The following is a 144,179-nucleotide window of genomic DNA, read 5'->3' on the forward strand; positions in this document are numbered from 1 at the left end:
GGCTGGTCTTTGTTGGCAGCAGCCCCGTACAACTCCAAAGCCTGAGGGGTAGTAATTCTGGCTAGAAAATCTCTTCATATAGATGTATCTTCTGTTGACGCTGATCCAGAGGGCAGATATGTTATAGCAATGTGTCTTATCATAATGTCTCCTATGTTTTATGCATTGTCTATGCTCCTAACACATATTCTAAATTGTTCTTTCAAACGTTAATCTCTCAACTAACATCACATATTGACCTTCCACTCATTGTTTGTGGAGATTTTAATTTGATGTTTTCTAATGTACTAGACAAATCTCATAGCATGTCTAAAAATAATACACTTCCTAAACTGGGTCTCCCTTTTCTTTCCTCCAAGTTGCAATTAGTAGATGTGTGGAGAGCCCTACACCCCATAGATAAAGAGTTCACATGCCATTCTGTTGCTCATAATACCTTCTCTCAGATAGATTATATATTCTTATCCACATCCCTGTTTCCCAGAGTTTCAGAAATAGAAATAGAGCCCATAGCATTATCAGACCATGCCTTGATATGGTCCACGATACATATAGCACAAGAGAAAGGCCCTTGTTCTTCATGGAAATTTCCCACCTTCTTGGCTCGCACCACAAAATTTAAATTCAGACTAGAAACAGAATGGGAGGAATTCAAGACAAATAATTTATCCCATGCCTCCTCTGATCCCCCCTTTTTTGGCAGGCATTTAAATCGGTCATTAGGGAAGCCATAATTTCATTTGTCTCTGCCACACATAAAAAATATGCCACTCCCTATATTGAAAAGCAATTTGCTCTTTCTACGGCTTTCCAGAAATACAAATCCTGTCTGCCCCTAGCAAATAAATACAAATACCACAATGAGAAGACGAATTTTGATGCGTTTCTACAAACTTTAGGAGATCGCTATTCATTTTCGGTTAATTTTAAATTTCACAAGTTTGGCAACACAACAGGCCATCTTATGACTAACTTGCTAAAAGGTACCCAATCACCCATGGTAATTAACCCATTCAAAAAATCAGATCGTTCCCTCACCACTTCTAACTCTTAAATCACAGATATTATGCAAAACTTTTCTGAATCCATTTATTCACAGGCTCCTCCTCCCGTTGACCAGTTAGTACCGCTACCGCTCTCTCTTTCTGACCCTAATATCTGGAAAAATATTACTTAACCTCAAATCTCCTCTGATGCTGCTTATTCTTTAATGTTACCAATTACACTACTAGAAGCCACTACAGTCATTAAAGGCCTAAAATCTGCTAAGGCTCCCGGTCCCGACGGTCTAAGCGGATAATTTTACAATTTCTATTACCCAAGATAGGGGAAACTTTCACTGATGTTTTCAATCATATTATTTCACATTAAACTCTACCACTTTATTTTATTACAGCTACCATCAAAGTCTTACCCAAATGAGGTCGAGATTTAATGTTACCAGGTTCATATAGACCTATTTCCTTTTTAAATTTAGACTACAAGATCTTAACGAAAATACTATCAGAAAGACTTAAGTCTATATTGCCCAGTATAATAAACAAAGATCAATAAGGATTTATCAGTGGGCATCACTCGGTAGTGAATGTAAGACGGGTTTTAGGAACCATGCAACACCTAAATAAGTCTCAGAGTCCAGACCCAAGTCTCATTATTTCACTTGATGCCAAAAAGGCATTCGACCTTGTTCTCTGGCCTCATCTTTTTAAATCCCTTCACAAATTTGGACTCCCACAACATTTTATTGAAACTATCCAAACTCTATACATAGGTGCTCAATCCCAAGTAGTTTGTAATAGCTATATATCCACACCATTCCCTATACAGAAAGGAACTAGATAAGGCTACCCTTTGTCACCTCTCCTATTCACCATAGCCATAGGACCTCTAGCCATTGCCATTCGTTTCCACCCCCCTATTAAAGGTCTAGTAGTAGGAGATATTGTACTTAAAGTAGAATTATTTGCGGACGATATGCTCCTTTTTGTCTCTCTGAACAAGTCACCACAGTCCCCGCAATTATGGAATTATTATACTCCTTTGGTTCTTTCTCTGGATACAGGATAAACATAGACAAGTCAGAAGTTCTACCACTAATTGGTTCACCATCTCAATTCACACAAATGAAGCAAAATCCTATTATAAATCAATTTAGGTTTAACTCCTCTAAAATCAAATACTTAGGAGTCCATATCCCTTCTGAAATCTCTCAACTGTACACACAAAATTTCATGCCTGTAATCTCCAAGATTTCATTGCTATTAGAGGGTTGGAAACTCCTTCCCTTGTCACTTCTAGGCAAATTGGCTGTGGTGAAAAGTATAATCTTTCCCAAGATGTTCTCTCTTATGCAGATGATTCCCATTACTCTTAATAAGTCTGATCTGGACCGCCTACAAGACTTGATATCTCACTTCCTTTGGCAGGGTAAACGCCCAAGGATTGCAATATCTAAATAAAAAATGACCAGGTCCAAAGGGGGTCTGGGAGTTCCAGATTTTGTTGCATATTCACTATCAATTTCATTTAGATACATCAGCAACTGGTTGTTAAAACAAGATTCCTTACCGATCTATCTTTAGATTATGCTTTTCTCTCCCCATTTTCTCGAGGGGCTCTTCTCCACACTAAACCTGGTGACGTTCCATCTCACATCCTAAATCATATAATATTCATATAATATTATTATGCATAGCTATCTATAAATAAAAGATTGGACAGAAATGATCTTAATTCACCCGTAATACCTATCTGGGGAAATCCGGCTTTCACCCCATCTCTATTAAACACCAAATTCTGAAATTGGTACTCAAAAAGTCTTAAAAACATCTCCAAAGTCTTTGACCCAGGTGGGAATGTGATGTCTCCAATTTAAAATCTTTATATCAGATACCCAAACAAGACTTTTCATGTATTTGCAGTTGAGACATTATGTTCAGACACTTCCTAGTGCAATGCTCTCCCCTACACATTTAATTCTGATCCTGTGGCCTTGCTATTGAAAATTATCATGTCAATCCCCTACAAGACAAAACTACTATACCATACGTTAGTCAATCAATCTCTCCCACACTGCTTCTTGGGACAAAACGGCCAAATCATGGAACCAAGAAACAACTTTTGCCCTGCCATCAGTGGACTTGTTTATACACTATGATAATACTTTACACATACTCCAATCATCGTACTTACAAAAAAAGTACATATACGGGTTATATTTAAGGCATATATAGTTCCAGTTCAGTGAAAACACATGGTCCCTTCAGGATCTGGCCAATGTACTAAATGTCACATGAGTAATGCGCAGTTTCTACATTGTTTTTGGGACTGCTACCATATCCAAAAATTCTGGTTCAAAATGTTAACGTATCTCAATTCTTGCTTTTCATTACATCTACACCCTGATCAGTTAGCTTGTCTCTGCTCTAATTTTAAAAACTGAGAGTTGGGATCAAAAATGAAAGAATTGATTCCTCTCTTAACAATTTTTCTAACCATAGCTAAGAAGGTAATACTTAAACATTGGACCTCTCCTTCCTCCCCTTCATTCATGGAAGTTAAACAAAAAGTCATGCAGCTATTATATTTTGACAGGAAATCGGCTATCCCCGATATTGAAATGGAAAAGTTAAATTTTACAAAAAATGGGGCCTTTTTATAGACACCTAAAGTTCTCAAATGCAAGATCATATCTTTAAAATATTCCATTCCACTGATTGGTTTTTCCATAGAAGAATATTATCGGAATCATAATACTGCAATGCCAAAAAAAACAACAAAGTGATAATTCTATGATACCTTTATTAAATGTATACTGATCTGAGCTCTTGGTATATACCACCTGTGTTCCTCATAGTACCTCTGTCTGAAATATTTGTTTCTGCTTCACCCGAATTTTGGATTTATATATTCACCCATGTCCCGCCCCCCTCATGTGTCTCATCGGTATTGTTGTGTTTTGTCTTATTTCTTGTCCCGATATGCTTCATCCTGTATACATTTGCCATTCCATCCAAGTATATTAGAGTACTATATGATTCTAGTATTCTTTTATACACCAGCAATGTTTGGAATTCACTGGTTTGTTAAATGCTGAATAGATTGATATTACCTGTAATCCTTTGGAGGACTCATATTCTGCTTTTCTTCTTGGTGCAAATTATATTTTGCTAAATCCAATACCTTCATAGGATATTACTTAACTATTTCTGGACATGTCCCTTTGGACGATGTGCGGTCAAATGATTGTCACAATTTTATTGTATGCAACGGGATATTATGTTATGTTATATAGTCTTATTTTACTGTATTTGTATTGAAAAATGTCAATAAAAAGACTTAAAAAAAAAAAAAAGATTACATGACTGTGACAGCGCACTGGGTGGGCATATTGCCTTCAGCAGCAGCAACATCTATCACACATTGCCTGCTCATCACAGACAGACTACTCTCTGTATCACTGGCTTCAATAAGAAGCATACTGGTGTCAATCTGTTGGAAAAACTCAAGGATGTGATATCAAAATGGCTTACTCAACAAAGGTTCGCCTCAGCGTTTGTCATTTCTGATAATGCAAGTAACATTGTATGAGCTTTACCTCTGGGTACAAAATCATTTTTGCACACACAGACTTGGTGGTTCAGGACTTTAAAATGGCAGGTCTATGCAGGAGATGCTGGTAATAGCCCATACACATCTGTTCATTTTTGGCATTCAGCAACCGCATGTAGAAATTTGCAGAAGCTGCAAGAACAGTTCAATTATAAATGTCACCAAGTGAAGCAAAAGGTATTAACCAGGTGGAATTTCACCATTTACATGCTTCAGTGACTGGAGGGGAATGGGATTGTAAATCCTGACAATGTGAGGCCAAAAGGAGGAAATCCCGACAGCGGAGGTAAGTAATGCTAACCCCCCTAACACTAACCCTCCTTTAGGGGTGCCTAACCCTAGCCTCACCCGCTAGTGCCTAACCCTAAATTTCCCCCAGGGGTGCCTAAACTTAACCCCCCTCCCCATTCTCTAAACCTAACCCTCCTGGGGGAGGAGCCTAAACCTAACCTCCCCATGGGAGTGCCTAACCCTAACCCCCCCTTCCCTAGCCTAACCCTAACCCTCCCAGGGGGGTGCCTAACCCTAAGTCCCCCCGGGAACCCTCTAACCTAACTCTCCATCCCCCCTGTGGATGGGCGCCCGGACTTACCTAATTTGGTCCTGTGTTGTCTTTGTGGCCACCAGTCACTTAATTACATCCCACTGGAGGAACAGCACAGCGACAAGCCTTCCAAATATACTCATAAACCCATGATATAAGGAGATGGGGGTCATGTTACTTTACAGCAGCACCCTGGAGAATACTGTCAGGTTTATGCAAACTACTGAAACCATTTCAAATTGTGACAATGGAGTGAGTTCAGACACTGCCAGCCTGATTCAGGTCATACACTTAATTAAACTACTGTATAATCAGCTAGAGAAGTTGATTGAGAATATAAAGGAGAAGATGAAATGAAGTGATTATGTAGGACTGATGATCTAATATTGTGTGATGTTAATATTAATAACGGCGATGAGGGTGGTGATTAGGATGATGAGTAGCAATGTTAGCCTTAAGCTCATTGGTAGCTTGGTTTTATTAAGCCACCAGAATGTTTTCTTTTGTGGGAGCCCAAACAAACCAAACACTTCTGCCACAAAAGTGGCAGTGCCTGTAACTGATTGGTTTGTTAAACTGTCCATGCTTTTTTTAATATACAACTTAAAGGTGGGTCCATTGTGGACACGTAAACTGGATTTTTTGGCCCAGAATCAAAATTATATTAATACATAGCATTATTCTGAAGGCAAGGTTACAAGTTTCCACTATGCTTCCATACAATGAATGTGAATAGTGATGATGAGAGTTTAAATACATGTAAACTATTATGGAAAATATAGAAGCAAGTAAATTACGTATCTCAGCCAATCTGAAATTATGGCACTACTAAAAGGTGCCCTCTGGTAATAAAATGCTCTTCTATATTCATTTTAATTGATTAATTCCCTCCGCCTCCAATCACCTGTGTTAGCCTGAGGCCTGTGATTTGCTGGTTGGAGAAGTTAGTTTTAAATTAACATTTCTACTAGGCTGTTACTCTGGTTTAATTCGCTTATATTGGCCTGAGGCATGTGATTTGCTGTTTACAGAAGTGTGCTGGTAATATATTATATTTTCTTTTAGGCTTTAATTTTTAGGCTATTCTTGATTAATAAAAACATTCTATAGGGTTGTTTAGTTTATTAAACTGCTATCCTATCTGGCACTGCTGTGCCACTATGTTTCATAGATGTGCGATATTCTTTTAAACAGTCATGTGTTTGTGTTGTGTCTCTGTCCCTTAGTTTAGGCAGCCAGTTCACTGCAGTCTTTGTCCAATATTGGTGAAAGCAATATTGCGAGCTGTGAGGTGGTCAAAATTCACTGGTAATGTCTGAAAATTAAAGTTGTTGATTGTAATAATGCTAACAAAAACCAGGTCCAAATTACATATTTTTAGCAGTTTTTGTCCATTTTTAAAGAAATCCGAAACCAATACAATTGAGGATGATTTTGCCAAAACCAAAACACGATGATTCAGAATCAAAACCAAAAAACTGGGGTCTGTGCACATCTTTTTATTATAATATAAAGACTAAACTGCTTCTGTTTTAATTTAAACAAATTGTGCACAAAACCAATGAAAGTGCACAAAATATGAATTGCATTACACAATGTGCCTAAAGATGTGTCCTCATACACATAGCTGGCACAAGATACCTGGTGCGACTGAGATCCTTCAAGAGGTGTAGCCAGAGCCAGCCCTAGCCATTTTGGTGCCCTAGGCAGGATTTTGGCTGGTGCCCCTAACATTTAATCTCACCACCAATCTTAGTGTTTATACGTGGATGCCACAAGATATTTTATATCTATATATATGGGCCATTCTCGGCATAAGATTCTATATTGCCATAGTTGTTAAATTCTCTTCCAGTGCCTTCTTTCCTTGGAAGCAGCCTCTGCTGCCTACGTATCCTCTCTCTGCACCAGCAGCCTCTGACCCCAGTCTCCTCTCCCTGCGTCCGCAGCATCTACCCCCGGTGTCTCCTCTCCCTGCGTCTGCAGCCTCTGCCCCTGGTGTCTCCTCTCCCTGCATCCCCAGGCTGTGTACCTGGTGTCTCCTCTCTGTGACCACAGCCTTGTCCCCGGTGACTGCTCTCCGTGCCCGCAACCTCTGTCCTGTGTCTCCTCTCCCTGTGCCCACAGCCTCTGTTCCGTGTCTCCTCTCCCTGCGCCCACAGCCTCTGTTCTGTGTTTCCTCTTCTTTTCCACAGCCTCTATCCTGTGTCTCCTCTCCCTGCGCCCACAGCCTCTGTCCCGTGTCTCCTCTCTCTGCGCCCACAGCCTCTGTCCCATGTCTCCTCTCCCTGCGCACACAGCCTTTGTCCCATGTCTCCTATCCCCACGCCTGCAGCCTCTATCCTCAATGTCTCCTGTCCATCTGCTACATTCCTGCAGCCTGTCCCCGATGCCCTCTCTCTCTCTCTCTACATACACAAACATGTGTGTATATATATATATATATATATACACATATATATATATATAATGTATACACATATACTGTATGTGATATGTACACACGTATATATATATATATATGTATATATATATATATATATGTGTATAACCTTGACAAAAGGGCTGGTGCCCTGAAACGTTGGTGTGTTGAATTAAAGCAGAATAAGACCTTCAGTGCCACCTCAAATTTCTGTTATGGTATCCTACTAAGGAAGGCACGGAGGCAAGCTGTGACATTAAGTGGTGAGTGCTGGACCGATGCAAGTACATATATATATATATAGCCTGCATCCCCTCTCTATCCAGTGAATGCTCCGGCCCACTCCCAGCCTGAGCTAACTCTGAGACTTTACTCTTACCTGGTGGTCTCAGGTCGGCAGGCTGGAGTGGGAGTCGCTGGGAAGTGTTTTGACTCCTGGGCCAGTGGACTGGTGCAGAGGCGTCACTAGTGTTGGTGTCACCCGGTGCTATAACTCATGGTGACACCCCCCCCCCACCAAAAAAAATAAATAAAATTGATGTGCAGCTCCGCAAACTCTCCCCAAATACCAGTCCAGCAGACACATTTACACAATGCCCCCAGTAGTGGTGTCCCGTATGTAGTGCCCCTTATGCAGTGCCCCTATGCATTGTCCCCAGGGGTAATGCCCCCTAATAGTGCCCCCAGCGGTAGTGGTAATGCCCCTTATAGTAGTGCCCCCTATAGTAGTGACCCCAGTATTAATGCCCTTAGTAGAAATGCCCCTAGTAGTAATGCCCCCATTAGTAGTGCCCTTAGTAGTAATGCCTTCAGTAGTAATGCCCCCTGTAGTAGTGCCATCAAAAGTAATGCTCCCTGTAGTAGTGCCCCCATTAGTAATGCCCCCTAATAGTGCCCACAATGGCAGTGGTAATGCCCCCTATAATATTACCCCCAGAAGTAATGACCCCTATTGTATTGCATAGAGTGTAACAGTGACTGCCAGATAATGCAGAGAGCATCATGGTAACCGCCGGATAATGCAGAGAGCATCGTAGTAACCGCCAAATAATACAGAGAGCATCATAGTAACCGCCAGATAATATAGAGAGCATCGTAGTAACCGCCAGATAATGCAGAGAGCGTCATGGTAACCGCCAGATAATACAGAGAGCATTGTAGTAACCGCCAGATAATACAGAGAGCATTGTAGTAACCGCCAAATGATTCAGAGAGCATTGTAGTAACCGCCAGATAATACAGAGAGCATTGTAGTAACCGCCAAATAATTCAGAGAGCATCGAAGTAACCGCCAGATAATACAGAGAGCATTGTAGTAACCGCCAAATAATTCAGAGAGCATCGTAGTAACCGCCAGATAATATGGAGAGCATCGTAGTAACCGCCAGAAAATACAGAGAGCATCATAGTAACCGCCAGATAATACAGAGAGCATTGTAGTAACCGCCAGATAATACAGAGAGCATCGTAGTAACCGCCAGATAATACAGAGAGCATCGTAGTAACAGCCAGATAATACAGAGAGCATCGCAGTAACCGCCAGATAATACAGAGAGCATCGCAGTAACCGCCAGATAATACAGAGAGCATCGCAGTAACCGCCAGATAATACAGAGAGCATCGCAGTAACCGCCAGATAATACAGAGAGCATCGCAGTAACCGCCAGATAATACAGAGAGCATCGTAGTAACCGCCAGATAATACAGAGAGCATCGTAGTAACCGCCAGATAATACAGAGAGCATCGTAGTAACCGCCAGATAATACAGAGAGCATCGTAGTAACCGCCAGATAATACAGAGAGCATCGCAGTAACCGCCAGATAATGCAGAAACCATCATTGACCCACATATAACCCATAACATGAATACACCCCTTATACACACAGAAACACAATGAGTATACCCACGCATATACATTAATACACCATCCCCAGCATAGACACTCTCTCCTCACTGAATTAATTACTTCCCACATTACACCTACTGTATACATTAGAGCATAGTCACTGTGCTGGCTGCTGCTGCTGCACTGTATGCTGTCTCCCAGTTCCTTCTCATCCTCTCTGAGTGGGAGGTCAGAGGGTCACGCTGGGAAGAAGCAGGGACCGTGTACAAACTACTTGTCAGTATTCAAGTGTAATCAACAGTATTTGAATACACTTGTAAACTGGCAAATGTTTTGTAGACTGTCCCTGCCTGCTCCCAGCGTGACGATCTGTAAGGCAGGGAGGGAGCTGATTCACTGAAGAGAGGAGGAGCAGGAGCTCAGCTACCATGATCCACCCCGGCGGCTTCAGTCAGGCTGATCGTCTTTACACTGACAGCAGGTAATCAGCCCCGTGCCTCTAGCACCCCCCCCCCACATGTAGCTGGCTGTATGAAGAGCACAGCCGCACTTGCCACTTACTGTATAGTAGGCTGCTGCTGGCTGTCTCAGTGTGACAGGCACAGCGGCAGAAGTAAAAGCTGTCTCAGCAGCTGCTGCAGGGAGAGCGCCTCTCCAGCCTGGCGTCTCCCTGCAGTGCAGGCTCTGCTGAGCGGGGGGCGGGGATGAGTTAGATTTTGGTGTCACCCCCTTGGAGGGTGACACTCGGTGCGGCCCGCACCCACCGCACCCCCCTTGTGACGCCACTGGACTGGTGTCTTTTAATGCATGGCCCTGCCCTGGAGTGGAGTGGACTGGTCCGATGCGAAGCGGGCGCTGGGCGGCAGCTACTAAGGAGGCGGAGCCGTGAGTGACAGTTGTCACTCACGGCTCTGCTCCGCAAAGAATCATGGGCGGAGTGGCCACGGCCGGGCATGCGCAGCATGCTCTCCCACGGCCGCAGCCATCTTCCCGTCTCCTGTGTAGTCAGAATGAGCTTCTGTGCAGAAGCTCATTCTGACATACACCTGACTGACTGACTGACTGACTGCAGCGCTAATTTTTTGTAAATTTACCTCAAAGTGTATTAGAGAAACTGGGCTGTGACTTTAACTGCACAGGAATTACTTTTATACATAAACAAAGTCCCAGATGAAGCACAACTGAACTTGGCATAAGGAAAGCCGCGGCTGATGCATCATTTCGTATACAGATTCTGATTCATTCACTCATGGATATACAAATGCTGCAGTATGGAGTCAAAAGGTCGACAATCACAATGTCAGTATTCATAATGTCGGCACCACAATGTCGACACAATGTTGACAGTTATGATGTCATAGAAATATAGAAACAGATTTTGACGGAAGATAAGAACCACTTGGCCCATCTACCCTTGTTAAAATGTCGACAGGCAACGTGTTGACATTATCAGAATGTCGACAGTTTAATGTCAACATTGACAGAATGTTGACATTAGGGTTAGAGCAAAAGATGCATATTGCAAACTGACGCTCAAGTGCACTTTAAAAAGAGGAAGTTCTGGTGAAAAGATACATTTTACAATCTAACACGTTTACATCTAAAGGTGCGCACCCACTAAACGACTATGGAAAGACAGTACGAGTACGACATCGTAATCATACAGTTGTTCCTGATCCCCTGTAGTGCCTACGCTGAATGATCTATCGTTCAGTGCAGGCACCTTCTCTCATCCCCGAACATGGTCAATCTGTTGTTATCGGCAGATTGACCAGCATGTTCGGGCGATGATTGATGTCGGAAACGACCAGCGGGAGCACACATCGCTGGTCGTTTCCGACATTTTAGTGCCTGACTCATGCACGATTAATGAGCGATTGAACGATAATGATATCATTATCGTTCAATCGCTCATTTTGATCGCCAAGTGGATATCCACCTTAACTCTGCATGAGGGCCAATATTGGTATCTTACAAATAAATATAGTCTGTATGCAAGATTGCATCATGTGCTTCAAGGAAAAATGCCTGATCTGTAAAAAAGAATAGTTATTGATGATACCAATATATTTTAGCTTTTGGCTGCAGAAAACAAAGTCAGTTCTGACATTTAAAATGTGTCTGATGTTTAGAGAGCATTTATGTACATTTAAGACCTAATTAGAGTTCCTTAATAATATTGCTTGCATATGTTATAGTTATATTATGTAAATTTTCTGGTTATTTGATGTTTTACAAGTACTGTTGTTTTAAGAAAAGAATTTCCTACAAATAAAACATTTCCTTCTTTTTTTTCCTCCATTTCTCTTGCTGTTCTAAGCATTTAATTTAGCTCTGACTGCAAGTATTTCCCAGAAAACTTTATAATTACTAGGAATTTATACGGGCTGTTCCAGTCTAGCGCTCAATTAGAGATGCAATATGAAATTTTCATTGCTCAATTTAGCTGAAATTGTAGGATGGATAGGGGACAACAATGAATATAGCCACGTACTATAAAATTACCGCCGGCAAGTTGAAAGAAGTGTGAAATTGAGAACAATCACAGTTGTAAGCTAAACCATTAAATAGTAGGGCAAGGTTTAGTGTCATTTCCATGCAGGTAAGGGATGGAGGTGCTCAATTAATGGCAGAAGTTGAATTGCTCAAGGGATTGGAACAGCATGAAAGAACATTTCAGCTCTCAGTTCAGGTTCACCTCCTGCCTGGGTAATAGTTAAGTACTGAAACAGAGATGTATTCTTTCTCCTTGGGATTCTGGTTCCAATACTGAAAGATAAAATGTGAAGCACAGATTGTGCTTGAGACATGTACCTGACAACTGCTGCTGCATTTATTTTCTCTTATTTACTTGTTTATGTATTACAGCCTACTAACATTATGTATTATAATGTGTTAAATACAGGGAAAATATATGTTTGCAGATTATGCTTTGCAATTATATGTTTTATGTTAAGAGACCCGTGTAGCTCTTCTTTCAGAAACAACAGTATAATATAGTGTTCTGCTCCATTCGTTTGGCTCACAGATCTATAACCAAGCAAGCCATATGTCTTCCACTGATTGGTTTTTGGAAGGATGTCATCGTGTAACTTTGGCAGATTGATCAGATCATCCAGTGTTACTATGGCTCTAATTAACACAGTTATGCATGCTCCTAAATATAAGACCAGCTGTATGTTACCATCTTGCAAATAGCTAAAAATATGAGCCAAATTAATTATTCTTTATATTTAGTGAAAAAAGTATGGAACACAGGGCCTGATTCAGATCCGCTCGCTAAGATGCATACTCTCACTGCTGCCGATGATATGCAGTGTATATGCATTCTGCGCATGTGTATACCTTAGCGAATGTTCACAATGCATTTGCTCGCTGTGCATAGACAGCCCAGCATAGTAAGTGACAGGGGAAGCCATTTTTAGGTGGTAACAGGGGCTGGCCATTAAAGACAGGGAAGTAGAGTTGCAAACGTAGGCATGCCTGAGCATCTCAACAGCGTTTTAGAGGCATGTATAATTATAAGACAGCATCATAGTACACGTCATCTTGCTTGTATTTACACTGAAGTGCTCGCAGTGCTTGCGGCAGGGTATGGTCAACCTCAAGCGCTGCGATAGCATCAGATGTACCGATGGTTGCATACATGTCTTGGACATGACGTGCACAAGTGGGTGTCTTAAGACAGGCTGGTGGGTGTCTGCATACCCTATGTGATCGCTCTCTAAAAAATACTGGGCATGGTAATGCATTGCTGTGCGGTAGCACTGCCTAGGCAATTTGCATACACATCGTGTGAGCGATCGCATCTAGCGAGTGGCTCTGAATCAGGACCATTATGTATAACTTACCAAGAATAGCTTAACCTTTGGAGAAACATGTAATGGCTCATGGCGTGATTCAGACCAGCTCGCGAGTGCATAGCGCTCGCAATCGGGTTGATGGTCGGCCAGTGTGCACACGCAGCATGCGCAAACCCCAGAGCGAGTGTGAACTTCACTCGCTCCGGGGCTCGCTACAAAATGGGGCGGCTGTCGATGTTGATCGACAGCTCGCCCCGTATTGTAGGCGGGGTGGAGGGGGTGGCTGGACAAACGCTCCTGAAGGAATGCCTGCCTTTTGTGGGCGGCCCTACTGACATCATTCGTAATGTCAGTAGTGAACTTCCTGCTCTATTAGAGCAGGAAGTTCACTCGGGTTTGCGGGAACCGAGACCCTACCACAAGGGTCTTGTCACAAGCCTGATGGTCACCCACAGCTCTACGAGTGGCCTGGAGGTGGACTTTGTTTTTTTTAAATCTGCCCTGATTCAGAGCGAGCACTTGCAAATAGCGAGCGCCTCTGAATCAAACCCTCAGTCCCTTAAAGGAGGATATAATTAAATGTTTAAGCTTTCTTTGATAACATCTTCAGGTGTAAATAATGTTTACATTGATTGTATATAGTCTTTACACAACCATCCTCCATCTTCCTGACTCCTGTTTATATGTTTCAATGATTATTTATCTTACATTTGGTTCTAACAAAGCTGCTACTGAACTGTATGCACTGTCTCTGTAGTTCTTTATAGCAGTATCTGCTCTTGTCACAATCTCTGGCCTTATAGCTCTTTCTGAAGTGAAATGATCAGTTGGAACTGGATCTCCATGATGGACACTTGAGTCCTAAAATGTCAAGATTTTACTTTATCCCACTTTAACACCTACCCGTTGAGACTGAGAGCATTGTCCTAGATGGGTTTTGGGACAAAGAGACCCTGGATTTTGTCATGTACTTTCAGCATTAGTGGGCAGCATATTAGCAGTAGGAACACATTTAAGGAAATTGTGAACCCTATTTAGAATAAAGGAGATGATTCTGCTGCCATTATTAACACATTTAAAAAGGCCCAAGAGATGTTGGAGGCAAACAGCTGCAAAACGAAAAGATGGTGAAAAGAGTTCAGTCATTATTATTATTATTATCCTTTATTTATATAACACACAAGGGTTTCGCGACACCTTACAAAGTACATAGACAGAAACAGTGCAAACAAAACAATAAAAAGTGCAATAGACTTTTAGTACAAAACATTGCAGAACATAGGATACAAGCTATATACAGTAAACATTGTTGCATATGCAGTCATAATACCCAATCAGAAGTAGTGCTGTTTGGTGTGGTATTGTTGTGGGCAGCAAATGATAGTATAAATGAGTAAGTGAAAAACACATAAGGAAAGAGAGCTCTGCTCATGAGAGCTTACAATCTAAAGGGGAGGCGCAGAAGACAGGAGTGACAGAGAGATGAAAGACAGTGTGCCTGGATGATAGAGCAATGATTTCTAATGACAGCTGAAAGGCTTTAATAAAGAAGTAAGGAAATTTGCTGGGCGATTTCCTCCACTGTTGCTCAGCAGTTTGAAATTACTTAAGAAGGTATGTGGTACATTTGCAATGCCTTGGTTGGTACATGGATTAGTGAAGGTGATTAATGACAGGATGAGCAACAGAGGGCCTGATTCAGACCCGCTCGCGAGGCGGCTCCGTCGTGCGCATGTGCGAGACCCGAATAACGATGGCCAAGCTGTCGTTATGGGTCTCGCACCAAAGGGGGCATACTGTCGATGGTGATTGACAGCACTCCCCCTTTGGTGGGTGTGCCGGGGGTGTGGCTTCCCAGACGGAGGTGTTCCCAGGCGTTCACTAGTGTTGTCAGTGGGAGTGCTTTTGGCTCTGATAGAGCCAAAAGCACTCCAGGGCTTGCGGCAGACAAGACCCTACCTTAGGGTCTTATCGCAAGCCCGATGGTCACGATGGTTTTGACCATCGCGACCATCATTTTGGCCGCTCGCTATAGCTGTGCGTGGTCACCCACAGTTATGCGAGCGGCCAGGAGGCCGCTCCAAAAAGTAAGAGGGACGGCCCTGATTCAGAGCGAGTGCTCTGTCAGAGCGTCCAGCTCTGAATCAGGGCCAGAGTCCAGAGTAGATTTAAGGGCATTAGTTAGGGAGATGGATTGGTCCAAGCAGGAGACAGGCTGATAGAAGTGAGTCAAGCAGGGAGTACAAGGAAACAGTTTTAATTGCATCAATGATACACTTGGTTATAGAAGCCTTATGCTGCCTACACACGGTTCAACTTTGCAGGATGATATGAACGATAATGATATCATTTATCGTTCATATTGTTGACTTTTTTGCACTGAACAACCAATGATGCGTGTGGCCGTATGGACGATACCGATATCTGAGGTCGACCGTACATACAGGCCAACTTGCTCGATATCTATGAATTCTTCATCATTTAAATACTGTCAGATATCGTTCATCGTTCATGACATCATTCATGATCATTTAAGAAATCGTTCAACCATATTGTTCATTGTTAAAATGGAAAAAATTGTTCAACGATATCGATGATCGAGCAAGTTGGACTGTGTGTATGCACCATTAGGAGGGAAAGGTGGAAAAGGGGTGAGGGATAGGTTAAAGGAAAGACAATGATCACCAGAGAGTGGAACTGAGGATGCACACATGTGGGACGGCGAGAGCCCAAAGTATCATGTTAAGGAATGGAGTTTAGAGATAGAGGAGTCAATGGTAACATTCATACGGATATTGAAGTCACCTAAGATGTGCGAAAGAAGCCCTGAAGAAAGGAAATAAAGTGGTGGTGGTGGGGAGGGGAGGCAGGAGGCAAATTGTCACGGCTGCCGACACTTGAAACTCCTGGAAGGAGTCAGGCCTACTGGGCACTATAAACTGGGGTGGTTTCAGGAATGACCTTTTCATGGAATCTCAGTAACATGGAATAAAAGTAAATAGAATTTATTCACAGGCAAAATATATAGCAACGTTTCACATAAAGGACCTCATTCAGAGTCGGTCGTTGCGGCCACACGGTCATACGCCACCGATGTTCGCTAAACTGCGCATGCGTAAAATTCGCAATGTGCGTGCGCAAACTAGCTATTACGATCAGAAATTGCTCTCTCCTTCAACTTGGCCAGGTCGTTAGTTTGAGTGACAGGATGAAGCGTTTGTGGGTGGTAACAGAGGAAGGTTCTTGTGAACGGGGGAGTGGAGATCCGAACGCAGGCATGCCTGACTATGCAAATGGCGTTTTATGGGAGTGCATAATTAACTAAGTAGTGTCATGGCACATGTGACATGGGAGGTTTTTACACTGACTTGATCGCAGTGCTTAAGAGAGGGTATGGTCAACCTTAAGGTCTACGAGCAGCTCTGATGGTTCTCGATGGTCTTGATTAATCCTTATATGCCTGGAGATGACGTGTAATGGGAACGAGAAGGGGGCATATTTTTAGTCTTACGGCCGCATCCTTCCCTTGCTCATCCAGCTAATGATCCCATCTTAACGACGCAACTTGCAAGTGCTTCATTTGCATATCCGGCCCCTTTTACCTTACGACCATGCGGCCGCAACAACCGACTCTGAATGAGGTCCAAAGTCTCAACAACACAGAAGTTAAGATATGCAGTAGTCAATATAGGAGTAAACCCCCATATGTAAATAAATTCTCTGACACTAATGTTGTAGGGAACCCCAAGTCCGATATGAGGCTAAGACCTCAGGATGATATAAAGGATGTTAATAGTGTTGAGCTCTGTGGTGTGATGAAAATCCGGAACAGGGTTGAGCCCTGCAAAGTAGTGAAGATCTGGAACAGGGTTGAGCCCTGAGACGTGGTGAAAATCCGAGACAGGGTTGAGCCCTGTGATGTGAAGCAGGGTTGAGCCCTGTGATGCAGTAAAGATCCATGACAGGGTTGAGCCCTGCAATGCAGTGAAGAATCGGAGCAGGGTTGAGCCCTGTGATGTAGTGAAGATCCAGGACAGGTTGAGCCCTGTGATGTAGTGGAGATCCAGGACAGGGTTGAGCCCCACGATGCGGTGAAGGTCTGGAGCAGGGTTGAGCCCTGCAGCATGACGAGGATCTGGAGTGGCATTGAGCCCTGTGATGTAGTGAGGGTCCAGAGCAGGTTTGAGCACTGCGGCATGACGGGGATCTGGAGTGGGTTGAGCCCCACGATGTATTAAGGGTCTGGCGATGATAACTGTAATGGTGCAGTTGACAACTGTAGTAAAGGTGAGTTCAATGTCCACAGAGGTAGAAAACAACAGGCAGAGTAAATAATCCAGCAGGGGATGCAACCACAGCAATGGAGCAGGATAACAATACTTAGGCAATGGCAATGCTGAGCTCTGTAGTGTGGCTGGTAACCAGTATCAGAAGTTTAACTAGAACATGGGCAGAGATATAGCAAAGTCCACAGCAAACCACAGGCACAGCAGGGATCTGGCAGGAGTCCAAGAAAGACCTGAAAGTAATGTTGCACAGACACTGAGACACAGTAAGTAACAGGCTTTATACTAGAGGTCTGTGATCCATAGGAAGTTCAGAACATGTGACCCAAATGGAATCAGGTTTGAAATAATAATCAATCAGAAATCCCACAACCTGACAGCACCTTTGAGACAGATGATCATTTTAACTCTATCCCCTGTATGTGGAGAATGCCAGCAACCAGGATAGCTCCTCCAACGACCTCAATGGAACTTTGACAAATGTTTTTATCTTTACGTACTGAAATAGTCACAGTCCTGACACAAATTCAATTAAAAAGTCAAGGAATTTGGAAACAGGACCAGGGGGGCACTATATGACCATTACTCACAATGGGGTGGAAGAGGCAAATAGCATAAACCTCAAAGGATGAGAATGATAGTGAGGGTTCAGACAGTATGAGTTGAAAGGACCAGCAGGAGAACAGAAAATCCCAAACACTGCCACCATGCTGACCCCTATGGTGGAAGGAACAAGATAAAGTGTTTTCCCATAGGGAGATCTAGGATTCAGTGATGGCTAGGAGATTCAGAGTGTTGGAAATGAAAAGGGCAAGGGTGAGAGTTACTTGGTTACAGACAGATCTGACATTCCAGAGGGTACAGGATAGAGGGACATAATGAAGAGGAGTGATGTTAATGAGATAATCAGGGATGCTAGAGCATGATGGTGATTTGGAGTTTGGAGGTGGGGATAGTATCAGGACAGGATGAGAGCCTGAGCAAGGAGTAGTTAGTGGCAGGTAGAGAGTTTAATTGGACATTAGAGGAGATGGAAAGAATTGACTGGAAGAGAGAGGAGGGAGCAGGGCTTAGTGGGGGAGAGCAGGACCGCTATGGGAGAGATGTGATTGAAAGTGAAGGTGTGTGAAGGGTTAGAGTACCAGATGGGAGACAGGGGAGAAGGAGGGAGAGGTGTGAGAGAAGTGGAACAGGTGTTAGAAAAATTAGTAGTATGCAAATAAGTGGGCCTGAGTTTAAAAAAGGAGGGATATGGAGTGATGAATAAAATGGGGGGAGGAGAAGTTTCAAAGGTAATGGTATCAGTGAGATGTAAAAACAGGGCAGGTAAAATGACAAAGTGCATAAAATTCTGCAGATAGAAAAGGACAGAGCTTGTAAATATGAAAAGCAGAACTACAATCCCATATTATTAAAAGTTAATTATCAGAAAATATGAAGGTAACAATAAGCAATGTTACTATAGCATAAGTGAGAAGCAATGAGATAATGAATGGCAGTACAAATTGCTATGATTTACAGATAAAATGGCAATGGCAGAGCGATAACATAGAGACTTAGGGCCTGATTAAGAGATGGACGCAATGCCAATGTTTGAGCGAATATTGGTAATCTGTGCATGCATCTAAATCACACCGCTCATGCATCTAAGTCACACCGCTCATGCATCTAAGTCACACTGCGCATGCATCTAAGTCACACTGCGCATGCATCTAAGTCACACCGCTCATGCATCTAAGTCACACTGCGCATGCATCTGAGTCACACTGCGCATGCATCTAAGTCACACCGCTCATGCATCTAAGTCACACTGCGCATGCATCTAAGTCACACCGTGCATGCATCTAAGTCACACCGCTCATGCAGCTAAGTCACACCGCTCATGCATCTAAGTCACACTGCGCATGCATCTAAGTCACACTGTGCATGCATCTAAGTCACACTGCCCATGCATCTAAGTCACACTGCACATGCATCTAAGTCACACTGTGCATGCATCTAAGTCACACTGCGCATGCATCTAAGTCACACTGTGCATGCATCTAAGTCACACCGCTCATGCATCTAAGTCACACCGCTCATGCATCTAAGTCACACTGTGCATGCATCTTAGTCACATGCATCTAAGTCACACTGCGCATGCATCTAAGTCACATTGCGCATGCATCTAAGTCACACTATGCATGCATCTGAGTCACACTGCTCATGTATCTATGTCACACTGTGCATGCATCTAAGTCACACTGCGCATGCATCTAAGTCACACTATGCATGCATCTAAGTCACACCGCTCATGTATCTAAGTCACACCGCTCATGCATCTAAGTCACACCGCTCATGCATCTAAGTCACACTGCGCATGCATCTAAGTCACACTGTGCATGCATCTAAGTCACACCGCTCATGCATCTAAGTCACACTGCGCATGCATCTAAGTCACACTGTGCATGCATCTAAGTCACACCGCGCATGCATCTAAGTCACACCGTGCATGCATCTAAGTCACACCGCTCATGCAGCTAAGTCACACCGCTCATGCATCTAAGTCACACTGCGCATGCATCTAAGTCACACTGTGCATGCATCTAAGTCACACCGCTCATGCATCTAAGTCACACTGCGCATGCATCTAAGTCACACTGTGCATGCATCTAAGTCACACCGCTCATGCATCTAAGTCACACTGCGCATGCATCTAAGTCACACTGCGCATGCATCTAAGTCACACTGCGCATGCATCTAAGTCACACTGCCCATGCATCTAAGTCACACTGCACATGCATCTAAGTCACACTGTGCATGCATCTAAGTCACACTGCGCATGCATCTAAGTCACACTGTGCATGCATCTAAGTCACACCGCTCATGCATCTAAGTCACACCGCTCATGCATCTAAGTCACACTGTGCATGCATCTAAGTCACATGCATCTAAGTCACACTGCGCATGCATCTAAGTCACATTGCGCATGCATCTAAGTCACACTATGCATGCATCTGAGTCACACTGCTCATGTATCTATGTCACACTGTGCATGCATCTAAGTCACACTGCGCATGCATCTAAGTCACACTATGCATGCATCTAAGTCACACTGCTCATGTATCTAAGTCACACCGCTCATGCATCTAAGTCACACTGCGCATGCATCTAAGTCACACTGTGCATGCATCTAAGTCACACCGCTCATGCATCTAAGTCACACTGTGCATGCATCTAAGTCACACTGTGCATGCATCTAAGTCACATGCATCTAAGTCACACTGCGCATGCATCTAAGTCACATTGCGCATGCATCTAAGTCACACTATGCATGCATCTGAGAAACACTGCTCATGCATCTATGTCACACTGCGCATGCATCTATGTCACACTGCGCATGCATCTAAGTCACACTATGCATGCATCTAAGTCACACTGCTCATGTATCTAAGTCACACTATGCATGCATCTGAGTCACACTGCGCATGCATCTAAGTCACACTGCTCATGCATCTAAGTCACACTGTGCATGCATCTAAGTCACCTGCATCTAAGTCACACTGTGCATGCATCTAAGTCACACTGCGCATGCATCTAAGTCACACTGCGCATGCATCTAAGTCACACTGCTCATGCATCAAAGTCACACTACTCATTCATCTACGTCACATGCATCTAAGTCACACTACGCATGCATCTAAGTCACACTGTGCATACATCTAAGTCACACTGCGCATGCATCTAAGTCACACTGTGCATGCATCTAAGTCACACTGCGCATGCATGAGGACTCTGTGCCTGATTCATCATGGATTGCAATTGCAACAGCATACGCAGATCGGCTGATAGTGCATACTGCCCATGCATATTCACCACAGTGTGTGTGCGCAGGTTAGGATTGCGTTTGCACTGTGATCACGTATGCAGATACAAAGCCATCGCAGAGTGAGTGATGGGACGTCAGTGTTTGGGGGCAGAGAATTGCAGGCATGTCTGTTCGTCTGAATGCCATTTCCTGGGCATGTATAAATTAGTCACTGTGATGGCATACACAGCCTGAGTACTCACCGCGTGCGACGAGATGTGCAATTTCTGATACAAGTCAGACTTGCTGTGATTCTGAGCGAGGGTCCGATGTTACCGATGTATATGCAGGACTGCGAATTCTTATAGATGTGAGAAAGCAGAGGGTCTCATTCAGACCTGCTCGCGAGCGCAGGACGCTCGCAAGTGGGTCGATGGTACCCAAATGCGCATGCGCGAGACTCGGATGGCGACAGCCAAGCTGTCGCTCTGGGTCTCGCACCAAAGGGGGCGTGCTGTCGATGGTGAGTGACAGCACGCCCCCTTTGGTGGGCGTGCTGGAGGCGTGGCTGCCAGATGGAGGCGTTCCCATGGGAACGCCTACCGTCTGGGTCCGGCCCCACTGACATCACTAGTGATGTCAGTAGGGCCGGACCCAGACGGTAGGCGTTCCCATGGGAACGCCTCCATCTGGCAGCCATGCCCCCAGCACGCCCACCAAAGGGGGCGTGCTGTCACTAGTGATGTCAGTAGACATCAGTGATGTCATGTGGACACTAGTGATGTCAGTGGGAGTAATTTTGGCTCTGATAGAGCCAAAATCACTCCAGGGTTTGCGGCAGCGAGACCCTACCACAGGGTCTCGTCGCAAGCCCGATGGTCGCGATGGTCTTGACCATCGCGACCATCATCATTGACGCTCGCATAAGCTGTGGGTGGTAACTCACAGCAATGCGAGCATCCAAAATGCCACTCCAAATTTACCTAGGACGGCCCTGATTCAGAGCGAGCGCTCTGGTCAGAGCGTCCGGCTCTGAATCAGGGCCAGAGTGAGCACCTCTATGCTGGCAGAGCAGTTGCAAACATTAGCATATTTTCACAGCAGAGCTGCGTGCGTAATCATAGCTGCAATTGCAATAATGAATCAGGCCCAATATCCAGTGTGCATTCCAGTTATGTGATTAGTTCTTGTACCAGTGGAATGCATTAACTTCAGATGCGATGGTTTGATTATGGTGAGCAGTATCTGAGGACAGCAAAGCAGCATTACAATATATCATTGGACTTTCAACTGATGCTTTTCTTTTTCAAAGAAGTACATTTTACGGTGTATCCACAAACCCAGGAAACTAAGCACATATTGATATTCCTGGGGGGTAGTTTTATTAAATGGGTTGCTAAAAATCAGAATAAACAGATAAAAGTCCTAAAGCCAAAGAGAAACCAGAAACAAACTATTTCAGATAAACACTTTAACCATTTGCCTGGTGTAGTCACATAAACAAATAAGTGAACAAGAAACTAGTGATTTACAGTACAATACAGGACAAGGACATAGGCCTGATTCAGAGCCGCTCGCTCTGACCAGAGCGCTCGCTCTGAATCAGGGCCCTCCTCCATTAAAATGGAGCGTCCTCCTAGACGCTCGTATAGCTGTGGGTGACCACCCACAGCATATACGAGGGTCCAAAAAGATGGTCGCGAAGTTCTTGACCATCGCGACCATCGTACTTGCGAGGGAAACCCTCCGGTAGGGTTTCCCAGCCACAAGCCGTGGAGTGATTTTGGCTCTATCAGAGCCAAATCACTCCCGCTGACATCACGAGTGATGTCAGTGGGGCCGGCTTCAGAAGGTAGGCATTCCCATGGGAATGCCTCCGTCTGGCAGGCACGCCCCCGGCACTCCCACCAAAGGGGCCTGCTGTCAGTCACCATCGTCAGCACGCCCCCTTTGGTGCGAGACCTGGAGCGACAGCTTGGCTGTCGCAGTCCGGGTCTCGTGCATGCGCACGAAGGAGCTCCCTCCGTCGTGCGCATGCGCAGTGGGGAACATCAACCCACTTGTGAGCGTACTGCCGCTTGCGAGTGGGTCTGAATGACCCCCATAGTTTGTACACATTGCTGCATTAGCTATCATAACACTCAAAGTAAGCAGCATGGAGCCAGCAATCAAGGGCCAAATGTAATACGGTGAGAGTTTAGAAAATGTGAGAGTTTAGCAGAAAAACTCTCACACTAATACATTGATCGACTTGTATTTTCAAAACAAGAAACATCTGGATGAGAGTTTAAATCATGAGTTTTATGAGTCTGAAACACATGAAAGTTTGCATGTTCTGTGACTCTATTACATTGGCTGAGTTTAAAAATGTGACCGTTTTCTCTCACATTTTCTAAACTCTCACCCTATTACATTTGGCCCTAAATGTTAGATGCCCTTGTAGGGAGTAAGGAGTAGAAGAAGTAGAAGAAGGCATAAGGAGAAGCGCATGAGGGAAGAGGGCCCTGCTTGTGAGAGTTTGCATTCTAAAGGGGAGTGTCAGACAAACAGAAATGACACAGATTGGGTAAACAGAGAGAAAATAGCATGCAGTAGTGGGTTAGGATGAGAGCTGATAGGTCTTCATGCAGTAGTGGGTCTTGAGAGCTTGTTTTAAGATTTGTTGAGAGGTGGAGAGTCTGATAGGAAGAAGGAGAGAGTTCCAAAGGTTGGGAGCAGCACCGGCAAAATCTTGGAGGTGGAAATGGGAGGAAGTAATCAGTTGGCAGGAGAGATGGCATGCATTTCTTCAGCAAAGTAGACGGGCGGGAGTGTGAAGGGAGATGAGGTCAGAGATGTAAATGGGAGAGGATTAGGTGAGGAATTTGTAGGTGAGTGCAAGAACCTTGAATTGGGTTCTGAAGGGGAAGGGTAGCCAGTGTAGACCTTGAAGGAGAGAGGAGCCAGATGTAGACAATTTGCAGAGGAAGATGAACCAAGCAGCAGCATTGAGGACAGACTGGAGTAGAGAGAGGTGGGAGTCTGGGAGGCCAGATATGAGGAGTTTACAGTAGTCCAATCTGGGGATGACCAGTGAGTGTATGAGAATTTTAGTAGCATACAATAGATGCTGAATGTGTGGTTTGAAGAAGAGGGAGGAGTCCAGGATAACTGCAAGACAGTGCACTTTGGGGAGATCCCAGACAATGCCATAGTTTAAGTGTTAGCAGTCTTTTCCATCGGAAATTGAGGCAACACCCATCAGTTGGGTGCCTCTTTGCCCTCCAGTGATAATAGCTACTTGAGATAACATGTTAGGGAATCTAATGGTGCCTAAAGAACCCACCTGGTGACAATAACAAATACATGTATTTTCTATATAACAGGTAGTGTATTGGTGAAATTGATCTAAATGGCTTAACATTTATTTTGAAGTGTTCAGCACACTGAACTCAACACAACATAAGTCTACTCTTCTAAAATTTAAGGAGAAATCACTGATTTAATTTAACTCTTACCATGTAATAACACTTACTGTACACTATTTTTCTTCACTTGTTTCACTGCTTTGAGAAAAAATGATGGACACATCTGTTTCTCTGAGTCTAAGCTGAAACATGATTCTCTTTATCTGTTAACCAAATTGGAATTTTGTTATATTAAATTATATTATTATTTTTATTATTATTATTAGCATCACTTATTAATATAATATCACAAACTTCTGCAGCACTGTACAAAGGGATAAAGAATATTATACAAAGATATACAGGTCCAGTAGGCAAAATTTAAAGCAAAGAAAAACAAAGTACAAGATGTGCAAAAGAAATTAAGTATAATATCTTAAGATACAGATTACCAGCCATGAATTACCTGTCTATGCAAAAAGAGTTATATGAAACACGGTATATTGTGCAATTAGTTTGAGGAGATGTGTTGTTTGTGGCATGGTGTATTGTGTGGCTGTAGCCAGTAGAAGATGGGTATTCTGAGGACACAAAGGGATGCACATGGCCAGCAACAACATTAACATGAAGCTCAGGTAGTACGTATGTTTGCAGAGGAAATTCCCCACACTGTTACACCACCATCACTAGCCTGAAACATTGACAGAAAGCAGGATGAACCCATGGATTAATGTTAGTTATACCAAATTCTGACCCTACCATATGTAGACTGTTTCCTGTTGTCAGCAGACAAGAGTGAAACCTGCTGCTGTAGCTCATCCACTTCAAGGTTTCAACTGCTGTGAAGTTGTATATGTTCTTCTGTATTCTGTATGCCACTGATGTGATGAATGTATGCTTCATTTTCTGTCTCCTTCTTGTCAGCTCAACGAAGTTGGGCCACTCAATTTCATTAATAATGAGTTGTCACCAACAGAATTACTGCTCATTGTATGTAGTTTGTTTTGCACATGAAATGGCCTGGAGATCAGCAGTTACTTAGGTGCTCAAACCAGTCCACCTGGCACTAACAATATGTGTTTTATTAAAGTTACATTTCTTCCTCATTCTGATGTTTAGCCTGAACAACAACTGAACTTCTTTATCATTTCTGCCTATTTTTTTTACATTGAGTTGCTGCCACATGAAAGTCTGATTAGATGTTTGCAATTAATGAGGTGTATCTATAAAAGTGCCAACTGAGAGTATGTTTACACTTAAATCTGCAATTGGTGTATAACAAATAAGTGTCATACACCACATGCAAGAGGCATGATATAAGGACACACAGGCGGACAAGTAGGATGAGACAAAATGGCAGGAGAAGAGAGGTCCATCCCTTGAGACCTTATAATCTAATGGCAAAGGTTGTTTGTTAAGACAAAAGGAAACATGGAGTGAGAATATGGACACAGACAGGCACGGCCAGCAAGATTAGGTATGATCGTAGTGTTTTTTATTTTCTTTCCAATCTTATCAGTGATAAATGCTCCCATGTGTTGTGCATCTTGCTTCTTTGGATGGGACAAGTACTAACCAAGACCTGGAAGTTTTAGTGATTACACTCTCATTGTATACTTTTCCTCTTATTATGAATATATTGAAAAGGGACGTTCTCTGGTTGAAATAAATCACAAGTTTCACTACATTAGCAATTGAGGAGGTGAAAACCTGCTCCAGTTCATTGTCTTGTGAAATTGCTCTTGACATGTTTATATGTTTTTGAATAAGGATTTTTAATAGTGGACTATGGATATTTAGAATTGCATCGAGTCCATGCCAAATGAACATGCGTCGGAACCTACATATGCAACTTTGAGCAATGACAGATGATTCAGAGTTGCATGTATCTGAGCTGCATATCTACTTGCAACTTAGTGAGTGTTACTGGGCACAGCAGGGCATTCACATGTAAAATAAGTGTCATGGGAGTATCGTGTGCATGCAGACGGAATCGAAAGCTACTGTATTCAGAGTTGCGAGCATGTACAATAGTGATCTGTCTGATTTTAGACTGATATCTTGCACTAAGGAGAGGTCTGGGGCAAATGGATGTTGTTAATGATGATGGTTACTTTCACCAAGAGATATATGGGACACAGTAAGGTTGCACAGGCGGATATTTGCATTTATGTCTGAGCATAGAATGTGCCCACTATGCTTGCAAATGAATCAGGCCCAATATCTTTTTATTATAAAATCACAGAATATTTGGGATGCATATTGGGCGTTATTGTCTGTATTCACATAAACCACATCTTCCCAGTATTGGTCTCAGATGTAGTATTACTGTGCCATCTGTTACTTTTTGTAGTATGGCAATTTCAAATTACCTGCATTAGTAATCCTGCACAATTAGGAAAGACTTATTCCATGTGAACAGGTCCAATCCTAAAACTTGCCATACCCATTCTCAAATTTCTTTAAGGAACAATGATACTTTAATCATTATTTGACATGTTGACATTTTGCTGTAAACGGCTTAGTTCACATGTGGCCAGAAACCTTCATCCCAAACACGTCTCTTTGGCAGTATTGTTCATAGTTAATCATTATCTATTTTAATATTATTTCACTGTATAGATCCTCAGGAATCATAATTTTGCTACCCACATGCATCAATGTGTCTCTGACAAGAAGTTCTACAGGTTTTAATATGCCCTGACTATGAAATGTGTTTTTTTTCATCGTTTTTTTTTTTTTTTTACGACATATGCTGTACATTATCTTGTCAACTTATTTAGCATTTGATCCTCTATTACTGCTTTATGTATGGCTTTCTAATCTGTCATTGGATGGTGTGCTATAATATCATACACTTGGCCCTCTGTATTTGGTTTCTGAAGTTCATCCTTTCTGCATGTCAATAAAGTGTATGTTCCATAGGTTTATTTGTTCTGTTTTATGAAGAACAAATTATGTTTTAAAAAGAATGCCTACACATGTGAAATGCTATCCATGTATGTCATATATGTCCCTGTTTAATAAAAGAAAGAAAAAAAAGAAAAAAACAGCGTTCACAGATAGTGACACGTTTAAAATTGTTTAATTGAAAACAGTAAACAATAATAATAACTGAATATAAAGGAAATTTTAGTAAGAAGGTATATATTTAGGTTGGCTAAAAGTAGTCAAAAAGTGTACTGATTTTGGCTAAATAGATAAAACATACAATGTACCTAATACCAGTATACTGACATTAAACAATAAACACATCACTAACAATAAAAAAATTAAGTAAGAAATATATATATATATATATAATATATATATATATATATATGTATATATATATATATATATATATATATATATATTGGTCCTTTAGTCAATTAAGAACAGTTCAAATTAGTCAAGGTGTAAAAAGGAAAGTTTAGGATATCTAGTTATTCCAATATTAAAACAGGTCAAGATATCATCACTGCTGATGTCAGTGCGGCCGCCCACAAAATGGCAGGCGTTCCATAAGGAATGCCTCTGTTTGTGAAACCACCCCCCCGCCACGCCTACAAAGCGGGCTGAGCTGTCGATCAACATCGACAGCTGCCCCTTTTGTAGTGAGCCCTGGAGCGAGAGAATTTCTCTCTCGCTCCGGGGCTTGCGCATGCGCAGGGCCTAAACAACGACCCACTTGCGAACGCTCAGTGCTTGCGAGCGGGTCTAATGAGGTCCTTAGACACAACACGAAAGACAAGGACTTTCAGGATACATAGTGTAAAAAATACAAATAAAAAATGCAACTTATTGCAAATCTAGTGTACACTTTTCAAGAGTGCTATATATATTTATATATATATATATATATATATATATAAAACAGCTACTTGTTTAAAATACAGGTAATGTGCAGTTAGATCTGATTATCAGTGAGTAAATGAGATTGCAATGAAAATTCAACTTATTGCAAGTAAAGCGTACACTTATCAGAGAACATTAATGTATTAAAACTTAACTTGCTTAAATTGCAAGTAATGTATCAGTGAGTGGATATTAGCAGGAATACTGTAGGTAGTATGTAACCCTTTGTTTTTAAATATAGGATTTGGTAAGATGTATAGAAGAAATATCCTTTTCCATGTCTTGGTCCGTTGCTCTACACCACAGTGCAAGGATGAAGCTATTACAAATAAGAGCCTACTGTATTGTAACCGTTCTTTGTGTGCTTTTATGGTGAGGTATTTCCTTGAAGCTTCCTCTAACTCCTTCTACAGGTCTATTTTATTGAAATGGCCCATCTGTGAGAAGGCCACAAAGATATCCTCGATTTTTGTCAGTAGATGTTGCAGCATGTGCAAAACTGGATATATCATCGTCTTTATATCTACACAGATTTGGATGCTTCCTAACTTGCCCTTTTTTATAACTGGTACATTTGATATGACCCACTCACCACATTCTACAGGAGAAAGCATTCTGAAGTTTACTAACTTACATAATTCTTCCCCCACCACTGGCTCAATGGAAACGAGCTTGAAATTTGGAACGTCATTAAATTCCAATTCGGCGTGGGTTTTGGTGTCTTTTATAGTACCTAAAAACTCTTCAAAGACAGGTTGGACCCACTCTAACAACTGTTGTATTCTTTTTGTAAATAGTGTCCATACAATTTTATTTTCCTGAGCCACTCTCGATCTAATGAAGCTTGGGCACCATTATGCAGTACATATAAATTCAGTCTGTGCAGTTGGTATTTATAGTTAATGTTCACATTTATCACATTTATCTTCCCCACTGGCAGTAAGACCTCACTTTATATGTGTAAAGCTCAACTGATATTTTTCTCAATGGGATAATTGAGTATATCGGGTTACGATTGGTTATATTAACAACAGACAATCCTGAACCAGTGTCCAACTCTATTTTTAGTTGTATTAGGCAGTCTTTTGCTTTAATGCTACTCAGTTGCAGACAGGACAGTACTTTTATTAGTGTCAGTACTCTCAGTGGAGTCTGTTTCATTGTTGACTACCTGCTGCACATCAGGTTTTTTAATTTATCCCAGATCAGTCTCTTTTTCTGTTGCTGATCTGATGCTTTTACAGAATGGCACACACATTCTATATGATTCTGCTTGTGGCATTTTAGAAAGACAATGCATGGTGTCATGGGTGCCACAATGAAAACATGGGCATCTCTGGCCAGAAATAATTGATGTGTGATGCACTCTGGGCCTCTCTGTTGTAGTCCAACTGTATCCTTTATCATTGTTTCTATGAAAATATCTAGCGATAAGCACCAGTCTAATGCAGTCATTTTGCTAATCATACCCATACTCATCAGCCTCTAAGTGTGTCTGCTAGTCCCAGTCCAAAGTAGAGATGAGTGGTTCAGTTTTGCTGAAAAGCAAACACACCCAAACTTTGGGGTTCTGAGTCAAAATATGTCCTGGCTTGGATCAGTTTGGGGTTTCGAGTTGAACTGAGACTCAGGTCTTCTATCCAAGTTCAGAACTCTGATCTAAAAATCGGATCTCACGTATTTTGGATTGCATTTATGTCTCTCCCTCATGATTTCTGGTGCTGTGAGGTTGTCAAAATTGACTGCAAATGAATGTTATTGATGTTAATAATACTATAGTAACAAAAACAGGTCCAGGTTACATGATTTTAGCTTTTTTTAAATAATTTTTTTAAAGAAACTCAAGACCGAAAATGATCCTCAATACACTTGAGGGTGGTTTTGCCAAAACCATAACTTGGCAATAATTTAGAACCAAAACTAAAACATGGGGATCTGCGCACATCTCTATTCCAAACTGGCAGTGCTCTGATCATGTTCTTAATTCAGCCACATATTTTACTATGGATTTGCCCTGGTGCTGATAGAGTCTATGAAACCAGAATCTCCCAGCAATCACTAATGGCTTTGGATTTAAGATAATCTGTAAAATGTACTCAATATCCTTAAAGGACTTACCAGTTGAAAAAATATATAGTACAATAAAAAATCATATTTAGAGCCCATGATGCTTGGTAAAACGAGCACTTTCTTATGTTACTGAATAATATTGGCCTGGCAGTATTATTCTACTTTTTCTATATATGTGGGCCAGTCCTTAATATTATTGTCAAACTGAATACAGATCCAATAAATTCTGCCATCTCTTTATTTTGACTGATTCTCTTGTACTGTAGATCAAAATTTGCAGTACTCCCACAGCTCTCAGTGTACTCCTTCTCCAGCTCAGCAAGAAGTAACATCAACTTGTTGAAAGCATTATACAACTCTTACTGATATTTGCATGCTTATGGAAGCTCCCCTAACTGTCATCCATAGCTTCTGGAAGTGATTTCAATAAAAAAATGTTAATACTTGTCACCAGTGTTCCATATGTAAAAGGATGTTTGTATATATGACACCATACTCACAGCGAAGCAAAAACACTTCTTTACTGGAGAACAGCATATAACAATAATATAACCCGATGACCAGAACAGAAACATAACACTAACTAGAAAGTAGCAGTAACAAGTTCCAGTGTATACTTCCACCAGACAGTCTAAAACAAATAGTGCTATAAACACCAAATAATTTTTTTTTTATCTAAACCACTATTTGGTTCAGCTTCATTTATAGATTTAAATTAATCATGATAGTGAGACATAATCATTGGAGGAAATGTGCTTTTCTGCCAAACTACAAAATGAAGAGCAAAATTAGCTTCTGATGCTTCAAAGGTTCTGGAAATGCTTAATGCCTTCTCCATGTTGAGATTTTCTTCTAGGAATCTTAAACCCACATGCTATGCTCCTTTTGTTTGGTCCCCAGTGAAATACAGCCTAAGTTTATTTGCTGTGCCTTTGAAAATTAAATCCTGTTGAGTTAGACTAACTAATTTTGACTCACCTGACTTTTGGAAGTACATTTATCAAGTAGTGATTGATGCATTTCTGTGTGTTCGGGGGAAGTTTACAAACCACCAAAATTATTAAAAACAAAACTGAAGGAAAACATTGCAGAGGTTGGGAATTGTCTGGAAGGCCTCCTTATGGAATCTGTGGTAAATAATGTAGAGTTAGGGTGCAGGAGAGAGGAGAAGTCCCAGCACCTAAACCAGAGTCTATGAAGGTAAAACACTGTCTGTGTTAAGTACAGTATGAAAGAGATTACCTCACTTGTGCTAAGGATGGTTCCAGCTGCAATGTCCTGAAAAGAATACCATTAATATTCTTATCAATGATGTCATAAATTGTCAAATGGTCCAGTGGTATAATTTATTACATACAAATAAACATAAAAACACAATAGTCCCTTTTAAAGTCCAAGTAGTCCCTCCTCCATAAAACCCGAGTGTGATGGACAATAAACATGGTGCAGACTCTTACATGTATGCTTACTCAGTATAAAATTCTGTAAAACATGGAGAGGTTTCTTTGAATCTTCGACAAGTTCAATCCGGGTTAGGAGTAGGACACATACTGTAGTGATGTAATTACTCTGGTAAATACATAAAATGGAATAAAAAATGAAAGCTATAATGCAATAGTAAAAAAAAAATGTTTTTATTATAAAAACATAAGGAGGTGTATCCATACCATATAAATCTAATAATGCAGCAAACCACTGAACTGAAGAAGATGGAACCAGGGTAGATTATGTACATGGTAATGTGTGTATGGGTAGGATCTTGAACCCCAAAATATTTGACACTCTTTCAATGCATTTTGGCACACTGCGGCACCTTTATCAAGATCAGTGTCTTCCACAAGGTAGGCTAAAATCAAATGTAAAACACATAATATAGGCTAAATGGCGTTCCATGAATAACACACAGTAACCAAAAAAAACATGTGTCTTTGGTAAAGATAACATGCATGTGACATGTGATGTCTGTATACCATCTGCCAACCAGGCCCTGGCACTATAAAAATAAACCAGTATCATCAAAACTTACCAAACCAAAGGTAAACAACTATTCAACTGGCCGCCATGTTGTCATACAGCAATGAAGGTAGTGTAAACTGGCATATTTCCCATAACGCAATGTGCCTTTTATCTGGTAGACCAGTTACCAAGCAACCTCTTGGCCAATCAGTGATTAGTGCTGCTGTACCTGGCTCCTGTGCCAGGTAAAGTCCGTAATGGTATACAATGAATATCAAAAGATCTGCAGCTATTCCATCATGTGGGGATATATAGTTCAAATAGAAACTCATATTTACCATTTACTTCCGCATATCGCTGTGAATAAGTCCAGAATGCATTTCACTGACACCACCAGGCATTGCACCGGTATACTACCATGCCTCTCACATGCATAGCGGTTGCTAAACCTAAACACTGAGGCCCTGATTCAGAGCCGGACGCTCTGACAGAGCGCTCGCTTTGAATCAGGGCCGTCCCTCCTAGTTTTTGGAGCGGCCTCCTGGCCGCTCGCATATCTGTGGGTGACCACCCACAGCTATAGCGAGCAGCCAAAATGATGGTCGCGATGGTCAAGACCATCAGGCTTGCGACAAGACCCTTGCGGTAGGGTCTCGCTGCCGCAAGCCCTGGAATTTTTTTTTTCTCTATCAGAGCCAAAAGCACTCCCACTGACATCACTAGTGATGTCAGTGGGGCCGGCCCCAGACGGTAGGCGTTCCCATGGGAATGCCTCCGTCTGGGCAGCCACGCCCCCGGCACGCCCACCAAAGGGGCGTGCTGTCAATCACTATCGACAGCATGCCCCCATTGGTGTGACACCCATAACGCCCCGATTGGTGTGAGACCCGCCGTTATTCGGGTCTCGCACATGCGCACAACGGAGCTGCCTCCGTCGTGCGCATGCGCACTTGGCCAACAACGACCCACTTGCGAGCGCTCAGTGCTCGCGAGCGAGTCTGAATCAGGCCCTGAGTTCAATAGATCCTTTGAGCGCAATGTAAATAGGTTTGATAGTAGTGCAGCTACCCATCATAAAAGGGACCATATATAAACCCAAAGTCAGCATAACATGTGGGTTTAAGGTAAGTATATATGCCTGTGATATTACTGCATATTACAAGAATGTGACCATAATGCATCAGACCAAATATCCCAGTCAGTAGCACACTACCATCAAGCCTATTTACATGTATGGGCATCTCAGGGCTTGCACTGCCCCGGCGCACACTAGTACACAAGGAGAAGGCTGGAACTAGTATTTACATATTACAGCTGCTTTGACTCCACAAACAATCGCAACCGCAGTGGCAAATCAGGCCCTATATTTACTAGTTGCTGCCATATATTCCTTTGATATTGTGTGGTTAAGTTCACTCCTTGTAACATATGAATACTCACAGATAGCAGCTTGTCTTTCAGTATGGAACAACTTTCATTATTTATCTGTATTACATCATTGCTGGTCTGTCAAACAACAAATGCCGGCATACAAAAATGACTCTAAATTAGTGGTGTGTGGGTCATTTCTCCAGAAATCGACACAAATGTTGTGAATCCGGACAGATCCGAGTTGTGGTTCTAATCTCCTGAGGAGATCCAGATAAATCTGAGTCGTGGTTCTGTTCTTCCTGCAGTAAGGAATCCGTATTTTAAACTCAAATTTCGGTTTTTGGATTGCAAATATTACATGATTTTAGCTGTTTTTAAAAACTTTTTATAATTAAAAAAAAACAAAACAAAACACTTGAGGGTGGTTTTACAAAACTAAAACACAAAGATGAATCCAGATCCAAAACCAAAATCAAGACCAAAACATGGGGGTTAGCGCATATCTCTACTCTAAATATTGAAGCTGAAATACCAACAAATCTTAAGCTGGGTAGACACTAAACGACGTGTGTACCCAGCGATGCGACCGGCAACCCTCCCACCGATGGGAAGACATATCAGGTGGCCGGTACACATTAGACGATCCGGTGCCTGATAGCCTGATATGTCAGTCTCTGCCTCATCCCGATGCTCGGGGTCATCAGCCGCATCATCAGGTTGAGCTGCATGTAGGGCCTATCTGACGATGTAAAGTCAGTGGCAGAACTACAACCACTCCAGGGGATGCAACTGATACAAGAGCCCAGAAGCGAGAGGAGCTAGAGCAGAGGTTCCCAAACTCAGTCCTCACGGTACCTTAACAGTCCAGGTTTGATGACAAGTGACTTAATTTGTACCTTAGTCAATTTGCTTTAACCATCTGTGCTCAACCACGGATATCACTATTACCTGAACTGTTGGGATGCTATGAGGACTGTGTGTAGGACCCTCTGAGCTAGTGTATTGCACAGAGTAACCCCATGTGGACCTTCAAAGCATGAGCCCCTCAATAAGCTTTAAAAGTAGAGCGTGGGCTTCAGGAGGATAATCCACCATTGTCGAGCATTCAAAGAAATTCTCCAGTAATCAAATTTTCTGCACTTACCTTTCATTTGTATACATTTTTATAGAGATCGATCAATGGCGTATCTATAATGGGTGCAGCACCCATTATATATAATGAGTACTGCACCCATATATAGTTATACTTACCTCTCCGCAGTTTCCAGAGTGCTGCTCTGAAGTGCTGGACCAGCGCTGGAGAGCAGCAAAACTTCCCAGTGACATGTGCATGCGCAGTAGAGATCTCCCCAGGAATAAGGCATGGGCACTATTTTTCCAAAGAACCATGCATAAGCAGTAGATTCTGGCACCAAGCTGAGTCTGCACACGGGACCACTCCTCTCTTAAAACACCCCTGAGATCCGTATATTGAACTTGTGTTTTTACAATATTATCTATCATTCCTTCTTTAAATCTGAATTTAGTCAGCTGTCTAATGTAAGCTTATTATTAAGCTACATTGTTGATTAACCAATTATGATTGCAGAAATAAAATATTTTGATTTAATTATTAGTTTATAGATGCCACAATATTTTTTTTTTCACTTTCACATAAGAATGTTGCTTAGCAACCACTTTTATAGTCAGGATACAACACTGTGTGGGAATTATTTCCAGTTTTGGAGATGCAAATCAATGTGTTAAAAGTTGAAGTGCTGTAGCATTATTCCTTTCAGTACTACTAGCACTCGTGGCTTATTCATTCATCTGCATTATACATTTCTTTTAATAAAGGATATTTCTAAGAAGCTTCATTACACATGTCTCTTCTCATTATATACTTACTGTTAAGTGGTTCTGTCTGCTGTATGGATTATTTCTGAATGGTGGGCTGTCACTTGTTCCCAATAATCTTTGTACAAATCTCATTTATATACAGTACAGTCCGTATCTTTATTTGGATACAAATTATGGGGAGTACTGTATATGTGATTATGTCTTTACTAGGAACATTTATACTGACATTTTACCTGTTTTAATGGATGAATAAACATTTTATAATCCTTTGCTCTGCGGATTATTCGGTTACAGTATAACTACCAACAATGTCACATGAGACTCTTAATCCAGCAATAATTTGAAAAATATGTATTTGATTGACTCTGTGTGTGTGTCTGTGTTTTATTAAAGGGTTAGTTCTGTGTTGTTGTGGTTACTGATTTGATTGTATCCATCAGTTTCACACTATTGTGTATCAGTCATCCTTTTGTGTCTCTCCTTGCGAACATTCCACCTGTATATGTTGACCAATACCTGCTTCATATATCTTTATAATTACAGTATGTTTACTGTACATGGCAAGAACTCTATTTAAAAATGGAAAACATTTTATATGCTGTCATTTACAATTGTTTTCCTAAAACTACACTTCACATAGAGCAACTACCTTGCCACTTAAAATGATTTTGCCCATTTAAAACATTATGGGCAAGATGTACTAAGCTCTGGAAAGCGATAAATTGGAGAGTGATAAACTACCAGCCACTCAGCTCCTAACTGTCATGTTACAGACTGTGGGGTCTATTTACTAAGCCTTGGATGGAGATTAAGTGGAAAGAGATAAAGTACCAACCAATCAGCTACTAACAGTCATGTTTCAAACACAGCCTAAAACCTTGCAGTTAGGAGCTGATTGGTTGGATCTTTATCTCTGTTCACTTTATCCTCATCCAAGGCTTAGTGAATAGACCCCTGTGTTTGAAAAACAACAGTTAGGAGCCGATTGTTAAATTGGAGAGTGATAAACTACCAACCACTTTCCGGAGTTTAGTACATCTGCTCCTATGTTGGTTATTACAACTCAGTAGAACAACAATGGCATCAATAATGCCTTTCTGAGTTTTAAGCAGGCAATTTCAGTTAAATGTTCTATTTTAACTACCAGTAAATGACTATAGTACTGAGCATTCTAATTAGAAAGCTATGTAATAATATATAATGTGAAACTGTTGATCTCACAGTGATTTATCAAAATTAAATGATACATTAATTTCCATGAAATTGCCAGCTATTTTTAAATTTGCCTATTTTCAATTTTTCTCTGACATATTTGAATAATCCAAAAACAATTTTACAAGATATTCTGCATTTGTTCCGCTCAACATCCAGGGTAGATAGTCAATTGATTTATATTAAAATTTAATAATTTTTTTTTTTTTTAGAATTTGTTTCAAATTAGCTATTGTTTTTATAATGTAATGTATTAAAACTATATATATATATATATATATATATATATATATATATATATATATAAACTTTTCAACAATGGAAGCAATACAATATTGATCTCTCTTGGCTTGTAAAAAAGTACAACCTGCCTGTGGGGAAGAAAAGTCTAAACAATGAAACCACAGCAGGTATACAAAATATTCATCCGATTTCAGAAATAATAAACTCTATTGAACCATTCCATCACAAAATACCTGCAGGCATCAAGGATATTATCGCTTTTAAACAATATACAACCAGATAAATGAGAGCCTTGGTGTTGTGATATGCTGGTATTGACAACGAATATATTTTTTAATTACTTTTTTCTCACCGCAATTACACATACAGTTCTGGAGACACAGCCAAAAATCTATGTTAATTACACAATGCTACAATATAAAAAAGAACTTATTTTTCATTGTGTTATTATGATAAATACAGTGTGTACCATGATAAAGTACCATCATGTGCTCAGACATGGAACATTGTGTTTCTTTGTTTTCCAATAAATCAACCATTTTGGAATAAAAGATGCAACCACAAATTAACAAATTAACTTGTAATTTCAAGACGCTCTGCAGTTAAATGTGGAGACACTCCTTTACAGTTTAAGCGGTTTGGATGTGTACTAACTTAACATGAATCAACAAACAGCTTGCCTGAAGGGTGTTCTGTTTTGATTGCTTGGTTAAACATGATTGTTGGAAAAAGTAAAAAGCTATTACACTACCTTGTGATAAACAGGTTCTTTAACCCACTATTTCAGGCTAAGAAGCCAAATCATACCTTTTTAATGCAATATTTTTAGGCATTGGATACATCTGGAAAAATATTCAAGCGGATAATTAGATTGCATTAGCAATGTGTCTGTTGTGGTTTCTCTGATCCCAAAGAAGGCAACCCTTTATAAAGTACTTGGCCGCAGTCTCCACAAAATCTGCTGTGTAAATTGGCCCATACTAAAGCATGTGGAAAGCATTTTTTGGCTGAAATTTGAAACCATTCATGTGGCTTTGAGACAGGGAAGTGTTGCCTGCCAACATCAATAGAACTTTGTACTACAAACCAAAATGGTCGTTTAGACATGTGTACTTTCATGCTCGCAAATGCACTGAGGTCAAATATTTTTTAATCCTGGGAATTTTTCCTCTTTACACAGCCTCATATTTCACGCAGGAAATGAGACTGAGTACAACAAGCACAAATCATTGAGACTGACAGACCATATTGGGTTCAAAACCCAATCTCTGCCTCTAATTGCTCTCCAAAGGCTTTTGGCTCAAGGTAACTGTTGATTTAGTTCAGCTGTTTCAAATCAGCACGGTAAGGTCTCACTAAGACAAACTGGTTAGGCCGCATTACATTTGTACCATTAGATTCCTCAGATGTAGTTATAACACAGTTAGCATTTAAAAAAATGTATTTGTCTGCACGCTGCGGGCAGTAATTACAAGCTGGAAATCTTTTTTGAAAGATGGTGTGGGACTTTCTTTATTGTGAGTGATGAATACCCATCCTAAAGTTAAAATAATGTTCCCTTTCATTCTAAAGAAGTGCACCATCAGTCCTGCAGTTTATTAACACATAACTGTTATGCTTTTGGCATGCTTAAGTCAGTTTTCTGATACACTGTCCTTTTTATACCATTACACTATTATTAATATTACTATTATTGTTGTTGTTATCACTTTTATTATCAGTAGCTTTTTTAACAATATGTTCAGAATTATCAAATCCTCATATGGCAGTGCTATGTTGTGAAGACATTATCAAATCAAAAGTCTCTGACAGTAATATAGATTTATTGACTTATTTAGTAAAGCAGTGGTATGGCCATGCCACTTCTAAAAGGCCACTATTTGGCATATGGATGTTTTTGTGCATTTTTTTCTCTCTAAATGCTGTCTTCTGAACTCCTTAGTTGGAAGGCTAGCTAGTGACCAGGTTTACTTTCAACAAATCAGTTAGGCCCCTTATACCTATTTCCACCAAAAACCCGACCTAGGTTTCAGACATGGTTCCGACCCAGGTCAGACACCGTTTACACAGCAACATCGATCTGGGTTATTCTCATGTCAGCCCCGTTCACACTGAACCTGGGTCTGCCCTGCTAAACTTGAGAAGTCATAAAAAGTGGGAGGTGACTACTCCACAGCCACTAATCAGCTCATTTTAGGCATGATCCAGGTCGGATAACCCGGGTTGCACCGTTTACACTGCACCATTACCCAGGTTCATCCTGGGTCTGACCCTGGTAGCTACCTGGGATGGATTGCTGGGTCACTTGACCCGGGTTATTTTTCAGGGACCCTTTTACACTGAGCTGCGATCTGGGTAGACCCAGCAAAAACCCAGGTTTTTGCTGTGGTGTAAAATGGTTATTAGTCTGCATGCAAGAACCTATGTATCAAAGCTGGCAGAGAGATAAAATTGTGAGAGAGAAAGTACTAAAAAATCAGTTTCCAATTTACATTTTGCAGGCTGTGTTTAAAAAAATGATAGTTAGGAGCTGATTGGTTGGCTATTTGTTACAATTTAATCTCTCTTCCAGGTTTCATTCATAGGTCCCTAAATGTAAAGGCAATTAATATCTGGAATATAAATTTGTAAATTCTCAGTTTAAAATGGGAAGATGTGAACATGACATCTGACATAATTCTCATTACTGGTCTCTCAACCAGGAAGTTAGGATCAGGGATAATCTAGTCTAAAGCAGGGGTAGCCAACCCTGGTCCTCGAGAGCTACCAACAGTGCATGTTTTCCAGGTCTCCTCACAGATTCACCAGTGAAATAATTAGCTCCACCTGTGGATCCTTTCAAATGTGTTTAGTGAGTAATGGATACACCTGTGCACCAGCTAGGTGGTCTGGAAAATGTGAACTATTAGTAGCTCTTGAGGACCGAGGTTGTCTACCCCTGGTCTGTAGGGTATATTTACTAAATAAGTGGATATGTTGCCCATAACAACCAATCAGATTCTACTTACCATTGATCTAGAACCGTCTAGATGATAATAGCTAGAATCTGGTTGCTATGGGCAACATCTCCACTTCTAAAAAACCTGCACTTTAGTAAATATACCCCTAGGTGTTGACACAAAATGGGGAATTTTCAAAAAATGTTTTTTTTTACTGTGCCAATAGCTAGAGACTTTTATTTACAAGTACTATGACCCTTTATTTTATATTTTGGATCCTAAATGTACTTTACAGGTTCTGAATGAATTTCATTACCATACTTGTCTTCTTTTCTACACCTTCTTAGATACACATATTTAAATACTGTAAAAACCATGATGACCTGTGCAATGAATCGGTAACATCATAATGGCAAAATATGTTATAATAAAAATAGAAATAAGAAGAGAATAAGTAAAAATAAAGAAATATGTCCATGACTTGCAGTAAGCTAGATACAAAGTCATTAAAGCCAATTGCATATAGTTTAAAAAAAAACACAAAACGGTAAATGCAGATATTTTTGTGAGCTAAGTTTTTCATAACTGTATAATGTGCTCTCTATGGACTTTTAATGGAAGGAGAATCTAGCTAGAAGCTTAAAGGAGTGTAAAACACTCCTTTTGACAGTCACAACATTTTCTTTATAGTTCCCATTGTATACTTTATAGATATTCGAGAAGCACAGTTGTGATTATTATGATCTTTATAGTCATCACTTTTCCTTATGTGGGTTTTATGTTACAGTGTATGAAATGCTTCACATTCACTGAGAGATCAAAGTACTTAGCATAATGAGAACAATGTACTGTACAGTTGTACAACAAGGGTAAGTATTGCCTGAAGCAGAACAAATCTTTAAGGAATGTCTTATAGTAGAAAGTCTAAAACATAGCAATGTAATCAAAGCAAAATTACTTATCAACTTCATTGTGTTTCAGGTGAATTTGATTTGATGGCTTTGTTTTACTTACAAAAGATGACAGTTCTAGAAAGGTTGTATTGTTTAAAAATGTTTAAGCGTTCAACCAATTAATCATTATTTTTTTTTCATGTATAATATCACTGGAAAGGTTAGTTTTATTGACATTTTTATTAACAGTTTAGATTTGTGGTTCCCAAACTTTTTTGAACCACGGCACCCTAGAGTATCAGCGTTGTTTACATGGCACCCCTGGGCCAAAAGTTTGTTATACCTCTTTTCCACCAAAAACCCGGGTCCGAACTGGGTTTTCAGACATAGTTCCAACCCAGGCCAGACCCAGGTGAGACACTGTTTACACAGCACCATCGATCTGGGTTATTCTCAGGTCAGTCCCGTTCACACTGAACATGGGTCTGCCCTTCTAAACTTGTGAGGTCATAAAAAGTGGGAGGTGACTGCTCCACAACCACCAATTAGCTCATTTTAGGCATGACTCAGATTGGATAACCCAGGTTGTGCAGCTTCCACTGCACCATTACCATGGTCCATCCTGGGTCCGAGCCTGGTAGCTACCTGGTTGGATTGTCGGGTCACTTGACCAGGTTATTTTTCAGGGACCCTTTTACACTGAGCTGCGACCTGGGTAGACCCAGCAAAAACCCAGGTTTTTGCTCTGGTATAAAAGGGGTATTATTGAGAAATGTTGTAAAATAGTAAAATGCAGCAAATTCTGCTTACCTGTCATCCTTAGGTTCAGTTATGAGGTGGTGGACAGGTTTTATGCTTTTGTTTGTCCACATATTTACATTACATAGACCATAAACAATTTGATTTGGTGCTGGACCATCAACCTGAGGCACCCCTGCAAGTGTCCCAAGGCACCCCAGGGTGCCACGGCGCACAGTTTGGGAACCACTGTTTTAGAGATGTCCAGACTCTTTATTGGTATATCTTATTTGTGTCGTTATATATTAAATGATTAACCATTTACTAATGACTTCAGCATTTAATAGTATTGATTTTAGTTGACTAATCCATGCATTTCCTAATATGGTTTTAAGTAGAGATGAGCGGGTCCGGTTCTCTGAGAACTGGACCCACCCGAACATATGGGATCAGAGTCTGGCTCGGTTTCCCCCACGTAACTCGGAATCCAAAATGAGGCAAAGCGCCATTATCCCGCTGTTGTATTCTTGCGGGTTTTGGATTCTATAAAGGTCCTGGCGATTGGCGCTATTTTCACTTCGGCTGTGGAGAGTGTACAGAACAGACGTGCTCTGTTCTTCTCTGTTGTTCAAGGGTGCAGTGTTGTAGTTGTTCAAGGGTGCAGTGTTGTTGGGCTGGGGCTGCAATACATAAAGTGGGGGATGCTGCTGTGTCACTGTTGTCCTGTCAATCAAGGGGCTAGTGTTGCAGTTCATAAAGTTGTGCTCTTCCCCAGTGTAAATAAATGAAAAGTTAAAATTAATAATTATCATTCCACAAAAAAAGATCTTTTTTAATTTTTTTTGTGTGTGCTAGATACGCTATTGTTGTTCAGTGACACTGCTGGCCAGACCACTGTTTATCATCCACGGATTTTTGACTCTGCAGGTGGTCTGTCCGCACTCCACAAGGGTGCTTTGTTGTCCATAAAGGGGTGCTGTGTTATTCATCAAGGGGCTGCTGCCTCATCTAGGAGTGCTCTTCCACAGTGTAAAAAAAAAAAGTGAAATAAAACTAGCATTCCACAAAAAATAAAAAATATATTTTTTTCATTTTTTTTTGTGTGTGCTAGCTATGCTATTATTGTTCGGTGGCACTGCCGGCCAGACCGCAGTTTATCATTCACATATTGTGACAATATAAATGATAGCACAGTGTGTTATTCTTATTCATAAAAAATATTATGAAACTGTAAGTGGCAGTGAAGTGTTATTCTTTTCTTATTTATAAAAGATCTTGTGACACTGTAAGTGGTAGCGCAGTGTGTTATTCTCTTCTTATACATAAAAGATCTTGTGACACTAAGTGGTAGTGCAGTGTGTTATTCTTTTCTTATTCATATAAAATATTGTGACACTGTAGGTCATTGATACCACAGTGTAATATTTAAAAGTGATACAAATTGATGTGTGTGCTGTATCCACTTCATTCGTGTTTGTTGATATGGAGAATGATCACCTGAGAGGAGAGCAAGAACCACGTACTAGTGATGGGGCTGCTGCCAGTGCCACCAGTCATGACGATACTAGTCCATCTACATCATCTACCAAAGCCAATGCCCAAGGGCATACAGGGCTTAATTCATGGCATCTAAAATCAAATAACCAATTGTTTACAGTGATAAAGAAAAAACACTGTAAAAGCTGCAGAAAGACATAAAATTGAAAATATGCCTTTCACACACACGAAGTGGCAAGGAAGGCTATTTATGACTGGTGGTTCTGTTTCTTATGATGATTTAAGCCCTTCTCCCTGTACACATTTAAAAAATATCATTTAGGCAAAGGAACCAACTGTGCACTCAGAAATGTCACAAATCCCTGAGAAGAATCTAAGTGTGTTGGTGGGTGCCATGTGTAAGCCTGACTATTCCAATACTGTACTCAAAGAGGAGCCTCCTTCCACCACTTGTGCATCCTCTGCAAATGTGGGGATGAGCAACACAAGTCAATTTGCTGACATAGAAATTGAGGATGTTTCTGTGGAAGTACACCAGGATGAGGAGTATATTTGTTTAGCTGATGCTAATAAGGATGTTGATGATGAGGATGTATTTGATGAGGATGTTGTTTGTGTAAATCAGGCCCCAGTGGAAACAGTTGTTGCCCATGATAAGGAAAAGCCCACTGTCATGCCTTGACATAATACAAATAAATCCACTTCTTATGTATGGAATAATTTCTACCCAAATCTGGACAACAATTGTCAAGCCATCTATACCCATTGAGATGTAGGGACCCTAACCATCTAGGAACCTCCTCCCTGTTATGTCATCTACAGTGCATCCATCAAAAGTATTTGCAAAATTCAGAAACTTTGGCTAGAAAAGTAACAACAAGCAGTCCAGCGTCAGCTAGCTCTCTTGTCTCTGCTAGATCCAAGCACCTTGCACCACCAACACCTTCATCAACAATATCCTCAATCATGATCTTTTATTATTATTATCCTTTATTTATATGGTGCCACAAGTGTTCCACAGAACCTTACATAGTACATAGAGCTAATAAGTGAACAAGAAACAAGTAACTTACAGTATATTACAGTGCAGGACAAGGATACAATTTATATACATTGCTGCAATAGCGATTAAAGCACTCACAATAATCAGCCGGGAGTTGGCAGTCACATGTTAGGTGCCCTTATGGGGAGTAAAGAGTAGAAGAAAATGTAAAGAGAAGCACATGAGGGAAGAGGTCCCTGCTCGTGAGAGATTACATTCTAAAGGGGAGGACAGACAGGTGTGACACAGAAGGGGAAGATAGGGAAGAAAGAGCATGAGGTGGGTTAGGATGAGTGCAGGAAGGCCTCGATGAAGTAGTGGGTCTTGAGAGCCCATTTAAAGATTTGTAGAGAGGTGGAGAGTCTGATAGTAGAGGTAAAGATCTGAAGTAGTTCTGTATCCAATTTGATAAGTCTAACTCAGTCCTCCCTTATCTTGGATTCTTCAGAAAAATCCTTGAGCGCTATGCCTTCTGCTGCTGCTGGGAGTGGATCTTCATCCTAGAAGGGGACCAGGAAGACTACTAGTAGTAGTTCTAAAAAACTATTGATTGTTAAATAATCATTTTCAAAGGGGAGCAAGAATGAGTCACCAAGTTGCACAGTGAATCACTAACGCCATAACATCTATAACGGTATTAGATGTGCATTCGATATGCGCCATTAGGGCAGTAGGTGCTATACATTTAAATGACATCCTCTGTCCCCGCTGCCAAATCCCATCTAAGTTCCACTGCACCAGAAAGCAATTACCAGCCTGTACAGGGACGTTAAAAAAACGTAATTCATGTCCTCCAAAATGCCATTGTACCCACTGTACACTTAACCACAGATATGTGGACAAGTGGAACAGGGCAAACGCAAGATTAAATTACTGTAACAGCCCACTGGGTGGGTGTATGGCCTTCAGTGACACCAACAGCAGCAGAAGCATTTAAGAAAAGCAGCTTATTCAGAGGCAGGCTACTCTGTGTATAACCGGCAGGCTACTCTGTGTATAATACTGCTGACAACCTCTTAGAAAAACTCAGGGAAGTCATTGCAAAATGGCTTACCCCAGTTGGACTCTCCTCAGGATTTGTAATTTCTTACATTGCCACCAATATTGTGAGAGCATTACAGCTGGGTGAATTCCATCAAATCCCATTTTTTGCCACACTATTAACTTGGTGGTGCAATTTTTTTTACAAAAATGACAGGGCCATGCATGAGATGTTCTCTGTGGCCTGGAAACATTTATGGGCTTATTTGCCATTCAGCAGGTGCATGTAGAAGATTGCAGCACCTGCAAGAAATGTTGAATTTGCCCTGTCACCAGCTGAAGCAAGAGGTAGTTACAAGGTAGAATTCCACCTTTTATATGCTTGAGCGGATGGAGGAACAGCAAAAAGCCATCCAAAGCTACACAATGAAGTATGACATAGGAAGAGGAAGGGGACTGTACCTTACTCAAGCTCAGTGGAAAATACGTTCCATGTTTTGCAGAATGCTGAAACCCTTCGAAGTAGTCACCTGTGAAGTGAGTTCAGACACTGTCAGCTTGAGTCAGTAATTCCCCCATTAGACTGTTTAAAAGCAGCTTGATAAACTGAAGGAGGAGCTGAAACGAAGTGATTCTGCTAAGCATTTTGGACTTGTAGATCAAGTCCTTTATTTGCTTTCTCCAGGATCCAAGGGTTGTTAGGATCTTCCAATCGGAGCAATACAATTTGTCATTGTGTCTTTCTTCCCAATGGACACAGATTCTTCCCAATGGACACAGATCTGAACAGATGCAAAGAGCTGTTGGTAAGGAAATTGTCAGCTCAAGCTGCACATGATGCAGCGATGGCTCCTCCTTCAGTTTCTCCAGCAAGTGCAGCTGCCAGGAAAACCAATAAACTTTCCCAAAAAAGACCCACTGGTAATGCAGATGAGTCAACACAACCAAGTTTTGACATCTGGTCAGGTCTAAAAGAATTTCCTACAATTAATGAGACCTCTACCATGATTCCATCTGATATGGTCACCATTCAAAGAATGGTAGAGGACTATTTTAATGATAGCGTCCAAAAAGGCATGTCAAACAGTCCATTTCACTACTGGCAGGAAAAAAAAGGCAATTTGGAGGCACTTGCACAAATTGGCTTTGCTTTACTTGAGCTGCCCACCCTCCAGTGTGTACTCATAAAGAGTTTTTAGCACAGCCGGGAACCTTGTCAGCAATCGGTGTAGGAGGCTACTTCCTCAAAATGTGGAAAAGATGATGTTCATCAAAATGAACTACAAATCACGAGGATGACCTTTACCACCAATTACATCCAAAAATTGCAGAGGCACTTGAGGCTGTAATGGTGGATTATAGCGGGGACAACATCTTGCCTCTGTAAAGCCAGTTTGTGCATGGTGAGTTCTTTGCCAGCAATGTAAGCTGCCCATTGGTAGTTTGTTTTGTGGGGGCCGAGAAAACCCAATCGCTTCAGCCACAATTGGCAGTCCCTGTCGCTGAAGTGATTGGTTTGTTAAACTATGCATGTCCTATATATAACATAAGGGTGGGTGGAAGGGCCCAAGGACAATTCCGTCTTGCAACTCTTTTCTTTGCATCATGTGCTGTTTGGGGCATTGCTGCCTGACATTTTTAATTTTATAGTTTATGAAACTGCCATCCTGTCTGCCACTGCTCTGTTGAAAAAGTTTAATAGGTCCTATATTTTTGTAAACTGTCGTGCTTTTGTGCCGCTGCTCTGACGCTTACTTTTTTATAGTTCCATACTGTATTTATTGCAACTAAAATCACAAATAGGTATACTTGCAAAATACTCTTATGCCATTTTTCAACCTTGATTTGTAGATGCCAACCTGGTGGTTTGATTATAACAGCCATGTTTGGTCAGATGCAACTCAAACACCAAATGGAAAGTCTATTTTGTGATGGTATCTGGAGATGTTCTCTCTCCTCCCCTCACAGCCTTCCCATCCATAATCCCAGAAGCTGAATGATCAGAGTTGTTTAGTACCATATTTTTAAAATCCCTCTGCCTTCTTCCTGTTCAGAGCTTCTGTTCTGTGCGCTGCCACAGACAGCATCTCCTGCATGCCCCTTTCATTTTTTTTTAAAGTTGGACCATCACAAGAGCTCAACTGGGGCAAGGACTGATGTGAATGAGTCAAATATTCTTTGAAAATAACTCCCCCCCGCCACACTCACCATAAATGTGCTTTGGAATCCAAAACTTAAATTAAATTTACTATGAAACAACCCTTCCTTTACCTGCCTTCAACTACATACATACTTCATCTCCCTCAGGCCTCTTGATTAATGAAAACATATGTTTCATTATGTGCCATGTTGGAAGTTGAAGTGCCAATTGTTTGTGCCGCCCACTGCTGCCACTTAGCTTAGTCAGCCAGCTAGCTTGGTGCTAATTATGGGTCTAAAACTGGATGAAAACAATATTGTGAGCTGTGAGGTGGATAAAATTGACTGGAAACAAGTGGAAATGAATGTTATTGAGGTGAATAATACTGTAGGAACAAAAAGAGACCCAAATTATGTTATTTTAGCTGTTTTTATGATTTTTTTAGAAAAAGTACAGATCCAAATGCAAAACACAAAAGGGCGGTTTTGCCAAAACCAGATCCAGATCCAAAGCACAAAGGAGATACAGATCCAAAACCAAAACATTGGGGTCAGTGCACATCCCAAGTTTTAAGTGATCTATTTAACATTGGTGGGCAGTGGTTGATGGTAACTATCATTATATAACATTGCATATCCTCTGGGAGCAACAGCAAAAAAAAAAAAGATTGCTTTCTCCATTTCACTAACAACCTAATGCAGCTTGTAAAAATGTAAAGTGATAGGTGCATGAGCTTTTTACTCCCACCAGGACTGCCAAGAGGACTGCAATTAGCAGAGAACACTTCCAATGGGAAGTCACTCCCCTGCTAAATCATCAGCCATTCCTTAAAGGTGGTTTGGATTTTGTGTGTATGCTTGAAATCTTTATGTGGAGTCATCACCCCCCACTGGATGAAGAAGTAGACGTTTTTGCTGAATTAGACCCCTTAAACCTTATGCCAGAGGATTTCAACTGCAATTCAAGTACTCCAACAGGCCTTGTTTTCAGTATTTATGTCTGTGGATACAGGTGGGGTAATTATTACTGACCAAGTAAAATAGATCAACTCCCTTGTGCATGATTAAATAAATCCAGAAAACATGTTATGTTGGAGGATTGGAGTTGAAAACCACTGCTTTCTGACATGAAATACCAATAACGTAAACATAATTTACTTCCAGAGTCCACAGATATTCTGGTAGGTAAATTGGCTTTTGACTGTATGTTTCTTATGTGTTTTTGTACAGTGTGCCTGTCTGGTGAAATTAAATTGTAATCTAAACTGTTGTGTAATAATAATAATAATAATAAGAATTATTTTATTTTGTTTAAAGCAGTGTTTTAACATATAAAACACTAAATGAATAAATGTTGTTTAACTTTTTCTTTTAGTTGTAGCATAAAGCCTAGATGTATCCACCCAAATAGCTAAAAAGAACTGTGTGATAAAACTCATTGCATATAATTCATAGTTTATGAGTTAGTAGTACTTATTATTAAAAAAAATACCCACACCTTTACAAGTTTCAATTTCCTATTTAAAGTCTACAACTCTATAAAAATGGCTGGTCTGGCTTGGATATTAAGCTAATGATTTCATGTAATGTGCTTCAGATCTGACTCTTACGCTAGACACTGAGTCTAGTAAGTTGTCACCACTCCAGCTGAACCAGCAAATATGATAATTATATAGCTTATATCTTTCATCACTTTAAAGGTCAGGAACGTTTATTCTAGGTGGAAATTTACACCATCCCTCCTATGGATTTACAGGAGTGAGGGTCTGTGGCCTTGCCACTCAGAGCTTTTTTTTTTTTTATAAAAGCTGTAACTGCAGTGTGAGGGCTCTTGTTACACCTTATACATAACAAGGAGAAAGGCCATATTCTCACTGCTCCACCTGTTAGCATAAATAACCATGGTAATGCTTACCATTTGCAATAATCACAACTCAATGAGCAATACAGAGGGAATAAACCACACCAACTTACAGATTGCTATAACAAAATAATTAAAATTGTTTTAAAGTGACAATGGGCTTGATTTCTATGACAAAATACTGCATAACTATCATTTTTAGTAAACCCCAAAAAAGTCCTCTGGATCAACTGTAGGTATCATTCACATGGCATAACAAAATGTAGCTTTTGACTCAATCATTTTTATTGGGTATCCTTTAAATGAGGATCAGTTTACACCACTATTATAAACAGCAGCGCACGGCATTTTGCACCTGGAACAGTTTAGTATACAGTGATGCCTAAAAGAGATAAATGTAATAGCTGCCAAATTGAAACCGTCATAGATTGCCAAGTCCTTGGAATGCTGCAAAGCAAACAATAATGCATGTGTGGAAACACTGTGATAGGCTGATCCTGACCCTGCTCTGTATGACACCCAGGGCCGGTGCAAGGTTTCTTGGCACCCTAGGCATAGCTTCAGCCTTGCAACCCCCTTGGATAGCTACACAAGCCCTTATACAGTGCCCCCAGTAGTGGTCCTCACTATACAGTGCACCTTATACAATGCCCCCAGTAGTGGTCCCCCCTATACAGTGCCCCCCAGTAGTGGTCCCTCCTATGCAGTGCCCCCAGTAGTGGTCCCTCCTATGCAGTGCCCCCAGTTGTGGTCCCTCCTATGCAGTGCCCCCAGTAGTGGTCCCTCCTCTGCAATTCCCCCAATAGTGGTACCCCCTATGCAGTATCCCAGTAGTGCCAGCAGTAGAAATCCCCCCATGCAGTGCCCCCAGTAGTAATACCCCCTATGCAGTGCCTCCAGTAGTGGTCCCCCCTATGCAGTACCCCAGTAGTAGTCATACAGTGCCCCCAGTAGTGCCCCCTTATATAGTGCCCCCAGTAGTAGTCCCCCCTATGCAGTGCCTCCAGTAGTAGTCCCCTCGAAGTATTGCTCCCAGTAGTGGTCCCCCTATGCAGTGCCCCCAGTAGTGGTCCCCCCTATGCAGTGCCCCCAGTAGTAATCCCCCCCTATGCAGTGCCCCCAGTAGTGGTCCCCCCTATGGGGTGCCCCCAGTAGTTGTCCCCATACGTAGTGCCCCATATATAGTGCCCCCAGTAGTAATCCCCCCTATGCAGTGTCCCCAGTAGTAGTCCCCCTTATGCAGTGCCCCTTATATAGTGCCCCCAGTAGTAGTCCCCTCGATGCAGTGACCCCAGTAGTGCTCCCCCCCTATGCAGTGCCCCCAGTAGTGCTCCCCCCTATGCAGTGCCCCCAGTAGTAATCCCCCCTATGCAGTGCCCCCAGTAGTGGCCCCCCTATGCAGTGCCCCCAGTAGTAATCCCCCCTATACAGTGCCCCCAGTAGTGGTCCCCACTATGCAGTGCCCCCAGTAGTGCCCCCAGAAATAATCCCCCCTATGCAGTGCCCCCAGAAATAGTCCCCCCTATGCAGTGCCCCCAGTAGTGCCCCTTATTTAGTGCTCCCAGTAGTAATCCCCCCTATGCAGTGCCCCCAGTAGTGGTCCCTCCGATATAGTGCCCCCAGTAGTAGTCCCACCCCCCAGCAGTGCCAGACAAAGACACATACAGAAAAAAAAACACTTACATAAATCCCCGCTCCTGAAGAAGATGGAGCTCGTAGGTGAGCTCCAGCCCGGCTCTGGTAGTGGGTGCAGCAGCCATTGAGAGTCTGTCTGACTCTCACTGGCTGCTAAAACAAACACACTGCTGCCAGTGTCTGTGTGTTTGTTACTGTGTAGTATGGACTGCACTTATGTGCGGTCTGCACTACACTTAATGGAACCAGCTGCACCCTCCAGTGGCCGGCACTCTAGGCAGCTGCCTAAAGCTGCCTAGTGGTAGCGCTGGCACTGATGACATCCCTATTCCTGTTTAGTGCCCAGCTCCAGCCTGGTCAGTTGGTGTATTTTAAATAGAATAACAAACTCCAAGCTGCTAAGCACAAGTGATCTTCCTGGTGGGCCTGGACTTTGGTGACTGTTGCAATAAAATTAGAGGTCAGAAAAATAGAGAATAATGTAATGTCCACATTCCTCTTGTAATGGACAAAAGGATTACCGCAATCTCTTCTATTATACTTAAAAAATAATATAAACAATAAAAAAAGGTTTTCAAATGAATGTATATTTGAGAAGATCACAGACGCCTTACTGAAATCTGAAGGCCATTTAAAATTGTAAATTTTCAGATCACAGCCAAAGTGATCACTGTGCTTCTATACAGTCCACAGGAAGCAGCGAATTTAGGAATTAACATGAGAATGTATCAACATTCTCAAGCAGGGACAGAGCTTGCGAGACCGCTCTGTCCCTGCGAATCCTCATCGCACACTGCCCCCCTCTATTTAGACCACAAAGCTGATCACAGTGGGCCGGGTCTCAGCACTGCTCTGCCTGTCAGAGTGGAACAGGAACCGTGGGGAACCCTGCTTATCGCCATCTCCATATGGCGATGTTATAGTAGGGATCCCACCCGGTATTTTTTCACAATACCCCCTTAGTACATTTTAGACAGATCGCATTTCCCATTACAAGTATGGGAAATGTGATCTGCTTGCTAAACAAATGAGTATTAAAAGGCTTGGAGTAGTTTTTCATGAAAACTACTACAATTGCCCTTTAATACATTTCAGTGAAACTAAAATAATATGAAATTATTATTTTAGTAAAAAAAGATTGATAAATAGATCCATAAGAGAGGGCTTGCCTCTCATGTGTAATTATATCAGTCTGACACCTACAACCTATATTATGTTTTATTTACTATGTGTATTGGTGTATTTTATTCTAATAATAATAATAATAATAATAATTTTTTAAACAATGAGTGTTTTAAACGTTGATTGTTATACTTTTTATTATTTTTATTATTTATTTTTTATTATAGTTACATTGGTGACCACTTAAGGATGAATCTTTTGTTAGAATTGAGCGTTTTATTAAACAACAGTACAGTAGCTTCTATAGACATTCTTAAAAAAGAAGAAGTACATTAGTAGAATGTGCTGTACAGTACTTACTGTTTTGGCAAGGGAGGCTGGCTGCAAACTCTTCCTCCTTCTCATCCTGCTGCTTCTGCTGCCTCTGGAGTGGTGAAGATACTGTGGAAAAAAAACATGGTACTGTAAGTTTGCCTAAACCCCTTATGAAAAAAATATATTAACTCCTACTCACCTTTAGCTGAAACCCCAGGAACACAAAAATACTGTACACAGAAATACTGTATTACACGTGAATACCGTACCAATACAATACTGTAGAATAATGACATGGCGCAACAGTTAAAATACTGTAGTTACTTTTAATTGATCTCCCAATTTTGGATGATGTACAATAGTACTAGAGGGTATTTTTTGGGTCTATAACATAAGCATTACTGTATATAGTACAGTAGGTTGGTTGGCAAACCTGAATACTGTACATCAATGCTGAGTCAGTGTGGTTTACAAAAGAAGTACAGTACAGTATACTGTGAGCAGAGTCACAATATACTTTAGTAAGACTTTTGAAACATTCCGACATCAAAGACTGCTACTGTGAATTGACCAAAAAAGACTAAAAGATCTTAATTCAGTAATGTATGTAATTTTGACCAGAGAACGTAAAGGTGGGACATGAGGGATACTTTCAAATACAGTATTGTACAGTGAAGGTTTTATTAAACTACAATACAGTAGGTACTGTACATTCTTAAAAGGAAGAGAAGTACAGTAGTAGAACACGCTGTACAGTACTTACAGGGTTGAGTTGGGGGGCTGGTCGCAGCCTTTTCCTCCTTCTGCTGCACTGGGGTGATGGAGATACTGTGGAAAAAAGTACTGTCCCTTTAGCCAAAATCTCAATAACACAAAAATACTGTACACAGAAATACTGTATTACGTGTAAAAGAATGACACAGGGCAACAGTCAAAATCTTTCCCACATGAACACAGTTAATTTTAATGGATTCCCCAATGTCAGATGATATACAGTATTAGGGCCATTTTGTTAGTGTCAACTAATTGGGATACCCGGCATTGCCCGGATTGAAGAATTTTTTATATGGAAAACCAACATTGGACACCATGGCATATGAAAATATGCTTGGAGGAAATTAGTAACTGTCAGTGCAGTTGCAGTGTGACAGTTGATCCTCTGACTCACTGCTCTTCCATTGGAGCTCTGGTACATATCAGCCTGTGCTTTCAGATTAGGGGAGTTTTAGTCACTGGAAGACATCCTAAGCAAACTTGCTTAAAAAAAATTCAAATCAGAGACTCTATGGCCTCCTTGGTGAGCTCCATGTAGACCGCCATAGCCATAATGAACTTCAAACATAGCCAAAAACCTAATCCTGGTCAAACTACAACACCATGCCAAATTTGGTGGAGCTAGGTACAGAACTCTGGCCATCAGTGGCGGGCTGGGCCGGGGGGCAGGGCCACAGCGTCATGCGGGCCGCGGGCAGTCTGTGTCACTGTGACACAGACTGCACCGCTTGTGTAGCGCTGACCGGACGGAGTTCAGTCAGCACTACACAAGTGACAAACACACAGCTGCTGGCTCTGGCAGCTGTGTGTTTGTTTTGATCAGCAGCCAATGATAGTCTGTCAGACTCTCATTAGCTGCTGCTGCACCCACTGCAGGAGCCGCTCCATCTTCCGGCTCCCGCAGTGGGCAATGGGAGAGGCATCATAACGTCATATGACGTCTCTCCCATAATGCAGAGCGGCCCGGCCTGGGAAGGACAGACGGAGGAGCGGATGGCGGGAGCGGGGATTCAGGTAAGTGTTTTTTTTTTTTTTACTACATGTGTCTACTGGGGGGGGCTGGTACTACAAGGGGGAGATAACTACTGGGGGCACCACAAGGGGGCAACCACTACTGGAGGCACTGCAAGGGTGGGACTACTACTAATACAAGGGGGGACTACTACTACTGGGGGCACTACAAGGGGGGACTACTGGGGGCGCTACAAAGGGGGAACCACTACTGGGGGCACTACAAGAGGGAGGGACTACTACTGGGGGCACTACAAAGGGGGAAACACTACTGGGGATTATAACTGGGGGCACTTCAAGGGGGGGGACTACTACTGGGGGCACTACAAGGGGGGGACTACTACTACAAGGGGGACTACTACTGGGGCACTACAAGGGGGGGACTACTACTACTATGGGCACTACAAGGGGAGGGGACAACTACTAGGGGCACTGCATAGGGGGGAGGGGACTACTACTAGGGGCACTACATAGGGGGGAGGGGACTACCACTGGGGGCACTGCATCGAGGGACCACTGCTGGGGGCTCTATAAAAAGGGAAATAGTGGGGGTACTGCTTATGGGGGAGATTACAACTGGGGCCACTATTTAAGGGGCACTGCATAAGGGTTACCACTATTGGGGGCACTGCATGGGGTGTGGACTCTACTGGGGGCACTATATAAGGAGCACTGCATAGGGGGTACCACTACTGGGGGCACTATATAAGGGTCTTACTACTGGGGGCACAAGGGTAACTGCACAGGGGGGACCACTACTGGGGGCACTGTATAAGGGGCACTGCATAGGGGGATCACTACTGTGGGCACTACTGGAGGCCTGCATAAGGGGGTCCTCCCTGGGGCACAGGGGGGCACTGCATATGGGCACCATGACGGGGCTGTCCCTAATCTTTATTTTTACTTTACATTAATCCCATATGGTCAGCCTCCTCCCTGGAACACTTGAGGGGGGGCGCCGTAGCACGCACGTTCTTCGGGCACCCTGGCTACATGCTACTCCTCTGCCAGGGCCGCCTGCATGCATTTGCCCCCCAGGCTAAAAGTTTCCAGCCAGCCCCTGCTGGCTGTGCATAAAGGACAAACAGACATACACACACTTTCTCGCGTATTATATAGATTTGTGGGTCTCAAACTTGGTCCTCAGGACCCCACACAGTTTACGTTTTCCAGGTCACCCAGCAGGTGCACAGGTGTATTCATTACTCACTGACACATTTTAAAAGATCCACAGGTGATCTAATTATTTTAACTTATGATTCTGTGAGGGGACCTGGAAAACATGCACTGTTTGGGGTCCTGAGGACTGAGTTTGAGAACCTGTGATATAGATAATAGACATTCTTAAGAAGAAGAGAAGTACAGTACAGTAGTAGAAAGTTCTGTATTGTAGAGTACTGTGCTTACTGAGCTGCTGAGGGCGAGTTGGCCCTCCGTCCTCCTAATGCCTGTACCGATGCTGAAATTCTGTAAAAAAAAATTCCACCTACAGTATATCCATAATTAATACTTTTTATAAGAGTAGAAAAATAGTGACTAGTTTTTAAGTAAAAAAAAGTATTCAACAGAAGAAAAACACAATAGTCCCCACAGGAAATAAAAAACATTGTTCCCGACGGTAAAAACAATCCATACAGTGTCTCCATATAGAAACAAACACACATTGCCATAGACAGGATTAAAAAAACACTCAATAGCCCCACATGGAAAAATACTGTAAATTCAGGGGTTATGCAGATTTTCATGTGCTACAGTCTCCAATTTGAAAACCAGGCCCCAGATTCACCTTTTAGAACTGCTGTGATAGGCACCTAAAGTCAAAAGCAGAATTTTGGACACTTTTGCAAATTTACTTTTTGGTCAAAATGGAGGGTCCAGGGCTTAAGTGCCACCAAAATGTTTCCATATCCCATTGTCACTGGTCATTGCAGAGGTAATTATAATAATAATAATATTATAATAATGTTTTTCACAGTGGGACTACAGGTACCAGTGTGTCTGCCCCTTGTCACTTGTAGAACCAGTAACCCACTGTGAAAAAAAATAAAATAAAGACAGTACTCACACACCGAACGTTGTAGTATTTTATTACACATGCACTCACTCACCCTCACACATACTACATACTTATCAGTCAGTCTCATTGTCCAGTAAGCATTCGAGGCGATGACCGGTCTTCTCCAGTAGCATCCTTGAGTATGAAAATAACAAACCAAGAATCCTGATCCAAGCCAGACATAGCAACGCTATATGTACATACTGTCCATATAGCGCTGCTCTGCGAAAGTGTCGGGGCCCACATGTGCTCCTGCACTTTGGAGACCCACCAGCCAATCAGTGGCATCTACCATGGGAATAGGCTGCTGATTGGCTGTGAGTGACTGTTGCTGTCTATCAACGGCCAGCCCACTGGTTGACTAAGAGACCGTCCCTTTTTCTTTTCTTTTTTCAACGTAAAGGGTTTTCTACAGTGATTTTGTTTTCATTCAGCCCATCCCCCAGGACATTCATTTGTGTGGTGACCATTTGAACCAGTCAACCTTTTAACCCTGTTGACCTTCTGCACTGTTGACCTTTTGTCTGTCGACCATTTGTATCTGTATATCTTTTGTCCCTGTTGACCTATTGCATGTTGACCATTTGTGTCGACCCACTGACTATTGACCTTTACATTGTCAATCTTCTTCTATCCAGATACCGGATAGAAGAGCAACAATGTAAAGGTCAATAGGTAGAGTGAAGTGGGCAGGAGCGAGTGTGTAGGAATAAGGCTAAATATTTAGGGCAGAAAATAGTGGTTGAGGGTTTTCATGGACAAAAGCTTTAGTTGCTTCCTGAATGAGGAATGGCATGATACTGGAAATGTGGCATAAGTGGAAATTACAGAAATCAGAAAGGTGCTGGATGTGGGGGAGGGCAATCAAGGATGACACAGATATAAGACTTGGAACACACAGGAAATGTGTGTTTTGTTAACAGAGATGGAGGGGGGGTTGACTATGAATTAAATTTGGAGAAGTTGAGTTTTATAGCCAAGAGAAGATGGGTGACATATAACTGGTGACACAGGAGAGGACAGGATGGTAGAGTTCAGACGATGAGAAGTAAATTTAGGTGTTGTCAGCATACAGGTGATATTATGCAGTAGATCAAAGGTGCTGATAGCTCACAGATGGTATAGGAGTAAACTGAGAAGAGGGGAGAACAACTAAGCCCCGAGAGACACTGTTGAGAAGGAGGAGAAGAGGTGGAAAGGAAACAGATATGGATACATAGAATAAGCAGTTGGACAAGTAGGAATAAAACCATGACAGTGAGGTCTGTTGAGGTCAATGGAGTGAAAGATTTGTAGCAGCAGGGAGGGAGGAAGGGAGAGGTTGAGACATGTAATGCAGTGACATGTGGTGAGGTTGATGGCAGGGGAGGCACACATGGGGGTGAGTCTGAGTGTCAGGAGCCTGTCTCACTCTTTACTCACTGTAACTCTCACTACACTAAACTTCAGTGTTGTTTGATTCTCCTACCTGCATCACAAACTGTGTCTCTTCTTCTCTTCCTCCTCCTGCTGCTGCAGACTGAGCTCTGGTGGGTCCCTGTGCAGTGCATTTCCTGGTCACATGACACATCCAAAGTGTCCATCAGTGATCAAGGCAAACCTCCCCCCCCCACACACACACAGTTGGGCATGCTTCTTTTGGCTCTCTGTCTGTGCAGTATTAAAGGTGTGGTGTGGCCCTGCCTCCAGCTCTGCAAGCAGTTTCTTCGAGGTGAGGCTGAGCTCTTGTTGCCTCACCTCTTGTCTCCCTGCAACTAGGGAGCTCCGCAGATTTGACCAGCTTTAACTAAAAAATGATTACAGTAAACAAAAAAGATGCTTATAACTATATAAATATTTTCTTTGTATTACTCTAATTGTTTTTATATCAAAACTCTGGAGCATGACAGGTAGTATGACAGGTTAGGGCACAGGTTCTCAAACTCAGTCCTCAGGACCCCAAAAAGTGCATGTCTTACAGGTCTCCTCACAGAATTACAAGTTAAATAATTAGCTCCATCTGTGGATCTTTTAAAATGTGTCAGTGAGTAATGAATACACCTGTGCACCTGCTGGGTGACCTGGAAAATGTGAACTGTGTGGGGTCCTGAGGACCGAGTTTGAGAACCGCTGGATTAGGGAATATGACATGAGAGGCTCTGCCTCCCCTACCTACCCTGACTACATGTCCCTGGTGTGATGATGTCAAATGCCACTATTAATTCACAGAGGCATGATATAGAGAAGTGGCTCTTGAATTTGGCAGAGAGGAGGTCATTGGTGATTTAATTAGGGCAGTTTTGGTAGCATGCAGAGGTCAATAACTGTGTGGGAAAAGGTCTAGGAGGAAGTTGGTGGAAAGGAAGGAGATGAGTTGATTGTAAACCTGCTCTCTAGTGATGGTATTGCAAATATGGTCATTGTCACTCTATTACTCTGTTTGTTTGTGTTTCCTTGTCTACAATGTGTATTTCTAAAATTAAATGTGTACATTTTAGAGAATATTTTATCCCTTACTTTGAAATCTAAAGGTATTAGAGATCAAGAATGAATTCTGTAACCTGTATAAAAACTTTGCAACCTACTGTATGCTTATTTTTGGTCACACCTTCTGGAACTCCTTAGTGACTAACTTTATAATTTTCACAGTAGGGTGTGTATTATACTATATATTTGAAGGGAAGTAGCAAACTAGCGCCATGTATGCTGGAATATATTAGGCTCAGGACCTCTAGGTTTATTTGATACTTATGCATTGCTTATGCTGGCCATACACGCTACAATTATCGGGGCAATCCGCCTGATATCGGCGGATCGCCCCGATAATTGTAGCGTATGGGGGCGACCGAGGGTTAAATATTGCTCGGTTGGGCATGCCGGATTGTCCAGCATGCCCGTCCGATGCGATATTTACCCGGTAAACTGTCGGCCGCATCGGGCAGTGTATGCCCAGCGCGGCCGACAGACAGACATTTCCTGTGTTCCTACGGAAGGAACAGGGAAATGTCTCCTCCCCTGGGGGCGGAGCGCGGATGTCTGCTGAATACACTGTGAGAGAAATCTCACAGTGTATGCTGGCGACATCTGCGGCTGGCAGCCAGCCAGATAAAATGTCTGTCGGTCTGACAGACATTTTATCTGGCCGTGTATGCCCAGCATTACACACAACAGGAAGTGTACATATTGTAAAAGCTACCGGGGTGACATGTATAAGCCAATAAATCAAAGTAATCTGCAGGTGTAAAACAAATGTAACCTTTTATTGATCATGCTATGTAATTCCTTAATTGCCTTTCTTGTTTACTTTAGCTAGGAGTATAGGGCCTGATTCAGCTTTGGGAATAGAGGAGCTTATTCAGACCCGGTCGTTAGCACTACGAGCTTGCAACCGGGTCGATGTTGCTCCAGTGCGCATGCACACGACGGAGCCGGCTCCGTCGTGCGCATGCACGAGACCCAGCTAACAACGGGTGATCCGTCATTAGGGGTCTCGTAGCAGACGGGGTGAACTGTCGATGTTGAGTGACAGCTCGCTCAGTTTGCTGGGCGGGCCGGGGGTGTGCTGGCTAAACGGAGGCGTTCCTGACGGAACGCTTGCCGTTTGGGGGCAGCCCCACTGACATCATCAGTGATGTCAGTGGGGAGCTTCCTGCTCAAACAGAGCAGGAAGCTCCCTGGGGCTTAAGGTTGACGAGACCCTACCTTAGGGTCTCGTCGTAAGCCCCGATGGTCGCGATGGTCTTGACCATCTCAACCATCACCCTTTGCGGTCGTTAGAGCTGTGGGTGTTAACCCACAGCCTAACAACCGACATGGAGGTGGCTGTTCAGGATGCAAGCGGCCGCCCTGTTTCAGAACGACCGCTTGCATCCTACGACCGCCTCTGAATGAGGCCCAGAGTGAGATTTAGCACTTAACTGAACATCTTGGTGAAACCATGCAAAATGTGCAGAGAGATTTAGATTTGGGAGGGAGGTGTCCAAATTGACATCTAAATTGCAGTGTCAAAATAAAGCTGTGCAGTATTAGTGGGCTACATGCAAAAGCAGCCAGTATTTACCCTACATGCAAAATAAAATGTATGTTATTGCACCCTTTGCATTGCAACATGGTTGTCCTGGTTCACAGTTATGTGCTCTTTCTCACTCTGCGCCTGATTCAGACCCGGATGCTAAGCCGCGATCGCATGCTATTGCCGATAGTTGCCCATCTGCACATGCGTATGTGTCACAGTGCACGAGCCAGTCACTGCGATCGGGAATGTGTAGCACACAGACTGAGCGCTAATTTGAGTGACAGTGCCATTTGTGGGTGGTAACAGGGGAAGGTCCTGGCAAACGGGGGAGTGTATGTGTGAATGCAGGCATGTCTGAGCTTCAAGACAGCGTTCTTTGGGCATGCGTAATTAGCATGGAAGCGTCATTGTACACATCACCTGGTTGTATTTCAGCCTGCAGTGAACGCAGTGCTTGCGGCGGGGTAGGGTCTACCTCAAAGGCTGCGTACAGCTCCATTGGCTCTCGATGTTACTGATTAATCATACCCTTCCTGGAGATGACATGTGCTAAGACAGAAAAGTGGGCATCATTACACTGGTGTGCGATCACTCTGTCATCGCTCTCAAAGACATAGAAGCCTGGCTGTGCAATCTCGGAATTTGCATACCCAGCCCCTGTCGGCTGCGGAAGTGCGCTGCTTTGCATCCTGGTCTGAATCAGGCCCTGTATTCCCAAAGCTGAATCAGGCCCACAGTTCTTTATTTTGCAGCCTACTGTACTCTGGTAAATTTTAGATTATTTTTTGGAGACAGATGATATTTTCATTTGATCAAATTGTGTATTAACTGATTTGCACATTTCCTGGCATCTTATCTCCATCTTATCTCCACATACAGTATAGAGAAATATTAAAAATAATACACAACCACACGGTCAGCTATTGTAGGACTGGCTCTGTGACTGGGGTGTGGAGTTTTAAGTGCCATATGTTTTCCTTTCACCAGTGCTTTAATGCAAGTGACATGTTGGTAGTGGCTACTGTAATGACTCGGCCCTTGAGTTTTCCAGTCAGAGGACTGGGAGTCGGGGTGACCAGGTGGGGGGGGGCAGCAGTAAACAAGGAGGAAGTACATACGACTTTCTCATCTGCTAATTCCGGGTGTTGACGAGACCTGACCAGAGGTGCGGAGTCTAACTCATTGGTGGTTTTCAATAGTGACCCCTCCAATTGGGATATGGGTTTTAGCTGCGCCCAATTAGCAGGTCATGGTCTCCTTGTCAGGGACCCAGGAATTAGCAACTGACAGGGACATAAGAAGACAACTGAGTGGCTGGAAATTATCAGTGGTGAATATCAGTAATCACTGATGTTAGTAAGTATATTGGTAGAGACTGATGTAGAATATCACTGGAGAAATATTGGTAATGACTGATGTTAAATTCCACTGGTAGTGACTGATGTTGAGTATCAATGAAGAATATTGGTAGTGACCAATGATGAAGAATATCGGTAGTGACCGATACTGAATGTCACTGGTAGTGACTGATGTTGAGTATCACTGAAGAATATTGATAGTGACCAAATTTGAAGAAATGAAGAATATCGGTAGTGACCGATACTGAATGTCACTGGTAATGACCGATGTCACATATCAATGAAGAATATTGGTAGTGACCAATGTTGAATATCACTGGTAGTGACTGATGTTGAATATTACTGATGAATATTGGTAGTGACCGATGTTGAATATCACTGAAGTGACTGATTATCAGGCCCAGGGATGCTTGGTCATCAGATTAGGTTTAGTAGCCGAGGGGCTAGGGTGGTTCGGAGGCAAGAGATGGGGTGGCTGCATGTAGGTCTCCCTCATAAGCTATTCCCAGATGTTTACGAGACCTAGCCCAGGGCACGAATCTTAATCAGCTCAGTGGAGTTCAACAGTGACCCCTCCAAGAAGAATATTAGTTTTTGCAGCACCGAGTGAACAGGTCACGGTCACTAAGAATATCGGTAGTGACCGATGCTGAATATCACTGGAGAATAACAGTAGTTATTGAAGTTAAATATCACAGAGACTGGTAAAGTGTACTGAGGATACAACAACGTGGAGCCTGGAACAGCAATCCGAAGCAAGCAGCTACTGGAGAAGAGAAGTTGTTTAGGTGACTTCCTGTTTCCTGGAGTCCTGCTTTATATCCTTAGATAGTCATCCATTAGAGGAGAGAGTCAACTGAGAAGTGACCAGGCTACCATAGGTGGGGGGTCCGGTCAGGTGAGTCAGACAATATGACTGCACCCATGACTGCCACTGCGGGAACTCCAATATGGAGGATTGCATGGAAGTCCAAAAGGAGCAGTGAAAAGATTTGAGGAGACAGCTGATTTTTGGATAAGCTGTCTCTGTGCCAGAGTGCCATCGTTCGGACCCTAATAATTAACATAATGAATAGAGCCCCATGTGAGGAAGGCCATCTAGAAGAAACAAAGTCCAGAATAAGCCCTACCTGACACCCTGAATTTAGCAAAGGAAGCTGTTGTATGAAGCTGGCACCTTCCAAAGAGTGGGCAGTGGGACTTCCCACCATAAATTACAGGATCTGGATTCTGGCATGCTCTAAGACCTGGAATCCAAGTCCGTCACATGACACCATTGTCCCCATGGATAACTTCTCATACATAAATTAAACCTATAACATTATCTCAAATTTACTTGGCTTATCCTCCGCAATACCAAACTACCAAACATTTGTAATTTACTTAAGCTTGACTGAGATATATGTGGAGGAACAAAGGTACATAATTTAATTTGTATTTTTTTAAGCATATAGTATAGTTTATCTGCCTCATGGGCAAAAGTCTTCATGGTGAAAATAGAGGGTGATAGGACTAGTGGTGAGCAGGTAATATTTGTGGAGTAGTTGGTGCTCCATTAAGGTATTCACTCTACAGTATGTGACAAGTGTCACAAGTGTGTTGATGACAGACGAGAAATCTAAATAGTTTTTTTTTACTAACATTGCAGAAGGACCTTATTAAAAAATGTTTTTAATAGTTATCCAGTGCTAAATGTAAGATAGGAAAGACCCTTGTAACAAGTAAGCATACTGTACATTGCTGCATTGCAGGGGAGGACCACAGTTGATTGTTTCTCCGTCTGTTCTGTGTTACTCTCTGGAGGCAGTTCTTGCGGAATAATAACGAGTCCTCAAAGTGGAGAGGTGTACATATTGAATGTTTTAACAATTGTTTATTAACATTTACTTATGTAGTGTCAGCATATTCCGAAACTCCTTACAATTACATGTTATGTTTTCTTAAACATGTGTCTGGCACCAAAATCAAACAGTTTCCAGACAACCTACAAAAATAGAGGCTGTCAGTGATATACTGTGTCTATGGCAGCATGGCATTGGGAGCAGGTAAGCACATTCATGCCCTGAGTACAAGTTAGATCTAGGATCCAGTGCAATGGAATATGGTGCTACAAATGTTTGCACATGATGTCTATATTTTATTTATATTTTGTAAAGAAATTGATAATTTTATCACATCTTGAAAATATGTATTGGTGTGAGGTAAAAAATCAGCTCAATCTCCCTCCTCCCCCTCTCTTTACCCCCTCTATGTCTCTCTCAGTGCCACTTGCATATCTCTCTTATTGCACCCTCCATGTCTTTTTCATTGTCTCCTCCATAGCTCTCACACATATCTCTGTCATACCCCCTCAATAGCTCTCTCATTGACACCTCTATAGCTCTCATTTCTCCATCCATAGCTTTCTCATTGTCTCCTCAACAGTTCTCTCACTGCCCAATCCATACTTCTGTCACTTCTGCCTTCATGGATCTCTCACTGCCCCATCCATGTCTCGTTCAATGCCCCCTTCATGTCTCTGTCACTGTCCCCTCCATGGCTCTCTAACTGTATGCTCATGTCCCTCTCACTGTCCCCTCTATGGCTCTCTCACTGTATGCTCATGTCTCCCTCACTGTCCCCTCCTTGGCTCTCTGACTGTATGCTCATGTCTCTCTCACTGTCCCCTCCATGGCTCTCTCATTGTATGCTCATGTCCCTCTCACTGTCCCCTCCATGGCTCTCTCATTGTATGCTCATGTCAATCTCACTGTGCCCTCCATGGCTTTCTCATTGTATGCTCATGTCCCTCTCACTGTCCCCTCCATGGCTCTCTCATTGTATGCTCATGTCTCTCTCACTGTCCCCTCCATGGCTCTCTGACTGTATGCTCATGTCTCTCTCACTGTCCCCTCCATGGCTCTCTGACTGTATGCTCATGTCTCTCTCACTGTCCCCTCCATGGCTCTCTCACTGTCCCCTCCATGGCTCTCTCACTGTATGCTCATGTCTCTCTCACTGTCCCCTCCATGGCTCTCTCACTGTATGCTCATGTCTCTCTCACTGTCCCCTCCATGGCTCTCTAACTGTATGCTCATGTCCCTCTCACTGTCCCCTCCATGGCTCTCTCATTGTATGCTCATGTCTCTCTCACTGTCCCCTCCATGGCTCTCTCACTCTACCCTCCGTGGCTCTCTCACTGTATGCTCATGTCTCTCTCACTGTCCCCTCCATGGCTCTCTCATTGTATGCTCATGTCTCTCTCACTGTCCCCTCCATGGCTCTCTCACTGTCCCCTCCATGGCTCTCTCACTGTCCCCTCCATGGCTCTCTGACTGTATGCTCATGTCTCTCTCACTGTCCCCTCCATGGCTCTCTGACTGTATGCTCATGTCTCTCTCACTGTCCACTCCATGGCTCTCTCACTGTATGCTCATGTCTCTCTCACTGTCCCCTCCATGGCTCTCTGACTGTATGCTCATGTCTCTCTCACTGTCCCCTCCATGGCTCTCTCACTGTCCCCTCCATGGCTCTCTCATTGTATGCTCATGTCAATCTCACTGTGCCCTCCATGGCTCTCTAACTGTATGCTCATGTCCCTCTCACTGTCCCCTCTATGGCTCTCTCACTGTATGCTCATGTCTCCCTCACTGTCCCCTCCTTGGCTCTCTGACTGTATGCTCATGTCTCTCTCACTGTCCCCTCCATGGCTCTCTCATTGTATGCTCATGTCCCTCTCACTGTCCCCTCCATGGCTCTCTCATTGTATGCTCATGTCAATCTCACTGTGCCCTCCATGGCTTTCTCATTGTATGCTCATGTCCCTCTCACTGTCCCCTCCATGGCTCTCTCATTGTATGCTCATGTCTCTCTCACTGTCCCCTCCATGGCTCTCTGACTGTATGCTCATGTCTCTCTCACTGTCCCCTCCATGGCTCTCTGACTGTATGCTCATGTCTCTCTCACTGTCCCCTCCATGGCTCTCTCACTGTCCCCTCCATGGCTCTCTCACTGTATGCTCATGTCTCTCTCACTGTCCCCTCCATGGCTCTCTCACTGTATGCTCATGTCTCTCTCACTGTCCCCTCCATGGCTCTCTAACTGTATGCTCATGTCCCTCTCACTGTCCCCTCCATGGCTCTCTCATTGTATGCTCATGTCTCTCTCACTGTCCCCTCCATGGCTCTCTCACTCTACCCTCCGTGGCTCTCTCACTGTATGCTCATGTCTCTCTCACTGTCCCCTCCATGGCTCTCTCATTGTATGCTCATGTCTCTCTCACTGTCCCCTCCATGGCTCTCTCACTGTCCCCTCCATGGCTCTCTCACTGTCCCCTCCATGGCTCTCTGACTGTATGCTCATGTCTCTCTCACTGTCCCCTCCATGGCTCTCTGACTGTATGCTCATGTCTCTCTCACTGTCCACTCCATGGCTCTCTCACTGTATGCTCATGTCTCTCTCACTGTCCCCTCCATGGCTCTCTGACTGTATGCTCATGTCTCTCTCACTGTCCCCTCCATGGCTCTCTCACTGTCCCCTCCATGGCTCTCTCATTGTATGCTCATGTCAATCTCACTGTGCCCTCCATGGCTTTCTCATTGTATGCTCATGTCCCTCTCACTGTCCCCTCCATGGCTCTCTCATTGTATGCTCATGTCTCTCTCACTGTCCCCTCCATGGCTCTCTGACTGTATGCTCATGTCTCTCTCACTGTCCCCTCCATGGCTCTCTGACTGTATGCTCATGTCTCTCTCACTGTCCCCTCCATGGCTCTCTCACTGTCCCCTCCATGGCTCTCTCACTGTCCCCTCCATGGCTCTCTCACTGTATGCTCATGTCTCTCTCACTGTCCCCTCCATGGCTCTCTCACTGTATGCTCATGGCTCTCTCACTGCCCCCATGGCTCTATCACTGTTCCATAGCTTTCTCATTGCCCTCTAATAAATGTAACATTTAATTGTATCAGGCACCTCTGCTCAGAGCCATATTAGGGTGGTAATGTGCCATTGAGACTAGGAAGCTGTGTTTGATAGTGATGGAAAGAGTTTTACATGGAAATATACTATACATGAAAAAATGTACCAAAATGCAGCATTTGTCATAGGAAAACAAAGAGTTAATTTGGTGGACTTATATCCCAAGATAAAGGTTTAATGTTAAAATGTAAGATATCTAATGCAGAGTTCTTGGACCATTGTGTAAGTATAACACTCATAAATCTACTTAAACAGCTGACTGATGACTGATTAGAGTGTTACTTCACAGCATGTGTATGTTAAGCATGTCCACAGTAGTTGTGCCTTGTTCATTTGCTTTTGTAATCTGATAACAAGTGGCAGTACTTAGGAAAGAATTTGGAGGACGTTAACAAATGTTGTTGTGGCAGTTCTGCATTAATAAGCCCGGACCTTTATATACTGTAACATGAAGCATACTCCCTCAAAGTTTAAGCTTCATGTTACAGCTTTGCAAATCCTGTATAATTCATTTCTTTTTCTACTTAAATTGTCTTTGATTGATATTATTTAAAGTGAGGACCAATAATAATAGAAAATATTTATGTGATTTTTGGAACTTCCACTTGTAACTTTTAAACATAAATCATTTTTTGGCACGTCTCACTTTCCATTGCGATGTTGGTAATATAAATGTATTAATCAAAAACTGATGCTTGGGATTAGATAATAACGTAAAAAGAAACCCTTAAATTAGATTTGCATGATCTTAACTATTCTTTAATCTGCTTCTGGGCAACCAAACAGATTTGTGTCAGCCGTTATTGCATTATACCTTAATTTTCTTTCTTGAGTACAGCATTAGATGAAAGAGCATTGAATTGCACTCAGCGTGGATTAGCTAAGCAGGGTCTGTACTGCCAAAGACCAAATGGGTTTCATTCCTTCTATATTTATATGCTCTTGCTTTTTCTTCCTCTTCAAATAATTTCAATTACACTTCCATCTGCAAGGAATGAGATACTTTTTCATTGAGAGGGTAAGCACTATTGCTGATGACTTCTATATCTTAAAGAACAGTGTTTTCATTATTGATTCATGTTTAATTATACTTGCTTTAAAGAAGTCAACTGTCTATCTATCTATCTATCTATCTATCTATCTATCTATCTATCTAGTATCCTGATCATTCTGATTCAGTTATGTAATACAATATTAATTAGTTTGCCAGAAAAACGATAACCAACAACCAGATTTCCAAGTAAAACATGGTTCTTCCTATGAATTAAGATTTCTTTCTAGAAACATTTTTTAGTACAAAACCAATTTTACCCCGCTAACTTAATTTAATAGGTATGCTGGCTGGGACGATTATCAAAGATACATATTTAGCCTATTTTCTGGTGCTATAAATAATTGTTATGGACATGTGCAAGGGTTAACGCTCATAATTAAAGCAGTAAGCAATTTTATTTTAAATACTAATGGCAAGTGCTAAAATACTACTTTTACAATAACACATGTTTTCCTGTATCTTAAATCACCAAATGCACATTAGATATGAGACTGTGTCACCCCTTAATACTAATTTATATTCTCAAATATGGGCCTGTTTAAAAAAAAAAATAGCACTGCAATTTAGAACTGAACTAGGATACTGTACATTGGACTGAAAAGAAAATCTAAGTATTTGTGTACATTTTAATATTGCTAAACTGCAGTGCAACAAGGTGCAAAATTGTAGCTGGATTTTCTCCTAACTCTAAATGAGGCCCTTCCTGAATGAAGGGTTCTATCAGATAGTCAGCACTGTTGGCACCAGCGCCACCCAAATGTGGTTTGGACTTTGCTGGGTCCTAGTACAGAGGTCATAGCCCCATATATTGGTTCCCAATGTTAAAGGCTGGTAGTGGTACAAACAGAGGGAAGTCGACAAGCCAAGATTTGGAGCAAAAGAGGTCAGAGGTGATGCAAAGTTGAGTCACAACCTAGCAGGGCCGTCTCTTGGGGTATTCAACCAGTGCGGTCGAACAAGGGCACCACCCCATAGAGCGTGCACCCCTCCCAACCACCCCGATTTCAGTGAAACAGTCCAGTTTTTGTAAGTGTCCTGTGGGTAGTTGGGAGGTTTGGGACCCCCACCGCTGTAGCTCTGCTTTACTAATCTGTGTGCTGCGGTGTTGGAGAAACTACATGGATGCCGCGCATGTGCACGGCATCCAATCAGTGCAGGGAGATGACTGCCCAGCCCAGCTGCTGACGGGCTTGTCCCAAGCCTGATGTGAACAAGAGGCATGCCATGAGGGCACTCCCTCAAATTACGCCATCTAGGAGGCGTGGTATATGGTAATTAGGCCATCCCCCCTTTTGCTCGTGCGTGGCTTAGTTGTGCACGGTATTAACGGATAATGTTACATTCCTGCACAGGTGCAGCTCCTCCTGGAGCCAGCCCTGCAACCTAGCCAAGGTCAGAAGAAAAATGGGTTTCAGATAAACCATAGGTACTGTATATACCAGAAAGGAGTTAGTAAAGAAGCCAAGTCATACACTGAAGCACTTAATCAGAATCTGAATCAGAATCTGAGATAAGGTAGCTGGAGCAAAGTAGAGAGCCCAATGCTCTGGCAGCTTGCTACAGCCCAAGTGAGGTTACATAGAGAAGCCTTGTTGAATTGCCCACCTCCATGATGACGGTGATCACATAATTGCACTGATAAAGCCACAGATATATACAATGCTGCATATGGGCAAATATACACAGTGTTTTTCTATGCACAAAAATAAGAAGCAACATGCACTGTGTGGATCTCCGTGGTGTGGTGCAATGGTTGTGGACATCAGAAGGACAAGTGCATATTATTTAGACGCCTAACATCAATTATCATGCTATCTCTTGCTGCTGGCCAGGGCAACCAGTCAGGTGACTGCTCTTGCTAGAAGCCATTGAGAAGAATGAAAACCCAGCACTTTCAAAAGAGTATTTGAGCTTAATGTTTTGTTTGTGCTATAGATGGACTTTGTCCAGGAAGGTATGATGAGTTAGCGTGCTTCGAGCTACTCTGACTGTCATTGTGACAGTCAGTGAGAGTGACCATAAATCTTTCCTCACTCACTGAGCCAGTGTGCCCTTCTTAGCCTACTACCTGTCCATAGTTACATCGATCTCCAGTGGGTATTATTTGTTAAACAATATTTTAGGAACATATTAATAATTTGTGGTTTAATTAGTTGTTGGTGAATCTCTGAAATTGCAGGAATATTTTCCCATCTCTAATCTTCTTTTACTGAAAACATGCAATTTGTGCGTTGGTATACAAACATTTGCATAATACTAGGTTGTAAAAACCATCTCCTGGAGTAGACAGTAACACATTTCAATAAAGCAGGCTGTAAAAGAGGCAAAGTCCAGCAATTAGGGTGTAACTAGCCTGCAGCTAGTATCATTGCACAGGATAAACATAAGAAATATAAAATGACAATAATAAAAGTAAATCCTACTGTAAAACTGTCTTGCTCTAACCAAACAATCAAAGTTTCCTTGCAATCTATGGGAGTGCCAAGTATTCTACTATACTATAAACAATAATCACAAGAAGCGTATTTTCCCAGTTTACAGGTTATATATGTCTTTTTTCTTTTTCTTATTGGACGTTTTAGTTTTTTTCCAGGCAGTGAAGCTCAGTCAGAAGGTTGTTTCTCCATTTTATTTCTGCAATACAGCTATAGTTAATTAGATTGTTACCTTGCTAGGTGGCCAGAAGACCAGAACTATCCTAAAAGAATGGAGGTAAGCCTAATCTCCCCCATTCACTCCAGGGAACCTGAGAACCAGTTCTTATTTGACCTGAACAAAGAAGAAAGACAGCTTTCCAATAACATACTGAGATTTGCTGAAGCTTTTTATCATGTATACTGTACAATATACTGTATAGTAGTAACATTAAAATGTTTCCTCACATGTAACATCTTATATGTTTTCGCTGGGTTGTATTATTTCATAACTTAAAATTTTTACAAAATCTGTTTACAATACAGGACTCTTTGATTGGCTCCATATTACAATGTATTTCATTATATCCTCAAGTAAACCAAAATTGATAGTGTTATGACCTTTAAGACAAATGTTTAATTTCACAAATCTGGTTCCGTTTAGCCTTTGGTTATATATTTGGTCATATCCTGGAGTCATGTATGCCTGACATGCGTGTGGTAGTTCCAAACTTTTCTAAAGTTGGCATTCTCACCTGACAGCACCCATGGCAAATAAATTCTGTAAATTCTGCTCACCAGGAGGCAGGCTATGAGGCAATATTTTACTATGAACACAGCCAGATTACTGTGTTTCTACTAATATTCCAGCATATTTTAAAACTCTTGTACTCTTATACTTCTCCCGAGTCTTAACCTAGTATTGCACATTGACTGTTTATATCCTCCTTTTTACCTTTCATTGCATACAAACATCCTTCTGTTTGTTATGTCTTAACCTTTGTTATACCTGCTGCAAACCTGGGCTTCAAGTCTTTTGAATCCTCATTCTGCAACCTTTGACTTAACCATGACAACAATCTATTGATAGAAGTTCATTCCAGTTCAAGCAGTTTTTGGTTTTATGAAAAACTAGGCTAAGAAAAATCACTCTGAGCAAACAATATTAAAAATAAGGTACAAGTTAAATCGAAAAATGGATATTTTTTTATGTTTTAGAATGTAGAGAAAATGAGGCCAGTGCTTATTTGGATGCGTATGAACTAAAAAATAATCTCCAAGAAGCTGCACATAAAAAAGTCTATTTACGCCATATGCTGAGCTGATGGCATCAAATGATGCATCCAGCTCTACACCAGCAGCATATAAACCAGATTTACATTGCACTCAACCAGATAATAAGCAAAGGAAAGGTCTGCTAATATGGTTTTGATAGGTGAAAAAACATTCCCTATTAGGCGTATCTAACCGCTGGCTTGGTGAATGATTTTAATGGATGAAAGATAGTACCACAATGGTGGCAGACCCTTGCTTGTCACCAAATTCAGCAGTAAATGGAAGCACAGAGATCTGTTGCTTTGCAACAAAAGGCTTATCACAGCAACAGCACTGGAAAGACAGTAGGATAAATGGTTAAGCTGGAGCGAGTGAAGAAATGCTGATGATGGCTGGGGTTGAATGATAACTGCAGTCTTAACAAAGAGGACAGACTGGAGGCTGAGAGAGAGAAAGGGAGCGTTAGGACTCTATTTGACGTGTGTAGTACTGGTGTTCACCAGTGGTATCTGCTGCCTGAAATCAGCTCCTTTTTGTTCTGGACCAATGACCTGCAAGGAGTTAATCTGCTTGATCAGCTGCACCTGTGGTGCAGATACTTATTGTAACTCCCCTTTTTAACACAGTGCATTGCTGGTCATTGATTTGCCATGCTTGGGATCTGCCTCTGAAGTTTCTGGCATTACGGTGATGTTCCTGGATAGTGTACTGTCTGAAATGCCTGTGTATGCTTTTACTCTCTACCTGAGCCCTGGCCTTACTGTATCCTCTGCAACCTGCCCATGATATCCGCTTTGAACTGGGACTTTGATTATCTGTGTGTCACTGCTGGCATTGTGTCAGTATATACAAATATATTCTGTATCTGCTGTTGCTCTGTACCAGATCCCTGGATGTATCTGTTTGCAGCATGCTCGTGATATATACTTTATCTGGAACTTTGCTCATATTCCTGTCAACTGCTAAGTTATGTTTGTATTTATATTCTGGATTATTCTGCCTGCATACTTAGAACTGTATCCTGAGTTAAATTTTTTGTGCTGTTCAGCCATCAAAGGGTTCATATAACATTGTATTCACTTCTGCTCTGGATAATAAACCATTTATGCACCTGCATCTGGTTCTGTATCCATCTTTGGGGTTATGTGCATTTGTAAACCATAACAGGAGGCAGATAAAGAGAGAAAATAGTGTAAACACAGATGTAATAAATAGTGAATAGAGTGCAATAATACAAGAAACAGAAAGGTATTACACACAGTACTATAGAACGAATACTGGTCCTACTCAGCTGAGTCGGATGCAGTAACTTACTGTAAGTCTTTGACAAATCCAGATGCATGAATCCCAAGTATCATACATATGATTTATGTGCATCATTTACAGATAAGTTTCTTTTATAATTACATCATACAGTACTTCAACAGTTATGTATTTAGTGTATGTACTGTTGTAGATTTCTCAGAGCATGCTTGTGGACTTTACAAATAGAAAGCTCAAATAGAAGTATTACCACAAAGTAAATGACTATCAATCAAACTGCAGCAAAACTCTAATTAAACCCCTCTCCCTACAAGCACAACACTACAGAAATGTTAAAATGGCAGGGAATGGGGGAACCCGTTCTAGCACTCACCGACTCAAGAGTACCTTGTATTGAAAGAAGGGCATTCACTTTTACTAACCATCGTCCTGATTCAGAGATGTACGCTAACCCAATGGTTAGCATATACTGTAGCTCCTATGTTTGTAGGTCTGTGCAGCACCCGTACTGAGCATGTACAGAACGGGTTCTGAGAGCTCACTAGAGTATACAAAATAACCCCAAGAAAACAATTATATAATACAAAGATAAGTTTTTACATAATGCATATATATAGTGGAGAAGCTCCTTTTCTGCTTGATTCACTTTTCCGATTTTATTTAGAACCCCATTCCATCTGTCAACATTAAAAAATTAAAAACACAAGAGATCATAGTGCAGTACTCAAATACATTATGATACCACCTGTGTTAAAAGAAATACATGTAAATGGTTTCCCAAATGAAAAAGTCCAAGCAATTCCTTTAATTAAATGTAGGATCAAAACCCTCAACACACAGAAGAAAAGGTTGTCACCCCATTTGGATGTACCCTTACTCATTTAGTAAAAATAATGGCATATCGCAAGATCATGAACTGCATAACAGTAAAGTAGAATCTTCTTCCGATAATGTTTCTCATAATATGCATCAAAATATACCCCAAAACAATAGAGAAACCATCTTGAATAAAACAAATTACAACATTTTCCAATGTCTACTATCAAACACATTTACAATAAAAATAAATTGAGTAACCATAACTATCCATCAGCTGCCTACAGGAAAAATGGGTAATATTCCTTTCACTGTCCTGCTTTCTCCGATGGTGTTATCCCCCAGTTTCAGTCCAGATAGTGGTATGAAGATGAGCACAGGACTGTAACTGCTAAGACATTTAGTTTTGTTATACAAATCTTTTTTAATGTGTATATCTGTAAATCACTGCTAAGCAAGCTTTATTCGTATCAAGGACCAATTAAAATTGTTTCCAAGGTCAGCATACTTCGTACCAGACAATGGAACCTCCTGTTATCTTGTTACAGCATTCCATTGTAATTAAACCGGAAGTCCTTTGTGTTTCAAACATCCAATGATACCCCAATATTGCACTTATGGCTGGTTTTAATTCAATTCCAACAAGTTCAATACAAATTGAAAACAAACTGATTAATTTATTAATTAATTAATCTATAATAATTGTTAATATATTTCAACATTGTTATATCTGTTACGATTTTAGATAGTTATATACTGTAAGTTGCACTTATAATGGCCATTAAAAGGATTGACTTGATACTTTATGCAATGTCTTTTTTGTTTGCATTTCTGTACATTTCTGTTTCTATGGCCATTATTTCAAAATATTTCTTTATAAAAATTTTACAAGTGTGTTTTCTGTTTTAATATCATCGTTTATAAAAATAAAGCAATGCTTGTGTACAAATGTGCATGAGTGACACCTCTGAGTTTTGTGTGAATGAGGGAACCATCTATGGGTCACGGTATCCGGTTATTAGGTCTACAGTAAAAATGTAGACAATGTTTCGGTAGACAATGGAAGTTAGACAGGCAATAGGTCGACAGGTTCTAAAGGTCGACAGGGTCTGAAGGTCGACACACTAAAGGTCAACTAGTAAGAAGGTCAACAGGTACAGAAGGTAGACAGGGTCATTAAGTCAACACACAAAATGGTCAACACACAAATGGTCGACACATGTGTTTTTTTTTTTGTTAGGGTTAGGCACTTACTGGAGGGTTAGGCACTTACTCCGATGGTTAGGCACCAGGAGGGAGGGTTAGGGTTCGGCACTTATCAGAGTGCTAGGTTTAGGAACTAGAAGGGATGGTTAGGGTCAGGCACCTACTTTGATGGTTAGAGTTAGGCACGAGGAGGAACAGTGAGGGTTAGGAACCAAGGGGAGGGTTAGGGTGAAGCTTAGGGCTAGAAAACAAAAAAAAAATGGATTGACCATTTTATGTGTTGACCTAATGACCCGGTCAACCTTCTGTGCCTGTCAACCTTCTTACTAGTCGACCTTCAGACCCTGTCGACCAATTGCCTGTCTAACTTCCATTGTCTATCCAAACATGGCCACATTTTTACTTTGCACCTAATTATCCACACTCGGACATCACTATACTAGAATGTAGTTATATGGCAGAGCATTTAAAAATACAGTACAGTGCCTGTGAAAGAACTCTCTTTTACATCCTAGAAAAGGCTCCAGATTTGAGAAAGATGGAACCCTTGAGACACTCTCTTTAGATGCTTTTCTGACAAACATCAACTGTCTGTCAACTAGGAGTTGATCTGAGTTTCAAAAGGTAGATTCCAAAACATCAACATCAAAGATACTGCTGTGAGTTACAGTAAGAGCTCAAGAAGAAACCAATTCGGTGCTGTCAGCCTGATGAGTCCAAGATTCAACTGCTAGAAGCATGGGTATCCTCTGTGAGGTAGTTGTAAGAGTTGAGATTGTCTACCTAAGAGGAACAGTGGAGAGCAAAGAGGTCTTCTGGAGAAGCTAGAATAGTGTAGATTGTGTGACTTTGGAAACGCCACTGTGCCTTTCACTCTACAATCTACAAGAGTGTCAGCTTTTGGCTACACAATAATGATTTATACACCCAAGAACTGTGCTGGAGAGAAAAGATGCAATAAAATTGATAACTAACCACGAATTGAGCTAAACTTGGATGGCAAGTAAGAAAACCTCAATAATCTCAGTTCAAACTCTTGTAAATACAAGTAGATCATTATTTAATCTTTATTAATACAAATGAAGTGTATTAATAAATAAGTGTATCCGTGTCATTTTACCATTTTTGATAGCAGAATAAAAGTTCAGACCAAATTTTCCTAGCAAAATCAAATGTCATACCTCTGTCTCTCTGCTCATGACCATTACCCCCGCCCCCAATGTTTCTCCATTCACACCATACGTTAAAATAAAAAAATGAAAATGACAGTTGCACAGAACTCACAACGCTTTGACTGTATCATTACTTTTTTATTCTGAAGTATTTAATTATTTTTGTAACTCCCACATGTAAAATTATTCATATTTCTATGTTCTGTCTTTTGACATACTGTACGTACAGAACATAATTACATTTTAAAATAAAAACACCATTTCGTTTCACTCTGTATTTTGTCCTCTCCAGTTTGAATATTTTATTTCCATGTAGAAATTTCAGGTGTGTAATTCATATGGACATCATGAAGAGTTGAATAAGAACTTTAGCTGCAAAATGTAAATAGACTTTGTTGCATTGAATTACTGTATGTTGTTATTTTGTAGTATGGAATTGTGGTCTGTTGTATAAATTGCTTGTTTTGCAGTTCCTAGATGATTGGTCATCAAGGACCAAAACGCTAATGTTCACTTTTCCTGTAACACACCTGCTTGCTATATTTTTCTTATAAGTTGCAGTAAATGAGCAAAACACAGCTGTGTAGTACGCTGAATAGGCAGTAATTTGTCAACAGCTCAATCAAATTGCTGATTCACTATAAATAGTGGAAACTTTGTTCTTTTAATTATTGATAGTCTCTTAATTATATTTTACTACTACAAATAAATTGTGTGTATAATTTAGCAATTGCTAAAGAAAACTTTTTTTTAGGGAGAGACATATGCCTGCAATTAGCAGCAAAGACAAAAGCCAGGTATTGTTTGTTGACTTGGCGGACACTGCACATTATTATCTAAAAGGTTGCTAATACACCATGTACAAACATACAGTGCATCCGGAAAGTATTCACAACGCGTCACGTTTTGCACATTTTGTTATGTTAGAGCCTTATTCCAAAATGGAATAAATTCATTTTTTTCCTCAAACTTCTACACACAATACCCCATAATGACAATGTGTAAAAAGTAAAATTTTTTGCAAATTTAATAAAAAAAACAAACTAAGAAATCACATGTACTTAAATATTCACAGCCTTTGCTCAATACTTTGTTGATGCACTTTTGGCAGCAATTACAGTCTCAAGTCTTTTTGAATATGATGCCACAAGCTTGGCACACCTATCTTTGGGCATTTTCGCCCATTCCTCTTTGCAGCACTTCTCAAGCTCCATCAGGTTGGATGGGAAGCTTCGATGCACAGCTATGTTCAGATCTCTCCAGAGATGTTCAATCGGATTCAAGTCTGGGCTCTGGCTGGGCCACTCAAGGACATTCACAGAGTTGTCCTGAAGTCACTCTTTTGATATCTTGGCTGTGTGCTTAGGGTCGTTGTCCTGCTGAAAGATTAAACGTTGCCGCAGTCTGAGGTCAAGAGCGCTCTGGAGCAGGTTTTCATCCAGGATGTCTCTATACATTGCTGCATTCATCTTTCCCTCTATCCTGACTAGTCTCCCAGTTCCTGCCACTGAATAACATCCCCACAGCATGATGCTGCCACCACCATGCTTCACTGTAGGGATGGTATTGGCCTTGTGATAAGCGGTGCCTGGTTTCCTCCAAACAGAATGCCTGGCATTCATGCCATAGAGTTAAATCTTTGTCTCTCATGGTCTGAGAGTTCTTCAGGTGCATTTTGGCAAACTCCAGGCGGGCTGCCATGTGCTTTTTACTAAGGAGTGGCTTCCGTCTGGCCACTCTGCCATACAGGCCTGATTGGTGGATTGCTGCAGAGATTGTTGTTCTCGTCTCTCCACAGAGGAATGCTGTAGCTCTGACAGAGTGACCATCGGGTTTTTGCTCACCTCCCTGACTAGGGCCCTTCACCCCCGTTCATTCAGTTTAGATGGACAGCCGGCTCTAGGAAGAGTCCTGGTGGTTCTGAACATCTTTCATTTATGGATGATGGAAGCCACTGTGCTCATTGGGACCTTCAAAGCAGATTTTTTTTCTGTACCTTTCTGTACCCTTCCCCAGATTTGTGCCTGAAAACAATCATTTCTCTGAGGTCTACAGATAATTCCTTTGATTTCATGCTTGGTTTCTGCTCTGACATGCACTGTCAAATGTGAGACCTTATATAGACAGGTGTATGCCTTTCAAAATCATGTCCAATAGGCTGAATTTATCACAGGTGGACACTAATTAAGCTGTAGGAACATCTTAAGGATGATCAGTGGAAACAGGATGCACCTGAGCTCAATTTTGAGCTTCATGGCAAAGGCCATGAATACTTATGTACATGTGATTTCTTCGTGGGTTTTTTTTATTAAATTTGCAAAAATCTCCAAAATAACTTTTTACACGTTGTCATTATGGGATACTGTGTGTAGAATTTTGAGCACAAAAATGAATTTATTCCATTTTGACATATGGCTGTAACATAACAAAATGTGGAAAAAGTGTCCCGCTGTGAATACTTTCCGGATGCACTGTATATACACTTTTAAATGTGACATGCCCACTCCTGCATTATAACAACCTTTCTAGAAATGTCAGACTGCATTCTAGAGATATTTGTCAGCTCTCAAACTTACATTCTTTTTGTAACTGAATTAATTTGGGCTCAATTAATTAAAGTACATAAAATAAGTCAATTTTTTAAATCCAATTTAAGGATTATCTTTAGGTTAATAGTAGATAAAGTGTTTTCACTCATACAGGAGACATGTCAGTGATGTTATATATTATTGCTGCAGGTAAACTTGAAAGCATGCAGGTTGTTCTTCCCTTTCCAGAAAATAGTTCACAGATATCAAAAAATGTAATAATTTCTTCTTCTTAACTAATACCCCTTTTACACCAGAGCAAAAACCTGGGTTTTTGCTGGGTCTACCCGGGTCACAGCTCAGTGTAAAAGGGTCCCTGAAAAATAACCTGGGTCAAGTGACCTGGCAATCCAACCCAGGAAGCTACCAGGGTCGAACCCAGGATGGACATGGGTAATGGTGCAGTGTAAATGGTGCAAAACGGGTTATCCAACCTGGCTCATGCCTAAAATTAGCTGATTGGTGGTTGTGGAGCAGTCACCTCCCACTTTTTATGACCTCACAGGTTTAGCAGGACAGACCCAGGTTCAGTGTGAATGGAGCTGACCTGAGAATAACCCAGATCGATGGTGCTGTGTAAACAGTGTCTGACCTGCGTTGGAACCATGGGCCTGATTCAGAGCCGGACGCTCTGACCAGAGCGCTCGCTCTGAATCAGGGCCCTCCTCCATTAAAATGGAGCGTCCTCCTGGACGCTCATATATCTGTTGGTCACCACCCATAGCATATATGAGCGTCCAAAAAGATGGTCACGATGGTCTTGACCATCGCGACCATCGGACTTGCGACGGAGACCCTGAGGTAGGGTCTCCCTGCCACAAGCCCTGGAGTGATTTTGGCTCTATCAGAGCCAAAATCACTCCCACTGACATCACTAGTGATGTCAGTGGGGCCGGCTTCAGACGGTAGGCGTTCCCATGGGAACGCCTCCGTCTGGCAGGCATGCCCCTGGCACGCCCACCAAAGGGGGCGTGCTGTCAGTCACCATCGACAGCACACCCCCTTTGGTGCGAGACCCGGAGCGACAGCTTGGCTGTCGCAGTCTGGGTCTCGCGCATGCGCACGACGGAGCTCCCTCCGTCGTGCGCATGCGCAGTGGGGAACACCGACCCACTTGTGAGCGTACTGCCGCTTGCGGGTGGGTCTGAATGACCCCCCATGTCTGAAAACCCAGGTCAGACCTAGGTTTTTGGTGAAAAAGATGTATTCGAAACTAGAAATCTCTCTCTTTCAGGGCAGGCTAACAGATCTATTGGTAACAAGCAACTTGAAAAGGTTAACCACCTATTGCTCACAGAGGACCCATGTACAGTTGGATATCATTTACACCACAAATGAAGGGCTAAATTGTGTCCACTAAAAATACACCAAGAATCGGAATCGGATTTTATTGGACAAGTATAAAAATACAAGGAATTCATTTTGGCAGCTGCTCCTCCCATAACATATAAAAAACAGCAACCATAACACACCCATAAAATAAAGAAACACTCACATACTAATAAAACAATACATCACAGATGCCAGGACCTAATAACCTCTAGTCTAATCCTTGATTGTTCAGCACAGTAACTGCTTGTGGAAAAAAACTATTTTAGTGCCTAGTAGTTTTAACCCAGCACGAGATGAGCGGGTTCGCATCTCAGAGATTCGAACCCACCTGAATTTCGGGAATCCGATGCGATCCGAGCGCAGCTCAGATCTCCCTGCCTGCCCCAGATCCCTCACTCGAGGCAAAACCTCACGACCCCACTGTTGGGTTGCGAGGTTTTGTATTGAGCGGGCTTAACACTGATTGGCTGAGAGAGCCATCTGTTACGGCTCTCAGCCAATCAGCGTTAAGCCCATTGAAATTGCAGAAGAAAATGCGCCTGCCATCCCCCGCTACCGACACCGCCGGCACCCCCACTGGCAGAATCTCCCACTGCTGACACCTCCGCTGCCGGCACCCATGTACTGAGGACACAATCAGTGACCCCCACACTGCCGACACTCCAGCACTGAGGACACGACCAGCACCCCTGCACTGCCAACACTGTCTGCACACATGCACTGAGCACACTGCTGGCACCCTTGCTCTGCCAACCCCGCCAGCACCCTGCATTGGGAACATCCCTGCACTGCCGGCACAGTCAGCAAACCTGCACTGAGGATACTGCTGGCACCCCCACTCTGCCGACACCGCCGGCACCTTGTATGACAACACCCCTGCACTGGTGACACAGTCAGCAAACATGCACTGAGGACACTGCTGGCACCCCTGCTCTGCTGGCACCCCCGCTCTGCTGACACCGCCGGTACCCTTCATTGAGAACACTGCCAGCACCACAGCACTGCCATTCTATGTACTGAGGACACTGCCAGCAACCCCCACACTGCTGACACAGCCAGCAAACCTGCAATAAAGACACCAATGGCACCCCCACACTGCTGACACAGCCAGCAAATCTGAACTAAAGACATCGCTGGCACCTCCACACTGCCGACACAGCCAGCAAACCTGCACTAAAGACACCGCTGGCACTGCCGACATCACCGGTACCCTTCACTGAGGACACTGCAAGCACCACAGCACTGCCATTCCATGTACTGAGGACACTGTCAGCAACCTGCTCTGCCGACACTACTGTAACAGTAAGTGCACTATTGGTGTGTCCAACTCACACTGTATAACACACTGCATCGATGTTGGAAATTAGAAGCTGAACTGCCACATGTTATTGCCGCCCACTGTGTCACTTAGCTTAGTCAGCCAGCTAGCTGGATGCAACCTTTTGGCCTTAACTAGATGAAGCAAATAATATTGTGAGGTGGTCAAAATTGATTGGAAATTATGGGAAATAAATAATATTGAGGTTAATTATACTGTAGGAACAAAAACAGGCCAATTTTATGTGATTTTAGCTGTTTTTATGATTTTTTATGAAAAAAATCCAGATCCAAAACCAAAACAAAACTCAGAGGTGAGTTTTTGGCAAAACCAATTCAGATCCAAAACCAGGGGGATCCAGATCCAAAACCAAAACCAAAACACGAGGGTCAGCGCGCATCTCTATCTATAATGCCTTCCTGACGGGAGGCACTGAAACAAGTCATAGCCGGGGTGCGTTCCATCCCCCACAATATTTTTTACTTGCCCTTCAATCCTAGTTAGACACAGTTCTTTAATAGAAGGAAGATTAACACCGATCATTTTTTCGACCGCCCTACTGTAATTACTCTCTCCAGTCTGTTCGTATCTTGTTTAGTTATCGATCCAAACCATACAGTGATTGATGTACACAGAACAGACTGGATTATTGCCATATAGAAAAGAATTAACAATTCCTTCGACAAGTTATACTTCCTGAGCTGCCTCAAGAAATACAACTGTTGCTGTGACTTCTTAACAATGGCGTCTGTATTGGACTTCCACTTCAAGTCCCTGGATATCACAGAACCCAGAAACCTAAAGTTTTCCACCACAGACACCACAATATCTACAACACTAAGGGCAGGTACCATAAAAGAGTGCCTCCTAAAATCCACTATCATTTCCACCATCTTAAGCGGGTTTAGCTCAAGGTTGTTTAGACTACACCAGTGTACCAACCGCTCAATCTCTCGTCTATAAGTGAACTCCTCACCATCCCAGATGAGGCCAATAACCGTGGTATCATCCGCAAATTTCAAGAGCTTCACGGATGGGTCACTCAAAGTGAAGTAGTTCATATATAAGGAAAAAAGCAAGGAGGATAGAACGCATCCTTGGGGATCCCCCAAACTAATCATCCTAACACTTGATGTAAATCTCTGAAGCCTAACCTGCTGCTTTCTATTCTCCAAGAAATGAACAATCCAGCAGCAAGTAGCCACTGGAACCCTCAAACTAACAAGTTTAGGATACAATAAACGTGGAACGATTGTGTTAAATGCAGAGCTGAAGTCCGCAAACAATACCCTTGCATATGTTCCTGGAAATCCAAATGCTGAAGAACATAATGCAGTTCCATGTTAACTGCATCATCTACTGACCTGTTTGCCCGATAGGCAAACTGCAAAGGGTCCAATAGGGCCCTTGTAATGTCCTTCAGGTGGGTTAACAGTATTCGCTCAAAAGTTTTCATGATCACAGACATCAACGCCACTGGTCTGTAATCATTCAACCCCTTTATGGAGGATTTCTTAGGCACTGGAACAATCATGGAAGACTTCCAACAAGATGGAACTACACATGACTCCAATGAGTGATTAAATATTCTTGTAAAAACAGGTGCCAGCTGTTCTGCACACATTATTAAACTTGATGGTGATACCCCATCTGGACCAAGAGCTTTCCTAGACCTCAGGCTTCTGAACAACTTTTCTACATCCCTCTCTCCCACCCTTTTTGCAGGTACCATTCCCGTAGAAATAACGGGAGGATCCTCCAATCGAACAATAGAGTCCGTGTTAATAGCTAATAAAAAGTTGGATTCCTCAAACCAAAGCTAGAAAACCTTACACACACACAGAACAGGATGGCCTTCACTAGTCCTCATGATGCTCTGGTGCAGCTATACTAAACTGTCATTGACACATTGGCAATTGTCATGGATATTCGCTAAAACATAAAGCAATTACAGCTCACCAGACAAATCTGATCATTAAGATGAAGACAAGGTGGGTGCTTTGCCTCTAAAACAGGATCATCAAAGTTAGGGACCACGAGTCTTAGGTAGAGTTATTTGTGGTCTGGAGGAGAATGCCCTACTGCCAGAAACTTTGGATGAGCTTGTAGCTATCATGTAATGTTGATCAGGAAAATTGGTTGCACCACAGCAACATATAAGTGGATCTCCCTTTGAGGAGGGATGAGTGACCTTCAGTTTTTTATAAAGATCTCTGGGTCACTTTTGCTGTGGAGTGGGCCCACCAAGCTGCAATGAAGCCAGCACCACAATCATGTATTACCCTTGTACTTTTATTGCAAAACCCATCAACCATAGGGACAGGGAACTGTTATCTGATTGGCATGGAAACAATGGTACTAGAAGTTGCTAATGTTCAGGTCTCAATGTATCTTTATTTTATACTCAATTGCAGAAACAATATACTAATTACATGCTGGTAAAGAGAAAATTATGGGAACTGAAACTACTGTACAGTAACTAATGAATTAACCACATTACTGAAGGTTGGTAGACAATGGTAAAAGTTTTTATCTATGCTTGTGAAAATGTATAACTGAATAAAGGAACATCTGGTTTGGCTATATACTGCTGACCCTGCTGTGACTTGCTCTCACCCTGAATGATAAGGACTCTGTATGTTAATATATAGGTCAATGTTCCCTTCTCATCTGAGCCAGACTTCTTTAAATAATATTGATGCTGCTATCTAATTGGTAATAACTGGCTGGTTTAGGCTTGTTAATGTGCATTACATGACTTTGGACCACGGACAAGGCTTACTCCATTAGCTCCCTTTTTGCCACCATTATTTTTTTCATGAACATTTATTTATATACTGCCAATCTGTTGCACTCTATAATTGGAAAAAACACAGTAATAAAATTAGATTTGGTATTAAAAAGCAGGCAGAGTTGCAAGAGCTTTCTGCTCACAAGATTTTAATCTATATGGAAATAAATTGCCCCATGACTGCCTTTTTTCAAAATCTGACAGTGCTGAAATGGATGATACCACTTCCTATGGCCTTTGATTTGTCCTGTCATAAATTTATTTACACAAACACAGACACCTCCTGTGGAGATATGACACATAGGAGAGGATTCTAGAAGAAAACTATCTACCTCCCAACACTTTCCCAGTGACCATCTTACATCGGATTAATTCAGTCAGAACACAGTACGACAGTAAATTCAGTAGCATATTCCAATTAAAACAAATATGGTTGATACCTCTGTTTTTCACATCATTTTACTATCTGTTTCATATTAATCATGTGAGTAACAAAATTCAGTGTCATTCATCTCTCTGATCTTTTAATCTTACTGTACATTTTATATAGCTTTCCTGAATGCGTAGCTTGCTATTTGAGCCTACAAACTTAAAATGAGAATACTACCCTCAAAGCTCCTACTAGTGCTCTGAGGAAACAGCACATTTTGGGACAATAATATAAAAAAAGCTTAAATAAAAAATCTCAAAGATCATCTAACAATGATGAAAATGGCTATTTTTCAAAATAGACACTGTACTTTCCTTGAATTCCTTATACAAATGCTGAAATAATCCAGTACATATTTTTTCAGTGCCTTTGGATTTGTGATGCTGATAGAATAGAGGGAGGTTACTCATCCGTGAGTATCTGAGCGGGCATATTTCACCACTCCTAGGGATTCCCTCTTGCCACCAGTATCCGCCTGTTCTTAACTCCTCCCACTGTGCAGTCAGTGGGTATCTCACTGGCACCACAGGTTCCTACACTGGTATCACACAGGCACCTATCACTGGCACATGTAACTGCCTACTCCTGGTATTTGTGGATATGCTGCTGCAACTCTTCCAGGGTAGAGTTGGCTAATTCCCATAATCCCTCATTATGGAGTCTACATGGGATAGCTGGTTAGACCATTTCAGCATGGATGCATTAGGCTCAATACAGAGCAGCCAAAGAATTGAGTAGCATTTGGTGTTCCTCTAGTAGTCACAGGATACAAGCAGATGCAGGTATCTTAAGGCAAGATGTTTATTACTCATAAATCTTTAAAAAGACTAGTCTCCTTGTAAAATGTGCTTAGGTCAAGCAAAATTCACAGGATGCCTTCAGAAGTACAATCATCTTTGGTAGTCATAGGCTATACTCTACAACTCTGTAAGAGGAGACTATACAGTAGGCTTAAATCTGGCCCCTATACCTCTAAAACTAGTACACAAATCATACACCTTTATCTTCCTTAACACCTTCTTAGAAAACTCGACAATACAGGAATAACACCTGGCGTGAATTGACTGTAAACATAGGCTTGGACAGTTAACACTATCTTTGAAATACATTCTTATAAGTGCATAGTCCATACATTTAAGCATGCAATTCTACAACTGTACACAGCACAGTAAAAATAATATGTTAAAATTAATTAAAACATTTTTATCTGCAATCCGCTAGGCAGGGCCGCCATCAGGGGGGGACTGCGGGGACTCCAGTCCCGGGCCCGGAGAGAGAGGGGGCCCGGGTAGCGGAGGTGTGAAATGCAGTGATGTGCGATATCGCACATCACTGCTGGAATGCACCAGGGGCAGCCTAAGAACTAAAGAGACTTCATGGCATTTAATACATGGAGCCGGCCGCAAGCCAATCACAGCAGCTCGCGGAACGGCAGCCAGCCAATCAGCAGCGGCCGCTGCTGATTGGCCGGCTGCCATTCAGTGAGCTGTGATTGGCTGGCGTCCGGCTCCATGTATTAAATGCCACCGAGACTCTTCTTCTCTTCTCCGGCAGCTGCCAGTGCATTCCACCAGTGACACGCGGTACCTCACATCACTCTGCGCTGGCTGTCCCCAGAGCTCCCAGAGTCATGGAGATGGCAGAGTGTCCAGGTAAGTTTGGGCTCTGTTGTAGGGATGTAGGGAGGGAGTGCCTAATTTATATATATATATATATATATATAGCATATTTACAGTATATATACAGTGTGTGCATGTATATATATATATATATATATATATAAATTTATATATATACATACATACAGTGTGAGTGTGTGTATATATATATATATATATATATATATCTATATATACACGATACACAGAGGTGGCACTCGAGAGTCTTCTAGGAAATTTAGCAAATAATTTTATTGCAGATACATCGATGTTTCGGGACAGTACGTCCCTTCCTCAGGATGCAAAAGACAGAATGACGTATGCAGACAAACAACAAGATTAAATAGCTTACCGTTCTGGACGCGCGTTGCTCCATTTGCTCGTCACGCCGGGGCTCAGACTGAAACTAGGTCAACCAGACTCGCCGGAAACATTCTGCATGTCACGTACCCACGTGGTCACCACCGGCGCTACGGCTGATGGAGGTAACAAGCAGCCCAACGGTTGTCATGGCAATGAAATAAACAAAATACAAATAAATTAATAAAAGACGTGCAAAACATGATATTAACTTAATTATGCAAAAAACTTTAAACTGTGATCATGTCCATAACAAACAGTGTGTGTGTTAAAAAAACATTACTTAATGGATGAATAGTGTAACAATGCAAGTGCTGAAAAGTGATACGATATATTATAAAAATGTGAAAATCAAAAAATCAAAAATCAATGAGCGTTCTACTGACATCATATTATTCATTCTTAAATCATAAATATGTGCATCAATAAACCACAATACTGTCAGGAAAAAACCTGACCTATATTTCTGCGACTGTTAATAAGATATAATTAGTGAAAACCAGATATAAATGAAGAAAAAAAAAATCTAATTACAAAACATTCTAAAACCTCATGAGCTATAAAACTCAAAAATATGTAATAAGAGTGATCAATACAGTCCCCTTCCTAGAAACATATTGTACTCTTTTAGCTACAGACCCCACCTCTCAAAAAAATTCCATTATGTTGAAAAATAAATGTCACAATATATTATCTAACTAGAAATAAAGAATAAAAATAAATACTGCAATAGACCCTGCAGAACCATCAGTGACTACAAGAAACAATTTAAGCCCATTGACTCATTAAGCCCACGTGGTGCCAATGTGTCCAACCTGTGGATCCAAGAGGATTCAAGTTGCAAAAGCCTTTTGGCTCTATTGCCTCCCCTCAATGAAATTGGCACCTGATCAATTATTTTATATTGAACTGTCGCAATACCATGTCTCAAAAGGGCGAAATGTCTGGCAACAGGCTGCTCACTGGAGCCTGAAGAGAGGGCAGCTCTAATAGCAGCCCGATGCTGCGCCATCTTCTCTTTGAACTGACGTTCCATCTTGCCCACGTAGTACAAGCTACATGGGCAAGACAGAACGTACACCACAAAACGTGAATTACAAGATAACGGCCAGTTGATACTAAATTTCTTCCCTGAATACGGATGTGATACAAAATTACCTACCTGCATAAAACTGCAGGTAGTGCATCCAAGACATTTGAAACAGCCTGTTTTACGGCTAAGAAATTTTTTTACTGGAGTCTTAAATGGTGTAATGTCAGATTTTGTGACAATGTCTTTAATATTGCGACTGCGTGTGTAACTGGGCATTATCTTAGTGTTATGCAGCAGAGATATTTCTGGGTCAATAGTGACTAACGGCCATAGCTGCTTTACTTGCGCTGATACACTTTTACTTTTGACATTAAATTGATTAATCCAGGGCACCCTATGTTGAAGACCCTTCTTAACCCTCGGTTGTAATAGGTCTACCCTACTTAAAGAGAGGGCTTTGGTTTGTGCCCTCTGTAAAACTTTCCTCGGGTAACCCCTATCAAGAAATTTATTAGTCATGATCTCCAATTGTTTGATTGTTTCCTCCCTGTCGCTGGTGATTCTGCATACCCTAATATATTGGGAATAAGGTAAGCCATATACAGTATTACGAGGATGGAAACTATCATACCGTAAAAGATTATTTCTATCAGTCGGTTTAACGTACAGAGAGGTCTGAATCCGTCCATTGATGATTTTAATGTTGACATCTAAAAAATGAATCTCATGAATGCTGGAATGAGATGTAAATTTGATAGGATTCGATGATGCATTTTGGCGATCTATGATGTCTCATAATATGTTGACATCTCCACGCCAGAAAATTAGTAAATCGTCTATGTATCGATAGTAAAGATACATGCACTGAGAAATGGCGGCATCATCAAAAAACAAACTCCTCTCTACCTCCCACATGTATGCGTTAGCAAAGGACGGGGCTGCGGGAGAACCCATAGCGCATCCCGTCCTTTGTCTATACAAAACACCATCAAATAGAAAATAATTATAATTCAAGATAAATTTCAAAAGAGATAAGAAAAATTGTAAATCGGGACCCTCAAATTTGGAATTATTAACTAACAGCCTTTCGACTGCATGAATACCCACCTTGTGCGGGATGCACGTATACAGGCTAGTCACATATAAGGTGACCATAATGACATCAGATGGAAGTGTATCAATTAGCGCTAAATGTCGTAACAGTGCCGTAGAATCTATTAAGTATGAAATAGTGTCCTGTATACAAGGCTGTAAATACATGTCGACAAAAGTGGCAATAGATTCACACAAATACCCCCTGGCTGAGATGATAGGTCTACCAGGAGGCCTTTGTGGATCTTTGTGAATTTTAGGAATAGCGTAAAAAAGCAGTACAATAGGGAACTCAGTAATTAATTTTTTTGCACACAAAACCTGAAATGTGGCCCTCTTTCTCAGCTAAATGTAGCAAAGCGTCTAAACATTCTTTATATTCATTAGTAGGGTCTCTAGGCAAGGTACAGTAGGTATTTACATCACTTAATAATCTTAAACATTCATCTCTATAATAAGCAATGTCCATAATGACGATGGATCCCCCCTTGTCAGCACAACTTATAATAATGTCTTGTCTTATATCCAAACGAGGACAAATAATCCAGCACACCATTTATAGTCAAAAAATGTTTAAATAATACCAACAGGGTAGAGAACAAGCCATTTGAAGTAGCATAAAAATACTTAGCACATATTCAATGAGTCATATATAGTCCGGGGAGCCACGCTCTGAACCCGGTGGGCTCCAACAGCCATTTCGTATCACCTTCCTCAGGGAACCACAAAATACAATCAGCAAATAAGCATGTTATATACCCAATAAAACCACCTGAAGTGAACTCACCTGTGCTGTGTCAGCCCGCTCGCCAAACTCCCCCACCTGGACCAAGTCTCCACCATCCGCAGCGATGTACACATGCTCCATCCGCCATACCGGATATGATGTCATCCGGAACAAGTCTGCCTCAGCCGGGGATCGGGGGAAGGCATCCTGGTTCCTAGGCGCCGGAAATGAAGACGGCGGACACAGCACAGTTGACCTAATGTAAACAAAATAAACATACTAACTACATTTTAATCATTATAACACCAGAAATTAATACATAAAGCAAAAAAAACAAAAAAACACAGACAGCATCACATTAAAGCAGAGCATTAAAAAGGACAAATATATGGATATAAATCTACAATCCCAAAGGATGACAAAACATCCACGGACACTGGTATATTACGTGCTTCAAATACAGAAAAAGATTTTTAGATAGATGAATACATTTACCAATAAGCAGCGAATAGATAATAAAGATATATTATAATTATAGTGAATCGACCCATATGCAGAGGGCCAAACCAAAGCAAGGCAATATTGATTTATAATTTTACAAATTTTAATCGCCAACATAAGGCGCAAATGTAAATTCCTCATTTAGCCCATGGGGAACCATGGTTCCAAGCTCGTAAATCCACTTGCACTCTTGTTTCAAAAGCAATTTGTGTCTGTCCCCACCCCTGCGAAGGGAAGGTATATGATCAATGGGCATTACACGGAAGTCTTTCAGAGAATGTCCCTCCATGACAAAATGTCTAGCCACTGGAGGTGTCAAAGGCTCCATCTTAATGTAAGCCTTTTTAATGGCTTTTTAATTAACACATCAGAACTGGCTTTTGATATAGATTCTCCAGCTGAGACTTTTACAGATCTATGCAGATTGCGCAAGAGGATTGTGGAATTGGAATTGCATGGTCTTACGTTGTCACAGTACCACAAAGAAGGACTGATACCTAGATGATTTAGGATCCTTAATCAGCCCACGTTGGGACTGAATAATAAAGATTTCTCTAGGCAATGGTGCACGAATTTAAATCAATGTAGCTTTGACCTTATGGTCCTTGTGGTACAACAGGTCAATTGTGAGATTGAATGTGTTAAGAAAGATATAGCTACATGTGAGGGGACTGGTATGGAGGCTTTAAAAACAGATAGCAATGTGGATTGGCTGACCAAATTAGATGAAACTGTTAACAAATTTAAAACTGATCTGTTGATGTTTAAATAGACCAAATACAAAAAGGTAAAAGATGATTATAGAGATATGAAGGTCTACCCGTGGCTTATTAACCAGGTAACTAGACGGCCCTGGAGAGGTGGGGGTGGCACACGTAAAAGAATTGATACTCATTTCACTGATATTGATACATCACAAAGTGATTCGGATGCACCTGGGACTGGAGGTCATTTTTTAGGGGACAGGATGCATACATGTGGTACCCCAAAGGACAGGGTGGAAGGAAAAGATCGTGTAGGAGAGGGGGGTTGAGACATAAAAAAACGAGGGAGAGGATACAGGGGACCAAAGAAGTAACTCTTTTCAATTTATATAGTTATATATTATCTGAACAAGAGACGGCAGTGCTGTCTAGGGGTCTGTCATTTATACAGACCTTTAGACAGTGTAGTTTTGATTATGAAAAAGAACTGTATAATTTTCACAGCACATTTGGAATCAAGGACTTTTTTGTGAGAAAAGGTGAACAAGAGTTTATTAAGAGACCATTCAAGGTTAGAAGTTCCTTTGACCCCCCCCTCATCCAACGCCTCAAATGACACTTTTATGAGGCTAGTCAAATCTGATACCTTACCATATATACAAAAGGCTGAAATATTTCATTCAAATCTTTCTAGAGCTGAAAGTAAGGCTATTGACGCTTTGCATGATAATTCATCTACTGTTATTCGCCCCGCCGACAAAGGTGGGGGCATTGTAATTATGAATCATGATGATTATGTAAATGAGGTGATGCGTCAATTGGCAGTAACTGAATGCTACAAGCAACTTACTTTTGATCCGACTGATAATTATAAAAAAGAAATAGACTCAATTCTACAAATGGGCCATACTAATGGCTGGATTGACGATTATACTTTACGTTTTTTGTTGCAAGAATACCCCAAAATACCATTACTTTATATATTGCCCAAGGTGCATAAATCGCTTACCCAGCCACCGGGTAGACCGATTATCAGTTCATGTGGATCGTTATGACAGAGTTTATCCCAGTTTGTTGATTACTATCTGCCACCGGTGGTGCAGGATACACCTTTCTTTCTGAAGGATACATCAGATTTTTTGCGTAAACTATCTTCTGTTGGTCAGCCACCAAGAGATTGCTTACTGGTGACATTAGATGTCACCAGTTTATACACCAACATAGGACATACTGAAGGAATGCAGGCAGTGAGAGAGGTTCTGTCCTCCAGTCCACAGTATATTGGTCCACCCATTGAATTTATTTTATTATTAATGGAAGTCATTTTACATAAAAATTATTTTTCTTTTAACAATGCTTTTTATTAGCAATTGAAAGGAACAGCTATGTGGTCTAATATGGCCCCAGCCTATGCAAATTTATTCATGTATTGTTTTGAAAAATTATACATTATGGCCAATCAGGTTTTTTCACGATTTATTTTATTTTATGTGAGATTTATCGATGACCTGTTTATGCTGTGGACTGGAGGAGAGAAGGCTCTCCATGAGTTTGTAGAGGTTTTGAACCATTTGCCTGTCTCTATTAGATTTACATATAGTTACAGTACAGAATGTCCAAAAAAATTAAATGTAAAAAGCAGCACTAGATCTTTAAATCATTTAATGGGTAATACCAAGAGCACATTCAATCACATCAAATAAATTAAATAGCATTAAATAGCATACAACCTATAAACAGTACTTGTAATAAAAAAATGAAAGGAAAATTGTATAACAAAAATTGTATAAAAAGGCACTAATAAGATGAAAAATAGACATGCATGTCAAAAAAATTATTGTAGACTTGATATCTTCAATATACACCTGTATCAGGCAATACAAAGTATACCGCACCAATAGTTTAGCACTAGAATAGATTCCGTGAATTGAACTGGATGGATCAATCAGCCGAAAAAGGAAATCCCATATATGACTGAGCACATACTTTGTCTTCACCGCATGGACCCTCCTACATGGACAAATATTACCTCTGTGAGTCTCTGAGGCGTGGTTCAATGACTCGTGGTGGTCTGAGAAGAAAATGCTCAAAGTCACAGATCAATTTCCACAATTCCTGATCCCAGGCTGAAGATCATAAATTCTTCCAATAGGGACAGAATCCCAACGATAGTCGATTTCCAAATAAAGTGCAAGTGCAGGTGCAGATGATGCCTGAGTCCTGGTGTAACACCAACGCGTTTCACTGCCTCTCTGGCAGCTCTCTGCCAGAGAGGCAGTGAAACCCATTGGTGTTACACCAGGACTCAGGCATCATCTGCACCTGCACTTGCACTTTATTTGGAAATCGACTATCGTTGGGATTCTGGGCCTGATTCAGAGCCGCTCGTAAGCGGCCACTCGTTCGTTCCGAGCGATGTTAGCCCAACTGCGCATGCGTACGGATTGTTATACGCATGCGCTAACCAGTCAGTGCGGCCGAAATTCATGTGCTCGCAAAATAGCGAATGCCTGCTATTTTGAGTGACAGAAAGAGGCGTATGTGGGTGGTAACAGGGGAAGGTGCTTGAAAATGGGGAGTGGAGATCAGAACGCAGGCGTGCTTAAAGGTCAAAACGGGCGTTTTATAGGTGTGCATATTTAAAACAGCAGCGTCATGGACCACGTCACTGGGGTATTTTATAGTCAGAACTGCTCGCAAAATTGTGGTAGCAAACACCAACCCCAAGAAGAGCGAGCAGTTCATACCCTGGTCGATGTACTCGATTAATCTAATAAATAGCGGACATGAGGTAGGATGCGAGCGGCCAGGGGGGCGTATTTTTCCAAAAAACGAACGCAAGATTTGTTCGCTCATTCAGACATAGAGGCGTGAACACACAGCAAACAGCGAACGGTTCATTTGAATAGCCACCCCTAGTTTTAGAACAAACGACCGCAAATAGCGAGTGGCTCTGAATGAGGGCCTCTGTCCCTATTGGAAGAATTTATGATCTTCAGCCTGGGATCAGGAATTGTGGACATTGATCTGTGACTTTGAGCATTTTCTTCTCAGACCACCACCACCACCACCACGAGTCAGTGGACCACGCCTCAGAGACTCACAGAGGTAGTATTTGTCCATGTAGGAGGGTCCATGCGGTGAAGACAAAGTATGTGCTCAGTCATATATGGGATTTCCTTTTTTGGCTGATTGATCCATCCAGTTCCATTCACGGAATCTATTCCAGTGCTAAACTATTGGTGCGGTATACTTTGTATTGCCTGATACAGGTGTATATTGAGGATATCAAGTCTACAATAATTTTTTTGACATGCATGTCTATTTTTCATCTTATTAGTGCCTTTTTATACAATTTTCGCTATACAATTTTCCTTTCATTTTTTTATTACTTGCAAGTACTGTTTATAGGTTGTATGCTATTTAATGCTATTTAATTTATTTTATGTGATTGAATGTACTATTGGTATTACCCATTAAATGATTTAAAGATTTAGCGCTGCTTTTTACATTTAATTTTTTTGGTTCTTCTAAGGGACTGACTATCCCTTCTTTTTAGCAGATAAAAACATGTTTTTGGAGGCAACTAGTTTCTATCCATTACCCCTTAAAAGGGGTTTAACCTATTCTCAACTTGTCCATGTGGTGCGCATTACATCAGATGAGTGCATTCTTTTAACAGCATTGGAAACTATGGGCAGCAAGTTTATTGAGAGGGGTTCCCCCGGAGGGAAGTCAAGGAAGCAATACAGAGATGTCTGCTTTTAAAAAGAGAGGACCTGTTAAAAATCCTTAAAGGATGAAGATAAGGATATGCGAATGATTTTTTCCAGCACTTTTTCTATTACCTCAGGGTTAGTCAAGAGAGCTATTTTGCGCCATTGGCACATTATACAAACAGATCCGATATTGAAGGACATTTGTAAGAACGTACCACTCTTTTGCTACAAAAGGAGCAGGAATTTAAGGGAAAGGGTCTCACGCTCTGATGTTAGTTCAGTGAGTCATTTCGCTACAAATTGGCTAAATCCTCAAAGAGGGTCCTTCAAATGTACCGGCTGTGTTAATTGCCATTTCATGAAAACAGGCAATACGTTGATACACCCTATGAGTGGAACTGTTTATCGTCTGAAGTATCGTATGTGCTGTGACACGAAGTTTGTCACTTATGTTATCATCTGCCCATGTAATAAGATCTACGTGGGCAAAACCATCCGAATGCTGAAAGAACGAGTTGCAATGCACAGGTCCTCCATTAAAAAGGCTTACATTAAGATGGAGCCTTCGACACCTCCTGTGGCTAGACACTTTGTCATGGAGGGACATTCTCTGAAAGACTTCCGTGTAATGCCCATTGATCATATACCTCCCCTTCGCAGGGGTGGGGACAGGCACAAATTGCTTTTGAAACAAGAGTGCAAGTGGATTTACGAGCTTGGAACCATGGTTCCCCATGGGCTAAATGAGGAACTTACATTTGCGCCTTATGTTGGCGATTAAAATTTGTAAAATTATAAATCAATATTGCCTTGCTTTGGTTTGGCCCTCTGCATATGGGTCGATTGACTATGATTATAATATATCTTTATTATCTATTCGCTGCTTATTGGTAAATGTATTCATTTATCTAAAAATCTTTTTCTGTATTTGAAGCATGTAATATGCCAGTGTCCGTGGATGTTTTGTCATCCTTTGGGATTGTAGATTTATATCCATATATTTGTCCTTTTTTAATGCTCTGCTTTAATGTGATGCTGTCTGTGTTTTTTTTTTTTTGCTTTATGTATTAATTTCAGGTGTTATATTGATTAAATGTAGTTAGTATGTAAATTTTGTTTACATTAGGTCAACTGTGCTGTGTCCGCAGGCATCATTTCCGGCGCCTAGGAACCAGGATGCCTTCCCCCGATCCCCGGCTGAGGCAGACTTGTTCCGGATGACGTCATATCCGGTATGGCGGACGGAGCATGTGTGCATCGCTGCGGACGGTGGAGACTTGGTCCAGGTGGGGGAGTGGGGGGGGTGGGGGTATATAACATGCTTATTTGCTGATTGTATTTTGTGGTTCCCTGAGGAAGGTGATACGAAACGGCAGTTGGAGCCCACCGGGTTCAGAGCGTGGCTCCTTGGGCTATATATGACTCATTGTATATGTGCTAAGTATTTTTATACTACTTCAAATGGCTTGTTCTCTACCCTGTTGGTATTATTTAAACATTTTTTGACTATAAATGGTGTGCTGGATTGTATGTATATATATACAGTACATATACAGTGTGTGTGTGTGTGTGTATATATATATATATATATACAGTGTGGGTATATATATCTATCTATCTATCTATATATATAATATATATATGTATATATATATATATATATTTATATATATATAATCACACACATATATGTGGGTAAGTGTTGTTATATTACTTGCTGTGCTGACACATGCTTTTAAATTAATATAGCTAAGCACTAGAGGCTTTTGTTTGTGTATGTTATATATATGTGTATGTGTGATATATATATATATATATATATATATATATATATTTACATACACACACACAAAACATATTGTGCTTAGGTATATTAAATAAAAAACATGCAAATAAAAATGTCAACACAGCAAGTAATATATCAGAACATTCGAATGATTAATCTGTGCCCCCAATAGGCCCAGCCTTCCCTGTCTCTCACCCCCAAAGTAGCTCCACCCACATCCACAGCTCTATCCACTTCTGCCCCATACCTCGGGGCGAGGGGGGCCCTGCCTAATTTGTCAGTACCGGGCCCCACCATTTCTGATGGCAGCCCTGCCGCTAGGCCTTGCTAACATAGCTCTGCAGTCTTGGCTGCAGAGCTGCACATATATTTAAATGCAACAGTTTAGATTTCAAAACATATACACACATTCCATCACCTTTTAAATATGCTATCCACAACTCCTGATGTTGAAACTTGCTCAAGCCATATCCCATTGTCAAGCAGAGGACATCCTTACATTGCAGCCTGAGACTAAGTACTCCCAGCTGCAGTGATGCGCCTTGCCACCAGCTAATACATTTACATGGTGCCTGGTGCCAATAGTTCAAATGGAAATGTTGCTGCAGCACAAGGGATTAACCCCCTCAATGCCATGTCCACCATCTTGACCGTGTTAGCCGGGTCTTCAGTCACAGATCTGTTGTTGCACTGTCTTAAATGATTATTGAATGCCACATCAATTTTTTAAATTGTATGTTGGGAAATGTTATGGCTGTCCTACTATTAATATTAAACATAACATATTTTTTATTCTTTTTGTTTTTAATTGTGAATATACAATACATCCCAATTATCTACATGAACTATTAAAAAGTATATTTATTTAGATCTTTATACATAACATTTATGTTTTGTCTATATAATCATATATTTCGAAGGCTTCCACAATTGGTATTTTTATATATACCTTAGGAAAAATGCTAAATGTATTTGAAAAGCAAATAATTAACACCCGAGTTACATTTCTATCTAAAACACAAATAGAATTATGGAATTATTTTCAATATTTTTTAGATACACCATTAGAGAATAAGGGCAAAATGTACTATGTTTAGTGGTTTTCCTAACTGTTTAGTAAAGCAAAACCAAGGGAAAACCACCATTTTATAAACTTGCACACCACACATTTTTTTCAAAGTAAAAGATAAAACGCACAATTTATCAAGTCTAAGTTTTGCAAGCATCATCAAAACCACTGAAAAGATTGAGATGGTTGAAACAGGTGAGATTGCTCAAAACACATGCTATTTAAGCTGTCTAGCCAATCAGAATTGAGGAATTACAATACACTTATAATGAGGGCAATCAATATGTATTGAATAAGGAGGCATACCACATAAATAACTTTCTTTTGTGGCCAGTATTTTTATATATATTTTGGTGGCTAACTTAAAGTTTGCTTTTATTAAGAGAGTAATATTATGTATTCATTGTAGTAATGTGTAATATTAATCATTTGTTACTTGCTGTAAACAAAGTTTGTTTTTCCTTTATGACAGGGGTACCATTGCATCATGTCTTTAGTCTTCTAACTGAAAACTCAATAATCATTTGAACTAAAACAGCATTTAGTTTGAAGAGAGATGGAAAACTTTCTGTTTTTAAAGGTATCACTTCTACTAAGTGTTAATGTGTGATAAGTAGTGTTTTTTTCTGAAGCAGTATATACTGTATATGGATCTACTGTATATTCACTATTGTCTTGAACCTCATACTAGCATTACATTGTACTTAATTGTGGCTGGTTGTATTTTGTCAAGAAATAATAACTGTAGCTATTAACACCTTTTACTTTAATTTGGTGAGCAAGGTAAAGTTAATGATGATGACGGATGTATCGAAATGAGCTTAAGAATATATGTATCAGACTTGCATATAAATGTAGGGAGGCCCTTAAAAAAAAATGTAAAGTTTGGTCAGGTTTGTCCAATTGTAAAATGACTCTTGCTGTGCATACCCTGGAACTACTTGGGAAGTTACTATTCTACTGAGCTGCAGTACATATACCTTGCTTAAAACATTTTGGTTCTCATTCTAGAGGTAGCAGTCAGAAACACTACTTAGCGATTCTAATATGACATGTTAATATTAAAATGAACCTCTATATACCCCTGCCTGAACCTTCTAAAATCCTTCCTATAAACCTCTAAGGATGACGCTAATTTGCGTACGCAGTCATACCATAAATAAAGACTTAGACGTGGAATCTGTGGTTCCAAAGCACAAGTGTTATTCAGGTAAAAGTTCAGACAGTTACACACAATTGATCTAGACACAATTTAGGTGCAAAAGGAAAATTATACAGACGCAAGTACAGTATACATACGCAGGCGCTTCCGGACCCAGAGATAGGCATCAGCAAGTGACCCCTAGTCATACAGCGTTCAGCATGAAGACTGAGAACCAGCATTCGTGCACACATATTTATACCCCACCAGAATAAACAGGACAATAGGGAAGTTTGTTGCTGGTATCATTGGTTCCCAGGGGAGAAGCATCTGTTACAGCACATTTAACAGGCTAGTTCAAATAGACTCTAACAGCTGGGGATCTTCCTCTTCACGCCCCCTGCAACATCCTAACAGCTGTTCCTAAAATATACATTTTGTTGCTTTTAGGCTCTTGCGATCCATAACTCGAGAATGCATGATGCGATCTCCCCACCGATAACACCGGAATACTGTAAAAAGAGTACGCATCAGTACAACTCCAAACTCGACTTGTTTAGCATGTATAATACCTTAGTTATCAAATATCTTTATTTCTCAGCATTTAAACTATCTGAACCAACTTAAATCATACACTTTAAAGCTTATTAAACCTTATGTGTGAATATGTAATGTGTGAGTATTCGGGGTTTGATATAAAGACGTATTAATGTGTGTATGAAGTTGGGTGCACTTTAGCAGTGTGACATGCTGAGCCAGATAGTTCCACATGCCCTCTGTCAGCAGGCCCCCACCTTTCCTGTGTTCAAAGGAAACTGTGTTATCATCTCAATCTGTGAAGTTGGGGCCTTCCTGTCTGTGTGTGGGGCTAAGACCTGTTTAGGATTCAGACAAATCCAATTGTGTAGATCAATGCCTGGATTATATTACAATTGCCACAACTATACTTTGTCTGCATCCAGGGATTCCCAATTTGTATGTAAAAATACCCATTGTCTATTCTTTTTACTTTTACTCAGGAAGCTTGTTCTTCCAGTTGCCCTTGGTAGATTAACAAAAACATTGCCATCTGTTCTTAGCTCCTGAGTTGTAACTTGAAGTGACGCTGGTCACAAAATGGCGTCTTGCAGATTCTTATTTCTAAAATGGAGTCTCCTTGCCATTTGCAAGATGGCGTCGCACACGCTTCAATTTTAAACTGATCTTGTCTCAGCCAATAATCTAGTTTTGACAGTCCACCCTTTGATAGCAAACAACATGCTATCACAATCTGCTATTAGAATTTAATTTAGGCTTACATTTACATATTATTTAGTGTTATCATGGGATGGCACAAGGTAGTTCTTAACCCATCAATAATGTGTCTCTGAGTGGGGACATAAAACTACTATTATACGCACACAGCAGATCTTGGAAGATCATGTGAAAGGTGTGGGGATGCACCAGTATTTTAAAAGCAGTCTTGATGGGGAATTTAGACTTTACATCATTTGGGGTGTTTTAAAAAAAAAAAAAATTTCAATAATACATTTTTTTATGCATGGCTAAATATAATACATCAAATGATGGTATTTCCTAGCTCAGGGTTGTAATGCAGTTCAGTATTTACCTTGGTATTCATACTGGCCACTATCATAATTTCATTCTTTCATTTTACTCTGTTTTTACATTTTCCACACTTCAACACAATAGGAACACACCGGACGCATATGCCAATTATTATGATGGCAATCAGTATAAAGGATTAAGAATTTGCCTATACTGGAGATCACTTCCTGGACCCATTCCCCTAGACCTAGACCTGAGAACCATTTCACTGGGTTCAGCCATGACACCCATCCTTCTATCTTTTCCCCTACTTCAGCAACTGAAGCGTTATGGTTCTTACGAAATTCCCACCTTAGCTGCAGAATCTCATTCATCTTCCGGTCTATCACCTCCTTAGGGTCGCTGGTATCATTGGTGACATAGGTGCAACATTTTACTCCAAATTGAGTGGCCAATGTTACGAAATACCCTCCAGTAACAGCAGTTAAATAATTCAAAACTAGCCTGTGTTGCACCAGTTCTTTCTTGTACGCTTGCAATTCTCTTCCTGTATACCTGAATGTGTCATCATACATCTTGGTGATATTATCTATCAATTTGGCAAGTTCCTGGATATATCTGAAAGTTAATGTACCCCGAGTGATCCTGGTGGGGTCCAATGCGACCAGAACTTGAAAGCCAGTTGTCTCACTGATTAACTGAGTGGCTTTATGTATATCACCAGGTACCATATTTCTTTTGCCTCTGTGTTCATATTGTGTGTGAAGATATGGTGACGGTGTGTTTTTATGTATACCCAGCATTTCAACATGTGTGAGGGTCATAACTTCTGGGACTACTCTTCCCAGGTAACACAAACCTTCGGAACTCGGGGAGAGCCATTTATACGCTTTTCTTCCACAGATGAAATATACATTAGCACGGAGAACATAAGGAATGGTATGCATCATTATCATTAAGCACATTTTCCTTGCAAACAATACTATTTCTGGTTCTTCCATCTGGTACATGCAAGTTTCTGGCTGTATTACTTTAGCACAATAACCATTTGGCACCTTACCAATAATTTCTTTGGTGGAACTCAATGTATACCGATACTTAAAATGTTCCCCACCAGACTTAATGGAGCGCAGCAGATCATGGTTAATGGACTCATTATCAGCTCTTTGTGAGAAGGTCATCATCTGATTATTCCCTGTCACTTCCCAACTCCCAGATTTATTGGGGTTGGTTATGTTTAGACACAAAAGTGATCTATCTACTTGGAATTGATGGAGTTTGAAATGAGGTGGTTTGGATGAGAGGAATTTTCCATCCAATGTTTTCCCTTTTTGCAATTCTAAAATTTCCATGAAATTCAGCGGGAATGGCACCAACCCTACGGTATGCTGTCCCTGGGGCACATGTGAACACATCCAGCAATCAGTTTGATTTAACACTTTGCCTACCATGCTATAATAATCCTCTAGAGGATACTCACCCAGTAGTTGATGAGAACTGTATCCAACGGTTCTCATCAACTAGGGACCCACAAAGCTCACAAATACAGGAATCTTCAGACGATAACCCTCCACACCTTCCCCGAGTATCCGGAATGACAGCTCTTTTAACAATAACAGTACTAAGATTGGAAAGACACTTGCCTGATTGGCATTGCACTCCTCCTGATTCCACTCCATCAGCACTGCCATCAGCTCCCGTTTCCTCAATCGGTCCTCCATCACAGACACTGAGTATCCCCAAACAGATCATCACGACAAAACTCTGGAAAGAAAAAGAACTAGGATGACCACAGCAGACCACTCCATTGCTGGGAGCACTGATCTACACATTTCTTTAGCACAGATATCTCACCATCACCTTTTTAATCCTTCCGGCACAAGCTCGCAATCGACAGGTCCATGTTATCGGCCTTGTCTCTGCCTTGTATCTCCACCGGTTGGTTAACCTCCCTATAGTGAGTGGAATGGACCCACGTATCTTCCCCGGCCACCCTTTGACGATGTTGTATCGTCAGATACGGACCTTTCCACCAATCAGTCAAACAACCTGAGCTAAAAAAAATTTGGATCATAACAAATTCTTCCAGATTTGACATCATGAAATGTTGCATTAGACATGTTAGTTAATAACACTTTCAATTTCGGTTATTCTCATTCATTTTTGTGAGACCCTGCACAGTAACCTCATTATCATATTTTCACATGAGGCTGCCTGTTTGAACAGTATCCCAAAGGGGGGGCAAATAAAGGAAAAGACAATCTGGGATAATCTTAGTGTTGTTACCCATCATCTTACACATGTTCTTGGAAACGTCACCTGTAAAATAAGTCCCACTATCATTTTTAATAATTCTAGGGATATAGTATCTGCATACAGGTTCCTGCAATTAAATCTTGTTATTAATAGCTACTGCTTTAAATAATGTCTGTGCCACTGGGTTGGATAGTATTCCGAGTAGTCAACCTCAGCCTGGCATGGCTGCCGTTTATACTTAGCAACCTTGCGTCCTATGAGTGGGAGATAAAGCACAACAGTTTAATATCATTTAAACATGACCTAAAATAAATCATCCACATTTTACATTAGAGCAGATACATTGGCAGGTTGAAAAGATTGTAAACAGTCATATAAGACCTGGGAGAAGATACTGGGGTTACCTATGAACCCATGGGAAACTCATGTTCCTGTGTGGTGTTCTTCACTTTGCAGTACTTACTTATGTGTCTCACTTGGTGACAGTTAAAACTTAATTTTGAACGGGGTGGATGAAAAGATTGTTGTGGGATTTGAGCAAGAGGAAAAGGTGGTGGGTATGGGTAAGGATAGGGAGGGTAAGGATATTGTGGGGGATATGAGAATGGGACCTGTGGTTGTGTATGATATGTGGGGTAAGGATGTGTTTGCTGTGGTGTGGGATTGGTGAGGACATGTAATTGTTCAGGTGCAGGTGTGTTTGTGGGTGCAGGTGTGTCGATTGGCTGTGATGTTATTGTCATTCCTTCCAGAGCTTGGATACTGACAGCCATTAGTTTTTTGCCCTGGGTCTCTCTCTTCTTTGTGATATTTTTTTCATGTTCTATGGCAGACTCTATGAGGTTAACTATTGTAAGTCCCCTCCAGTCAGGCTGTGAGGTCTGAGCCCGAGTCTTTAAGTCGTCTCTCAGACCATCCATGAGTACCGTGACTATCATTCCCCTGTGGTGAGTGCTATCTTTAATATCTTCTATCCCAGTGTACTGGGTAATAGCCTGCAGAGCCCGATAGCAATAATCCTCTGCAGATTCACTCTCCTTTTGCTTAATTGTGAAAATTTTGTTCCAGTTAAATACTACTGGAAAATATATACACAATTGAGTTACAATACGGGAAATGTTACCTTGGTTTACTTGGTCTGTTAAGGGAACGTCACCATCCAATACACAATCCATGATAAATTTTGTCATGTCGGTATTGCGTGGCAGACAGGCCCTTAACACCACACACCAATCTTTATTAGTGGGCTCATGTGAACTACCCAAATTTCTCAAAAATCTTTGACATTTGGCTAATTCCTTTTTGGGATCGGGGAAATCATTTATGATGGAATTTAGTTCTGCTCTTGTCCATGGACAATGCATTACTACTTCCCTCATGGGCACCACACCGTTCGCATCTGCATTTCCATTCGGAACAGTTATCATCCGAATAGGATGCAGACCGGCAGCGTTGCTACCTCTGACCTGGTTACCTGGCTGGGGTTTACTCTGTTGCTGCTACGTATGGTATTAACAACTTCCTCTACTGGTGCAGAGTGTGTTAACACTTCCCTTGCTGTTACCGATGGAGATGGCGGCACCACCCGTGATTGTGGTGATGCAGCATCTATCATTTGCACAGCATGGGAAATGGCAGACATTACAATAGGCTCATCATCCATATCATGAACATGTTCTTTATAGTTGCTCAAGAGAGGGTACAAGTTGCTTGTTACATTTTTATGTGTATTTTTGGTAACTGTACTTGCACCTTTATCCATATAAGGTGGAGGAGGTGAGCGTGAACTGCTGGCAATACTCTCCACGATGCTACCTTGTCGCACATGCAGGCCATTTTGTGGCTCGCCCGTATTGCAATTCAGCATCGTGGATGTATTTTCTGGCAATGTGCTCACGACGCTAGTTTGCGTCGTTTGCACATTGTTAAGCCACGCATCCCCTTCAAGCTGCCACAGTTTTAAACATTCAAAATAAGTAACCTTTTTCTCTCGGGAGCGCATCAAACTGATGTGATCCCGTACATTCTCTAATACATCCTTATCAAAACTACCAATTCTGGGAAACGGTCTAACACTCTTCCTCATCATATTAAACCATAAATCACAATACCTTATTGCATAAGTACCATACTTGGTATGCATGATACGACGGGCCGATCCGATCGGCGCCTCCATTAGCAGCACATCATTGCCTAACATCTCTACTGTTTGCGTGGCTCCCATTCTGAGACAACTCCTATGCTTTTCAATAAAGATTTAGACCAGTGAAAGACAATCAAGACACTTTCACTTACCTGTGGATGATTTAAGTCGGCAGTGCCCACACACCTGGATACGATTTAGTAAGGCAACTTCCACACCTGGATAAGATTTGAAAAAGGCAACTTCCACACCCAGATAGGATTTAGTAAGGCGACTTCCACACATATGAGAGTTTATATGTCGGCTACTCTCACGCGCCTCTCTACAACAAAGACAACATGTACACCTGCTACTGTGTATAGAACGGTAAAGCTGCTTACCGAGTGGCTAGACTAACCCTTGCACCTAGCCTTTAAGGATTATACGATACCCTTAACTTTGTTCAACAAATACTCACTGTTACACACTTTTTTCCTGCACAGAAAAATAAACGTTAACCCAGATATTGGTAATAATTGAAAAAGGTAAACCTCAACGGCTTTGTTAAAACACGTGGCAGCTGAACCGGAAGTGCGTATATGCTTTTGTGCGACCAGCCGCATACACAATAATGCGACTACCGCACAACCGTATAATGACTTTTTAACTGCATACGCAAAAATGCGTCTCAGCCGCGTACTCAATACTGTGGCACCCCTCTATGCGTTAGGTTCTATCAACAAAGGAAAACAAACTTTTTCCTTTCTTGTCCCTGGATTCTAGTCAGCTTCCTTTCCTCACATGAAAATGGATAGCGATCTTTCAGCACAAAGTGGTTACAGGAAAACCCTGTATGTGGCCACTCCACCCTTTGCTGAGATATCGCTAAATGTATGTGCTATTTGAGTAGGTAATTGACTTCACTCAATGAGCCCCCATCTGTTAATATTAAAATGAACCTCTATATACCCCTGCCTGTACCTTCTAAAATCCTTCCTATAAACCTCTAAGGATGATGCTAATTTGCGTACGCAGTCATACCATAAATAAAGACTTAGACGTGGAATCTGTGGTTCCAAAGCACAAGTGTTATTCAGGTAAAAGTTCAGACAGTTACACGCAATTGATCTAGACACAATTTAGGCGCAAAAGGAAAATGATACAGACCCAAGTACAGTATACATACGCAGGCGCTTCCGGACCCAGAGATAGGCATCAGCAAGAGACCCCTAGTCATACAGCGTTCAGCACGAAGACTGAGAACCAGCATTCATGTACACATATTTATACCCCCCAGAATAAACAGGACAATAGGGAAGTTTGTTGCTGGTGTCATTGGTTCCCAGGGAGAAGCATCTGTTACAGCACATTTAACAGGCTAGTTCAAATAGACTCTCCCTGCCTCTAACAGCTGGGGATCTTCCTCTTCATGCCCCCTGCAACATCCTAACAGCTGTTCCTAAAATATACATTTTGTTGCTTGTAGGCTCTGCGATCCATAACTCGAGAATGCATGATGCGATCTCCCCACCGATAACACCGGAATACTGTAAAAAGAGTACGCATCAGTACAACTCCAAACACGACTTGTTTAGCATGTATAATACCTTAGTTATCAAATATCTTTATTTCTCAGCATTTAAACTAACTGAACCAACTTAAATCATACACTTTAAAGCTTATTAAACCGTGAATATGTAATGTGTGATTATTCGGGGTTTGATATAAAGACGTATTAATGTGTGTATGAAGATGGGTGCACTTTAGCAGTGTGACATGCTGAGCCAGATAGTTCCACATGCCCTCTGTCAGCAGGCCCCCACCTTTCCTGTGTTCAAAGGAAACTGTGTTATCATCTCAATCTGTGAAGTTGGGGCCATCCTGTCTGTGTGTGGGGCTAAGACTTGTTTAGGATTCAGACAAATCCCATTGTGTAGATCAATGCCTGGATTATATTACAATTGCCACAACTATACTTTGTCTGCATCCAGGGATTCCCAATTTGTATGTAAAAATACCCATTGTCTTTTCTATTTACTTTTACTCAGGAAGCTTGTTCTTCCAGTTGCCCTTGGTAGCTTAACAAAAACATTGCCATCTGTTCTTAGCTCCTGAGTTGTAACTTGAAGTGACGCTGGTCACAAAATGGCATCTTGCAGATTCTTGTTTCTAAAATGGAGTCTAGCTGCCATTTGCAAGATGGCGTCGTGCACGCTTCAATTTTAAACTGATCTTGTCTCAGCCAATAATCCAGTTTTGACAGACACTATATCCTCTGGATACTGATGACACTCCTGATATCTTAATCTTATAGATGGTCTGGCATGTACTATATTGTTTATGTGCCTCTAAATTTAAAGCAGCAATCGGTTATAAGGGAAATGCGTCAAAGCTGCAATGTGATGCGACTAGGATGCACCAGCAGACTGTGCTGATCAATTTGATATTGACACTTGTATATCTGTGTGTGACTGAGTCTCTCAATCAAGATGCAAGTGGCCACAGCTTTTTTCCACGCCAAGTTCCAATTACAGACTCAGGTGCACACAGATATACAAGTGTTGCATATAAAATGAATCAGCACAGTCTGCTGGTGCGTCATAGTTACATCACATTGCAACTTAGATGCATTATCTGCAAAAAAAGATGCCCAATGCAAGCAGAGTTGCACAGGACCTGGCATCTCACTCACACCAGGCATATTGCGCTGCATGGCATATTGAGGCCCGATGAGAAAGGATACATCTCTATTTAGACTGCAAATTAATTGTAATTTTTTTTATTGTGTTTTTTCTTTTCAGTTGGTAATGAGAATCACTATTTTAGTCAATGTACCATGGCAGCATTCATTTCTTGTTTAATGGGGCAGACAATGCACTCCTTCTAGCAAGTCTGCATGATAGAATTCACAGCTAAGTTAACTACTGTATACAAATGATCAGATATCCATGCAACAATATTCAATAACACAGGAAACACACCACTTATCGGGGCAGATTTAAAATGAGATCTACTAAGCATATCTGCATTCATTGGAATAATAACGTAATTCACTGTCATTCCTTGGATTTTTTTTACTTCATATTTTTAAGTGGTGAGTCTTTTTGTAAATTGTTACAAATATTGTTAACAATAAAACATTAAGCTATAAACATATCTAAAAATTTATAACAAATGAAGTTGCTGGCGCTTATAATTTCCAAGTGGATCTGTAACCTAAATAGAGTGAAGGAACCCATTTTGTGGGCTGGTATAATATTTATGAGAATGAGCCTTATCAGTTCACTAAGAACCAGTACATCAAATATCAGTTAGGATTTATACATTACATATTAGACATTAAACTCCTCACTGGCTACAAGCAAAGTTATAGATGATAAACTGGTTCATTACACAAAATGGATTTCAGTTTTAAAGGCACATATGTGATAATATTCATACAATGTCCTAAACAATTACTGTCACTGAGAGGAGAATTTGGCATAAAAAATATAAACTGACATCCTAAAGAAAGGTTTAGATGCTGCCATTGGTGCTTTGCTGTAAAAAAGTCAAACTGTCTATCTATCTATCTATCTATCTATCTATCTATCTATCTATCTATCTATATATATATATTTATATTTTGCAGTGCAAGAAAAAAAAAATAGTCCATTAAAGTTAGAACAAATAGTGGGCACGGCCTACTCTGCAGCATGGATGTGCTCTTACCAAGCTCCCGCCCTTTTTGGGACACCGTTTCCCTAACCCCAAGTACATATGATTAGTGTCCCTAACATCTTTTCACCCCTGACGATCCTTCCTGGACTGCTGCTTTGCCACTGTCTATTGCATCCTGTTTGAGCCTCCTCTGGTCCTGAAGCTGAGGCCTCCACTTACAACTCTCGAGCCACTCACCTGCTCCGAAACCTGTCAGAGCCTCCTCTCCAACTCTGCTCACTGGTGGGCTAATGCTTAAGGATCACTGTTCCAGGCCCCAGTCACAGCACTGACTCTCACTGGGAGGCCCCATCTGTGGCTGCTTTCACCAGCGTCTCAACTGCTATCCTGGACCAGCCACTTATACCAAGCCAAACACTTGCTCCTTATTACTGACCAATCTGCATAGGACCCCACTAGTTGACCTGAAACTCAGCTTGTAGGTGCTTCCAAATGCCCAGCATAGGCCATCCATGGACAGCTCAGTGCAGACAGCTCACCAACAGGCTCTGGCCTACACTGTCATGGCCTGTGTGAACTCTGGGGAGAAGCATCTACCAGAACCCCTATTCACCATGGGCAAGGCTGCACATGACCCCCCCTCACACACACTTGTATTGTGGAATGCATCGGACCCCCCAGGCTGTATGCCTATACCTTGCCAACTGGACACTACACAGCTTGTCTCAAGAGTATCTGTACATTGAGAATCAGGTGAAGTATATTGGAGGGTGAGAGCAGGTTCTCAACAGTCAACCGTACTACACCCTGAGTCTCTTGAGAGTGCGATGGCCTACATAGTAACACTTAACTTTGTCAACTTCACCTGGCACTGTACCCTGCTATTTAGGCTCCAGCCCCTGACTCTACTACATCCACATCTCATTGTGGGTCTATGCCACTCTCCTGTCCCATTCCTATCCCTTAGAGCCTGAGGAGCACACATTACCTCCCGGCCATGGTATGGTGGATATGTAAGTCTTCTATTCTGTATATCCCAGGTAAACCTATCTACAATATACCACTTCTGCATCTCCCCTTGATACCTAACCTCCCAGTCACTGTCACACATCCATCCTTTACTTCATCTTGTCCCACACGGTGTTGTCTAGCACACCTGCTATCATGCATATATGAAGCTCTAAAGTCAAGGATTGATTGCCAATAACATTAACCATAATTTCTCCAAACAAGACAAACCTGGCCTAACTCAGGACCCCCCTCATCCCCAATCCAGTCTTACTCTGATAGCTCCACAAACTCTACCCTCTCAACCAATCATGATATTCAAGCAGTAAAATCACTCATAATGGAGCTTAACCACTTGCCTGGCATGGTCATATTTTTCTGACCACATCAGGCAGTGCTTTATCTGATCTGGACACACTATTTTGACCAGTCAGATAAACAATGTGGGTGGCTGCAGGAAGAGAATCTTCCCACAGCTGCTGCTATCAGAGGGATCTTCTGGACCCTCTGCTTCCCTGCACCCTCCCCCAGTGTCAGCTGTGCTGTTGATCACTGATGGTCAGCACAGCAGGACCCCCCACCCAGTGCTGCATAGATTAGCAGCTGCTGGGAAAAGGAAAATTAACCCCCCCTCACCCCCTAAAGTGTACTTGGTGCCTGAAGCCACTGAGAAATGGAAAGTTATGATGGACAAGATTATTATTATTACATTTTATTTATAGGGTGCCACAAGTGGTCAGCAGCGCCATACATACAGTAAAGTGTACACTGAATATTACATTACAATACAGTAACCAAAATATAAACAGAGCACAAATAACAATTAGCAACACAATTCTCCATACACAGTACAGCTCTGAAGGTGAAGGCTGTCATAGAAATGCTAGAGAAGAAGGCTGTGAGACATTGGGGAGGAGGACCCTGCTCCTAGGAGCTTACAATCTACTGTAGGCAATGTTTCAGATGTTCCGATGGTGGTGATCCGATATTCCGATATTTAAAAAAATATATATATTTTTTACCAATATTAATTTTTCTTTTTTATTTTTTTTTTTTTTTAAATGAACTCATTTAGTATAAGTTGAAATAGATGTTCTTCACCTAATTCACTAATAAAAAAAATACCAACAATTTCTGAGCGGTTTTTAGAATTTTTTTTGTCAGTTACTGTAAGTGGTTAGGGAATCACTCAAACTCAAACTTGACAAGGCTGTAACCTTCATTAAGACTAAGGTTTTCTCCACTCTGCCATAACTTCCAAACTGGAGTCTTGTCAAGATGCTTTCCTCAAAGTTTAAGAGGAAACCAATAGAGAAATGGACCACATAACAAACTGGAGGAACTCGGGGCCCAATTCAGACCCGCTTGCTAGAATGCGTTCGCATGCAGCCTGCCGAAGTTTGCAATGTGCGCATGCGTATGCATCACAGTGCCCATGCGTGAACTGGTCCATCGGGAAGCATACGCTCGCTGTGCATAGCCACCTTGCTAGAATCAGTGACAGGATGAGACGTTTGTGGGTGGTGATGAGGGATGGTCGATGGAAATGGGGGAGTGGTGGTGTGAACGCAGGCGTGCCTGAGCGCCTTAATGCCATTTCAGAGGCATGCATAATTAAGACGCAGCATCATAGTACACGTCATATGGTTGAAATTCACACTGAAGAACTTGCAGTGCTTGCAGTAGGGTATGGTCAGCCACAAGTGCTGCGAACGCTCCGATGGTACTCGATGTTACTGATGGTTGCATACACATCCTGGAGATGACGTGTATAAGTGGGCATCTTAAGACAGGCTGCTGGGCATCTACATACACACCGTGATCACATGCCAAGAATAGTGGGCATGCTAATGCCTTGCTGTGCGATCACAGGATTTGCATACTTTGGCTGTGTGCGAATGCATCTAGTGAGTGGGTCTGAATCGGGCCCTCAGATCCAAGTATGAGGACTTGGATATTCAAGAAAGGTGCAAAAATATTTGCATTTGCAACCTCCCAAAGTTAGTTGTTCAGGATAAACTTGAACCCTATCTACAGGACCTGTTTGCACACCTCCTTCCTGACCTCAGTCCACTTCTCATCCCTCTTGAAAGACCCTACCATACCTGCTTCCCTAAGCACGTGACACTGACCCCCCCTGCCTTTGAGATGTCATTAGCTTCTTAAGCTTTTAGTACAAAGAGCAAATCAACTCAACTATTCATGGTAAACCCTATGTTCTATGTGACAGTGCCAAACTCCAATTCTTCCAGGACATATCCTCACTGACTATTGCCAAACAAAGGTACATCTGCAACCTCACCAATGGCCTTCATGCCCAGTGGCATCTGTTATAAGTGGGGTTTCCCCTTCATGCTGAATGTTGACCTTAGTGATACAGTAAGACTGTCATCATATTGACCCGAGGAAAGGCAAATATCTTCTTTCCCACATTGAAGAGTATGGACCTGCTCATTTAACTTGAACTAGATTTATGGATACAGTATGCTTTATACTTTACTACTCCTTAATGTGTATTTTTAGATGGTCTCCTAGTACATAACTACCCTAAATCTACCATGCTACTGCCTCTACAATGTTTGAGCCTGCCATAAATTACTGCTCCTAGCACCCCTAGAGTTGCAGGGGTCAATCCCGGTGAGGCTAACCTCTTTCCAACTCCTATCTGTGCTTGGGGGGGGGTTGCTTTGCCAGAGCAGTTCCCCCATCACCTTGGATACTTTTGTCACAGCTCATGTTAATATTAAAGTGATTTAATGTTTTCAGGATCAGTATATTCCCTAAATTTAGGTCATTGTTACTGTTGGCTCACAATGTTGCTGTTCTCTTCAGCGACAAACACTCGATCCACTACTTCCCCTCCCCCACTCTCATGCGCAGGAGCCGCAAAGCATATGTGCAGGTCTGTTTCTGCAATGTCGATTGCAGTGCCCCAAAAGTCACAGTATGATTTCACATACTGCTGGTGTTTGGGGATGTCGATGGACAGTGTTCCAGAAAACAGTACAAGGATGCAGAGGCTATGCCTGCAGCATACATTTCTGAATCAGCCCCACTTTCAATTTATTATTTTATTTTGATAGAGAATTTGGTTAAAAAATGGCTAATCTACTGTAGTGCTAAATTCCCATAAATATTGTCTCTACATAGATGTCACAAGTACTTTAATAACGCAAGGCATCCTAAAGTACTGCCACATGCAAAATGTTTTTCTTGGCTGATTTTAAAAATAAACTTAATTACTTAAATACAGTGATGTGGAATTTCTATTTCTTCCAGACTCTGTTTAGTATTACCTACTTTGACCCCAGTCAATAGAAAATTGCACCCTGTCATTGAAAAGTAAAGTACATGTCAATGGTGCCATAGTAGAGATATTTATGTCAGAACAGAAGGGAAATAATTATTTAAGAATACACTTATCGTACATGCATTTTTTTTATTTTGTGCTTTGACATAAACATTAGATGAATCATTAGTTATTATTTCACAATCTGTGCAAGAAGATTTGCTGGATTGTTGTGTTTGGTTTTATATGTTTTAAATAACAAAGTAATATTATATATGGAGAGTCTACAAGATATCTAAATAAATTAGTGATTAGGATACATCAGTTTGCTGCAAAAACATTCTGTGTCCTCATGTGCTGTCATTGCAATATTTACTAGAGCATCGCAGCATTGTTCATTTATTAGTTAGAAGCTTGTATCATTCTCTGGGATAAACATAATGACCTCCTTGTTTTGTATACATGAATGTACGACCAAGCAAGTCAGTTCACTTTAATTGCCTTTGTCCCAAGTAAAATAACTGTAGCTGTAAAATTCTTGGTTAACGCTAAATGCTTAAAAACAGCAGAAGAGGAAACATTGTTTGCCGCTTTTAATTATTTTAGATTGTAAACTACTAAATACAATTATATATATGAACTCTGTATATATACAGTATGTTTCAGTGGGACATTTACTGCTATGTTTCTGAGTAATTTACAACATGAACAACAATTTCAAATACTAAAGGATGTCTACTGTAAATATAACAAATATGGATTTATGTAAATGAGTTGTAAAATCTCAATTGCTATATTCTTTGCTAAAAGACAAAAGGCTTTAATTTTTGTTTCAAACTATAGGTTTTTTCAGTTTTATGTGCTATTAATCTATCTTGAGAATCACATTGCTCATTCTTGTTTATCCAGTCAGCATTATTAACAATTTGTAATGAGTATATTTATTTAATCTTTATACACTTGACACCTTGAGGAAAAGACCATAATCTGCTTTGGTGGGGCTTAGTATATTTGGAATTGTTAGAACCCAAGACATGAGACTCCCATGGTTCCACCATTTAAGTGGAATAAAAAATGATGTCAGGAAAAAATACGTAGAATTCTTCATTATATATGCAATTTGGACAAATAATAACATTTAGCTGGGAAGGGCAAATAATTTTGCCATTCAAATTTCTGATTGATATCAATGTAAACCATATTATTTAAATATTTAGTAAATATATAGGAATGTAACAATGGCGCATTGCCAGGGTTCTACTACAGTATCTGCTAAATCCATGCAAAATATTCACTTTTACAGGTATTTTGTTAGTCTGTATTGGCCTTGATTTCAAAACACATTATGAACTTTGAAAATTTGGCAACTGCCCACTTAAGAATCATATGAGTTATATTGCTGAGAAATGGCTAGAATTGCGGTCTTCAGATCCATGCCTCAGGTTACAGTTCATCGGGTGTGGATTGATAGATAGACAATATCTAGACACAAGAAGATAGACAGGCAATAGGTTGACAGGAAATTAGTTTGACAGGTTTAAAGGTCAACATGTAAAATGTCGACATGGACTTAGGTCGACATGGTAAAAAGATTGACATGCAAATGGTTGACATGAAAAAGGTTGACACATTTTTTTGTTACTCTAACCCTAACCCTCCCCCCTAGTGCCTAACCTTGACCCTCCCACTGGTGCTTAATCCTAACCATCTCCTTCCACAGCCTAACCCTCCGCCAAGTACCTAATCCTAACCCTAAACCTAGCCATAACCCTAAAAATTATGAAAAATCTTATGTTGACCTTATTTTAATTGCCGTTTGCATGTTGACTTTTTTATCATGTAGGGCCCTTTAACCCTGTTGACCTTATGCATTGTCAACCTTTTAACCCTGTCGACCTATTCACTCTCTACCTTCTGGTGTCTACCTATAGACTGTCTACTGTCTATCTGCCATCCGGATACCCAGTTCTTCTACCGTGTCCTCATCATTGTTACTCAGGGTAAATGACAGTTCTTGGTTTCCACATCCTCTATCTAGAGCAAAACTGTGTTTCTTAATGACTGGAAAAGATGCATATGCGGTGCTATACTTTCACCTGTTATGCTTCTTTCCAGGTCTCCTCAAAGTACAGTATAACAATTGAGAAATACAACTTTATATGACTTCTATAACTTATTATTGTGTGATTAAGGTGCAGTAAATGGTATAACACGTAAATAAATAGTTTAATGTGCAATATTTTGTATTAATTTACACAGTTTAAACATTTATTAACATATTTATTAAATTATTTGTTATAAGGAATTCTGATAACTAAGAGACTTGTATACTCAAAAATGGAGCATATGTATAGGTTTAACATGTGGGAGTTCAAGGAGTGCAAACTGCAGTTTTGTCTAGTTAGGTTTATGTAGTTAGGTAGGCACATAAATTTGTATGTTAGAGCAATAGCTAAAATACTGACAGTGTGGGAGAAATTCAATTAAGCGCATGGTCTCATAGGTGCGAGCAAAAGTACAGTAAGCAATGTTTTCTGCATGGTAATACCTGGAAGTGTGTGGGACCCTGCACTTTAATTGAAGATCCTTCTGTGAATGCTGTTAATGTATTTGTAGTACTAGTTAGCAGTGCACATTATATTAATAGATAAAAAAGTTAATTTATATAGTTATAGTTGCATAAGTTTATTTTATATACACATTAGGATGCTACAATCTATACATTTTTAGAATATTCACTTTAGAGAAAAATTAACACTTTACTAAAACCTCCACTTATATAATTCCAGTAACCACTCCGTTACTAGATTTATAATGCAAAGTGCCCATTTACAAGCTAAGACACTAACAGGGTTTATTTACAAAGAGTTGGGTTCTAAAACCTGGCTCTTCTGATCGTGTTTTTGCCCATAATTTGAAAGCAAAATGATTTTACTAGCAAAGCATGTGTAGTAAAAGCATTACCCTTTTACATTTTTTGCATAAACTCAATCGGAAGCACCAGGTTTTATAATCTGATGCTTAGGAATTTATTTACTATGTCTAATATTTCTCTAACAATAGAAATCATCCTGATCCTTTGTTTTACTTGTTGTTTACTTATGGAACAAACCTGTTGTGCAAATCACAAAGTATAGAATTGATATACAGTCTGTTCAATCCAACCATATCTTAAACATATCTCTAAAACATACCATTAATTTACCTTCAAATAATTGTCTTTAGGGTTATTGTAAATAAACATAGTAACAATATGCCGAAATAAATCTTTTAGCCAAGAGATCAAATACTATTTTCACAAATGTCCACTCCTAGGGGCATATTTACTAAAGTGAAAGTTTTTAGAAATGGAGATGTTGCCCATGGCAACCAATCAGATTTTACTTTATATTTAAATAGCACCTTCTAGAGGAAAATAGCTAGAATCTGATTGGTTGTGACAAGCAACATCTCCACTTTTAAAAACTCTCACTTTAATAAATTTATGCCCCAAAGTCAGGACTTGACAAACCTAAATCTCCACCTCACCCAGTATATTTAAATTCTGATTATGATGACCTATTTCAAATCACTGAAAAATACTGTACTTTTATTACAAGGAGTTAAAGAGACCTGGGGGCAAATGGTAGTTTTGCCTTTAAAAAATATTTGATAACAGCACCCTCTTCGGGTCATATAATTGCATACTGTTAGGCTACATGATAATAGCACACACATTATTTAATATATCTAAATTCAGAGCCAACTCACCTGGAGGAACCCTGCAATTTTCCAAATGGCACTACAGGAACCAGCTCACCCTCCAAATATTAGGCCCATCAATGCCTCAGAACAGTAATATAAATAGGTGGTTGTTCAAAATAACTTAATGACCCTTCTCAGGTGCATGAAAAGATAGGGGCTACTCTAGACAAGAAAAAGGAAAAATGTTCCCCCAGCACTCTGCAAAGGACCATTAAGTTGATTTGAGCAACTACCATTTTATATTACTGGTCTGAGAGGCATGGATGTGACCAGCATTTGGAGGGTGTGCTGATTTCTGTAGTGCCATTTGTAGGATTTCGGGGTTCCTCCAGGTGACTTGGCTCTCAATTTAGATATATTATGTATGTGCTATGATCATGTAGACTAACAGTATGCAATTATATTACCCAAAGTGGGTGCTAATATCACATAGCGTTAGGGACCACCATAACAGAGGAGCCTTGACACGGCCTGGTAGCTTAAACATATCTTTGTAAATATAGATGAACTGAGATCTTGATTTGTATATCATGTAGTATTCAAGTCTCATTGCTGGTCCTTTGTCCCTTTCCATTTAAAAAATATGCAGCAATATCACCAAAAAATCAGCACTTTATCAAACTCTGACCCTATTACAATACATTTGGCTCTTGCTCTTCTGTCCATTCTTAAGTTCAACAAGTTCTACATTCTGTTAAGACTGAAATAACATCTGTAGGTGTTAAAATTAGACTAGCTGAAAAGAAAAATACACAATAGTTTCCTATCAACAGTCTGTAGATATTGTATATATTTAAAATAAATGAAATAGGATATTAACCAAATACAAGGAAGCCAGAAGGATCAATATGATAGAGCCAGAAGGAGTAATATTCAAATTAAAGACATAGCAGAAGTAATTAAATCCTTCTATTGTACTTGGAGTTCTGCTTGACCATTTAACTAATATTTTATAACTGACTTACAGTATAATGCCTATTTGAGTGTGGCTGTCATGACAGCCTTTTTCTTAATGTTACTCTCTGTACTGTATCTGAGAGGTGAGTGCATTTAACTGCAATTTAAAGGTGTATTAGGGTTATATGCTAGTGTAGGGACTTGCAGAGATTTGGGGTCCCTCAATGTTAGGCTACAAGCTTACATGTTTTGATCAAAAGATAAATGCTTTCTTTAACTACATACACATAGATTTGCAGAGGTAGCCATAGCGCTAACAAAAATTTGTCTTTCATTTATTTTTCCTGCCTTATATTTTAGCCCCCCCATATAACAAATTACATTTATCTTGCTATGTATGTAGTGTACTTGAAAGATTTCTTTGGATTAAACTTGATCTGTTTTGCAATCAATTCTTACAACTTCAGTTGTTACTAATCTGATTTCCATGTCTTGTATTTCAATAATTAATTTTAGATATTTTCCAGTTTTAACAAAGTAGATGATCTCTATTTTCCCTTATTACCTCTAATAAGTACTTAACAACACTGGTTGCCTTGTATCACTTTAAATTATATTACCATAGGTTATGTGCAATATTTATTTTAAAGATTGTTACAATTTCAATTTGTGCTAATAAGTATGGCAGGTTCACCACTTTGTGCGTGTTGATAAATTTAAACTTTGCAGACAAATTAAATATTTGAGAGGGGGCATCCTAGCTCAACTGTAAATCCCTATGTAAAAATATTGGGGCAAAGTATTTGTATGCTACGAACAATAGCAGCCAGTACTCTCCCTGCATGAAAATAATGCATTTGCACCCCTACTATAACAGAAATTGCTCTTGATTGGTCCTTACTCTGGGCCTGATATAGATATGGTTGGTAATGCAGCTGTGCTCGCAGCCACTCTCACAATAGCAGTTGTGGGAATATGTAATTGCCAATCTCAGCCTTCCTCGATGGAGCAATGGAGTGTACAATTGTTAACAAGTTCACTTTCGGACTCCGTGGTCTGTGCATTTGTGCATAGGGTCTACTCTATCTACTTTCCTCAAATCCAAATAAACATGGCCTCTAAAGCATTCGATATGTGATTGGGAATTCTGCAATGTTATCAGACATGCCTGAGACACTCCCATTACACGCTCATGAAACGGCCCATTTTGTGATCACTTTAGGTCACCTCAAAGTCTCCACCCTGTAACACAGAGGGATCGCAAGTCTCCTCTCAAGTGTTATCAATGCCATATTCTATTAAAAAATGGCACAGGACACTTGGTTTTGCGTGTGCGCAGTAAGGGATTTCTGAACTTTTCACAAAAGTGCAGTAGCAAAACATTGCTCAACTGCATAAACATTGGCACAGCATTTTCCTATAGCTGATGGGTTCTCTGGTAGAAGCAGTAGAGAAGTCCAACATTTATTTTTATTTTAATAAAATGCACCCCAAGATATTTCAGATGCCCCTTGTTCAGCTATGAAAAGGGTGGCGTGGAGTCCTCTTATAAATGGCGCATGCACAGTGGGACCACACATGCTAAGCAGATGCTCCATCACTGCTTTCTTCAGAGCAGACAAATGAAGGCTGCAGGGACATCACCAGATTCTATCTGAGTTTTGCTATGGGGCCTGATGATGCACTGTTCTACCTCTGCCAAGGGGTTGAGTAGGGAATGCCAAAGTTCGGGATCCTGGCAGTCGGAATCCCGACACCGGCATCCCGCCTAGGTTACCATTCCAATGGCTGGAGGTAATTATATCTAACCCCTAACCCTACCCTAACCTTCCCTTCCTGGTACCTAAACCTGACCCTCTCTAGTGCCTATACCTAAACCTCCCTCCCTGGTTCCTAAACCTAACCCTTCCCCCTTAATGCCTATCCCTAACCTAAACCCTAACCCTCACCCCAATCCTGCTACTTACCTTTGGAATTCTGGAGGTCGGGATGCCGTCGTTGGTATTCCGATAAGTGTTGGGATTCCAGGGTCAGCATTCTGAACGTTGGAATCCCCACTATCAGGATATTGAACATGCCAAGAAGTGTAGACACAGCAAAACAGTAATGAAAACAAAAAAATATAGTGGTAAATTCTTTATATTATAAAGAGTTGCTCTAAAAATGTTGTTGCTTTGTGTGTTTGGTGCATTCTGTATATTTCTTTATTTTTTCTCTATCCATGAAACTGTTTCAGTGACCATGAGTGGTATGTGCCAAACAATTGAAATGAATGAAGATTGCTGCATATCTCTTTCTCTCTGAAATAATTTTATTTGGTACTGGACCACCAACCCATGGGACCCCTGCAAGCGCCCTGAGGGACCATAGGGTGCCATGGCACCCAGTTTGTGAACCATTGCTATATACAATGACAGAATGCATGCCTTCAGCTTAGGTGGCAATGCATCACTGGCAGCAATTCTGTGGTTCGTCATGTCCTAATATCTTTATATCTACTTCTGTCCAATTTGTATAGTTCTTTAAAAAACAACAAGGTATTAAAGCTTTAAAAATAATGTAAATTAGGTTAAAAAAGCCATGTAATACACTAATGAGGAAATGTAATCTAGATGCTGTAAATTCACACCAGTACAGAGGAAATCTTGTTTTTTAGGAAAACCAATCTATTGGGACGCGTTCATTTATTTCTTAAACATAATTATAATTATTATGACATTATTTGCATAAGTAAGTACTCTGCTATATAACTACTTTATCATAAAATTGAAAGTGGTCATATACATAATACCATGGCAGGGAAAGATATTCAGCAAAATTTATAATATGAAAGAATCTTTCTGTGCTGTGGCAGTTAGTTGTTAATCTCGCTGACAGAAGATAAACTTCAATATTTAGGCAATAAAAGTGATGTTCATCTATCAAGATGTGGAAATTACTTTTAGGTGCAGTTCTGGATGTCCAGAGTTTGAATTATCAGCACTGCCACAGGAATTGTTTATATAAGTAAGTAACATATCTTGATCAAGATGATAAATATCAACCCTATATAGATCTTTTTATACCAAGATCCTGTTAATTAACTCTATGGCTGAAACAAAGTTAAACAAGACAGAGAAAGATTATGTTATTAAAAAAAAGTTAAAGAATAATTTTAATATTCTGCTTCTCTAGTAATATATTAACAAACAAGATGTCCAAGGAAATTACATGCAAGAGATGGAATATATAATGCACAGCAACCATAATAGATGTCGACATGAAGGGATAAATATTGTACTTGTCAAAATATGAAGTCAAATCTTTGTAAGGATCATGTCCAGAATTGTCACATCTTTATTACATATACAGTATATTATGATCAGGTCCAATACTTCTGTTATTCTCAGATCAAATCAGTACAACTGATATAGTTGAAATAAGGCACATTCAAAGATTAAACAAGTGTTTTTAAGATAGATACTGTATACTACCTGGAGTCAGTCTCTCTCTCTCTTTCTCTCTCTCTCGCTCTCTCTCTCTCTCTCTCTCTATATATATATATATACAGTATATATCTATATATATATATACAGTATATATCTATATATATATATATATATATATATATATATCAGCAGATGGGCGGCACTCGCAGGGCTTGTAAATGATCAAGAGAAATGCTCAACCTTTAGGTCATTTTAATAGCATACCAATGTTTCAATCACACACAGAGGATTTTTCTCAAGGCTCAGCAAAGACATACACCATAAAAACACTTAAATAGGGAACCAACACTCACCATGTGCTGAAGCAAGGCGCCACTAACAGGAAGAAGCAATGTCATCCTGCTGCGTCCCACACCACACATGTTCTCCACCCGCATCACGTGTGGTAACTAAGGTAACCCAGAAGCCAGCTCCAACCTCACATTGACGCATGAAGGGATATCGGGGCTGCATCGCGGCAGAGCATTGCCGCAAACAAAAGGGAGCGACGTCATCCAGCCGCGTCCCGCAGTCCACACATTCTCCACCTACGTGACATACAGAAACCAAGGCAACCAAGATGCCAGCTCCAACACATCAGGGACGCATTCAAGGGTATCAGGGCTGATTCTCATGAATTGTGAAAAGGGTAATGAAGCTATGAAAATGGGATTACCCTTTTCACAATTCATGAGAATCAGAAGAATTGTTAGTAACGAAGAAGAATCAAAAAAACAAATTGATCTCATGCTACACAAATTTCTCTGCAGAGGTTATCGTCTAAAAGACTTGGAGAGAGCTAAAATTAAAGCCCTGAATATTTTGAGAGAAACATCATTACAAAAAAACAGGTTGTTATCGCTGTCTAGGGTGTGTCACCTGTAGATATATGGAAACGGGCGACTACATTATGCACCCGAACTCTGGCAAAAAATTTTCATCAAACACACTTTGACATGTACAAGTTCCTTCATGATTTATGCTATTAGATGCCCGTGTGGCCTGATATACATTGGGAAAACCATTTGCCAATTCTGGGAGAGGATTGCGCAACATCGTTCTGCCATTTGTCTTGCGCTTAATGGCAGAGAATCGGAACAACCGGTTGCACGACACTTCAAATTGAATAACCATTCTTTAGCCACTTTACGGTACAAAGTAGCGGACCATATTCCACCATTTACCAGAGGAGGTGATAGGGAGAAAGCCCTCTTGGGATTGGAATCCAGATGGATCCATCGGATGAACAGTGTGGCCCCTTATGGACTAAATGAAAATCGACAACTTTCTTGTTTTTTATAATCACTTTATAGGATTTTTCAATTTTTTTTCTATTTTTTTTATTTTTTAATATAGTTTTTTAATTTTTTTTTCATTTTTTGGGGGGTCCTGCATATTCAGGTGCCGCATGAGTCTATATATTAAACAATTATCAGTAATTTTGATTAGTTTTTTTATATATAAAAAATATTTTTTCTTGTTTTTTTATTCTTTGGAATTTTTTTCTTTTTTTCTATGTAGCTTGGTTTTTGGTTATGTTTTTTTCTTTATAGTAATATATTTTTTGATTTTTTTTACTATTGTATATGCTGCAATAGACAAATTATTTTTCATTTTTTTCTTTAAATGTATTTATATGTTTGCTAATTTCGTTTGTTTGTTTTTCCCCCCTTCTTTCTCTTCTTTTGATTTTTATATCAATTGGTTGTGGTTTTTTGTCACACTTTTTATTATATTGTCCCTACAGGATCAGGTGATGGTGATGTTCTGCTGTGATGCAGCCCTGATACCCTTGCACGCGTCCCTGATGTGTTGGAGCTGGCATCTTGGTTGCCTTGGTTTCTGTATGTGACATAGGTGGAGAATGTGTGGACTGCGGGATGCGGCTGGATGACATCGCTCCCTTTTGTTCGCGGCAATGCTCCGCTGCGATGCAGCCCCGATATCCCTGCATGCGTCCCTGCGAGGTTGGAGCTGGCTTCTGAGTTGCCTTAGTTACCACACGTGATGTGGGTGGAGAACACGTGGGCTGTAGGATGCAGCAGGATGACGTTGCTTCTTCCTGTTAGTGGCACCTTGCTTCAGCACATGGCGAGTGTTGGTTCCCTATTTAAGTGTTTTTATGGTGTATGTCTTTGTTGAGCCTTGAGAAAAATCCTCTGTGTGGGATTGAAACATTGGTATGCTATTAAAATGACCTAAAGGTTGAGCATTTCTCCTGATCATTTACAAGCCCTATGAGTGCCGCCCGTCTGCTGCTATATTGTTTGGGTCTTACCCTAGGGAAGGCAACGAGGCAAGATTTTCTATATTACTGTGGAGTGCCAGTCATGTGATAACTATATATATATATATATATATATACATACATACAGGAGAGCACTCACCGGACTTCTCAAAATTTACACCAACAAATTCCAAAAAGTTTTAATTATTTCACAAACATGGTCGAAATTTCGGCTCTGCACAAGCCTTTGTCAAGACGTGTAAAGTAGCCCACCAACCATCACAAACACAAACCTAAAGTGTGAGTGTCTGAATGGGGCTATTTATATCAAAGGTTTACATTTCAGGATCTCCCACGTGGGACGGCACTGGATGTGACATCATAGTGGCTAAGTCCCAATCCTCAACCTCATCAGTATTATATAAAGGGATACACCTATGGGGCAAGCTACATACATATAAACAACTCAGTTCACCAACTTCCTCTCCTTAGGGAGCTCACCAGTAGTCATTCCCTTGGCAAGTTATCGCTGAACTCCGGCGTATGGTGGGTTACTTTACCTATCTTGACAAGGGCTTGTGTAGAGCCAAAACATTGACCATGTTTGTGAAACAATTAAAACTTTTTGGAATTTTTTGCTGTCAATTTTGAGAAGTCTGGTGAGTGCTCTCCTGGACACCTACATATATATCCGGGAATACAAGTTGAATGGATTATCTCAGATGGTGCTCCCCAGCAGCTGCTAATATTGGAGGCTCATGAGTGCATATTTTCCATTGGATTATATTGGAGGACTCTATAAGAATACTCTAAGACTGCACCCGCTACAATTTCTGTGGACATAATTGTTGTGGACATATTGATCTATTCATGGTGTGGATAGCACCTGATAAGTGTTTTTGGTAACCAGCAATTCTACAAACACTAATATTTTGGAATTACTCTATTCAGGTTGATCTAGTATAGGTTACATATCTTTTTAATGTTTGGCTATTCTACTGTACATAGTTCTATACAGGCTGATCATGAATATGCATATATAATGTATTAGGAATTTTTTATTGTATATATGTGCTCCCATCTCTGCTATAGTGGTGTCCTAAGAATAATGGCTCATGGGATTGGATTGTTTGAAGATAACTCATTAAGTGAATCTGAAAATATACAAGTTAGCCTCACTGATGATGAGGTGGATAAAATACTATTTAACCAAGTAGAGTTTGAACAGTTGCCTTCTCAGATATACTGAGATGGTCTTTATCTAGAAGTCAGCAGAAAAATTGGTAGATTGATAGTGCGGATGCTCTCAACATAGCTCTAAAAAGAATTGAATAATTTGAGGAAATGAGCTCAAGAGGATCCAAAATTAAAAGAAGAGCAAATATGGAGGATGGTTCAGAGTTGCACACAAGTCCATTGTGCAGATGCACCTTGCTATTTTTAACACTGTACATACACAATATTGAGTACAGATGAGTACAGGTGATTGAGAATCATATCCATCTTAGATGCACCTCCACTTGTTATTGAATGGGTATAAATTATTGGCAACAGGGCATTCACACATAGGATAATTGTTTTGAAGGTGTGTCATGGTCATGTAGGTGAAATTGCAGGCAATAGAGAGGTGAGTATAGCTAGAGAACCATCTGAATTCTGGGCAGCACAGATGGTGTAATGGATAGCATTACTTCCTCACAGCACTGAGTTTGTGGGTTCGATTCCTACCACGGCCCTAACTGCGTGGAGTTTGTATATTCTTTCTGTGCTTGCGTGGGTTTCCTCCAGGTACTCTGGTTTCCTCTCACACTCCAAAAATATACTAGTTAGTTAATTGGCTCCTACCAAAAATTAACCCTAGTTTGTATGTGTGTGCGTGTACATGTGGTAGGAAATATAGATTGTAAGCTCCTCTGGGGCAGAGACTGACATGAGTAGCCAAATATGCTCTGTAAAGTGCTACGGAATATGTGTGTGCTATATAAATAACTGGTAATAAATAAATAATAATAATACATTTCATAGAGATCTCTTGCACCAAGGGAAGAGCTGTTGCAATGGGTTGTGTACATCTTAGACAGCAAAAATTCTCAATTCTTAATCTCACTATTGACATTTTGGTTGTCAACTTTTTAACTGTCTACATTTTACATGTCGACATTTTGACTGTCTATATTTTGAAAGTCAACATTTTAACTGTCTATGTTTCGAATGTTGGCATTTTAAATGTCTTTACTTTATTTTGACTGTTGACATTTTGACCATGTCGACATTTTTACTGTTGATATTTATTTTTTAATGTCGACTTTTTGACCCTTTTGACTGTTGACCTTTTGACCCTGTTGAAATGATTACAGTTGACATATTAGTGACTGTCTAAATTTTGACTACATCCCTTTGCAATTGCGTGCTAATAGTGATGGCTACTTTAGAAAGCAGATGGATAGGGTAGTGTTAATTCAGTTTTGTATAAAAAAACAGTGCCTTGTGGAGTGAGAATATCACTACTTCTACTAATTTTAAAGGTTGACAGTCTACATCCTCAGTAAAGCATTGATTAGATTGTTTGACCTATTTATATAGTTTGTCATCAAATTATAGTTTGTATTGTATTTATAATGTATATACTGTACATGACATAATTGATAGAGTTAATAAAGAGAGACAGCTCAGTCCACATATCACAGTGACCTGGGCCTCCATCTTGTGGGAAAATAGTTCAATAAAATATAAGATATAGGAATAAAGTAGAGATATGCACCGGACCAATTTTGCTGGTTTTGGTTCTAATTCATCATTCGGTTTTGGTTTTTCCAAAACGCTGTGACTGGTTTTGAATTTTTTCAAAAAATTGACAAAAAAGCTAAAATCACATAATTTGAGCCTATTTTTGCTCCTAAAGTATTTTTAACCTCCATAACAGTAATTTAAACTAATTTCCAGACAATTTTGACCACATCACAGCTCACAATATTCTTTTCATCCGGTTTAAGCCAAAAGGTTGCACCGAGCTAGCTGGCTGACTAAGCTAAGTGACAGCAGTGGGCTGGCACAAACACGTGGCAGTTAAACTTCCAACATGGCACATCAGGAAACAAATGTTTTAAGTCATCAAGAGGCCAGAGGAAGATGGAGTATGTAAGTAGTGGAAGGCAGGAAAAGGAAGGGTTGATTTGTAGTAAATTTAATTAAATTTTTTGATGTCAACAAATCGCACCAAACAGTACAAATATTGAATATATTTTTTTAATGTAATAGCTCTTTTCCTCCATGGACTGGAGCTACAGGGCTTGCCTTATATATGAACGTGAACAAAGCACACCAAACCGTACAAACAATATAATTATTAAATTAATTTTTTTGATTGTGCAGTTCTATTCCTGTGTGGACTGGAGCCACAGGGCTTTTATATTCACATGAACAAAACACACCAAACAGTAAAAATAATACAATTATGCAATTTTTATTTTTTTATGTCGCAGGCGCAGCTGTATTCAAACGGTGTGGAGTTTGAATAGAGCTTGCTGTGTCCATCAGAATGTCTTACTGATGGACACAGCACAGCCTATATACAGCAGAGTAATGCAAAACATACAGCAGCGTGTACCCCCTATACACATTAACTAAGGAGCAACTAAGCAGCACAGCCACTTGTGACTTGTGAGTCTGGACACAGTCTATACAACAGAGTACAGCACAGCATACAGAAGCATGCACCTCCTTTAACAAATAGACTAAGCAGCACAGCCACTTGTGAGTCTGGACATTGCCTATACAGCAAAGTACAACACAGAATACAGAAGTGTGTACCCCCTTTACACATTGACTAAGTAGCACAGCCACTTGTGAGTCTGGAGACAGCCTACACAGCAGAGTACAGCACAGCATACAGAAGCATGCTTTACTAAGAAGCACAGCCACTTGTGAGTCTGGACATAACACAGCCTATACAGCAGAGTTAAGAGCAGCATGCAGCAGCGTGCCTGACAAGGAAATGGCACCAAGTCTTATCCGTGGCACCTTATATAGAATCCAAAACCTGCACAAATCCGACACTGCGAGGATGATGTTTTGCCTCAAAGTGGAATCCGAGTCAGGCATGAAGACCCAAGCTGCCGTTAGGAGTGACTGGGATCCCCAATGTTCGGCCGGTTTTGGATTCCAAGGAATCTGTACTACTCATCTTTAGAATAAAGCTTTTGTTTCAAAAATATACTTGTCTATCTAATCTATGCCCCATCTTTACGCTTTTCATTATATATATTGTACATCTTTTTAACACTGATAGTTCCTAAAGCTTCTGGTGGGTTTAGGTAGACCCCAGGCCCCAGGCCATTCATGTGTAATGTTGTATCCATAGCAGTGCAAAACAATATGACAGAGATAATACTATGCACATGATATTTATCTCTGTCATACTGATCTTTGCTTTGCTTTTGCACTTTCCTAATTTGTATTTGAAGTGTGTGCGAAAACCAGTAAATATTCAGTTACAAGTCCGAGTCAGGCGTTAAGATCTGAGCCGCCACTCAGATCCCCAATGTTCAGGCGGTATTGGATTCCAAGGAATCTGAACCACTCAGCTTTAGAATAAAGGTTTTTGTTTCAAAAATATACTTGTCTATCTAATCTATGCCCCTACTTTACACATTTTATTATTATATATTTTAGCTGTATATTTTTCCTTGTATTGTTTTACTTCATGAGTCCATAACCACAACTGTTTGGTCACTATTTCATGGATATTAAGTTTTTTTCATATGTTACCATTCAGACTTTCTCACTTCAATATAAGTCTGTGTCCCTTTCCTCTATAAATCCTCTAATTTTTTTTAACTACTAATTAATACTGGATATATTTTAATATTTCTATCATATCACTTCTGTTACATCTCTGCCCTGAGCTGTACTCGTTCAACTCTGCAAGTCATCCACCTGCTATATAATAAGGAATGTGCTGGTACAATTTGTGGGCTGCTGGTCATAATACTGCACTATTAAGCAGGGAACAGACATGAAGAGTGCTGCTTTTAAAAGGCAACCGGCCCAATGAAGTGGCCACCTTGTGTCATGTCACTGCAGGAGAGAGAAGCCATGAAAAGGAGCAAGCAGCTAAAGACAGAGAAGATAATAATGGGCTGGAGTGAACTGGGGGGGAGGGTGTTGTAGAGACACAGGGGTAATGGGGTTGGAGAGACACAGGTGGTATGGCACTGAAAAGACACAGGGAGGATGAATTTTCAGAGACACAGGGGGATGAGGCTGGACTTGCAGAGACCCATGGTAAATTGGGGTTGAATAAGTACAGGAGGAAAAGGTGTTGGAGAGAAATGAAGGGATGGTGCTGGAGAGACACTGGGCATGAGGCTGAAGAGATACAGGGGCAATGAAACTGGATAGACATAGTAGGGATGGTGCTGGCAAGACACAGGGTGATGAGGCTGGAGAGATACAAGGACAATAAGCCTGGATAGACACAGGAGGGATGGTGCTGGAGAGATATAGGGGGGTGGGTCTGAGAGACACAGGAAGACACAGGGGGATGAGGCAGGAGAGATACAATGGCAATGAGGCTGGATAGGCACATGATGGATGGTGCATGAGAGATTTGGGTGATGGAGCTGGAGACACAGGGGGATACTGATCTTTGCTTTACTATTGCACTTTCAAAATTTGTATTTGAAGTGTGTGTAAAAACCAATAAGTATTCAGCTACAATTTTAAAGAACAAATTTCATGGGATGTTATCTTTTTTAGTTACCCTGGGTTCTTTTAACCCTAGTTATGTCTCTGCACAGTGGACAGAGACATCATCTCAGAGCAGCTAGACTGACCAGTCTGTTGAAATTTGAACAAGGACAGAGCATGTGAGTGTAGGTGGCATATGAATCCACCACCTCTCTAGATCCACTTTAACCCTTGAATGGGTCCAATAAAAAAAAGATTGAATAAATCCTCAGAAAAGTAGAAAAAGAATACCTTCACTCATATTGTACAAATGTACACACCATGGGGCTTATGTAATAGGGTGCGAGCTGGCACCACTGCAGGAAATCATGCAAGTATTCCCGTATTTTTAAAGTTGGTATAATTTTAAAGGCAAAACCAGCTTGTCTTTGCCTTTAAAATTATTACCGCTTTAAAAATACAGAAACACTTGCATAAATTCCCGCTGCCGTGTCAGTTCACACCTTATTACATAATTCACCATATATTTGTTGGTTGATTTGTGGGTCAAAAATGCTGCCAACAATTCAAGATACACAAGCAAAATGCCTCACTCCAACTGTTGCAAAGCTTAATTAGGTCAATGTTTTATTATGGTAAAACACACTGACCCCCATGAAAGTGTTTCTCACTGCACCTGATAAAGTTAAAATAAAGAAATCTTTAGTATGTAGTCTGATCATTTAGCTCCCTAGATAGCATTCTCTCATGTTACAGTAATTTGAACGAATTGGCATAGAATGAGTCTCTCAGGTGCTGTACTAAGCGGATACTTTTTGGGCTGAATCAGAGATGGTTGGTAATGTAGCTGCGCTCACAGCTGCTTTCTGAATAGCAGTTGCAGGAATATGTAAATGCTCATCTCAGCCTTCCCTTTGTGGTGAAAAGAGTGTACAAGCATTGAGACTATTAGGCTCTGTGATCTGTGCATTTGCGATAGAGATTGTAAACACTCCAACATGGATTCAACATCGGTTGCATCATCAACATTTTTAGTAGCCTAGGGTCTACTCTAGCTACTCTCCTCAAGCCAACTAAACATAGCTACTGGAGCATTGTATTTGCATTCGGGAATGTAGCAGAGTTCCCAGACACGCCTGTGACACTCCCATAATACGCCCATGAAAAGACTCCTTTTTGCTATCACTATAGGTCAACTCCCAGTCCCCACTCTGAAATTCACAGGGATAGCAAACCCCTTCTCAAGTAATAGCTTTGCCGTACACAATTGCAAATGACATGCGTGCACAGTAAGGGATTCCTGGAATTTTTGTGCATGCGCAGTAGCAAAAACATCACTCAACTGCGTCAATATCGGCACTGCATCCATCTTTGAATCAGGCCCTATGTTGTCTCTTTAATAGAAAGACTAGACTTCAAGAAGTTATGTAGTTGTACATTTTAGAAAAAACTTTTACTTGCTATTTACTAAAGTACATAGGTAAGTGAGTAGTTAACTTGGGAACATTGTTATGTTATTAATTAATACATTTTATGGGATAGTAAAATACTTAACGGGAATGAAAGCTCTCTGCCACATTGCATGCTTATAACCAAAGGCTGTGGGACCAACATGGCTAAAGAGGGCATCTCAGTATGGGGGAGCTCCACTGCTGCCTAGTCCCATAGCCAACCAAGTTACATATTACCATGTGTTTAGTTTTTTTTAATAAATAAATAGAACAATGTTTTTTTTTTGTATACCACTGATTATATATATATATATATATATATATATATATATATATATCCACAGTTCTGCCGGGACTCTATAATAACAGTCAGCTTGATCCTGTGCCAAATTCAGCAAACAACGAATAGCTCCACCAAATGAGCGGCACTAGGACACCATAATCTCTGAAAAAATGCAGTATTGACAGATCAACAGGTTTGGAGCTGTCGTTCCTTCATCAGGACCAATATATAGGGTTTTCCCGCCTGACTCGGAACTGAAATCGAGGCAAAATTTCATCATCCCGCCTTCCAGATCTCACGGGTTTTGGATTCTATAAAAGGTCCCCGCGTCGGCGCCATTTCTCCGGCTGTGGACAGTGAAGAGGGAGGGTGGGAGTTAGGGCTGGCTGGGCTGGGCTGTGTTGTGTTGTGTTGTGCTGTGCTGCTGTTGTCCATAGGGGCTGTGTCCACTCCTCCAAAGTCCATAGGGGCTGGCTGGACTATGTTGTGCTGCTGTTGTCCATAGGGGCTGGCTGGGCTGTGTTGTGCCATCAGTTGTCCATAGGGGCTGGCTGGACTATGTTGTGCTGCTGTTGTCCATAGGGGCTGGCTGGGCTATGTTGTGCCATCAGTTGTCCATAGGGGCTGTGTCCACTCCAAAAGTCCATAGGGGCTGGCTGGGCTGTGTTGTGCAGTGTCCCATAAAGGCTGTAGTCCTAAAGGGGTGTTGTCCAGTGGGTGATCTGTCCATCAGGGGTGCTCCACCCAAGTGCAAATTTTTTTTTATTTCTGTGTGCACTGTAGCTGCACATGCATCAACAATGGTGCAGCGCCAAGCGTGCGCCTGTGTCATAAGTAAAGGGCTGGCTGGCTCATCTCTTTAAGGGTGGTGTAACCCCAAAGTGCACTTCAAAAAAAATAAAAAATTCTTCTTTTCTGTGTTGTGAATTGTGTGCACTGTAGCCGCATGTGCATTAACAAAGAAGCAGCGCCAAGTGTGCGCCTGTGTCATAAGTCTGTTAAAGGGTAGTGTAACCCCCAAAGTGCACTCCAAAAAAATTCTTCTTTTCTGTGTTGTGAATTTTGTGAGCTGTAGCCTCACGTGCATCAACAAAGGAGCAGCGCCAAGCGTGCGCCTGTGTCATAACTAAAGGGCTGGGTGGCTAGTCTGTTAAAGGGTGCTGTAACCCCCAAAGTGCGCTCCACAAAAAATAAACAATTTTTTTTCTGTGTTTGTGTGTGAAATGTGTGCGCAGTAGCAGCACGAGCATCAACAAAGGAGCAGCACCAAGCGTGCACCTGTCTGTTAAAGGGTGGTGTTACCTCCAAAGTGCACTCCAAAAAAAATTAAAAAGTCTTTTTTTCTGTGTTTGTGTGCGCCTTAGCTGCACATATATATCAATATAACATAAATGGAGGACAAAACTTTGTCCAATAAAAATAAAATAGGAAAAGATCAAGAACCACTTCCTTCTAGTGCTGAAGCTGCTGCCACTAGTCATTACATAGACGATAAAATGCCATCAACGTCGTCTGCCAAGGTTGATGCCCAACATCATAGTAGAGGGCATATAAAATACCAAATGACAAAGTTCAGGAAAATTACCTTAAAAAAAACATTGAATTTATCTGAGGAGAAACATAAACTTGCCAATATGCCATTTACGACATGGAGTGGTAAGGAACGGCTAAGGTCTTTCCCTATGTTCATGACTAGTGGTTCAGCTTCACATGACAATGAAAGCCCTCCTCCCGCTACAAAAATCAAACAAGTTAAGCTGGCAAAAGCACAGTGAAGAACTGTGCATTCTAAGAAGATATCACAAATCCCCAAGGAGAGTCCAAGTGTGGTGGCGGTTGCGATGCCTGACCTTCCCAACACTAGACGAGAAGAGGTGGCTCTTTCCACCATTTGCACGCCCTCTGCAAGTGCTGGAAGGAGCAACCACAGTCCACTTGCTGATATGCAAATTGAAGATGTCACTGTTGAAGTACAACAGGATGAGGATACTGGTGTAGCTGGCGCTGAGGAGGAAGTTGGCAAGGAGGATTCTGATGGTGATGTGGTTTGTTTAAATCAGGCTCTGGGGGAGACAGTTGTTGTCCGTGGGATGAAAAAGCCCATCACGGTCATGCCTGGGCAGAAGACCAAACATTCCACCTCTTTGGTCTGGCAATATTTCTATCCAAATCCGGACAACAACTGTCTTGCCATATGTACCATATGTAAAGGTGAAATAAGTAGGGGTAGGGACGTTAACCACCTAGGAACATCCTCCCTTATACATCATCTGCAGCGCGTTCATAAAAACTTACTGTCAAGTTCAGAAACTTTGGCTAAGACCGTAAGCAGTCCAGGGACACTTAAATCCCTTTGTCCTGTTGTATCCAAGCGCCTGATAACCACACCATCAACTCCCTCCTCGTCAATTTCCTCCTTAGTCAGGATCGGAAGTAGTCCTGCAGGCCATGTCACTGGCATGACTGACTCTCCTATCCGGGATTCCTCCAGAGGATCCTGCATTGCTATGCCTACTGCTGCCGCTGCTGCTGTTGCTGAGGAAGTAGGAACACCAGTACTTTTACTAAACAATTGACCCTCCAACAGTCCTTAGCGAGGAGGATGAAGTACGACAGCAGTCATCCTAAAGCAAAGCGGATAACTGAGGCCTTGACTGCTATGTTGGTGTTAGACGTGCATCTGGTATCCGCCATTAGTGCAGTGGGATTTAGACAATTGATGGAGGTAGTGTGTCCTCGGTTTCAAATCCCGTCTAGGTTCCACTTCACTAGGCAGGCGATACTGAGACTGTATAGAGACGTCAGAAAAAGTGACCTCAGTGTCCTAAAAAATGTGGTTGTACCCATTGTCCACTTAACCACGGACATGTGGACAAGTGGAACAGGGCAGACTAAGGACCATATGACTGTGACAGCCCACTGGGTAGATGTATCACCTTACACAACAACAACAGCAGCGTCACCAGTAACAGCATCTCAGAAATGCCAGCTCCTTTCAAGGCAGGCTAAGCTGTGTATCACCGGTTTCAGCAAGAGGCACACCGCCGACAACCTCTTAGAGAAACTGAGGGAAATCATCGCCCAGTGGCTAACCCCACTTACAGGGGTATTCAATATGGGAGCGATAAGTCAGTTTTTGCATTAATATCGCACCTATGACGTCATTATCGCAGCTATTAGTTTTACACCGTATTCAATTTCAAAGACTTTTCGCAGGTTCGAAAAGTCTTTGGCAAAAAAAGGGGATAACTTTTCACCACTGAATAGGTGGCGAAAAAAAGTGCAGAATTGGAGTTTAGGGGTGCAGGCTTAAAAAAAATAGCCTGCACCCTTCAGAATGACCCCATAAAACGATCTGTGTAAAAAAAAAAAAAAATCGGGACACCCCCAAAAAAGCACTTTGAATTTGGGGGCCAAAAAAAAAATGTGGGGGAACAAAGTTAAAAAATAGCGAACTTGACTCTGGGGGGTTCCCCATGTATGCCCCAGGTGTTTATTCCATTGCAGCTTCTTGCGCAAGTGGGTTTTTCACGATTTTTTCAAGTCTCTTTAGCAACTTTAAAATATGCTGACCCCCATTTTCAAGTACCCCAAATTTGCTGGGCATAGTTATTTTTCCCCCCCAAAAAATCTAAATGCTCTTCTGCAACACTTTCTTCAAAGTCGCATTTATGCACTTGCCGCGGCTATTAGAAACCCCGACTTCCATCAGGAGTTAAAAATGGGGGTACCCATAGTGATCCCCCATGTCTATACATCATGAGGGGGATCCCTAGAATATTTCCCGAAAATTCCCGTTTTTGTTAACCTGTAAAAATAATTTGCTAAAATTTAGAAAAAAAATGACATAAGGTCCCCCCCCCAATAGCCAATCCAGCCCCAGGTTTGCCAGCCAGTGGTGGTTTCTAAAAATACAGGGAACAAAATGTGTAGGGTTCCACCATATTTTAGAAACCAACACCAGGCTGAAGGGACTAGTGCTGGTTTTAAATATAGGGGGCAAAAACGACGTGGGGTACCCCCTATATTTAAGACCAGCACCAGACCCAACCGACTGGGGTGTAATGCCACAGCCCGGAGACCCAATCACCGGGGCTCCAGGTCCAAAGCATTACACCCCAAGTCGGTCAGCGCAAGCTGGTGATTTCGGGGGTGTCGGGGACCCCCCAAAAAAGGGTGAGCACTGCCGCGGATTGGCGCACAGGACTGCAATGCCCCATGAAGGGCCATTCGGGAGCTATCTGTATGTGTGGCAACACACATACAGACAGCTTGTAGCGTGAATCGGGTAAATGCGTTTTTCTTTTTTTTAATCCCATGGATTACTGCGGAGACCAGCGCTGGATGTAGGTGAGTATGAAATCTTCCTTACAGGGCCAAATTTGAAGGATTTCTACTGGAGAAGGGGACAGAAACTTCTGGTATAGGTAAGTATGTGTGAATGGGCAGGTGTATGTAATAAACTTATCCTGGGCACGGTGTGTGTGGTTTTTGTCTTTTTTTAACTATTTATTTTACAGTGAAATTACAGGTGCCGCATGCGGTCTGCTGGCACTTGTAGTTCCACTGTAAAGTATAATAGTGTTACATTATTTGGCCCCCCTATTACCCCCATACCCACCGCTCCAGGGGTATGGGGATGAGCCCCAGGCTTCAGCGTAAGCCTGTTGTGCTTGGGAGAGGGGGGACCCTTTTTGGGGGGTCCCCGACTCATCCGAGATTACCGGCTTGCGCTGACTGACTTGAGGTGTAATGCTTTGGACCTGGAGCCCCGGTGATTGGGTCTCCAGGCTGTGGCATTACACCCCGGACGGTTGGGTCTGGTGCTGGTCTTAAATATAGGGGGTGTCGTTTTTGCCCCCTATATTTAAAACCAGCACTAGTCCCTGCAGCCTGGTTTTGGTTTCTAAAATACGGTGGAACCCTACACATTTTGTTCCCCGTATTTTTAGAAACCACCACTGGCTGGCAAGCCGGGGGCTGGTTTGGCTTTTTTTTGGGGGGGAACTTATTTCATTTTTTTTGTAATTTTTACTAATTTTTTTTACAGGTTAACTAAAACGGGAATTTACCGGGAAATATTCTAGGGACCCCCTAAAGATGTCTAGACATGGGGGATCACTATGGGTACCCCCATTTTAAACTCCTGAAGGAAGTCGGGGTTTCTAATAGCCGCGGCAGGAAAAAACACCTTGCAAAGCTATTTAAAAACCTGACTTTCTTTTGCAGGTAAAAACGGGGTTACACCATAGTGATCCCCCATGTCTGGACATCTTTAGGGTGGTCCCAGGCATATTTCCCGAAAATTCCCGTTTTTTTCCTTAAATGGGGTCAAGGGTCATTTTTTAAAAAACAGGGATAATTTTTCTAAGCACTATAGCAAGTGAAAAAAAATGCAGAATAGGGGTTTGGGGGTGTAGGCTTATAAAAAATAGCCCGTAGTTTTGGAAATGTCCCCTTAACAGGAAATGTTAAAAAAAATATCCGAAAAAAAATCGGGACACCCTTAAAAAAAAAGAAATACATTTGGGTTTAATTTGGGTTTAAAAAAAAAATGAGGTAAAAAAACCCCCAAAGTATCGAAATTATTTCTGGTGGGTTCCCCAAGTATGGGGCGGGTGTTTTTTTCATTGCGCAAAGTAGCGGCAGGTGCATTTTTGCAGAATTTTTAAAAATTACCATTAGGGACTTAAAAATATGCTAGTATCCATTTTCATGTACCCCAAATTTGATGAGACCACTTAAAAAACGAAAAAAAACCCTAAGTGCTCTTCTGCATCACTTCTTTAATGTGAGGAAAAAAAACACCTGCACAGCTATTTAAAAACCCCGACTTTCTTCTGCAGGCAAAAATGGGGTACCCATAGTGATCCCCGAGGTCTGGACATCTTTAGGGGGCTCCTACAATTAATTCCTGAAAGTTCATGGTCTTTTTCGCCGATCCAAGTATTGCCGGTTCCCGTTTTCGATGATTTCAAATTGAATACGGGGATATGCGGGAGGGCGCACAATACTTTTTCGCTGGCAAAACCTCCGATGTGCAGCGAAAACCTCGCTGGCGAGGTTAATGTTTCATATTGAATACCCCTAATAGACTCTCCTGGGGATTTGTGATATCTGACAACGCCACCAATATCTGGGCAAATTCCAGCACTTCCCATGCTTTGCTCACACAATAAATTTGGTGATGCAGAATTTTCTGAAAAACGATAGGGGCATGCAGGAGACACTTTGGGTGGCCCGAAAAATATCTGCCCACTTTCGCCATTCAGCGACTGAGTGCTGAAGACTGGAGTGCCAGCAAACACTCTTGAACCTGCCCTGCCATGGTATGCAATCGGGAAGCCCACTGCCTAAAAACCGGCAGCCGGCTTTCCGACTGTCATTTCCCGGCAAGGGTGAAATGCCAGGTGTCTAGATGTAGACACCCGCATTTCCCCAATGCCAGGAGACCGGCGCCCGGCATCCCGATTGTAGTGATGCCGAGCACCGCGAGCGGACAGCCGTGGGGGGGAGGGTTAGATTTAGGGCTCCCGGGGGGGACTTAGGGTTAGGCACCCCCCTGGGAGGGTTAGGATTAGGCTAGGGGGAGGGAGGGTTAGGGTTAGGCACCCCCGGGGGGGACTTAGGGTTAGGCACCCCCCAGGGGACTTAGGTTTAGGAAGCGGGGAAGGGGGTGGTTAGGGTTAGGCACTTAGAGGGAGGATTAGGGTTAGGCACTTGGGGGGAAGTTAGGGTTAGGCACCCCTAAGGAGGGTTAGGGTTAGGGGGGTTAAGTTAGGTTAGTAGATACTCACCTATCCACGATCGGGATTTCCAGCGCTGTCGGGCTTCCGCTGCTTCGAACTCTGCTCATGTCGGGCTGCTGCTGATGGGAATCAAACTGTGGTATTTCATACCCATTCCCCCGCCATCACCTGAAGCAAGAGGTAGTGATGCGGTGGAACTCAACCCTCTATATGCTTCAGAGGAAGGAGGAGCAGCAAAAGGAAATTCAAGCCTATACACCCACCCATGACATAGGCAAAGGAGGGGACATGCAATTGACTCAAGTGCAGTGGAGAATGATTTCCGTGTTGTGCAAGGTTCTCCAGCCCTTCGAACTTGCCACATGTGAAGTTAGTTCAGACACTGCCAGCTTGAGTCAGGTCATTCCCCTCATCAGGCTTTTGCAGAAGCAGCTGGAGAAAGTGAAGGAGGAGCTAAGACGGAGAGATTCCACTCAGCATGTGGGACTTGTGGATGAAGCCCTTCATTCGCTTTGCCAGGATTCCAAGGTGGTCAATCTGTTGAAATTAGACCACTACATTTTGGCCACAGTGTTGGATACTAGGTTTAAAGCCTATGTGGTCTCTCTCTTTCCGGCTGACACAAGCCTACAGAGGTGCAAAGACCTGCTGGTGAAAACACTGTCAGCTGAAGCGGAACGTGACACATCAACAGCTCCTTCTTCATTTTCTCCCACAACTGGGGCTGCCAGGAAACAACTTAGGTATCCTAAGCAACCCACTGGCAGTGATGCAGGGCAGGCAGGACCAAGTTTGGACATCTTGTCTGGACTGAAGGACATGGCAACAATTTCTGACATGTCTACTGTCACTGCATATGATACCGTCACCATTGACAGAATGGTGGAGGATTACATAGGTGACAGCATCCAAGTAGGCATGTTAGACAGTCCGTACCTGTACTGGTAGGAAAAAGAGGCAATTTTGAGGCCCCTATACAAACTGGCTCTATTTTACCTGAGTTGCCCCACCTCCAGTGTGTGCTCCGAAAGAGTGTTTAGTGCAGCCGGGAACCTTGTCAGCAAAAGGCGTAGGAGGTTGCTTCCACAAAATGTGGAGAAGATGATGTTCATAAAAATGAATTATCAACTCTTCCAGGGAGACCAGCCTCCAGAAAACGTATAGAGGGACCTGTGGTGGTGGATTCCAGCGGCGACGAATAAGTACTCTGTGAGGATGAGGATTTACACAACACTGAAGAGGGTGAGGAATCGGTGGATGAGGAGGATGAGGACGACATCTTGCCTCCGTAGAGCCAGTTTGTGCAGGGACAGATTGATTGCCAGCTTGTTTTGTGGGGGCCCAAACGAACCAATCATTTCAGCCACAGTTGTGTAGCAGACCCTGTGCTGAAATGATTGGTTTGTTAAGGTGTGCATGTCCTGTTTATACAACATAAGGGTGGCTGGGAGGGCCCAAGGACAATTCCATCTTGCACCTCTTTTTTTTCTTTGCATTATGTACTGTTTGGGGCCTAGTTTTTCAAAATGCCATCCTGTCTGCCACTGCAGTGTCACTCCTAGATGGGCCACGTGTTTGTGCTGCCCACTCGTGTCGCTTAGCATAGTCATCCAGCTACCTCGGTGCAACCTTTTGGACTAAAAACACTATTGTGAGGTGTGAGGTGTTCAGAATAGTTTGGAAATGAATGGAAATTAATGTTATTGAGGTTAATAATAGCATATGAGCAGAAAAAACAACAAATTCTGTGATTTTAGCTGTTTTTATTTTAAAAAAAAAAAATATAGATCCAAAACACAAAGCCCAGAACCCAAAATACGGACGGGTGGTTTTGGCAAAACCAATCCAGATCCATAAAACAAAACATGAAAAGTGTCTGGTGCACACCCCTAATATATATATATATATATATATATATATATATATATATATAAATTCACAATCCCGGCACTCCTTCCACTAGACAAATGCAAATGCTCCGGTGCCTTCCCAGGTTAAACAAAGTAACCCAATACGAACAGTCCAAGAATGGAGACACTCACGAGTCTTTCCTCAGACAGCAATAAATGGAATGGAATTAAGGACTTTATTGCTGTCTGAGGAAAGACTCGTGAGTGCCTCCATTCTTGGACTATTTATATATATATATAAATATATATATATTTATACAGTGTGTGTGTATATGTGTGTATATATATATATATATATATATATATATACTTAGTTATGTTCTCTGTATTATAAGACTACAGGGGTCAAATTTACTAAGGTGTGGGTTTTTAGAAGTGGAGATGTTGCCCATAGCAACCAAGAACATTCTGGCTATTATCTTCTAGATGGTGCTAGTTAAATGTTAAGTAGAATCTGATTGGTTGCTGTGGGCATCATCTCCACTTCTAAAAATTCTCAGTAACTATACCCCCAGGAAGTTTTTTAGCAAAAGCTGGTTTCTCTATACAATATGTTCTTTTTAAAAGGTTCCTGAAGAAAATGGAGAAGAGTGCCCAGACCTTTACTGTTTCATTCAGCTCTTTCCTCCCAGTCAGATTTCGATATATATATATATATATGGAAATAGTAGTTCTTGGATCGCGCACAGTGTATTAACCTGATTGTGACATTAAAGTGCAGGTGTCATACATATAAAAAGTTAATCGACCACTTGAATCCTTCAAATAAGAGGAGGCAGCAGTCCCTTCCGTAGGTCTGTATGGCAATCAGATGAAATAGTGATCTGGAAAATGGGGTGGAAAGGACAAGCGCCAAATAGTGTGATAAATTAAAAAATAATTGTGCCCGTGCTCAAATAATAATGTGCGTACCAAAAGATAAATCTTTAAGGCTTATCTGTAAATCTTGTCAGTCGATTGAGTATACAAAGCTGGACCCGGGTTACTGGTGCCAGATAGGACCTTAGTAGGGAAAGGCTGTTGAAACTGTGGAAACTGGAGAGAGCTGTATCTGTGTCCATACACAATTCAACAGTGGTCCAGGTGATTTGGAGGTGATTCCCGCAGTATGAACACCGCTGAGCCTGTGCACAGCCAGTGACTTTGAATCTGAAACTTCACAGCGGGGAACCATCACCACTTTATGTGGGTACTTTTGGGGCTGAAAAATAAGGAAGAAACCTGGATAAAGTCACCAAAGGTTAACACTATATGCATCTACACAAGAATCTATCGGAGCCTTTCCCTACTAAGGTCCTATCTGGCACCAGTAACCCGGGTCCAGCTTTGTATACTCAATCGACTGACAAGATTTACAGATAAGCCTTAAAGATTTATCTTTTGGTACGCACATTATTATTTGAGCACGGGCACAATTATTTTTTAATTTATCACACTATTTGGCGCTTGTCCTTTTCACCCCATTTTCCACATATATATATATATATATATATATATATATATATATAATGTGTGTGTATGCTGTATATAAAATGTAGATGCTCTGTGTCTGTCTTGCTATAATTCATTCTTTCTTATTTTAAAGAAGGTGTTTTCATATTTTTCCTTATGTTTTTCAGTAGTAGATTAATTACTCAATAACTTCTTGTTTGTATGCTTTGTGCCATTATGTGTGAAAAGGTTTATATCATACATTCTGAAATGCTGCATTTTGTATTATCTATGGGCCCACAAAGATCACTAATCTGCAACAAAATTTCCTGGGACTTTTACTATGTCAATTGGGTTGGTTGGAAAATCTGATTGGATTATGATTGAATATGTATGTGGACATCATCTAACTAAAGAATCTGGTCTTCCTACAAGTAGTTATGGTCAGATGATGACTGTGTTTTGCCTTAGTATATTAATCTAGCATATGAATAGAACAATCTCAAAGTAGCTATAGCAACAGTGCACATGTGTGATGTGTTTTTACAGAACTTGGAGTACCCAGTAACTTATAATTTGTTGTGCTGTTTGCATAATTGAAATCTTATTAATTTATAAGAACGAGTTTTCAGATTAAATTAATGTTTGGACAATATTTTTCAAATTTTGGATAGATTTTATTAGTACAGGTTGAGTCTCCGATATCCAAAATGCTTGGGACCAGGGGTATTTTGGATAACGGAATATTCCGCATTTTGGAATATTTGAATACCATAATGAAATATCTTGGGAATGGGACCCAAATATACACACAGAATGCATTTGTGTGTTATATACACCTTATACACACAGCCTGCAGGCAATTTTATACAATATTTTCAATAATTTTGTGGCTCAAACAAAGTTTGTGTACATACATAAAATTCAGTTATGTTTCATTTACACCTTATACACAAAGCCTGAAGGTAATTTTATACAATAGTTTCAATAATTTGTGCCTTAGACAAAGTTTGTGTACATTGAACCACCAAAAATCAAATGTTTCATTATCTCAGTGAAACCAAAAAAATTCCGTATTTCGGAATATTCCGTAGTTCTGAATATTTGGATATGGGAGACTCAACCTGTCTAGCTAACTAACCATTATTGAAATGTTTTAAGACACCAAATTGTTACAGTATTCGGAAATGTGCTTCAAACTTCTTTCATTTCTACCCTTGTACTCACTTTAACTACATTCCCTTCCCCTTTTTTTTCTCTGTACCCCCAACATTTCAATAAAAACTATGATGATAAGACACAAAATTGTTCTAGTTGTTTTGAAAGACAAATGACAATGCCTACTAAGCATGTACAGACTAGGTGTTGTGGACAGACTAATTATGCCTATTTGTCAATGTCATGATTAATGTGTGTGACAGCTGTTATGACAGCTGTGCTACTATTTTCAAACAGTATTGTGTTTGTCTGCAAAAAAAACCTAACTATATTCTCCAAGGAATACACTAAAAGTTATTTTACCAGAATGCTCAAAGTATAGGAGACCAATAAAACTAATATATATTAACATTGTGTCAAATGTAAAAGTGAAGTTGATATTTTTATTTAACGACTCGCCTGCCAAGAAAATACCCTTGTTCTTACTTTCAGCAAGAACACTGTCACCTAAAATGAATTCTATGCTAATGTAACTGGCAAAAACGAGTGTTGGAAGGGACAACTCCATAATTTGAATGTGTCTTGTCATGCAGAGATTTTGATGTTGTTGAGTTTAGCACTGACTGCTGCTGCCTCTTCTTTGCCTGTCAACATAGCTGTTAAAGTAAAAATGCAAAGAAAATTCAACCGATAGAAAGGCTTTTCTTAAAAGCAATCTGAACTCGTAAACTGAAAAAATAAACAAACAAAAAAAATATTTCTTATAGACCATTATCTGCCTAAAAGAAATCTGCAAAGTATAGATCACAAAGCATTATATTTGTTTTGGAAACTATATTATTTCGCTAGGCCAACAAATCTATTTAAATAAGAAAAAAATATGCTTAAAGGCAGATGGTTGAAAATAATAACTTTCATTTTTGGCTGTCAATGGAACATATGTTCCTTTTGTGACTTTTTTTTTTCCTTCAGGCAGCTAATTTCCATGGAATTGCAAGTATCCCTGGAGAAATGACACAGCCAGTTTTTAATACCATCAGACATTACACGTGAATATGTTTCTATTTTTATTCATTAATCTAGCATTATTTTTTCTCATTTAGAATTCTATTGAGTTACTTGTGACTTAAAAAAAATATAAAATAAAATCTTTTTTAAAGCTTTACATTAGTAATTACTGAAATTTCCATGTCAACCTCATTCTTGTATTGAATGTGCCCTGTTTTTTTTTATTTCACCTAATGATCATCCCCTCCACCAGGTACATTTTGACTGTTAATGTATTGTAAGGCACTTTCTGGACAGCTTGATGACAGCTACTAGGCTATCATTTCAGTAGATGGGTGATATTGATGAAGAGTATCATCTCCTAATAAGGTTTGTTCTCTATTATTACAGAATTAGGCATCCTCTGTAAGTCAGGGGTAGCCAACCCTGGTCCTCGAGAGCTACCAACAGTTTATTTTTTCCAGGCCACCTGTGGATCTGTAAAATGTGTCAGCTAGGAATGAATGCACCACGTTTGAAAATGTGACAGTTATGCTGGGTACACATTTAATGATGTGTACCCAGCGCAATTTCATGCGCGACAGGACCCGTGGGTGCCGGCATCGGCAAGAGCATTAACACTTGCCGGCACAAAGGCGGGGACCATGCTCTTTCAGCAGCATTGACACTAGACAACACTAGCGGTGACATTGAAAGTTTACACTAGACAATGTCCCCAATATCTTGTCTGGCCAAATTGGACAAGATATCGTCTAGTGTGTACCCGGCATTAGTAATGACTATACATGTGTAATGACTACACCTGTGCACCAGCTAGGTGGTCTGGAAAACGTGAACTATTAGTGGATCTCGAGGACCGGGTTGGCTACCTCTGCTGTAAGTTACAGTATGCAACCTTCATCTCTGTTATTTTTATATTTTTGTTTCCAGGTGGTGTTATTTATTTTATTGTTTTGCTTTCAGCTGTTATTTATCTTTTACTTTGCTATTTTGTATTGTACTGAAGTGTTTTATTAGATTTTTTTAAATTGCAATACTCTGGTCTTCCTTCAGATGCCCTGTGCATGTTATAGAAACAGAATGTGAATTCCTCTTTCTTCTTATTTGTAAAGCAATTACTATGCATTTGTATTTATACTAAAACTACGGTGCTTTAGTGATTGTACTAAAGCATTATTGAGATTGTAACATTTATACTATAATACAGAGCATTCTGATTTTTCACTAACCAATGCAATCAAGTTACGAAAGTGTCTCTAAAAGCATAGATGCAAAATGTAGCATTTTGTGTAGGATTCATGGATTCAAACATGATTTCCTATACTGACTTATCATCCTATTTCACCCTACAGTGATTATGTTTTTTCTACCATTCTAATTCAGTCTGCCTGAAACATGTGAACTGCATTTAGCTCAAATAAATTGTGTAGGTCAGACAAACTTGTAAACTGTTTTGATTGGTACTCTTGTCTCTTTGTGGCGGGAAAAACTGCATATAATGTATAGCAGTAATGCCCAGCTTATATTTGTATACACAATTCATTTTCAATAGTCTTAAACTGTTAATTTATCTAAGTACTTTATATTGAGGCTTTTAAACAATAAAAATAAAAGCAATTTCCAGATCCTAGTTAAGGTGTCTAGAACTAAGGGTATTTTATGAATAAGGTGTATTTAAGATGTTAACTTAGATGTACAGCAAATACATTACTTTTAAACCGATAGCATTACTGGCTATAAGAAATACAATTTTATTATTCTAATGGTGCGTACACCTCGTAACAATTTTTTGAACGATTTGTCGATAACGACATCGTTATCATTAAGTCGTTCAAAAATTCGTTCAGTTTTTGCCCCAAAACGAAGAACGATAACTACCAATGTGCCCTCCCATTTGTAGTTGGTAGTTATTGCTCATTGTCCATTCTGACTGCCCTACATGACAATTTTGTTAGTGAAATCGTTCATACTTTACAGAACCAACGATGAACGATGGCCATTCTCTGTATGCATGCTAACGAAATTGTTAATCGTTCATGAATTCATTGACAAAATCTTTAATTTCATTATACAAAATGGTTCATATTTTCAAGGGAAAATCTGAAGGAAAATCATTAACGAAAATCATTGCATACACAAATCGTTATGTGTGTAGGCACCTTAAGACCCGATAATTAATAAATTTGCCCCTTTAACATTTTCACTGTTGTATAAGGTAATGATCATAATATATTTCCCCTATAAATATACATATATGTATATATATATGTATATATATATATATATATATATATATATACAGTCAGGTC

This window comes from Taudactylus pleione, unplaced genomic scaffold (genome assembly GCF_031769625.1).
Source record: "Taudactylus pleione unplaced genomic scaffold, aTauple2 ptg000095l, whole genome shotgun sequence".
Lineage (NCBI taxonomy): Eukaryota > Metazoa > Chordata > Amphibia > Anura > Myobatrachidae > Taudactylus > Taudactylus pleione.